This window comes from Rhineura floridana, chromosome 6 (assembly GCF_030035675.1).
Source record: "Rhineura floridana isolate rRhiFlo1 chromosome 6, rRhiFlo1.hap2, whole genome shotgun sequence".
Classification (NCBI taxonomy): domain Eukaryota; kingdom Metazoa; phylum Chordata; class Lepidosauria; order Squamata; family Rhineuridae; genus Rhineura; species Rhineura floridana.
The window spans coordinates 13,408,840-13,553,018 of NC_084485.1; the positions used below are offsets into that span (position 1 = coordinate 13,408,840).

General features: G+C 43.7%; 3 protein-coding genes across 13 annotated transcripts in view; 1 reads left to right on the forward strand and 2 right to left on the reverse strand.

The window, feature by feature from the left end:
- Positions 1–49,041: 49,041 nt before the first annotated feature.
- SLC17A9 (solute carrier family 17 member 9) lies at positions 49,042–100,211 on the reverse strand. The gene is made up of 13 exons (XM_061631029.1): positions 99,324–100,211; positions 74,493–74,690; positions 73,208–73,347; positions 71,796–71,895; positions 68,567–68,697; positions 65,691–65,787; positions 64,402–64,498; positions 60,481–60,568; positions 59,047–59,081; positions 57,646–57,761; positions 57,196–57,251; positions 54,221–54,250; positions 49,042–53,434 (listed from the first exon to the last, which is right to left on the reverse strand). The coding sequence occupies exons 1-13, from the start codon at positions 99,461–99,463 to the stop codon at positions 53,271–53,273; spliced, it is 1,392 nt and encodes a 463-aa protein (XP_061487013.1). The 5' UTR covers positions 99,464–100,211; the 3' UTR covers positions 49,042–53,270.
- Positions 100,212–107,043: 6,832 nt separating this feature from the next.
- Positions 107,044–131,696, reverse strand: GID8 (GID complex subunit 8 homolog). 4 transcript variants are annotated; one of them, XM_061631032.1, is made up of 5 exons: positions 131,572–131,696; positions 115,808–115,937; positions 112,030–112,226; positions 110,879–111,076; positions 107,044–109,986 (listed from the first exon to the last, which is right to left on the reverse strand). In XM_061631032.1, exons 2-5 carry the CDS (start codon positions 115,923–115,925, stop codon positions 109,813–109,815), a joined length of 687 nt encoding a protein of 228 aa, XP_061487016.1. In that variant the 5' UTR covers positions 115,926–115,937; positions 131,572–131,696; the 3' UTR covers positions 107,044–109,812. The 4 variants fall into 4 exon arrangements, with proteins under 4 accessions (XP_061487016.1, XP_061487014.1, XP_061487015.1 ...); XM_061631030.1 differs by lacking the exon at positions 131,572–131,696 and adding an exon at positions 119,798–119,888; XM_061631031.1 differs by lacking the exon at positions 131,572–131,696 and adding an exon at positions 119,634–119,741.
- A 6,710-nt stretch (positions 131,697–138,406) lies between these two features.
- The window catches only part of DIDO1 (death inducer-obliterator 1), a 72,076-nt gene continuing 66,303 nt past the window's right edge, over positions 138,407–144,179 (forward strand). For 2 of the 8 annotated variants that reach the window (XM_061631043.1, XM_061631042.1), the window contains exon 1: positions 138,540–138,877. In XM_061631043.1, coding sequence (XP_061487027.1) covers positions 138,611–138,877 — 267 coding nt within the window. In that variant the 5' untranslated portion in view covers positions 138,540–138,610. Of the gene's footprint in view, positions 138,878–139,063; positions 139,182–144,179 lie in introns of all 8 variants that reach the window. The other 6 variants (XM_061631038.1, XM_061631039.1, XM_061631034.1 and 3 more) reach the window with 6 other exon arrangements.

A 144,179-nucleotide genomic window follows, 5' to 3' on the forward strand; every position in this document is an offset into this window, starting at 1 on the left:
GCAAGAGATTATTAAAAGGGTGTCTGAGCTCATGTAGCAGCAACCCCACCCAGTATACTCTGAAGGAAGAGTACTTTGGCAGTCTGAGGATCTTTTGGAGACATGGATAAGCACAGAATTAATATAACAGGCATTTTATAAAAGCTCCCAGGCTATGGTCTGAAGGCACATAAGTCCAGCTCAGGGTCAGCTCTGGTCAGTGCCTGGATGGGAGACCGGCTGGAAACCATATGTAAGCCGCCTTGGGTTTCTAGCATGAAAAGAAAGGCGAGGTTTAACTGTAGTAAATAAATAATAAATAAATAGGAAGAACGACCTCACCAGGCCTCCTCTAAAACCCTGAGGCAGACTTGGGGCTCTGAAGGAACCTGGGCTGCTGAAAGATGCCAGACCTCTCTTAAAGAGAAAGCAAATTGTAACAAACTGCTTTAATGTGTGTGTGATTTATGGATATTATGTTATATTTGCATGTTATATTGTTTACTAGGTTACTATGTTGGGGATGTGCTCGAATTTCACAAAATTCATATTTGACACCGGATTTCCTATTTATTCACTTTTTTTGTCCTTGCCGATCCAGTTTTCTTCTAGCAGTTTTCCACAGCTGAAGATATTTTTTTATAAAAAGAATTGCCTCAAAAATATTGATATTAATATTGATATTTTGAGGAAAATATTGTTAATCTATAAAAATTAATATTGATATTAATATCGATATTTTTGCAGGAAAACCCCAAATTTATCACAAATAGCGAACACTGATCCCCAACAAAGCAATATCAGAAGGAAGTACAACACAGCGAAAATTGGACCAGCACTGAAATGCGAATCCCATTCCTAGCTGCATGGCCTTTTGATGCACAACATTTCTTAAACAAATCAGCAAATAATGGTGCAATGAGGACCCTCTGCCAGGTGACATGCTGCCCATGCAGTGAACTGTTTGCAGGAAACAGCATGTCTGCAGGCAGATAGCAGCTCAAAGGAGCAAATTTCAGCAGGAAGCCAAGGTGGATCCGCAATCCCACTTGGGAGTAGATCCTGTTTCAAGGCCCCGTGGCTGCTTTTCCTTTAAAATAAAAGTGGATGATTTAGGCACACTTTTAAAAAAGTGTGTATCATAATATGTGATTTGGCCCTTAGATACCTTTAAAAAGCAGCTTTATTTTGATAGCTGCAAGCCGGGTTTTATGTAAATATTTTTAAGTGGTGCATCTGCCTGAATTATAGCTATACACTCCTGGATTGCTAATTGTAGGCTTTAATTTGGCTGTAATGATCGGTTTGTGCAAATTAAGTGCCTGCTACTAAGTAAGCCCTGAAGAGCTGGATGTAAACTAGCACAATTTTGGGGCCAGGATGTGTGTGTCTGTGTGACAAGACACTGTTGAATTCAAAACTGGAGGCTGATCAGTAATCCTTGAAGGCTATGACTATAGGATGAATTCCATGTAAAAGTGTATTTCTTAACCCTGCTAGGATTGCCACCTTTAAAATTTGCAAGTTATTGTTGATTTCATTGATTTATACCCCGCTTTTCCATTTCAAAGTTAATCAGAGCGGCTAACAGAAAATTTCACTGAATCACTGTATCACTGAACAATGTATCACTGAACACTGTATCACTGAACATAACAACAACAAAAGACTGGGGAGGGCAGCTATGAGAGAACTAGAAAAGGTCCTCAAATGCAAAGATGTATCACTGAACACTAAAGTCAGGATCATTCAGACCATGGTATTTCTGATCTCTATGTATGGATGTGAAAGTTGGACAGTGAAAAAAGCGGATAAGAGAAAAATCAACTCATTTAAAATGTGGTGTTGGAGGAGAGCTTTGCGCATACCATGGACTGAGGAAAAGACAAATACTTGGGTGTTAGAACAAATTAAACCAGAACTGTCATTAGAAGCTAAAATGATGGAACTGAGGTTATCATACTTTGGACAAATCATGAGAAGACAGGATTCACTAGACAAGACAATAATGCTGGGAAAAACAGAAGGGAGTAGAAAAAGAGGAAGGCCAAACAAGAGATGGATTGATTCCACAAAAGAAACCACAGACCTGAACTTACAAGATCTGAACAGGGTGGTTCACGACAGATGCTACTGGAGGTCAGTGATTCATAGGGTCGCCATAAGTCGTGATCGACTTGAAGGCACATAACAACAACAGAAAATTTAAAACTCCAATAAATACAATTAAAAATATTAACAAAACAGCCATTTAAAATAAGCAAACACCAAGAAACAGCACAGCACTTTAAATCCATAATGAAAATAGCCAATTTAGAGAGAGATGTAGGTACAGTTCCTTTTCAGCTGTATTCCAGGTTGCAGCCTGAGTACTTGGGGAATGGCTGTAGCCCAGCAGCAGAGGCTCTGCTTTGCATGCAGAAGGTCCCAGGGTCAATCTCCAATGGCATCTCCAGATAGGATTGGGAAAGACCCAGAGCTTGGAAAAGTTACTTGTTTGAACTACAACTCCCATCAGCCCAATCCAGTGGCCATGCTGGCTGAGGCTGATGGGAGTTGTATTTCAAAAAAGTAATTTTTCCAAGCTCTGGAAAGACCCCTACCTGAAACCCTGGAGAAATGCTGCCAGTCAGTGCAGACCATACTGAGCTAGATGGACCAGTGGTATAAAGCAGTCCATCGGTATAAGGCTCTTTCCTGCATTCTTATGTGCCTCTGCTACACACTTTGCCTTATGGAACGTAATGGTAACATTGGGATTCAAACCCACTCTTGACATATCCCTGCCCTTTTATCTGCATAGTTCTACCCTGTTTCTCAGTCACACCAGAGTGTGACAATCCATTAAGAACTGTCTTTAGATAGATAGGGCTGCATCCGAATAGGTTCTGCTCACAGCAGACCCATTGAAATGAATGGACCTGAGTCATGCCCATTCATTTCAGTGGGTCTACTCTGAGTATTATTTATTTATTAAAGTATTTATAGGCCGCATTTTTCATACAGTACATCAAGGTGGCTTACAACATACAAAGTCATAAAAAATAAATATAATAAGAGTATCATTAAAAACAACAATAACAGCATCAGTAATAGTGTATAATAAAAGCATCAGTCATACTGTATTGTCGGGGAACACGGAACAGTGTCTGTCAAAAAAGTTTTCAGAAAGATGCCTAAAAGACAGGAGGGATGGTTCCTGCTTAGTTGCCAGGTCTCAGGTTTTCACCCAAAGCGCTGGTTTTGAGGAGGTCCTCTCTAGCTCTCTGGGTGAGTCACCCCAATCTCCAGACTCTTAGCTTCCATTTTAACAAAATTAAATTCCTAGGTGGTCTGGTTCAAGAGATATACACCAAAATGTCAGCTCCCCCCCCTGCAACTTCTGTTAGTATCAGCTGCTCTAATCCCTGCCCTTTCAGGTTTTTAGCCAATAAGTGAAGTCAAAGTGGTAATTGACAAGGGATTTGTTGGCCTCCAGGCAATAGCTAAAAGCCATTGCAAGTTCTGAAAACAGTTTTCTTTTCCTGCTTTTCTACACATCAGGAATGCAGTAAATTTATAGCTTTCTGCAACATCAAGAGTACTTTCTCTGTGCAGGAGATATGAATACAATGGGACTTGCTTCTGAGTAAACATGCATAGGATTGCACTGGAATAGTTCACAGCAGGACCTTGGTAGGCATGCATAGTAAACAATTTCAGTTATGATTAAAATAAAAGTGTACATGCAGGGTTTTTTAATTATTGCAAAAATAGCATATAATACATTTTATCTTTCAAAAAAAATTGAACAGAAAGCTTTAAAAGTGTACATACTGCAGCTTACGATACCATTACAATATGATATACTTTTCTAATTATAAGGAGTCAAGCAAATTTAAATTTTCCTGGGCTGTTGAAGAGGGCAGTTTATTTGTCTTATTCATAGCCTGTTTTGAAAGCCTTCCCAATATGAAGATAATCCTATACTTACTTTTCTGGGAGTAAAGCTGCAATGCCAACCCCACATACCTGGGAGTACACCCCATGGAATTCAGTAGGACTCACTTTTGAGCAGACATGGTTAGGATTGTGCTGTAAATCAGTGGGACTTTTGAGTGAACATAACAAAAGATTGTGTTGTAAATCATTCCCTCCCCCTCCAATCCTTTTTCTTTTTTAAAAGCAATTAGGCAGGGCTTACTCAGCTGTCACCACTTTTATTTGGTAGGAAATACTGATTTTTATTTTTAAAAAAGTTCTGTAATAACCAGCTAGTCTTGACAATAAACTTTTATATGAAGTATATGTATTTTTACATCTCCAGTGTGTGTGTATGGAATCTTTCCAACAACCCTGTGAGGTAGGGTTGGAAACCAAGGCAGCTCACATCAAAAATAACGCCATTTAAAATCCAATAACCGTAAAAACAAGTATAAAATAGTTGCAAAACAGCATGATTCTGATTTTGGGGTTGGGTGAGTGAAGTTCCTTATCACTTGAGGTTGCAGTCCTGTGCACACTTTCATGTTTGAGTAAGCCCCACTGAATACATTGGGACTTGCTTCTGAGTAAACATGCATAGGATTGCACTGTAAATATCTTTACAGGTTGTGTAAATAATAAGCATCTTTGACATTCATGCTTATATAAATATTTCTTTATACTATGTCTCAATATGTATCTGATTTCACACTATGGTTGTACATTATTATTTCCTCTACATTTTAAACGTGTCCTTCTTGCTTGGAGTGGTCATGGTCCCCCCTCTGTTGTTTTTACTCTGAGGGGCAGATAATGCTGAGAAATGGTGAGTAGCCCATGGTAATCCAGTAAGCTTTGTAGCTGAGTTCCATTTTTAAAAATTAATTAATTTTTCCATGCAGGCAAAGTTTATTAAGTAGATCCTTACAATACATTTAAAGAACATCCAACTAACATTTAAAGTGTATGACTTCCCTTAAAGAATCCTGGGAAGTGTATTTTCCTCCTCTCAGTTATAGTTCCCACTACCCTTAGCAAACTAAAATTCCCATGATTCTGTGGTGGGATTCATGTGCTTCAAACGTGTGTGGAATGTGCTTTAAATGAATGGTGTGGATCTGCCCTAGGTGTGATGTGCATTCATTAGTGAATCAAAAAGAACAATTTTAAAATATACTTTTTTAAACAGGGGAAGGGCTGTAGCTCAGTGGTAGGACATATGCTTTGCATGCAAAGGTCCAAACTCCAATATCTGAAAGAGACTATTGCTTGGAAACCTGAAGAGCCAATGCTAGTCCATGTCATCAGTATTGAGCTAGATAGTACCAAATAAGTATAATAGTACTTATACCTGAGTAGGCATAAGACAGATTTCTTTGCTCTCAAACAAGGAAAGAGACCCAATGGCCACAGTGACTCCAGAATTTATTTATGTATTTTACTTACATCATTTATATACCACTTTATCGTAAAAAAACCCTCAAAGAGGTTTATAGAAGGAATTAAAACAATGAAATTATTGGCAAAAACAGGTAAAACAGGTATTTAAAAACATTCAAAATAATAAAACCAACAATGAGTTAAAAACAGATAAAAAACACAATAGCTTCTACTTGCCTGGATAGGCTTGCCTAAACAAAATGCTTTTAGCAGGTGTCAAAAAGAGTTCAATGAAGATGCCTGCTGAATGTCAATAGGCAGGGAGTTCCAAAGTGTAGGTCCTGCCACGCTAAAGGATTGATTTCTTACAAGAGCAGAACAAGTACTATGTGGCACCCATAACATGGAAAGCACACCTTGAACTTGGCCTAGTAGCAAATCAACAACCAGTGCAGATTTCAGAGTAGAGGCATTATGTGCTGAAAGGGTCTCACTCATGTCAGCAATTGTGCCACAGCATTCTGCACTAACTACAGCCCCCGGATCAGGTTGTGCAGCATGGGGATTTCTGTGATCTTGGCTGACTGGCTGCCAGGGTTTTTTTAGTTTTGGTATTTGGTTAGGAACTCTGACAATTGTGGGATGCTGAGTTTTCTGCCTTATTCATAGGAACCTTGTTGTGGTTGACATGGTATTGCATTTAGGAATTCATCACTGTCTTTTGTTTTACTTTTTCTATTTGCATTTCACTTATCTCTGACCTCACTCCTTTACATCCATAGAAGCAACAACAGTGGTTCCATGAACTCAGCTCAATCCCTTAAACCCACTCATGATGCATCTTGTTGGTTGCATGATGGTTTGTTTCTTGCCCAATAGTGATAAAACAGAATTCATATACTGGGAAGTATAGCTTCAATTGCTGTTGTTCCCAAGTTATTGTCTGTGAAGGTAAACCAAACATGTACGTTTCTGTCAGTTATTACTCACTGGAATTGTGTCAGCTGTCAAAGAGAATTCATAGCAGCCCACATGGTAGATGGGAAAGGGTAGAGAATCTTCTTAACTCTTACTCATTTCTCAAACCTCTCTCTCAGTGAAGGGTCAAGTATGTAAAGAAGTTTGGAGCAGCCATGTTAAAAGGTAGGGGCAGGGCATTCCAGGCAGGGGGTTGCCAACCCTATTTGATATGGATATCTTTGCAGAGGATCCCCAGTCAAGCCTTACCAACAGCACAATCCTAAACGTATCTACGCAGAAGTAAGTCCTGTTGAGTTCTATGGGGCTTAGTCCCTTCGTAAGTGTGTTTATAACTGCAGCCTTCAGGGGCATCCATCTTCACTCCTGAGTGCTCTCACCTAAAGTCTCCACAACACTAGGCTCCCTTCTTCCTACAATGGCCTTCTGGTGACTGGCCTGGCCTGAAGGCACTTAAATCCTTCTTGGCAGAAGCAAGTAGACTACACTAAATGTTCCCTACCCTGTCTCCCTAAGCAGGTGAGAAGGAATGATCCTGACATTTTAGCTGGACCTGGAACACCCTCATTTAACTAAGATTTCTATCTTAATACTCAATCAGAGCCATTTTTTTTGTTTGAGTGGTATGCTCCAACCAGCTGTGGTTGACGCTTAACGTATCATGCTTAATGACATCACTAGAGCCCGTCCCCGTGGCATCACTAGAGCCTGCCCCTGAAATCTCAGGGTTTGAGATGCTTCTGACCTGATAATCCTATTCCTACTAAACCTCTTTTGGTAGGGCTTTCCACAGAGCAGGGCCTGCCACACTAAAGGCTCGGTCCCTAGTGAAGGCCAACCAAACGTCAGAGATGTGGGGAACCACCAGAAGTGCCCCATCAAAAGAGCTCAGTGATCAAGATGGAACATAGGGAGTCAGCTGGTCCTTAACATTGTAGGACTAACATTGGCTACAGCCCAGAGAACCTTCTCCAAGCTGGTACCAATCGTACCTTGGGAGGGGTAACCTCTCCACCATGCCATTGCATTCTATGCAAATTGTAGTACAATAAAATGCAGTATAAGAAATAAAAGCAGCAATACAAATACAATTGAAAATCATATGGCATCAGGAACAGTGCATTACAATAGTTACAACTGGCCAAAAAGATCAGTAAGTGGTCTGTCAAGACCATCAGCTATTTTCAAGGGGCTCCTGGAAAAAACAGTTTGGGAAACACTGGTCTAGTCTTTCTTCCCCTCCGCCCCACCCAAAACCCCCCTCAAAGCTTGGGTATTCACTTTTCACTGACAGGCCCTTCCTAACCAATCTTCCCAAGAACCAGGTTGCAGATCCCCTAATTGTAACATGCCTGTCACCCTCATAAATATTAAATCCTCCTTCTGAGTGAGACAGCAGCCTCTCTTTTAAGGCACAAAGCACAGATTTCCCAGTTGAAGCTATTATATTCCATTGCCAGCGCCCACCACAAAAAGCAACTGTGGTTCAAAATATTTATCAACACTTTGTAGAATCGGGAGAATGCTCAGTGACAGATGGACATCCTCTTTAAAACCTCGGCGTATGCAAATCTCCATACAAAAGGACCCAGGATGTTTTTAATTTCACACTCTTGCCTCGGGACATGTTTTGAAAATCCCCACTTACCAAAGTCCTCAGCTTTTTATCAGTCAAACGCCTTAAGCACTGTGTCAGTGTGGACATCTGGACGCATGTTGGGGTGCTGGGGGGGTGTGGTAGAGAAAATCTGTATTTGCTAAAATATTTAGTGATGTTACAGAGGTTTTCATGTCATTTTTATGACACATAATGAGAAGACATGATTCATTAGAAAAGATAATAATGCTTGGAAAAACAGAAGGAAGTAGAAAAAGAGGAAGGCCAAACAAGAGATGGATTGATTCCATAAAGGAAGCCACAGACCTGAACTTACCAGATCTGAACAGGGTGGTTCATGACAGATGCTCTTGGAGGTCACTGATTCATAGGGCCGCCATAAGTCGTAGTCGACTTGGAGGCACATAACAACAACAAAGTCTTAAAGGTGTGGCTATGGGGGGTTGACATGAAGAGCACCAGAATTTATCTCTGCACTATTGGGCAGATGACAGTGTCAGAGCTCCCACTGGGGGCTACCATTCCCACTCACCCCAACAATGTAGACTTTGTCCTAAGGAGCATTGTAGGGCAAGGATGGAGAATCTCAGATCCAGGAGTCAAATGCAGCCCTCTAAACTTTTCAGTCTGGCCCTCAGAACTCTCCTCAAGCTAAACCCCTTATCAGTCCTTCTAAGCACCCTCCTTTAACGTTTTAGTAGACTTCTCTCCTGGATTTTGTGTGTGTGTGTGTGTGCTCTGACCTGAGAGACCAGGGTTCCAATCCCTCCTCAGCCCTGAAGCTCACCAGGTGACTTTGGGCCAGTCACAGTCTCTCAGCCTAGCCTACCTCACAAGGTTGTTGTGAGGATAAAATGGAGAGGGAGGAGAATGACAGTTGCTGGAAACCCCAGGAGGGGAGACAAGCTTTTTCACTCAGGTCCTGCTTGTGGGATTCCCATTGGGGCATCTGGTTGGCTACCGTGAGAACAGGATGCTGGACTAGATGGGCCACTGCCTTGATCCAACAAGCTCTTCTGATGTACTTGTGTATGACACATTGAGCTCCTTGGAGGAAAGATGATATATAAATGTAAAAATAAAAATGTTGTTTTCTAATTGCAAATTATAGAAAGTTCTATTGAATGCACAAGAATCATTGGGCTCTCTCATTGTTTGTTGCTTGTTTGCACAGAATGAATTGAACTGATTTTATATTGGTATTGTCATGGTGGTTGCTTTAAATTGTGTGTATATATGTATAGATTATGTGTGTGTGTATATATGTATATACTCTGTGTGCATCTGTGTTGTTTTTATATGTGCAGTTCTGTGTATATTTTTATTGTATTGTAAATCACTTCAGAATGCCTCATGGGAAGCAATCCAGTAGTAGTACTGGTGGTGGTGGTAGTAGTAGCAGTAGTAGTAGTAATTAATAATAATTAGAATCACAAATAGAGGAGGAGGCAGTAAACTGTACATACTTTCGCAGCTCTGAATATTACAGCTTCTGGAAATATCACACACTGGAATGCCAAAATACTGATATTGAGTTGGCTAATACCCATATTGAGCTGGCTAACAGCAGGTTCAGCAGGATAGCTTGGATCAGCACTCTCACACACTCTCTCTCACTCTCTCTCTGGGGGGGGTGGTGTTAAACTGTCCCCGCCCAAAGTCCTAGTCTGTCCTATCCCCACTCCCAGTGGCTGCTTTTAGCAAAAGAAAAAAAGACATCAGAAGATGCATTCACACATCTCCGATATTGCATCAGATTGACCCCAATAGTGCTGCTACAGATAAAAATATATCTGGCATGTTTTTCATCTTTTGAAGGTGCAGTGAGCAAATCTATGGATGTGATCGAAAACATCAGAGTATTTCACGAATGATCATTCTGATTCACAAACTGGGCTGTACTTTTGAGCAGACCCAAACGTTATTTGTTATATGCCATCAGTTTGTGGCTTGATCAAAGGTCATGTGGTTTGGAGCTATATTTTTCAACCCAGCCAGGCGTAGGAGAAATGGCAAGATTAGGCCCGTAGGGCCAGCTTGGGGTGAGGGTGGGGAGACAACAAAAAAGCTGGGAGATGATAAAGTAACGTTAGTGGAGCATTAAATCTTCTTCTAAGCAGCAGCATGAAAAATTGGGATTGGATACTCCCAGTGGAATACTCCATTTTCATCTCTTTCCTCAGTGCCTTTATGCAAAACAAGTTACTACACATACACACACACCTTCCTCTCTCTGTGTTTCCAGGGTGTTAGTAGGGTTCTGTCTCCCTTTAAAGAATAGGCTGTAGCCCTTTTACTTACAAAGAAAAAACAGCAAAATATGCAGGTAGTTTCTGCCCAGTTTGGGGGCATTTTAACAAGACCAGGCCAAAAAAAATTTTTTTTCTTTTCCAAACTTACCAAATTCTGTGTAACCTATACAATCCCCAGAGCATTTTCCTCTTTTGCTTCCCAACTGACAGGGTGTTACTCAATGCTAGTCCTACTCAGAGTAGACCCATTGACATTAACAGACATGATTAACTAAGGTTCATTAATTTCAATGACTCTTTGTTGAATAGGATTTATTTGAATAGAATCCATAGTCTCTCAACTACCTAAGTTTGCTGTTAAGAGGACATGATCATTATATAAAGGCAACAGCTACAGCAGCAATGAGAAAAACCAAGCAAGCCATAATGCACTACCCATTTTCAGAGTCTGCCATTTTAATTTTATAATAGGAATGCATAAAGAAAACTGGATGGTTCTTAACCAGAGAAAGTTAGACCACATTTATGGTGAATCAAGTGGCAGAGGATTCCTCCACTTCAGCCACCAGAATTTTGGGGGGCAGGAGCTGCATGTATGAATGCACATTCACTCAAATAACCTTTCTGCAAATTGAAAACTAGCAAAGCGAAGGATTTAGTAAAATGTTCCTTGACATGCTTTATATATATATATATATATATATATATATATATATATATATATATATATATATATATATACGTAATTGTGATTAACCAAACAGAGGTTTTTATTATATTAACAAAACGTTTCAGCTTCCGCTTTCATCAGCTGCCAACATACAAAATCTATATATATATACGGTATATATATTCAGGGTGGTGCTTTTCCATTGAAGAGCTTTCAACAGTGCAGTCTCCCTTGCAATCTGAAATGGTACAGTCCAGGAAAAGTATTACCATTTAACTCTACTGAATAAATAAACTGGCCTTTGGACTAACATTAGCAAGTCACAATCCTCCCAAACCACCATAGCAGAGTCTTTGGAAGAAAAACACTCTACTTCTCAAATTCCTGAAGTCACTCATCACATGTTTAACCCATTCCAAATAAGCCACATCTTCCTTTGTCCAATTTGGCATGGACCATCCTCAGACTTACTTCTCCTACAATACCAACTTTCAAATTGGTCCATTAAATAGTTGCTAAATATGAGCCATAGAACCTATCCCCACACATACACATTTTTTCATTTTCTCATTATCATGGCAGAATGTGATTCAGCCAACTTACCCTTATCATTGAGCTACAACTGTGGCCCTATAACACCTGTGAAGAAAACAATACTGTGGGTATTGGGTCACCTATGGGATTATGGCTCAGGATGACAGCCTGCATAGTTTCTATTATTGTTGTTGTTGTTATTGTTTGATTTATATCCCACCCTTCCTCCCAGCAGGAGCCCAGGGTGGCAAACAAAAGCACTAAAAACATTAAAACATCATAAAAACAAACTTTAAAACACATTAAAACAAAACATCTTCAAAAACGTTACTTTAAAAAAGCTATCAAAACATCTTCTAAGATTAGAAACATTTTAAAAAAGAAAGTTTAAGAACATATTAAAAGCATTCCAACACAGATGCAGAATGGGATAGGTCTCAACATAAAAGGCTTGTTGAAAGAGGAAAGTCTTCAATAGGCACCAAAAAGATAACAGAGATGGCACCTGTCTAATATTTAAGGCGAGGGAATTCCACAAGGTAGGTGCCACCACACTAAAGGTCCATTCATATCTCTGCAGCAATGAAGACTAGAAGCACAGTTTTGTTGTCAACAAAAGTTGAGATTCCCCAAAGCTGACATGTACCAACTGGCAAATTCCACCCCAGATGCCAAATAAATTCTAAGTCTGCAAAAACATAGAAAACTACTGGAGCTCATGTGAGTAGAGACATATCACTAACTCCTAAACTTACTTACTTACTTTTTTTAAAATCAAAATCAGTTTCTTTTCCACTTTTACCCAATACTTTTTATATTGTTTTAATTTCTCTGCTTTGTTTCTCCAGGACAGCTGGTCACTCTATTTTTATAAAGTATTAATATGCTACCAGTGATATTTATGTACTCAGATCATTTTTTGTTTTGTTTTACCTTTAGATGTTCAACAGCATGAATACTCTTATTTTTTATTTAAAACTAATTTGGAGTTCTTACTCTCCAAGGGGCTTCTAATCACCAAAAAGAGCCCGAGGCTAAAACTGATTGACAGGAAAACGTAGGAGCTTCTGAAAAGTAAATTGGCTATTGACAGAGAAGTATACAAAGGAAAATGCTAAATGATTATTATTTATGAGCTATTAGGGAAAATGTTATTAGCATCTGTTTCCCACATGGGCAAAAACACCTGTCAGACATCAGGAAACTATAAAATGACGCACAGTTAATAGTTACTTTGTTTTAAAAAGCCATTAAAATTGAATGTCAGCGAAAACTTAGGCAAACATTGGTCTTCAAACAACTTTTAATCTTGAGCTTCAAAACAAAGCAACCTACCACATTTTAGTTTCCAGAGGCACAGAGGAGAAAAGCTGTTTGATGGCACGTTGTAGAATACCACAAATAGCTGTTTAAAGAAAATGCAATGATATTCCTCTCCAGGATTTTAGAAACAGAAGGAAAGAGCAAGGTCAGACGCTGGCAGGATGTCTGTTAGGGACTTAGCCAACAATGACACATGCAAAACTATAAGTGACCCTTCAGATCTCTACCGTTCTTCCCTTTGGCACCACTAACCTAGCCCTGCCAGGGATTAAACCTGGGACCTTCTGCATACAAGGCAGCTGATCTATTTATTTTTATTTATTTATGTCATTTCTATACCGCTTTATATTATTTGGAAAACAAATCTCAAAGCGGTTTACAACCTAGATTAAAACATTGAACAAAACATCACAAAATATTAAAAGAAAACATTACAAATTCAAGCCAAATATAAAAAACACATTCAAAACAGCATAATTATCAGAAAAATAAAAGTATTCTGTTAAACATAAACATTATGAGTTAAGAATCAAATACAAAATACAAACTCCCAAAACAGCATCATTAGTTAATTAATTAAAACAACTATACTAGGAGCTACACCCCCCCAATAATCCCTCCCAAATATGTCCTTAACAGTCCTCCATGTCTAAGTCCCACTCTGATTCATTCCCACAAACCATACAGATAACATCTCTCCAGCCACTGAGCTGAGACCCTTCCCCAATATGAAGATAGGAAACTGCCTTTTGCTGGGTCAATCTGTTGGGCCATCAGAGCATTGTCTGCTCTGGCTAACTGGGGGACTGAAGACAGAAATGGAACCTGAGAACTTCCACATGCAAATCAGGGGATGCGCTGCTCTGAGCTGAACTAAAATTTCCCGGAAGACATTTTTTCTGAAAATAATTCTCAGATTTTTCTTTTTCCCAACCCCTATAAAAGGAAAACTACTTTACAGAATTTCTCTCTCTTTCTCTCTCCCTCTGTCTGTCTGTGTATGTTTGTGTGTGGCAAGCCTGCACCCACCTCCAGTGTCCCATAATGATACTAGAACTGGAGTGCTGTGGAGGATGCAAAATGGTGATCAGGGCTCAACAGCAACAACAACAAAACAATCTGCTAGGTGGGAGGAGAGGGAATAATGAAGGTGTGCTGCTGCCACTACTAATGGGTAGCCCTACTGGAGAATTTCTTCTCCCTCTGGTGAAATTTGTGGGAATGGTCCTGACTACAAATATGGTGGAGAAAGTTGAGAGGCCATTTGCACGTTGCTCTAGAATCACTTAGCCATGGCACTCAACCAAATCAAAAACAGCCCTTTTGTGGCACTGTTCATGCACAGAGCCCACCACCTAGTGCTGGAAAGGGTGTTTGGTGGAGAGAGAGACTGAGAAATACAGAGACAGCCAACATGGCGCCCTCCAGATCAGTGGCAGCTGCTGGCTCCATGTCAGTGGGGCAGTGGAATCTGCTCCAGGTTTTAGTCTGAACTTTCAAGGAGCTGTCCAAGGTGCTGCAGCATATGGTAGGTGCCACCACACTAACGGCCTGATTCCTATACCATACAGAATGAACCCCCTGATAAGATGGTATCTGCGCAGTGGTCAGTTGGGTATATAAGGGGTGAAACTACTTTTCTAAGTATCTAAGTGACTTTTAAACATACATACAGGTGGATGGAAGTACATAAGAACATAAGAAGAGCCTGCTGGATCAGGCCAGTGGCCCATCTAGTCCAGCATCCTGTTCTCACAGTGGCCAACCAGGTGCCCGGGGGAAGCCCACAAGCAGGACCCAAGTGCCACCAGTGGGATTCTCACTGGTGGTAGTAAGCTTTATTCTAATGTGCAGCTAGTCACATTTTGTGCCGTATCAAAACAATGTGCAGTCTGAAATAATTTTTTGCGCAGTTGGGCACATGGGATTTAATAAGGCACGTAGATGAGAAAAGATAAAAAGAAATAAAAAATGAAGATATTGATTCTTTTAAAATCTTCATAACCTTTTATTAATAGCATGTTATTGAACTAATTTCTTGACTAGTTGGGGGATAGGCAGTGTGCTGAGTGCTTGTGCAATAGGGGGGGAAGCTTAGACAAAACTCTAGGTGGTAGCCTGCAGAAAGCCCCAAAACAGGGCATTCTGGAAGCATGGAGAGGTAGGGAATGGGCCAGCCCAGGATCCACTGGATCCTGAGCCAACCCTACTGCAATTCACTTGATAGCATTAGGCCTGATTAAGGCCTGATTGCTGTGTCAGCTCTAGGATGGCACAGCAATTTGCTTGCCCCCCTACACACACACACCCTGGCTGGCATGAATGATGGAGTTTGGATTGTCCTGTTAGATCTGAAAGGAGGTAGCAAGAAATTGTACAAAGGCAGATGCTAAACATGATTGCAAACTGTCAACATCATTTGGATAGTGAGACTGGTAGCTTGGCTGGGTTGTCTTTGCCTTGGGTCTACAAACTAAGCACCTGCTCAAATCTCTCCCATTATAGAAAATTAATTATTACATTTAGATCCTTCCTCTCCTTTGGGGAGGTGGCGTGCATAAGGTACTCAGGCAGTCCCTGTTAGCAAGCCTGCTTAAATCATGCAGATGGAATCCAGAGAGGAAAGTCCTGATAACATTTTACTGAGCAAACTGAACAACAACAGTGTATAATTTGAGGAGACAAAAAACTGAGATTTTGTAGTTCTTAGTTCAGGCCTTCTACAGTGCAGGGAGAGATACAAACATACAGAGGAAAATTCCTTCAGAACTATACAGCCAATCAGAGCACATGCTGCTTCACTAAAGATCATGCCACACTGCCTAGTTGCTAAGCAACACATCCACCCTCTTGCTAGTTGACTTTTAACACTAACAGAATTAACCCTTAAGTTACAAACTGAGTTATCCCTGCTCTTACACTTCCAACAGCTTTCCCTCTGGCACTGAACAGATCCATACCTTCTTAGCTTCTGCCACTGTGTCCAGAGCAATGCCCACTGAAATCAGGAATTAAGCCCTTTTAACTTGTATTATACCCTATTCCACCCAGCCAGTGATAAATACCTCTGGTAGCATCCAAATATCAGTAAAAATGCCAAGGAATTACAACATAAAATATTGCTTGTCAACTAAAAGAAAGTGAAAGAAGAGTTCAGAGTTGTATGATGCACACGATAGGAACATGGAACATGAGAAGCATGAACCACGGAAAGTTAGAAATTGTCAGGCAAGAAATGGAACGTATCAACATTGCAATACTTGGCGTAAGTGAATTAAAATGGGCGGGTATGGGACATTTTCAATCAGGCAACTACAAAATATTTTATGCAGGAAATGAGAAATTGAGAAGAAATGGGGTTGCTTTAATAGTGAGAAGTGATGTAGCAAAAGCAATTAGGAGCTACAGCGCAAGGTCTGAGTGAGTGATGTCACTGAGAATAAATGGAAACCTATTATAACCATCATCCAAGTCTATGCTCCAATGGCAGACACAGAAGAAGAGGAATAGGAAAGATTTTACACAGAAGTACAGGAAGAAACTGATCATACACCAAAACAGGATGTGCTGGTAATCATGGAATGCAAAAGTAGGGAACAGAGAAGAACTAGGAACTGTAGGGAAATGGGGCCTAGGAGACAGAAATGAAGCAGGAAAAAGACTTATTGAATTCTGTGAAGCCAATGATTTGTTTCTTGCAAACACCTTTTTTGAGCAACTGAAAAGACGACTGCACACATGGACGTCACCAAATGGTCAATACAGAAATCAAATGGATTATATAATTGGTAGAAGAAGATGGAGAAGTTCCACACTTTCTGCAAAAACAAGACCAGGAGTAGACTAAATTTAAGATTAGAAAGGTGAGAAACGGAGAGAACCAAAACTGACAGATCCTTCCATCCCTAGTCTGAACTGAACCCTTTAACTGGGGGCCCATCCAGCCCAGGATTTTTGAAAGCTTGAGTTTCAAGATCTCTTGTTTAATTTCACTCTCCATTGTGAAAACAAGACCAGGAGCAGACTGCGGTACAGATTATGAACTGACCATATCAAAAATCAGAGGAAAGCTAAACAACAAAGCAATCATAACACCAAAATACAATTTAAATTATATCCCAGAGGAATATAAACATCAAATAAGGAACAGATTTGAGGCTTTAAACTTAGTTGACAGAGAACCAGAAGAACTATGAAGTCAGAGACATTATCAGGGAAGAATGCAAAAAGACAATACCTCTAGCTAAAAAGAGACAAAGACCTCAATGGATGACTGAAGAAACTCTTAAAATAGTTAAAGAGAGAAGGAAAGCAAAAGCAAGAGGAGACAGAAACATAGTTAGAATGCTAAATGCAACTATACAGCGACTAGTAGGTAGGGACAAAGAAAACCATTACAATAGTTACTGTATAGAAATAGAAGAGGACAACAAAAAGGGTAGAACAAGAGCCCTATTCCAAAAGATTAGAGAAATTAAGGGGAAATTTACACCAAGAGTAGGGACGTTGAATAATCAACAGGGGAACACACTGACTGACAGAGATAAAATAAAGGAAGATGGAAAGAATACACTGAAGAACTCTATAAAAGAGATGCAAGGATGACAGATTCATTCACGGAGGAACCGTATGATGAAGAACCAGAAATTTTAGAATGTAAAGTGAAAGCTGCTCTTAAAATACTTGGAAGAAACAAATCACCAGGAATAGATGGCGATGGCATACTAATAGAGTTGCTACAAGCTACTAGACTGCATCTGTCCACATTTTGACAAAAAATTGTCAACAAATATGGAAAACTAAACAATGGCCCACAGACTGGAAAAGTTCAATATACATTCCAATTCCAAAGAAAGGGGATCCCAGGGAATGCAGTAATTATTGAACTATTGCCTTAATATCCCATGCAAATAAAGTAATGTTCAAGATTCTACAACAAAGGCTCTTACCATATATGGAGCGAGAAATGCCCGATGTCCAAGCTGGATGGAGAAAGGGAAGAGGCACCAGAGATCATATCGCAAACATACGTTGGATAATGGAACGGAACCAGGAATTTCAGAAGGAATTTCAGAAGAAAATCACCCTGTGCTTTATAGATTACAGCAAAACCTTTGACTGTCTAGATCATGAAAAACTATGGAATGTTTTAAAAGATATGGAGGTGCCACAGCATCTGATTGTCCTGATGCACAACCTATACTCTGGACAAGAGGCTACTGTAAGGACAGAATATGGAGAAATCGATTGGTTCCCCATCGGAAAGGGTGTGAGACAGGGGTGTATTTTATCACTCTGTTTGTTTAATCTATACACAGAACATATCATACGGAAAGCAGGATTGGACCAAGTTGAAGGAGGTGTGAAAATTGGAGGGAGAAATATCAATAATTTAAGATATGCAGACGATACCATACTACTAGCAGAAACCAGTAATGATTTGAAACGAATGCTGATGAAAGTTAAAGAGGAAAGCACAAAAGCAGGACTACGGCTGAACGTCAAAAAGACTGAAGTAATGACAACAGAAGATTTATGCAACTTTAAAGTTGACAATGACAACATTGAACTTGTCAAGGATTATCAATACCTTGGCACAGCCATTAACCAAAATGGAGACAATAGTGAAGAAATCAGAAGAAGGCTAGGATTGGGGAGGACAGCTATGAAAGAACTAGAAAAGGTGCTCAAATGCAAAGATGTATCACTGAACACTAAAGTCAGGATCATTCAGACCATGGTATTCCCAATCTCTATGTATGGATGTGAAAGCTGAACAGTAAAAAAAGCAGATAAGAGAAAAATCAACTCATTTCAAATATGGTGTTGGAGGAGAACTTTGCGGATACCATGGACTGTGAAAAAGACAAATAATTGGGTGTCAGAACAAATTAAACCAAAACTGTCACTAGAAACTAAAATGATGAAACTGAGGTTATCCTACTTTGGACACATCATGAGAAGACATGATTCACTAGAAAAGACAATAATGCTGGGAAAAACAGAAGGGCATAGAAAAAGAGGAAGGCCAAACAAGAGATGGATTGATTTCACAAAGGAAGCCACAGACCTGAACTTACCAGATCTGAACAGGGTGGTTTATAACAGATGCTATTGGAAGTCACTGATTCATAGGGTCGCCATATGTAGTAATTGACTTGACACATAAGAACAGCAAACTGGATCAGGCCAGTGGCCCATCTGGTCCAACATCCTGTTCTCACAGTGGCCAACCAGTTGCCCATGGGAAGTCCACAAGCAGGACCTGAGCGCAAGAGCACTCTGCCTCCTGTGGTTTCCAGCAAATGGTATTTGGAAGCATGCTGCCTCCTTCCATGGAGGGAGAGCATAGCCATCATGGCTAGCAGCCTTTGATAGCCTTATCCTCCATGAATTTCTTTTAAAGCTATCCAAGTTCTGGCCATCACTGCCTCTTCTGGGAGCGAATTCCACCGTTTAAGTATGTGTTGTGTGAAGAACTTTCTTTTGTCTGTCCTGAATCTTCCAGCATTCAGCTTCATTGGAGCCACAATCCCCAAAGTTCCCTGGAAAGGGGGATTAATTGTTAAACCACTCTGGGAATTGTAGCTTAGTGACAGGATTAGGGGTCCAGCTCTTGCGAGCCTTAATAAATGACAGTTCCCAGGATTCTTTGGGGGAAGCCATGACTGTTTAAAGTGGTATGATATTGCTTTAAATGTATGGTGCAAAGGCAGGGCCGGTTCTAAAGGGCGGCCAGGTTGGGCACTGGCCTGAGGGCCCCAGAGCTACAGGAGCCCCTCAGGGGCCCCTGAGGGGCCCTTCGCTCCCCTTCCACGATTCGCACCCCCCCACGCCCCCACGCCCCCACGCCCCCCACTTACCTGTTAGCCAGCTTTTTAGCATTGCCTTTAATGAAGATGGAGGCCGCAGCTTCCCTAAGGTATTGAAGCCGCTGCCGCCATCTTAGTTGATGGCAGACGTGTGTGTGTGTAGCATGCGCGTGTGCCATCAACAAAGATGGCAGCGGAGGCTTCATTCCCCTTAGGGAAACCGTGGCCGCCATCTTCATTAAGGGCAATGGTAAAGACTAGACAGGTAGGGGGGCCATGGGGGGACACATGGGACATGTGGGGGGGCAGGGGTGTGCACGCACGCACACACGTGCACACCCACCCACCCACCGGGGGGCCAGGGCAAGCTGATGCCCAAGGGCCCCCGCATGCCTGGAGCTGGCCCTGTGCAAAGGTGGCCTGAGAGCACAAGCTGGAATACACCCGACCTTCTGGTCTGCCTTCCATCACTCAGGAAGACAGGTGATGAGCAAACTATCTTTTGAGTAATGTTGTCCAACAACCAGTAAATTTCCAAGGATCCTCATCATTCTCTGTAACTGACTCTGTGTGTGCGTGTGTGTGTGTGTGCATCTCTCTATATACTATCTTTATGTGAGCCTCTATCATGCTGCAGTACTCTTGGCTATAGACAGGTGGTGCTGTGAATTGCAGCATGACTGATCTGTGCTGGGCTCAAGGTGGGAGGGAGGAGGAGGGGGGTAGGCAGTCAGCCAGTCAGATTCGGAATGGAGAGTGGGTGGTGGCAGCCTGGTTGACCCAGGCACCCGCTTCCTGGGAGACCTAACAGTCGCTGCTGTGAGGCCTCCCTTTACTCCAGGCCATGGAGGAGGAGGGAGAGAGGGGTGGCTGGCGCATAACCCACCAGAGAGCAGGAGGCGGCCTTGGCAACCCACAGGGCCGCACCTGGAGAAGGCGGACAGAGAAAATGCAGTGCAAGTTAGGGCTTGGAGGAGGTGGCAGTGGCAGGAGGAGCAGGAGAAAAAGTTGAAAGGGGTGGCAGTGGCAGCAGCCTGCCTAGATGGAGAAGGGGAATGGAGGGAAGGCCCTGCAGGGCAAGAAGAGCAGCTGGTAGTGTTTGTCGAGGGGGTAGTGACACCTCCTCTTTGTTCTCTCCTCTGGTCACCTCAAACACTCTCCACACACAAACACCCTCCTCACTCCAGCCCAATCTCCGCAGCAGGGAGGGCAGTCCAGGATTGTTGGGTTGGCTTGGGGGGTATTGTGATGGGGCAGGAGCAGAGGGAGGGAGGGACGGAGGGGAAAGAAAGAAAACAACAGCACTCACAGCAGCAGCAGAGGCAGGGTGACAGGGGTGAACTGAAGTGTTCCCCTGCCTTGCCCTGACATTGGTCCATTCCCTGAGCCAGGTCAGGTCAGGTTAAAGGCTGGGCAGGGAAGCCACAAAGGGAAAGAAAGAAAGAAAGAAAGAAAGAAAGAAAGAAAGAAAGAAAGAAAGAAAGAAAGAAAGAAAGAAAGAAAGAAAGAAAGAAAGAAAGAAAGAAAGAAAGAAAGAAAGAAAGAAAGAAAGATGCATGGGGGACAGAAAAAAGGAAAGACAAAGACGCAGTGAGACAAAGGGAGACAAAGGAAAGCAGCCCATCATTTATTTATTTTGTTTGAGAGAGAGATGGCTGAGCCCCAGCAATTGTTTTGCCTTCTTCAGTGATAGAGCCGATGAGCATGGAAAATCACAATAACACCACAGATCCCTCAAGTGTACCTCTGAGCATGTACAAAATGCATCCCCCAAATCTTGGGTTTAGCTGCAGCCTTGCCCACCAATTTGGGATGGAAGTGTTTCCAGATCAAAACCTGGCTTTGTTCCAGAAAAGCCAGAGCCTCTTTTATAAAGAGATAATAGGGTGGTTCTGGCTGGATCTGTGACAGATAGAGGAACTGGCCCAGTTCTTGCAGCTGAACTAAAGACTTGAGGGCTTTTGTGTCACTTGATGCAGATTAGCAAGCAAGGCTGCAAAAATTACTGGCCCGTAGGGGGCATTTGCAGTGCTGAGGAGGAGCAAGAGGGTATATATAGGTAAATGAGGGATGGGAGGGATGGAGGGAATGTAAAGGGTGTGCAAAATAGGGTGCAAGAGGTGGAGAACAGAAGGAAGAAGCAGAAAGGGGGCTGGGAAGGTGAAAGCGGGGCTTGTAGTTGCATAAAGTGAAAGGGAAAGTCTAAGGGGTTACCATGGGGGGAGTGGGGTTTGGTGATGGGGGAGTTTGGTGAGGGGTGGAGGTAGGCAGGGTTGGCGAGCTAAGCAAGCAGTGGCACAGCCCCTAGTATGTGTATCGTGTGTGTATGTGCATGCGTGCATATGTGCACGACCCATCGTTTGATGGAGGCTACCCCAGACCCTAATTCAAAATTGGTTCACTGGTCTTAATTAAAATTGAAAATAAAAAAGCTTTGATGATTTCAGGTCTTCAGTCACACCCGTTCTGATTCTTTGTGGAAGGGCCACAGCTCAGTGACTGCGTGCATGCTTTGCATGCAAAAGGTCCCAGATGAGTCCCAGTTAAAAGGATCAGGAAGCAAGTGATGTGAAAGGTTCTTGAACTGAGACCCTGGAGTGCTGCTACCCATCAGAGTCGACAATGCTGGGTGAGAGAAGGGCGCTTCCTATATCCATCCACTGCCACAGACAGCAGCTGCTGCTTCCACCTTCTCCAGCTCTAGCTACTCCAAAGGCAAAACTCCCCTGGGTAAACATTTCAGTTTGTGGCACTTATCTCATACTTGATCTGCTGCTTTCCCTTTCAGATGAAGCACTTCATTCATTTAGTCCAACTCCCATTTGGAATATGCTTCCTTTTCATGTCTTCCCGTGAAGGATGTCAGGGGAGAAAGGCTTAGAATCAAAATAAAAAGAGTTTGAAGTAATTTGTTTGTTTGAGCAAACAAATAGGGTCCTATAAATTCAAAAAAGAGCACAGTTTAAATACAATAAAATAGTGTGTTGATTGCTTGCATTTTTGATGGCTTCCATTTAGGATTTTGCACATCAGCCTTCAGAAAGCTTTTTGTCTCTATAATGCTTTGTGTGGTTTTTTTGCTTTTTTAAGATATATGTGATCAGTACCCACATAAGATGTAACATAGGAAATTATTTGAAAGGCATTACTTCCAAATGTGACTGTCAGTCCCTCTAACAACAAACGCAAGTGTTAAGTGCTCATGTTTGGAGAATTATTATTATTATTATTATTATTATTATTTACCTGCCCTTCACCCAGAGTACATAATTTAAAATACATCCTTAAAAACAATTTAAAACCACGTAACAATCACAACCTTGAAGTTTGAAGAATTTTTTTTAAAAGACTCTTAAGGAATGCAAAGAAGAAGAAGAAAACATCTATTCAAACAGCTCATTGAGGAATGAGCATATTCAGTAGCTACAAAATGTTGAGTGTCAGATGGGGGGGACGAATATGAAGTAAGATGGGGTAGAGTTAGGGGAGGGGTGGAATGGCCTGCTGAAGGAGGATATGGGTGGCTGGTTAGAACCCTGAACAGGAGCACCTGCATCAGGAGGTGACATTTTGTGACATTTTGTTGCACCCACTTGTTTAATCTGAATCCAACTTCACACCGGATGGGAGTTAGAAGGGGGGATTGTGACAAACACTTTCCAAACCACTGCCCCCAAAACAAGCTGCGGTAGATCATTCCAGTGATCACAGCTGGCGGAGTTTTACTTTGAAACTGTTCACCCTCCCTTTATAGAGCCTAACCCTTTCTTCCTCCTCCTCTTCCTCCCCTTCTTCCTTCGTGTCTAGAAAGTTGGAAACATCTTTTGTATTCCAAAAGGCCAAAGGGCCGAAGTTTGCCTTTTAATTAAAACGCATATTCCATAATTAAAGGCCCCATAACACATGAAGGGCATTCATTGAAATACGATGGGTGACATAGTCATTACCCCACTGTTAATTACTAATTAATGAAGCTATTTCAATTAATAGCTTCCCCACTGTCACTCTCACTTTGACAGGGCTCCGTGCTGCGAAGCCGCGGCAAAATCACAGACAATCATAACTCCTGGAACATCACCAAAAGGCCTCTGTTGAATATTCATGTCAGAGGACTTTAACAGTTTTCAATTAAACATAATAAAGTAAAATCTCTGTCAAAAGTGTATATCAAACATGTGTCAGCTTGCACCCCCCTCCCCTTCTGGAACAACTGCTCTGACTTCTCTTTCTCTGGCTTCTCAAAAATAAGTAGAAGGAAGGGCGGGCTGTTTCCTCACCCTCTTTGGCGTTTCAAGCAGAGCAGCAACCACACCGCGCTGCCACACAGAGACAGTTTGGTGGTTATGGAGATGCATCTCTAAAACCTGAGCTGCCTTGTTTTATTTCCCCCTTATGCCATCCTTTGCCAACCTGGTGTCTTCCAGATGATGGCAGCAGTCCGAAACATCTGGAGGGCATCAGGTTGGCAAAGGCTGCCTTGAGCTTACAACCTGTGTCTCCCCCAAGCAAATCAAAACTCCTAGCAAAAAGGAAGATCTGACATTCATTGCTTTTTAAACCATCTGTCTGGTTTTTACTCCACCCCTGCCCCTGAAGGTTTTCTTTCTTTCCAGATCTGTTCCTCCTCACCAACAAATCGACTTTATCGCCTACCTGCCCTTGGCCTCCCCAAACCAATTAATCTGGAATGTTTCAATTTAAACCAGTTAGCTGATGTATAGATCATGATTGTTACTGTCCAGCTCCTTTCCTGATTTTCATTCATTTCATAACCCAGAAAAGCAGGGGGTTGCCAGGCAGATCCCAACAAACAAAAGGCACCATCTCTGCAGTTGAGACCTATCCCAGTCTGCATCTGTGTTGGAATTGCTTGTTAATATATATATTTTTAATAATGTTTTTAACCCTTTTTAAAAGATATTTCTTAAAGCTTTTTAAAACTATTTTTTAACATTGTTTTGTTTTAACGTATTTTAAGGTCTGTTTTTATGATGTGTTAAAGTGTTTTTAGCACTTCTGTTTGCTGCCCTGGGCTCCTGCTGGGAGGAAGGACGGGATATAAATCAAATAATAAATAAATAAATAGATAAGCAATCTACCACGGGGAAGGGTTGTTGCTCATGGGTAGAGCATTGCCTTTGCATGCAGAAGGTCCCAGGTTCAGTCCCCATCATCTCCAGGTCAGCCCTGTAGGCAGGGTAGGGCAAATAGGTGCATCGCCCACCACCAAAACTATGCTTCAACTACCACCACCCCAGATCCTTTTTTGGAAAATTGTCTTTTTCATTTGTGCCATGACAGAGTGACAGCCTCCATTTAAAGAATGACATCTTGTTTTAAGGACAGGAGCAATTTATGAATAGGGTCCTGTGAAAAATTCAGTGACTAAGGCACGGTGAGTGCCCAAAAGAGCCTCATTCAAAAGTCAGCTCACTCAAGACTTTCCCTGACCGAGGGTGAACTTTTCATGATCACAGTCACGCTATAATTACATACATAAACCTGAAAAACCAGCCTGTGTATATAATAGCATAACCCTTGAAGAGATAAATATTAGAACTTTGTATTATGGGCTAGAGTTAGACTCCATCTCCTTAGAGTTTGCGTTTCAGTTTCAGCTGTGCTCTCTACCCAGCCAGCAATAAAGAATCATGTTTGCCTGCAGCAAGAAGAGTTTGTTTATTCTGCAATTATTATGAGCAGGATTGGATGCTTATTGCTAAAAGGTGCAATAAAGAGATAACTTAAAGTGATCTGAAAAAATATGTACCCTAACTTACCTTTTTTTTTTAAAGCGCTCACTATACTCACAATCATAGTGGCTATTTTTTCTTCACTTTCTGAAGTACTTGATGGCAAAGGATGAAAACAACCCTAGAGGAATAGAAATATTGCTGTGCACATTACAGTTAGCTAGCTGGCCAGCTAGCCACCTAAGTTGTAACTCAGGCCTAATTTTATTTTTTCCCAATATGTGCAGCTCAGCATGAGCCTTTTTCAGGGTTTCTGAACAGAAAAATAAACCCAGAAACCTGTAAAAAAAAAATCCAGTTTCTTTCCACAATTAGTTTCCAGTTGCTTAGTTTGTCCTTTTCCCTTGATTGTCCAACAGGAAGGAAAATTTAAAGATCAGGAATAGAATTAGAAGGAGGGACCTTCAAGGAGGAGTTAACACTTTTTGGTATCCCCTTGTTCACTGTTTCCTTAACATCTTTTTTTCTTATGAAACAAAAGGCATGCCAGTCATTTAATTCCTGGTGTTTATATTAAATTTTCTTTTAACTTGACCTTTACATATGCCATTATGTAAGTTAACACACTCTGCGTGGAGGAGGAGGGAGGGGGAAGGTCACTGCCTTTTCTTTCCCTCATCCTCGTCCTCTCCACCAATGAGTGGGGAGGGATTGGCTGTTGCACCTCACACCCCAAAATGCCCCACTTAGAAATGTGGCTGCCCTACCTAGCAAGAAAGGCTGGCTACAGGGCTGCTCAAAGTATGTCTAGGAGAGACTACTGCCTGAAACTAGAAAGCCACTGCCAGCCAGTGTTGACAGTATAGAACTAGATGCACCAATTTTGTTTTTTTATAAAGTTTCCTTTGTTCCTACATAGTCCAGCAATAAAGAGAGAATATGAGGACATATGAGAGGATGTTGGTTACTGGTAATGCAAAGGCGGAGAAAATTGCAGAAGGGAGTTGGCTGGTGAAATGGGATGCTTATTCTCTCTCAAAAAGCCCCTTTCAAGGTCTCCACCCCCTTAACCTTATTTCAAACCTCAGAAAGGTTAAGCACAAGACGTAAAACCACAGGCTGCCTTCTGTTAACGTACCTGTTGCAAACCACCCTGGGATTGATACAGGTCTACATCAGCAGTCTCTTTGTGTTTAATGGGGCTTTCCCCGAGGAATGTGGGTACAGGATGGCATTAGGTTCTCGTGCCTTTAAAAGTTGTACCTCCACAACCAGGGCCTGCAGAGCAAAGCTGGCTTCCCATGGTGAACATGAGATTGTCCAGCAAGGTGGGCGAGGGGGCAGAGAAGCAGCAATGACTGCACATTCTCCAATCTTGTGATATGCCATGCTCCCCCCCCCCCATGGCAGCCATGTTGCAGGCCATTCTGTGACTGGCACCCTCTGCACTCTCAAAATTCAAAATATGCCCCTGAGTGCAAGAGCACTCTCCCCTCCTGCGGTTTCCAGCAACTGGTATTCGGAAGCATGCTACCTCTGACGTTCTGCACTTGTATGTTAAAATGTTGTATGCGTTTGCATTATGTTATATATGGCGAGTTAGTAATCAAGAATGAATCAAGTAAGCGGTGAGTGTTGGGAGGGGGGAATGAGTGAGAGAGAATGTTGGTGTAGGCTGGTTTGTGATTGGCTGAGAGTCTGAGGGTTGGCTGTTTATATGGGAGTGCTTGACAGTTGACAGACTTGAGAGGGAGAGGGTTGGAAGGGTGGGTAGTAGTGGGTGGTGAGACAGGGTCGTACTTGTAATAGTGAAGGAACTTAGTGAGTGTACCATATGAACTGAAGAACAACATTCTGCAACTGCACACTGGAGAAACTGAGTTAAAAGTAATATTGTTTTATTCATATCTTTTATTAAATCAATCTGTTGCTTTTAAAAGACATGCCTGGTTCTTGGGCAGCTATTGTAAAGAGTACAAGTGTTGGCAAAACAGTATCAAATGGTGGTAGCGGAGTTTACCCTAGAGAGTAAACTGTAAGAGGTTACAAGGGACCAACCCAGGATTGTGATCTTCTAGAGACAGAGAGATACGCAGGGGGGTTGAGGTATCAGACCCTTGGCCTCTTAATTGTGGGGTGCCACAGGGCTCTATCCTCTCTCCCATGCTGTTTAACATCTATGTGAAACTGCTGGGGGCCATCATCAGGAGTTTTGGGCTGAAGTGTCACCAATATGCGGATGACACTCAGCTCTGTCTCTCATTTAAATCCCCACCAGAGTTGGCTGTGGATACCATGTCCAAGTGCCTGGAATCCGTAAGTGGATGGATGGGAGAGAACAGGCTGAAGCTGAATCCTGACAAGACCGAGGTGTTGCTTGTGGGAGACAGAGGAAGGCTGGGTATTACGGACCTGATGCTTAATGGGGTGAGATTACCCCTGAAGGACCAGGTCCGCAGCCTCAGGGTCATTCTTGACTCCAGGCTGTCCATGGAGGCTCAGGTCTCGGCGGTGAGTCGGGCAGCTTGGTATCAGTTACATCTGATCAGAGCTTGGAAAATTTACTTTTTTGAACTACAACTCCCACCAGCCCAATCCAGTAGCCATGCTGGCTGGGGCTGGTGGGAGTTGTAGTTCAAAAAAGTAACTTTTCCAAGCTCTGCATCTGATACAGAGGCTGCGACCCTACCTTCCTGTTCATCTGCTCCCACGGGTGATACATGCCCTGGTCTCCTCTCGCTTAGACTACTGTAATGCGCTCTACGTGGGGTTACCCTTGAACACGGTCCGGAAGTTACAGCTGGTACAGAATGCGGCGGCACACTTGATTAAGCACAGCCGTCGCCGTGACCATATCACGCCAGTGTTAATAGATCTTCACTGGTTACCAGTTGTTTACCAGGCCCAATTCAAGGTGTTGGTGCTGACCTTTAAAACCCTATATGGTTTCGGCCCAGTCTATCTGAAGGAGCGCCTACAGAATCACCAATTATGCCGCCTGACAAGATCAGCCTCACAAGACCTTCTCTCGGTCCCACTGGTTAAAACAGCTAGGCTGGTGCGGACCAGAGAGAGGGCATTTTCGATTGTGGCCCCCACCCTCTGGAATTCCGGCATGCTCCCTCCCTGATGGGTTTTCGCCAAGCCTTAAAAACCTGGCTATTCAGGCGGGCCTATGGGATTGGGGAGGATTAATTTTATAAGGTTTTAAATAGAAATTGGTTTTAAATTGATTATGATTGTGTTTGCTTGTATTTTATTTTGTATTATGTACTGCTCTCTATTATTGTAAGTCGCCTAGGGTGTCCACTAACCTGGACAGATAGGCGACCAACAAATAAAATTTATTATTATTATTATTATTATTATTATTATTATTATTATTATTATTATTATTATTATTGACTGTATACCTGGATGTTTGTTAGCAAAGGCTGGGGGAAATAAGACAAAGCCCTAATAGCAGCATTGTTATAGAGCGTGTGACTGAGAAAACGTATATTGTATTTCAATGTGAATTCTATGGAATTTATATTGTAATACAATCATAAGAAATAAAGAGCATCTAGTGCGGTGCATTAATATTGCTACAACAGGCGAGGGGAAAATTGATAAGTGGTCCATCAACACCATCAGCAATTTTCAAGTGGGAAAAAAAGTTTGAGAACAACTGCTCTATGCCAGAAATGTATGTTGATGTGGACAACAGGTAAAGCACTTACTAGTGTGTTTAATGTGTGCTTTAGATGTGTTCAGCTGCATTCATCACATACACTGCTGGTGAATTCACATGTAGAATTACTCCAGGACCACACAAGCTCAGAAGTAACTTGGTCTTTGGGACTTCCCAGGAGGAATCGCTCCGCCTGTGCAGCCTTTGAGACAAGCTCCCATCTCAGAGGAAGCTTTTTCAATTATAAAACCAGTCAGAAGACTTTTTGACTGGAAAAGATTTTCTCCCAGGCAAGGGAGAAACGAAGAGACTGTCCACAGAAAGCTTCGTTTTGTTTGTTGGACTGGAATTCATTGGAATTGCCCGTGAAGGGAGGTAGCCAGCAGCGTCGGACGGAGCCAGGGATTACAAACAGGCTCTAACTGATTAAGCGAGACTTTTTTTTCTTCAAAGAAAAACAGAAATTAACAGGCAAGCATCCTCCTGTCTATTATCATTATTTTGTTATCGTTACTGCAAAAGAGATTTGTCAAAGAGTCAGCAACAAAGAAGCCCTGGGTGAGTTATAACTTTCTCTTTTACATATGGAACTAAGGAGGAAGAAAATCGAAATAGCTTATCTTTGTTTTTTATTGCAAAAAGCTGGCATGGAATTGAGCATTTTAAAGATATGAACGGATGAGAGGTATCTAATTTGAAGAGAAGATTTGATTTATTTGATATTTGAGTATTATATGTCTGGGACTATTTTTTCTGGTCTACTCTTTTTTTTTGGCGAATCTGCTTATTCCTTATGCCACTAATCATTTGGACGCTGTGAACTAAATTTGTTTTGGACATATAAGAGATAAGGCAGTTCGTGGTGTCTAGAGGGTGATGTCGTCTGGCTTGGAAGATTAACTCATTTGTGACTGGAAAAAGAAATAAACTGTTCTTTGCTTGAGAATAGTGACTATATTGGAATTGAAGGGGTTTTGTTCTTTTGGTTTTAAGAATGACAATCAAGGAGGTGGCTGAGACCCTGGATGTTCAGGAAGGGGTTCTCTCTCTAAATATGTTTCAAAAAATAATGAATGAGATTAAGCTAACGAAACAACAGCTGGGACAGAACAGACAAGAGACGAAAATTGGATTTGGCAAAATGAGACAGGAGCTGAAAGAAATTAAGGATTCTATAACTGGACAAGAAAAAGAAGATGAAAGAAAGATCAAAGGGAAGGTTCAAGCCCTGGAGATTGGAATAGATTTATCAAATATGGACCTGGAAAAAGATTTGGATTTTATGGTTGTGATGGATGCTAAAGACAAATATTACTGTTTGGAATTCAACGCTGTCCCTGAAGGAATTGGTGAGGAGATTAGAGATAAAGATATCAACGACTCGAAAAAATTCCTGGATTGGAAGGATTTGATGGAACTTGAAATAGAGAAAGTTTATAGAATAAATTCCAGATATGTGACAATGGAAAAACTCTCAAGAGATGTGTTAGTGCATTCTGTAAAAAAGAGGAACAGAGATACAACTTTACAACAACATTTCAGTAATACATTCAGAATTGATGGCAAGAAAATATCTGTGATGAAAGAAATCCCTATCAGACTCTTATTATATGACTATGGCAGCAAGACCAAGATTACTGGGTGTGCAAAGATGGAAGATGGAAGATGGAATCAATACTGATAATGGGAGAATGGGAGAAGAGCTATTGAAATTACTGGACTTAGTAGACCTGAAGAGATGGATTAATTGACATGTCTATTTGGAGAAAAATTGATGGATATATATCTCAAGGATTAGAAACTTCTCTTTGACTTTTTGTGGAAAGAATAAAATGATGTTAATGAGATTTGATACCAATTAAGATAACCACTGGAGGAAGGTGATTGTATAATTTTATTAAGAGACAGGTTTGTTATATATTATAGACTTATAGCTAATCTACGACAAATCGGAAGTCAATAGTTTTTATTGTAATAGTTATTAATTTGTTTTGTTTGTTTTGTTTTGTTTTTGAAAATTTGAATAAAAATTAATGATAAAAAAAAAAGAAGTAACTTGGTCTTCCAGTTTGCTCACTGCAAGGGGGGAGGACCAATTAAGATGGTCCGCCCCCGGAGACTAATGAATCCTGAGGGTTTTCAGAAGGCTCTGGGGAGTTTTCCAGCTGATAAAACTGACGCTCCTGTCGAAACCCTGGTCAATCTGTGGAATACAGAAATGACCCGGGCAGCTGACACGATCGCCCCAGTGCGCCCTCTCCTTTGCAGAGCTCAAGTGGCTCCGTGGTTTACCCCGGAGCTAAGAGTGATGAAGCAAGAAAGGAGACGGCTTGAGTGCAAATGGAGACGAACTCCCGACGGATGTAATCTTGCACTTGTGAGGGCCTCTACCAAGCTCTATGTGAAAGCGGTGAGGGCAGCGAAGAAGCAGTACTTTGCTGCCTCCATTCAGTCATCTTCTAACCACCCAGCAGAACTTTATAAAGTTGTTCGGGGACTTTTACACTCTGGTCCTCAGAACACAATAATACCATCAATAGCCCGCTGTAATGAGTTTGCGAGACATTTCCAAGACAAGATCATGAACATCCGCAGGGACCTTGACTCCAATATTGTAACAGTTGAACCTAATGGGGTGTCCAGAGCACAGTCTTGTCCTGTTTTATTGGATGAATTTCAGTTGGTACAGCTCGAGGATGTGGACAAGGTGCTTGGACAGGTGCGGGCGACCACTTCTGCTCTGGACCCTTGCCCCTCGTGGCTAATAAAAGCTAGCAGGAATGGAACAGCCGGATAGGCCAAGGAGGTGATCAATGCCTCTCTACGAGAGGGAGTGGTACTACCCTGCCTGAAACAGGCGGTAGTGAGACCGCTCCTAAAAAAATCCTCCTTGGACCCTGAAAACCTTGACAACTATAGACCGGTAGCAAATGTTCCATTCCTGGGCAAGGTTTTAGAGCGTGTGGTCGCTCGCCAGCTCCAGGCTCTCTTGGATGAAACTGATTATCTAGATCCATTTCAATCGGGCTTTCGACCGGGGTTTGGTACAGAAACAGCCTTGGTCGCCCTGTATGATGACCTGTGCCGGGAGAAAGACAGAGGGAGTGTAACTCTGTTGGTTCTCCTGGATCTCTCAGTGGCTTTTGATACCATCGACCATGGTATCCTTCTGGGGCGTCTTGCGGATTTGGGAGTTGGAGGCACTGCTTGGCAGTGGCTGTGCTCCTACCTCGAGAATCGTCTCCAGAAGTTGGTGCTTGGGGAGCATTACTCGAATCACTGGGTACTCCAATATGGGGTCCCGCAGGGTTCAGTTCTGTCCCCCATGCTCTTTAATATCTATATGAAGCCGCTGGGTGAGGTCATCAGGAGCTTTGGAGTGCGTTTCCAGCAATATGCTGATGATACGCAACTCTACTTCTCCTTTTCATCTTCTTCAGGTGAGGCTGTTGATGTACTAAACCGCTGCCTGGCCGCGATAATGGACTGGATGAGAGCTAACAAACTGAGACTCAATCCTGACAAGACTGAGATGCTGTTGGTGGAGGGGCTCTCTGCCCAGATGGTTGATGTCCGACCTGCCCTAGATGGGGTTACACTCCCCCTAAAGGAGCAGGTCCATAGTTTGGGGGGTCTTATTAGATCCGCTCCTGTCACTGGAGGTTCAGGTAGCCTCGGTAGCACGGAATGCATTCTACCAGCTTCGGCTGGTGGCCCAACTACAATCCTACCTGGACAGGGAGAACCTCGCCACAGTTATCCATGCTCTGGTAACCTCTAGATTGGATTACTGTAATGCACTCTACGTAGGGCTACCTTTGAAGATGGTTCGGAAACTTCAGCTGGTGCAGAATGCTGCGGCCAGAGTTCTTACTGGGACAAAGAAATTTGACCATATAACACCTATTCTGGCCCAACTGCACTGGCTACCAATATGTTTCCGGGCCAGATTCAAAGTGTTGGTTCTTACCTATAAAGCCCTTAACGGCATCGGACCGCAATACCTGGCGGAACGCCTCTCCCACTATGTATCTACCCACTCGCTGCGCTTGACGTTGAAGGCCCTTCTCCGGGTTCCAACGCATAGCGAGGCCCGGAGAGCAATAACGAAAGCTAGGGCCTTCTCAGTAGTGGCCCCCGAATTATGGAACGACCTCCCTGACGAGATACGCCTGGCGCCTTCTTTGTTATCTTTTCAGTGCCAGGTAAAGACCTACCTCTTTGCCCAGGCTTTTTAAATTTAAATTTTAAATTTCAAATGTTAATTTTAATTTTTTTTGTTGCAATCTTGTTTTCACATATGTTTTATAGTGCATTTTATTTATACTCACTTGTATTTTAACCTGTTTTTATTGTTGTACACCGCCCTGAGAGCTTATTGCTAAAGGGCGGTATAAAAGCACAATAAATAAATAAATAAATAAATAATGCTGGCCTAGCACAACTGAAGGGTAATTTCTGTGTCTGTCTCTCTGGGTTCATCCAATCTCTATGGTTATACAAGGGTTCAGAGATATCCTCCTTTAACATTTCCAAGTATAAGCAAAGGTCAAGTTAATTCAGTTCCTCCTCCCTTATCCCATTGGGGAGGGTCTAGCTTATCTGGTCTCTGAGGTCTCAATTAGGACTTTGTGCCATTTTGGCTCAGTCTGTCCTCCTGGGATATATTTTCCCTGTTCAGGTCAATTATAGGTGGCAATTTTATCATGCAGAAAATCAAAGTTCATGGGGAGCAGCTTTTGTCACACCTTGCTATAAACCTCCAAAGCATCTTGCAGAGCTGCAAAGGCCCCTGAAGATTTCCCACATTCCTCTTATGATGCAATGAGCCCTTGCAATGGCCTGACTAGTCAGGAGGCAGCAGACCAAGCTAATTAACTTGCCAGCTCCTGATTTTCATTTTAAACCAGATCCTCCTCCCCAACCCTTGGGTTTATTGTAATCCAATCCTTGGGTTTACTATAAGCAATCTGTGATTTTGTTTTTTTTTTTAAATCCTCATGAAAATTTTCCAGCATTTTAGTGAGAATTTCTCGTAATAAACACATTTTTGTAGGCAGTTATGTCTACACATTTTTGCAAGCCATTTCTCACCATGTCCATGTAACTACAGGCCTTGAGTGTTTGCATCTTGAGTTGGGCCAGAGGGACAGACTAGGGATTCTGTTAGTGTACCACCCACCCTTCTGCCTAACAGACTCCCTGACTGAGCTGACTGAGGTGGTCTCGGAGGTTTTGCTGAGATCGCCTAGACTATTGGTGCTGGGCGATGTCAACATTCATGCCGAGGCCACCTTATCTGGGGCGGCTCAGGACTTCATGGTTTCCATGACGACCATGGGGCTGTCCCAATATACCACCGGCCCAACCCATGTGGCAGGACACACTCTGGACCTGATTTTTGCTACGGGACATGATGATAGTGATCTGTATATAGGGAGCTTTACATCAGCTCCTTTGTCATGGACAGACCACTGCCTGTTGAGGTTTAGACTGGCGATGACCTTTCCCCTCTGCAAGGGTGGGGGACCCATTAAGATGGTCCGCCCCCGGAGGCTGCTGGATCCTGATGGTTTTCAAAAAGCTCTGGGGAGTTTTCCGGCTGATAAGGCTGGCACCCATGTCGACACCCTGGTCTATCTGTGGAATGCAGAGATGACCCGGGCAGCTGACATGATCGCTCCTGTGCGCCCTCTCCTTTGTAGAGCTCATACAGCTCCATGGTATACTCCGGAGCTGAGGGTGATGAAACAATATAGGAGACGGCTTGAGTGCAGATGGAGGCGGACTCCTGACGAATGCAACTTGGCACTAGTGAGGGCTTATAATAAGACATATTTTGGGGCAGTGCAGGCAGCGAAGAAACAACACATCACTGCCTCTATTCAATCTGCTATCTCTCGTCTGGCAGAGCTTTTTCGAACTGTAAAGGGGCTTTTACACTCTGGCCCTAAGGACGTGATTGAACCGTCGAAAGCACGCTGTGACGAATTTGCCAAGCACTTTCAGAATAAAATCTCTTGCATCCATCAGGACTTAGACTCCAATGTTATAGCAGTTGATTCAAACGAGGTCTCCAGAGCACAGTCTGGTCATGTTTTGTTGGATGAGTTTCAATTGGTGCAGCTTGAGGACGTGGACAAGGTGCTTGGACAGGTGCATGCAACCACCTCTGTGTTAGATCCTTGCCCTTCTTGGATAATAAAAGCTAGTAGGGATGGCACTGCCGGCTGGGCCAGGGAAGTGATTAACGCTTCACTATGTGAGGGAGTGGTCCCGAACTGCCTTAAGGCGGCGGTGGTGAGACCACTTTTGAAAAAATCCTCCCTGGACCCAGAAAATTTGAATAACTACAGGCCGGTAGCAAATGTACCATTCCTGGGCAAGGTTCTGGAAAGGGTGGTTGCATCCCAGCTCCAGGGTCTCTTGGATGAGACCGATTATCTAGATCCATTTCAATCGGGTCTCAGGCCCGGTTTTGGCACGGAGACGGCCTTGGTCGCCCTGTATGATAACCTTTGTCGGGAGAAAGACAGAGGGAGTGTAACCCTGTTGATTCTCCTTGATCTCTCAGCTGCTTTTGACACCATCGACCATGTTATCCTTCTGGGGAGGCTTGCGGATTTGGGAGTTGGAGGTACTGCTTGGCAGTGGTCCCGCTCCTATCTGACATGTCATCTCCAGAAAGTAGTGCTTGGGGAGCACTACTCGATGCCCTGGGCGCTCCAATATGGAGTTCCGCAGGGATCAGTCTTGTCCCCAATGCTCTTTAACATCTATATGAAGCCACTGGGTGCCGCCATCAGGAGTTTTGGAGTGCGTTCTCATCAGTATGCTGATGATACACAGCTCTACTTCTCCTTTTCATCTTCTTCAGGTGAGTCCGTCAAGGTGCTAAACCGATGCTTGGCCACGATAATGGACTGGATGAGAGCGAACAAATTGAAGCTCAATCCAGACAAGACTGAGATGCTGTTAGTGAATGGATCCCCTGACCAGACGATGGATGTTAGACCTGTTCTGGATGAGGTTACACTCCCCCTGAAGGAGCAGGTGCGCAGCTTGGGAGTCCTTTTGGACCCATCCTTGTCACTTGAGGCGCAGGTGGCCTCAGTGGCACGGAGTGCTTTTTACCAACTTAGATTGGTGGCCCAGCTACGCCCATATCTGGACAGGGAACATTTTGCTTCAGTTGTTCATGCTCTGGTAACTTCGAAATTGGACTACTGCAATGCACTATGCGTGGGGCTGCCCCTGGAGATGGTTCGGAAATTGCAGCTCGTGCAGAATGCAGCGGCCAGATTAATAACTGGGACCAAGAGGTCAGAACATATAACACCGATCCTGGCCCGCTTGCACTGGCTGCCTATATGTTTCCGGGCCTGATTCAAGGTGCTGGTTTTAACCTATAAAGCCTTACACGGCATGGGCCCACAATACCTGATGAAACGTCTCTCCCGATACGAACCTACCCGTACACTGCACTCAACATCGAAGGCCCTCCTCCGGGTGCCTACTCAGAGAGATGCCCGGAAGGCGACTACAAGAAAGAGGGCCTTCTCGGTGGTGGCCCCTGAATTATGGAACACCCTTCCTGATGAGGTTCGCCTGGCGCCTACATTACTATCCTTTCGGCGCCAGGTGAAAACCTTCCTCTTTGTCCAGGCATTTTAATATTTTAATATTTTAATATTTTTTGTACTTGTTCATAGTTTGTATTTGTATTTAATGTTTTAACAGACAGTCATACGACACACCTTTTATAATTGGATGATTAGCTGGTTTTTAGCTGGTTTTTTAAATTGTTTGTAAGTGTTTATTTTTTATGTACACTGCCCAGAGAGCATTGTTATGGGCGGTATGAAAGTTCAATCAATCAAATAAATAAATAAATAATGTATTTGTCCATATTATTCTCACTCATATATTCATTTTTATTCACACTTTCATTTAGTTGGCAAACTGCATAGCAAATTTGGAATAAGTGCAAATTTTGAAGGACTGCTGTGTCTCAGTTCACACATTGTTACGGAAAATGCGGATTTGATAGGTTCAGCTTGAAATGTGAACTGAATCGACCCACGTCTCACCTATCCCTATCTTCATTGCAGATGCGTGTCCAAGCAGCGTGCATTGTTTTAAGCTAAACCACCCAAAAAGATGGGGCATGTTCCCCCCCCCCAAATGGACCCATTCGCTGATGCAAACTCCCCAGGTTTTCCTCGTTGGTGTGGATGAATTCAGACACTTCTCCCCACCTTTGTGCCAATTCCACATCACTGAACATCCTCATTCCCATCCAGCCAGTAGAAAGGCCCACAGATCTGAGCCTGCATTGTTCGTTATAGCGGGCAATCCCTAGTTCTCCAGAGGGTAAAACACACCACTCAAACTATCAAAGTCTGTTTCATTATGATCAGTAAATTCTAGTATGCCTCCATATAGCCTCCTAAGTCAGGTTGAGAATTCTATGAGTAGTTGGTGTTCATGAAAATGAAATGGACTGCCTTCAAGTCGATTCCAACCCTATGAACAGGGTTTTCATAGTAAGCGGTATTCAGAGGGGGTTTACCATTGCCTTCCTCTGAGGCTGAGAGGCAGTGACTGGCTCAAGCTCACCCAGTGAGCTTCATGGCTGTGTGGGGATTCGAACCCTGTCGTAGTCCAACACCTTAACCACTACACCACAAGGAGGACTTAAAACAGGGGTAGGCATAAGGGAGGTCGAGATCTGCTGCTTAGATCTCTGGGTGATTTCCGGTAGATTGGCAAGGATTTCTGAATCCCAATGGTTTAACAATAGCAATAACAAAATGTCACCCTCCCCCAAAGAAAAAGATAGGCTGCCGAAATGAAGCAAGGAGCCTTGTGGCACCTTACAAACTAATGTATTTATGTTTATTGGGGGGTTTTTTAATTGCAGTTTCATTTTAAAAAGAGAGAAAAATGAGAGAAAAACTCACACTTACAGAATATTTAAACATAAATACATCCATTTTAGTTTACACATGTTGATCAATATATGCCATCCAAATGTCCAGACAAAGTTGGTGTTTATAGAAAGGAAGCTCAAGCATAGCAAGAGCGTTTAGGTTGTCAAATCATTGCATAGTAGTTGGATATTTGTCCTTCCAGGTTCAAAGTATGAGTCTCTTAGCATCCACAGGGCATGTAAAGTCCACTTTAGTTGTCCTGCCATCAATCCCTATGTAACAGGAATACAATTTAAAAGTACGTGGACATCTGCAAAGTTCAAGGATTAACAAATTTCTTATAGCATATTTTTTGTGGCATACAGTCCACTTCATCAGATGCTTCAAGCGTTATTCCAAGGTATCAGCTACACGTATTCATGGTTGGGCAGGCTCAGGGGAGGGGGTATTGCAAGAGAGAGATCAAAAGGAAGGGAAATGCAGAAAAGTATAGACAACAATTATATTGTTGTTACCAGCAAAGAAAAAAATTGAAAGAGAGAGAAAAAGCTTGGGGGCGTGTGTGTATGTGTAATTGGTAGATTTCTTTTGTGGGATATCTGATACTCAAATTCCTGGGCTCAGAATTAATTATTAGTGTATCTCTTTTGCACCTGGCTCCAGAGGATCTAGGGCCAGCCCCAGGCATGACTGGACTGGACCCTTGGGCACCAGCCTGCTTTGGGCCCACAGTGCCGTAGCCTACACACACCCCATACAGGCAATGTGGGGCTAATAAGCCCACCAGCACACCCCACCTACCTCTCGTGTTGTGTGAATGACGTGCCATATTGGGTGATCTTGGGTGATGGCATGGCAGGCATGCACGCACAGCATTCACACTGATGGGAGAGGTCGGTAGGGCTTATTGAAGCCCGTGCTGTCTGTATTGGGGGGGCCTGGGAGTTCCCTCTCAACGATCCATGGCAGCAGGGTCAGGTTGCAGGACCAGATCCTGCCGCGGATCACGGAACAGGAGTGCCACCGTCCCACCTTAAGGAGGGGCTCTTCAGGGGCCCTTGGGCAGGGTCCAACCTAGCCACTCTCTGGCGTTGGCCCTGTGTGGATCTCAGGGTTCTAGTAAATATACAAAGTAGATCCTTCAAGCCTGAAGACTGCCCACCCCTGACATAAATAACCTTTTGTTGTCCATATACATAGACTAATGGGGGATGAGGGAAAATACTAAGCATGAACAGGGCAGTTGTGTGAATCAAAATGAGGGCCACTGTGGTGTAATGTTTAAGAGTGTTAGTCTAGGACTGGGAGACCAAGGTTCAAAGCCCTACTCAGCCAGGAAGGTCTTTGTTTGAAGTTGGGCCAGTCACTGTCTCTCAGCTTAATTTACCTCACTGGATTGTTGTGAGGATAAAATGAGGAAGGGGGAAACCATGTATGCCTCCTTGAACTCCTTGGAGGAAAGGTGGGATATGAATGTAGCAACAAAATAAGTTAAAAATATTAAGGCAGAAAGAACCATCAGTTGCCTCATGTATAACAGCAGCTGTAATATGAAGGACGAAAACCCTGCAAGGCAGTTATCGTTTTTTAAAACCAAACTTGCACCTTAATCAATTTTTTATTTTAAAAAATTACATATAGAGAGGGAAGGAAAGTAATCAGTCCCCTTCCTGCAACACTTAACAGTGTAAGTAGCTAATGTTCTTCTTGGTATCTCCCAACCTGATCCTCTCTGCTGATCCTTAAATGTATTTTTGCTGCCTTGCGCTGTCTGTGCCTGGATATTATTGGGGTGGGGGAGAGGTTACTCAGTAAATCTGGTATTAAAGGCAGCTTTCAATTGGAAAAGTTCACAGTTATTAAATGGGCTGTGATGAGAAGCAATTGTGTAATGCAAAATAATTTCCAGTTAATCCAGCGGCATCACTAGCGGGAGTGGGGGGGGGGTGCGGACCTCCGGCGCGCGCCCTCCCAGGGGCATGGACAGGGGTGGCTGGTCTCTCGCGCGCACCACACGCTCCAGGCTGACGGTGGAAGGCCCATCCAGGCTTCACCGCCAGCGAGCAGGCGCCTGCTTTCGGCGCGCACCGGACCGGGTGCTGGGGGGCAGCGGCGTCACTAGCGGGAGTGCGGGGGAGTGCGGCTCTGGGTGTCACCCCCCTCATGGTGTCACCTGGGCACAATCCGCACCCCCGACACCCCAGTAGTGAGGCCCCTGAGTTAATCTAATGTGTCTGACTGGTTGGCTGGTTGTTGCTTGCTTTTTAAAAAAAACAAAACTTAATCTTGTATTTGGAAACAATCTAATTTCTTTGTGGGATGGGGAAGTCATTGCTTAGTGGAATATTTATGGAGGATTCTAGTCTATGTCCTTTTGTATCACAGGGCACAGTGTGCACAATAATTTAAACGCCAAATTAGACATTTGGCACCAGACCTGGATCTGCAACTGAGCAGCAGCAAAGGGCAGGAGATATGCACCTCTCTAATGGCGAGGCCTGCTAGCTACTTATAACAGGGAGACTCCAGCTCCAGGCAGGTAGCATAGCCAGGTAGGTGGGTGGGTGAGAACGCATTTTCCCCTCTCTGCTGCCTGCCTCCTCGCCAACTGCTTAAAGGAAAGACACAGTGATGAGGTGGGCTTCTCTGCTCTGCCCCAACAGCAAAAAGGACCAACACTCCCTCTCTGCCTAAATCGATAGGGCAGGACTAGCCAACATGGTGCACTCCAGATGTTTTGGACTACAACTTTCATCATCTCTGGATGTTAACCAGGAAGACATGGGTTGAAATCACTACTAGTTCATGAAGCTCACTGCCTGCCCTCAGGTGGGTCACTATCTCTCAGCCTAACATATATCACAGGGCTGATGTAAGGATATCCTAGCTCCATGCACGAGCTTCTTGGAGCAAGGGTGCAATTCAAATGTGATTAACATCATAGGATAGGATTTTCCAGTATCAAACATCATTCTGTTGTGCAGTAGGAAAATAACACCTATGGTTTTGTTTGGATGTAAAACAGTTCCTAAAAGGGGCACTTTTTTTCTGCCTGGTAATATGCTGCAATTGGAGGTATCTAATCCAGGGACAGTCAATGTGGTGTCTGTGATGTCCCTGTATATATATAATACTGTAAATATGGTAAGTGTGGGTTTATTAGAGTATATGTGGTAAGTAGACTGAGTGAGAGGGGGGAGTACATGGATTGGAAAGTTGATGAGTGTTGTATTATGATTGGCTGAGCGCTTGAGTGTCTGAAGGTATAAATGAGAGGATGACATTTGAGAGGGGGTTTGGTCCGGTTGGTTGGTTTTTTGTGAGGCTTTGAGAGGGTTGTTGGGTGGATTAGATTAGGCGGGTAGTGAGGCAGGTTATTGACGACTAGAAACATAAAGAGTAACGCATCTTATGAAACTACATGCTTGTTGACTATACCTTTAAGTAATCTTGTTATTTCCTGTGTATATAAATAAATATTTCTTGGTTTACCAAAACGCCTGATCTTTGGCTGGGTTTACACAGACCAGAACAGTGGGCAGGGCATATACTAAGGTTGGGAAACAGTATCAATGGTGGCAGCGGTGAAGAGATAGTGTAACATCATCAGGTATCCAGAGCAACCCAGGGCTGTATGCTTTATAGGCACAAAGATACAGGGGGGGTTGAGAAAGTAGCAATAAGCCAGGAGGAGACTGAGGCACAGTCTCAAGCAGAGCTTGGAAAAGTTACTTTTTTGAACTACAACTCCCATCAGCCCCAGCCAGCACAGACACTGGATTGAGCTGATGGGAGTTGTAGTTCAAAAAAGTAACTTTTCCAAGCTCTGGCAAGGCATTATTGTTTATAGGGAGTGTCTGGTAGTGCTGCCTAGCAGTGGGATCTTGTGAGATCTTTGCTAGAACCGGTGAGAGAACTGTTTTGAGAGCAGGACCCTGAGGTGGGACCGTGACAAGGCGGTGACCACAGGTGGGGTCCTGACAGCGTCATCCAGAAGTTGCTGCAGCTCCCATCATCTCTGACCATTGCCCAGAGCTGGCTGGGACAGATGGGAGTCCAACAACATCTGGCGGGCACATTTCCAGCCCCTGATCTAGCACGCTGTTGTACAGCTCAGTGGTAGAGTACATGGCTTTGGATGTAGAAGGCCTCCAGCTCAATCCCCAGCATCTCCAGGTAAAGAAGATTCATCAATGAGACTTTAGAAAGACCTGAGAAGCCTTTCCTTGACAGTGCTTCCCCCTTCTCTCTGATCACAGTCATGGACTGGAGAGATGATAAATTAACGCTTTTATAGGAGACGTGATGAGGAGGTGGGAAAAAATAACATGAAAGGAAGCTAACAGCTGCAATGAGCCTGAAAGGCAACAATGGAAAATCCCAAGTCAACGGCCGCCTCTTTTCTATTAATGAGGATTCAGGACAGGTTCCTGGTAGCTTTATAATTCTTGGTATAGAAAGTCATAACACAGATAATTGGTACACATGTACCTTACTGCCATCTCCTGTGACTTTAATTCTCTCCCCCCCCCCCCCGCCCCTCTTCCATCAGACCTGGAATTAAAAGCAATTTGTTGGAGAATGGTTAATGACAAAATGATAATATGCTACTCAAGATCTTGAGTTGACTGTGGAAATCCTGGTTAAAATGTGTGCTGTTGTTATCACTGTTAACAGTCTCTGTCATGACTTTGGAGTGGGCAAACTGCTTTAAAACTCACTGGTTTTATTAACTGGAGAGGCAGCCTTACACCAAAATACATCCGACAATCTTTTTAAAGTGCCAAGAAAACTTGTGTATGGGTTTGCTTTAAAACTTCTGGAAGGAAGGGCAGGATATGAAGAAAATAAATAGATAAAGCTAAACACAGCGACCCCTCTGGAAACAGCGGCATAGGAAACTGTTGGAGACAAGCTTAGCCCTACAATAGTATCCAGTAAGTTACAAATCTTTTTTATTTCTAAGAATTATAATGTGTTGTCTTTGATATTACTAAGACTGCCTTATACTGAGTCAGACCATTGGTCCATCTAGCTCAAGATTGTCCACACTGACTGGCAGCAGTTTTTCAGGATTTCAGGCAGGGGACATCCCCAGCCCTATGTGGAGATACTGGGGACTGAACATTTTGCATCTATGTTAGAATTATTTATTTATTTATTTATTACATTTATATACCACCCCATAGCCAAAGCTCTCTGGGCGGTTTACAAAAATTAAAAACATTGAACACTAAAAACAAATGTACAGTTTTAAAAACCATACAAAGTTTAAAACCATGAAGCACAGATAAAAGCACAGAATTTTTAACAGATTTTTTAAATGTTTTTTTAAAAGATGTTTTGTTTTTAAGATTTGTACAGAAGTTTTGTTTTTATGTTTTTGTAGGATGTTTGTTTTAAATATGTTTCACTAGGGGCTCCACCCCTGCTCGCTTCACTTGCCAACCCCACCGACTGTTGCTGAACCTCCCCCCTTCCCCAACCATGGGTTGCCAGACTTGCCCTTTTCCCCACCCATGGGTCACCAGTGCTCCCCCTTCCCCCCCATGGGTATCCCACCCAGGCCCAGGCTGCAGCCCTCTCAGCCAGCATGGCCTCGCCCTGAGTGGTCTCTGCAGTTCCTCTCACAGCCACCGCCCCTTGCCAGCACTGCCCCTCTCACTGCCACCGCCATGACCACCATGGCCCATCTCACCTGCGCAGAAGCATTCACAGATAGCGTGACAATTAGAAAAATATAACATGGGAAGATACATGTTTTTGGTGTCTTGTCATTTGTTTGCCCCTCTGGACTCTTTCTGGAAAGGGTGGAATTTAAATTAATTACTAGTATTATTATTAATGCTGCTGCACCACTGAGTTATGGCCTTTCCCCTTATTTCAACAAGGGAAAAGAAATACAGGCTTAAATCTTTCCTCTTGAAATCAATGGAACTTGAACTTGCTTAGCTTTTGCTGGGTAGTTAATGCAATTATTGTTTTCAGTTTGCGTATCTCACCAGCAAGTTCACATTTGTGGAGGTGCTGAACTGGTGTCCGAGTTCAATAACGAACTTTGTGAGGGTCAATAATCCCAGTTTCAGTCCCAACAGAAATGGGAGCTCTGTTGGTGGGTGATATACCTGAAGAGGACGATGCTGCCCAGTCTGTGAACTGCCCGGGTGAAGCTGCATTCCTTTTGAAGGATTGAGTTATAATGGTGTAAAATGGTGTAATGAATTTATTTGTACGCTGGTGGCTTTAATTATTGCACCACTCCGGGCTTCCAATTGGGCAGAAGAGTATTAAAAAAATCAAATAAAATATATAGTTTGCCGTTTGGTGGATGCTAACTGATCAAGCTTTGCCACAGATGCCAAAAGTGGCATAGCACCTTTCATGAGCTAAGGCTGTTGTGACAACAGTGACCCCTCCTAGCCAGAGGTAACCTGGCTCCAGCTAGCCATACTTTGGTAACCTCAGGGCTAGACGACAGCAATACACTGTACATGGGGTGCCTCAGAAACTGCACCCTCCCACATGCAATCTGAGAGGCATCAACTGTGATGTGTTCTAGACACCTATAAAAACATGTTTGTTTGTTTGTTTCAGGCTTTTCTTCATTGTTAGCCTTTAGGTTGCACTGGTCAGTATTTTGTTTTAGAATAGTTTTATTGACAACATGTCTTTTTGTTTTATTTCTATCTGAGCCTTGTGATGTTATGGTTTTTACATTGTAAAGCATTCAGGGACATTTTTTATATCAGTCTATAAACTGACCGAATAAAAAACCCTGTAAGACTGCACATCTTAGAGCAGGAATTACATATGTGCTTGGATTTGTGGAACATGGAAAACTGCCTTATTTGAGTCAGACCATTGGTCCACCGAGCTCTGTATTGTCTATACACTGATGGGCAGCAACTCAAGAGATGCCGGGGATTAAACCTGGGTCCTTCTGCATGCAAAGCAGATGCTCTGCCAGTGAGCTATAGCCCTTCCCTAAAAGGCCACGACCAGAAATCAAAGCTGCAGAAACCTCCCCAGCTGTTTCCAAGTGGTCCACAGAGGAAAAAAGTTTTGAAAATGAAATGGACTGCCTTCATGTTGATCCCGACTTACGGCGACCCTATGAATAGGGTTTTCATGGTAAGCGGTATTCTGAGCGGGTTTTACTGTTGCCTTCCTCTGAGGCTGAGAAGCAGTGACTGGCCCAAGGTCACCCAGTGAGCCTCATGGCTGTGTGGAGATTCGAACCCTGGTCTCCCAGGTCGCAGTCCAACACCTTAACCACACCACCACACTGGCTCTCCACCAAATTAGATTATTTATTTATTACATTTCTACCCCGCCTTTCTTTTCATGTTTGAAACCCAAGGCGGATTTACATATGGTTCCCAGGCCATCTCCCATCCAGGCACTGACCAGATCTGACCCTAGCTTCAGCAGGGAGCTGGCCTTATGTGCCTTCAGACCATAGTCTGGTCAATGATCTGATTCTGTATAAAGCACACATTCTACAACAAGCTCCATTGTGCCACAAATGAACAGGAAAAATTCCATTGGTGCTAGAAAGTGCCTTTTATGCAGATATGCCCAAATACCCTCCTTCTATTATCCAGCATAATTGGGGGCCCACTGAGCTCTCCTCAATGAATTATAGCATGGCAAAAAGAGCTAGTTGTTTCCTCTCCAAACCTTCTGAAAAGTATTTGAAAATTTCTCTACTCTGAGACTATAGAAAAGACAGGAATACGGCGATGTTTGGCAACAGTGTTGACCTATAAAGCCCTATAGGGCTTAGGTCCAGGCTATTTATCAGACCGTATCTCCCTGTATGAGCCTGCCCGGGCCCTGAGATCCTCAGGAGAGGTCCTTCTCTCAATACCCACATCTTCTCAAGTATGACTAGTGGGGACGCGTGAGAGGGCCTTCTCAGTGGCTGCCCCTAGGCTTTGGAATTCCCTTCCTAGGGAGGTAAGAATGACCCCCTCTTTGCAGTCCTTCCGCCGACAAGCAAAGACCTTCCTATTCCAACAAGACTTTGGAATTGAAGGCTAAGGATAGGGCGTGAAGGGTGCTGCATTGCTAATGTCTATTATATCATTTTTAAACTAGTTTGAACTTTTTTAGCTATATGTGTGTATGGTTTTAATATTGGAAATAGTTTAATCTTATTTTAATGTAGACTTTGTATGTTTTTAATTATATGTATTTTTTATCTGGAAGCCGCCATGAGTTCCAGTTTTGGAAAAATGGCGGGGTATAAATAAAGGTAATAATAATAATAAATAATAATAACAGTGCTCTGTGCCAGCCTTTTCCAACCTTTGGGTTCCCAGATGTTGCTGGACTACAATTCCCATCATCCTTGACCATTGGCCATGCTGGCTGGGGCTGATGGGAGTTGTAGTCCTGCAACATCTGGGGACCCAAAAGTTGGGAAAGGCTGCTCTGTGCCACCCTGGTGCCCTCCAGATGTTTTGGACTACAACTCCCATGAGCCCCAGACAGGCTATGCTGGCTGGGGCTGATGGGAGTTGTAGTGCAAAACATCTGAAGGGAACCTGGCTAGCCCAGGCTGCTCTAGGCTGGAAATGTAATGGAGATCATCTGCAGTGCAGACTTGGCCTTCAGCACCCAGTTTGACTCTTAACTCTGTGATGAAACTGCTTGTTTATACAGCCTTTTGGAACGGAGTTCAACAGGCATCTTAAACTCCAGAGTCAGGCTAACCCGGATCTCAGATCTTGCAGCACCCTCTGCTGGAATCTGCATGCAGCTGTTTCTGGCTGTTTCTCTGAAATGCACTGAATTGTAACTACCCACAAAAATAATGTGCACCATTCTTTAAAATATTACAAACTCATTAGGTCTTTGCTTACAGTTACAGTGCAAATGCGGGTGGGGGAGTGATATGCAAGGCCAAAATAAATGGAAGGGAAAAACAGGTGTTGCATCCCACAAATACAGATTTAACGCCAGCATACATTAACAACCAACACAGTTCCAGCTAAGGAACTCTACCCTGCACAGGTCCGGCGCCAGGCATGATTGGGCCCTTGGACACCAGCCTGCCCCAGGCCCATAGCACGATAGACCAACCCCTCTACAGGAGGTGTGGGATTAATAAACCCACCCATGTATTCCACCTGCCTCTCCCATTCCTGTGAATGCGTGCATGCATGCCTACCATCAAACAAGATGAAGGTGGGGGCGCACGTCATTCACAGGGATGGGAGAGGTAGGTGGGGCATGCATGTAGGCTTATTGAAGACTGTACTGATTGTATTGGAGGGATGCCTGGGAGCTCCCTCTCCATGATCCGCGGCAGGATCAAGAGCCAATGCTGCTGTAGATCACAGAATGGGAACTCTACCCTCTCACCTTAAGGAGGGGCCCTTCAGGGGGCCCTGAGCAGGGCCCAACCTGGCTGCCCTCTGGCGCAGGCCCTGACCCTGCATCTGAATTGGTGTAACTCCTATTTAATTCCAATGTGAATGAATGAATTAATGAATCTTTATTTTTACCCCGCCCTTTTTCCAAAGCTGGAACTCAGGGCAGCTTACAGATAAAAACTACATATGGTTAAAAGCATACAAAAATATACAATTAAAATACAATTAAACTATTCACGACATTAAAACCATGAAGCATACACCTAAAATACAAATATATATATATATATATATAGGTAAAACCATGGGACAATACAACCGACCTTGTAGAGTCCTATCTTAAATACCTTCTATACTAAAAGCCTGTGGGAATAAAAAAGTCTTTGTCTGCCGACGAAAGGATAGCAAGGAAGGGGCCATTCATGCCTCCCTAGGGAGTTCCAGAATCTAGGGGCAGCCACCGAAAAGGCCCTATCTCGTGTCCCCACCAAACACGCTTGCGAAGGTGTTGGGACTGAGAGAAGGGCCTCTCCTGAAGATCTCAGGGCCCAGGCAGGCTCATATAGGGAGATACGGTCTGACAATGTGACTAATACAGAATATATTCATTGGGAAACATATTTGCACTTCCATGCTACACACTTAAACTGGTTTCTACAGGGAACATTGAGTACCATAGGTTTCTGTGGAGGGAGAACTTCACTTGAGAATTATCAACACTGTCACCAAACTACAATTCCCAGGCTGTTTGGAGGAAAGCAATGGCAGTTATACTGCTATAGAAACAATGAAGTTTGTATTGTAGATACTCTGGCACTCTCCCAATCCTTCAGCCAGCACTCCACTGCACCTTGCACTCAGATAAATTTACTCACAAGGAGGGATAACAGCATGCTTCTTGAAAAAGGCGCATTGCTATGTCTACTCCAGCAAAGTTTTATTGAAAAGGATCGAGCAGGGATGGGGAACCTGTAGTTGTCCGGATGTTACTGGACTTCACCTCTCATCAGCCCCAGCCAGTATGACCAATGGTCAAAGATGATGGGACTTGTAGTCCATCATTACCTGGAGAGCCACAGGTTCCCCATTCCTGGGATAGATGCAATGCTGTGCCATTTCAAGTGGCAATGTACTGTAGTTGTCCTTACTGTTAAGAGCATTTACTTACCAGGTGTGGCACCACTAAGCCCAAAAGGACACAATCATTCTGGTCTCTTCCTCGTCTCATTTGTGTTGCTGTTCTGTGTATATATATCATGAATGAACAAATGCAACATATGGTCCATGAGAGACAAGGAGCAAATATGAAAAGATCCATAATGGGGCGGAGAGCCTCTGATGCAAAAATAGAAAACGTATGACTGCGCCACACTTTGTGCTTAAAGAGGGTGATTTGTTTATTTATCACACACACTGCTCTTTCTTGAAGGAGCTCAGGAAGAGGCATATCAGGATTCTCTCATTTTATCCTGACTTTCATGGCCATTCTGCAAGGATCGTGGCTGGAGGTCCCTGCACTCCCAAGCAACACAAATTCCATGAACTACCAAGGCTCAGATACTAGACCACATGCCTATGTGGCGCCAACACTGCTATCTTTCCTCCCAGGCATTTTAGCATGTGTTTTAAATTGTTTTTAAAAGATGTATTTTTAAATGTGTATATTTGTTTTTAATGTTTTTAGTTATTGTAAACCACCCAGAGAGCTTCGGCTATGGGGCGGTATATAAATAAAATAAAATAAAATAAAATAAATAAATAAATAAATAAAGTATCTGGTCCTCAGGACTCTTGCCACATCCCCTCCCCAGCCACACCCCTTCCCCCCGGGCCACACCCCTAACCAACCCTGCTTTGCCTTGTTTTTGCATGTTTTTGTCTGGCTGGAACTTGAACTCTGGACAATGGCTTTTACTTGCCTAGATGGAGGATAGAGAAATGTGTACAGAAATTAGCCTACTGCACGAAGTTAAAAATAGCATTCGGTGTTCCACCCATTTTTGCCTCTGGCCTTGCTCATGTGGCCCCCAGAAGGTTGCTCAGAAGAGAATGTGGCCCTCAGGCTGAAAAAGGTGCCCCACCCAAGGTACAGTATTAATAAAGTAGCAAAGAAACAAAATCGGCTCATTACGGACCTCCAAATTTCATATGTGATTCAAATCTCAATAATGAATGGAATTCTGCTTTATTATTGACAAAACATGTTAAATTTTTAATTTAAATAAAGCCAATGGATGGCCTGGTTTTGTCCCCTTTATTTTTGGCTCAGCAACAGATCTTGCCAGCACTTGTCTCCTTGTTCTTTTCAAAAACCACCTGTGCGCTGGGGTCCAAAAGATCGCTCTCAAAAGGCACAGACCATTACAAAACTCCTGCTTCCAAACACTGCATAGATCGTGCCAATGTAAATAAAAGTTACATTTACAAAAGGTGAACAAGTGAGGTCATTTAAACTCAACCGGTAGCTGCCACTGGGACAAGTGCAAGGGGGGGGAAAAGAACATTCAAATATTGCAAAATGAAAATACACTTTACGTACAACAAAGCACGCGCGTTGCTGCTCTCCCTCTCTAATGTATAGTACCACTTACCCACATCCAGATGGTATGGCATGTCACTTTTCCCCATCTCCAGCCCATGTTCTTGGCTGCTGCTGGTGGGGATTGGGGAAAACATGAGATGTCGGTGTGCCTGGACCAGAGCTGGGAAAAGTTACTTTTTTAAACTACAACTCCCATCAGCCCCAGCTAGCATGGCCACTGGATTGGGCTGATGGGAGTTGTAGTTCAAAAAAGTAACTTTTCCCAGCTGTGGGCTGGACATAGTAGGGTGTAGTAGATGTTATCAAGGAAAAGGCAGAACCTAAGGCCACACCTGCACAATACATTTAAAGCACTATCATACCACCTTAAACAGTCTTGGCTCTCCATAAAGAATCCTGGCAACTGTTGTTTGTTAATGGCACTGAGCAGGGCTGGCGCCAGGCATGGCAGGCCCCTTGGGCACCAGCCTGGCGCCCCCATGCACGCCACACCTACTTACCTTCTGCAATCTGCTGCAGTGTTGGTCCTGTCCCTGCCACGGATCAGATAGGGAACTCCCAGACACCACCCCGTACTGTCACGCAGACCCCACCTACCTCTCCCTTGACGTAAATGCACAGTGCAAGCCTGCCATCAACCAAGATGGTGGCCAAGGCTTCCCTAAGGGTCTGATGCCTCCGCCACCATTTTGGTTGATGGCATGCATGCGTGCATCCCTGCCATCAACCAAGATGGTGGAAGGGCAATCAGCCCCTTAGGGAAACCTCAGCCGCCATCTTGGTTGATGGCAGGCTTGCACCCCAGCACAACCAGCATTTACGTCAAGGAAGAGGTAATGCAGGAGTAGGGGGTTGTCTGGAAGCTCCCTCTCCATGATCCATGGCAGGGGTGGGCCCCTTCGGCCCTCGGCTAGGGCCCGACCTGGGCGCCTTCTAGCGCTGGCCCTGGCCCTGAGGGATGTTAGAAGAGACCCCTGTTCCCTTCACAGAGCTACAATCCCCAGAGTGTTTAACAATCAATCTCTCTTCCCAGAGAACTCTAGCTTCATGAGGGGAATAGGGGTCTCCTAACAACTCTCAGCACCTTTACATACTACAGTTCCCAGGATTCTTTGGATGAAGCCATGACTGTTTAAAGTGGTATAATAGTTCTTTAAATGTATGGTATGGATGTGGGCTTAAGACACACAGCTGCTATTTTTACTAGGGGCTGCACATTTACCGTTACATCTACAGCTCTACAGCCCTGTCTCTTCCTGACTACCAAGAGGTCCACGCTGTGCTTGTCTGCCAGTTCCTGGAACATTCAAGGAGGAGTCTGAGGTGACTTCAGATCACATTCACAAAGACTTAAGGCTAGGCTCCGAGACCCAGGCTACTGAAGGGGATTCCTCCATGATGTCTGCAGATGGACTGTTGCCTGCAGAACCCTTCGCATTGCTGGTATGTCAGTAACAAAGGAAGAAGCTGTCAATATGACTGAACCTGGCCTCTAGTGCATCTGGCTTTTTACTCCTTCCAGCAATTGCAATGCTAAGGCACAAGAGGGTAGCTAAGGACAAGTTCTTTTATCATTCTCGGGTCATGCAAGCACTAGTGAAAGAGATAAACTGGCCATCTTGGAGATATATATATATATATATAAAGAGTGAGAGGATTTTGTGGAAGGTGCTCTTTCCTTGACTTATCCCAACCCATTTTCCATTGGGGGCCCTTTTGGTAGTCCCGCCACCCTCAGAAGCACGGGGGGGTGGCCCAGAAGAGGGCATTCTGTGTGGTGGCCCCTAAGTTGTGGAACCCCTCTGCACCAAGGTGCATCTGGCAGCTTCATTGAACAATTTTAGGCAAATGCTGAAGACGCACCTCTTTACCCTGGCCTTTGATGTGTATTTTTTAGGACCAACCCTATTTTGAGATGTTTAGGTTGTTTTAATTGTTTTTAATGCTGTATTTTAAAATTGTTGTAACTTGCCCCGAGACCTGTGGGTGAAGGGCAGGTAATAAATGATGATGACGATGTGAAATTTAATATGGGATAGGAAAGGAGTGCCAAAGTGCCATCATCCAATAAGCCCAGTGTGGACAGCTGATTTATGCTGACTGACAGTTCTGGGGGGAAATGCTCAGCGCTTTGATGCTCCTCTGGGTAAGGAATTCTCATAGGACTCTCTGTGGGTCTGCATGGATCCTATTTCTCCTTTTAAATGTTGATGTTACTGTCCCCAGAAATTAAAATGAGGATGAAAATAGAGTTCCTTCTAGCCCTGCCTTACTGCATATCATCTATTTTTTTAAAAAAACCCTTGCAAATGTATTTTATTCTTCACACAAACTTCTAGCAATTCCTTCACTGGGTTTACAGCTATAGCTTTACCTCCCTGTATAAGCCCATTTAAAGGGTTAGATCCGCACTTCTTTGCTGGTGTAATCAGCAGCAGAGCACAGCCTCCAAAAAACAACCCCCCAACCCTATTAAAACACGTACACACACAATGAACAGTATGCAAAATGGCATGGTTCTGGAGTAGACGGGGAAATGTGTTGCTCATGTCACCAGGTACTAGCCAATTCCACAGAGCGCTTCAAGCAAGAGAAACACACAAGCTAGGAGGGCCAGTGGGAAGAGCCACAGCATACAAGAGCCCAGATGGAATCTGTCCATTTCTAGGCGGAGCCTGACAGAATCCAGAGTTTGCTGACTTTTCAGAGCCCAGTCCTGGTTTTCTGACAAGTAACGCGGTTCTACTAAGTCAGACCAGTTAAAATGCTAGCCAGGTGGCAACCCTACCTGCTAGCAGTGGAGAGCTTAAGATCCTGTTCTCCTTAGAGATAGAAATATTGCAAGTTTGAGCGTTGGGGAAATGCATTTTCTCACAACAGAAACTCTTCCTCGAGGAAAACTGGCAGGATCTCATATAACTGAGTAAAAACAACTACGCAATTATTGCTTGCATACACATACACACACACACACACACACACCCTTTCATTTATAAGTCTGAGCTGAGAAAACTCAAACTGGGTTTGGCCGTTTTTTGATAGGAAACCCACAATGACGGCTTAAAAACCTCTGGAGCAGAACATCAAAATGATTGGTACAGAAACTCTGTGGTTTTCACACTCTTCAGCTGCAACCTGGAGGTCTGACATGAAGACTGCAGAAAACAGACTTTTTAATGGACAGATCAGTCCTCAGGCGCTGTTATTCCTAGGGCGCTGTAAATACCAACTCTATTGGGACGGACTTTGGGGGGCGGTTGTTTGCAATTTAAACAGCATCCCAGTAGAAAAAGAACCTAAAGACAGCCTGCAGCGTCACAGGCAACCAGTCGGTGTTGACATCGCTCTGGTCAGCAGCAAAATGGGTCAACAACACAGAGCTGAAAAGATCAGTAAGCCACTGGGTATCCCTGGAGTCCAGTTGTTATCGAAGAGGTTCCTTCATTCATAAAATTATCTCAATGTCCAGTTTAAATTCCGTGTTTTGCCATTTCAGACGTTGATTCCTGTCACTTGTCTAAATCTGGTCCGTGGATAGGCTTACAGTTCTACGTAGGCAGAGTCTGTGTCCACTCTGTGGGCTTTTCCAAAGATCAGAAATATACAAAGTCCAAGGGCATTCACCGCCGCCACGAGATTGAAAACAGGTATCCATGAACTGGTGATTTCAATCAAATGTCCAGCTAAGTACACACAAACAACACCTACATGTGGAAAGAAACAGTTTTTACAATTCATACCACTAGTCTCTTGGGTTTTTTTGCTCGTAAAACAACAACAAGCAGCTATCAATTTGGATATACCAGTTTACTTGAAGGATCATCTTACTCCATGCACGCCCCCTCAACCACTTTGATCTGCGGAACTGGCACTTTTACAAGCCTACACAGACATGCAATTTTAATGTGTTATATTATTATTTAGATTTGTTTTAAAACTCCTGATTTTGTTTACATTTTACGTCAGCTTGTTTGATTTTATTGGAATTTTAATGAATAATTTCTATTAGAAGTTTTTTGTGAATTATGCGGTGCAGAAATCTCATTAAATAAAATAAAATAAAATAAAAAAATCTACACTATGAGCTTACATACATCTTAGGTTGGCTTTCATGACTCCCTCCCTCCCACTGCCACGCACAAAGGTGCTAAGAATTGTTCAGTGTTTGAATTACTGATGTGTGTATGTGGGCATGTAGACAGGGCCTTTAATGAAATCCAGAAGCCCCCACCTCTAGGTCCCCTCATATTTTAGACAAATAATTACTGATCCCCCCCCCCGACAGCCTTCTAGAATGTTAGCTAAGTGGGCTGGGCTCCCTTTAATTCAACTACAAGGATTGGTTGTTAGAGGTCCCTAGCCATTCTCAAGGCACCACAGTCCCCAGGGTTCTCTGGGGTAAGGGACTGCTCGATGAACCAATCTGTTGTATGGACAGACTTAACGAAGAACTAATAGAGCGGATATTGAATTCCTGAGCAATAACTTACCTAATAAAGCTCCGCCAGTATTTGCCACACCTATGGAAAAAAAGGAAAACCATGACTTTAAAGAGTACATGTGCATTTAATCTAGGAATGGGAACCTGCGGCCTTCCAGATGTTGTTGGACTGGATCCAACTCCCATCATTCTCAGCCAATGGAGATGATGGCCAATGGCATGATGGGAGTTGTAGTCCACAGATTCCCCATCCTTAGTTTAATCCTATGCCCCTTTCCCATCCCCTAGTCTCCTCTGATCCATACAAGCTCATCTGCTAATGTCTGCCCAGTCCAAGGTCTTGAACAGGCTTTTCCTCTCAGTCTTTCAACCTCTTTGAGTCAGTTTTCAAGTATCCCTTCTTTAAGCAGGCAGCTTTAGGAGGCAGTAGTGAGACCTCTTTTAAAGAAACCCTCCTTGGACCCAGATAATCTGAATAACTATAGACCGGTGGCGAATGTCCCTTTTTTGGGCAAGGTTTTGGAGCGGGTGGTTGCCAGCCAACTCCAGGCGCTCTTGGATGAAACCGATTATCTAGATCCGTTTCAATCCGGTTTCAGGCCCGGTTTTGGCACCGAAACAGCCTTGGTCGCCCTGTATGATGACCTTTGTCGGGAGAGGGACAGGGGGAGTGTGACTCTGTTGATTCTCCTTGATCTCTCAGCGGCGTTTGATACCATCGACCATGGTATCCTTCTGGGGAGACTCACGGAGTTGGATGTCGGGGGCACTGCTTGGCAGTGGTTCCGCTCCTACTTCGCGGATCATCACCAGAAGGTAGTGCTTGGGGAACATCACTCGACACCATGGACTCTCCATTGTGGAGTCCCCCAGGGATCGGTCTTGTCCCCCATGCTTTTCAACATCTACATGCAGCCGCTGGGTGCGGTCATCAGGAGTTTTGGAGTGCGTTGCCATCAGTACGCTGATGACACGCAGCTCTATTTCTCCTTTTCATCTTCCTCAGGTGAGTCTGTTGATGTGCTGAACCGTTGCCTGACCGCGATAATGGACTGGATGAGAGCTAATAAACTGAGACTCAATCCAGACAAGACCGAGACATTGTTGGTGAACGCCTTCCCTGCTCAGATGGTGGATGCTTACCCTGTTCTGGATGGGGTTACACTCCCCCTGAAAGAACAGGTACGTAGTTTGGGGGTTCTTCTCAACTCTTCCTTGTCTCTCGAGGCCCAAGTGGCCTCGGTGGCACGGAATGCGTTTTACCATCTTCGTCTGGTAGCCCAACTACGCCCCTATCTGGACAGGGACGACCTCGCCTCCGTTGTCCACGCTCTGGTAACTTCAAGATTGGATTACTGTAATGCGCTCTACGTAGGGCTGCCCTTGAAGACAGTTCGGAAGCTTCAGCTGGTGCAGAACACAGCTGCCAGATTATTGACGAGGACCAGTCGGTCTTCGCATATAACACCTGTCCTGGCGTGTCTGCACTGGCTTCCTATTTGCTTCCGGGCGAGATTCAAGGTGCTGGTTTTGACCTATAAAGCCTTACACGGCGTGGGACCGCAATACCTGGTGGAACGCCTCTCTCGCTATGAACCTACCCGTTCACTTCGTTCAGAATCTAAGGCCCTCCTCCGGATACCAACCCATCGGGAAGCCCGGAGGGTGGTTACGAGATCTAGGGCCTTTTCTGTGGTGGCCCCTGAGTTGTGGAACAGCGTCCCCGAAGAGGTACGCCTGGCGCCTACACTTCCATCTTTTCGGCGCCAGGTAAAGACCCTTTTATGCTCCCAGGCATTTTAATCTTCTTAACTTTTTTAATCTTTTAATCTGTATTTTAATTTTTGTAGTATTTATTTTGTTTTTGCTGTGCTTTTCGTTGTTTGTTTGTATATCTTTTTGTATTTTTATTATGATATATTGTATTTTATTTTGTTTGTTCACCGCCCTGAGAGCTATTTCGCTAAGGGCGGTATATACATTGAAATAATAAATAAATAATAAATAAGCAAAGCTTTCCTGGACTTACTGTATTGCCACTCAGTGCTCCCCAGAACTGACGGTGCTCACAGCCTGGCACACCCCAGCTCCACCCACCCTTAAGAGAGGGACTTGAAAGGCAACGTGAACAGCACTGAGGTTGAAAAATAACCCACTTGTCCAAGACTAAATCATTAGCCTCAGCCCACCAATACCCCACAAAGCAATTCAAGCAATGCAGACCACAGTGGGCCAAGTGCAGAGAGCAGGTGCATGTGACTCTGAGAGGGCTCACACTTATGACTGGTTAACATGGACTAGTTTACATTTTTGATGCATTCTGACTGTTGGCTACAGTGGCTAAAGTATGTTTAAGCAGGTAACTAACCATTGTGAATCCACAAGGCTCCTTCTGGGAGGAAGGACGGGATATAAATTTAATAAATAAATAAGATAAGGAACTGGTACCTCCAAGGTGTTTTTAAGGGGGGGTTGAGGAAGGTATGGGGGAGAAATTCAGCACATATCACATTTTCATGAGAACCTACCTAATTTACACTTCCTGAATCAACAAGCAAAGCGAAACACAGCTATTCTTTGAAATTTGCACTTCTCTGAATTTTGAAAGTGTGCAAAGAAATGCACATATTTGTGAAAATAACATACAAAAATGTATTATATATTATGGAGAATTGCTTGCAAAAATGTGTATATTATGCAAAACTGCACACATAAATGTAGGCATACTGAGAAATACACACTAAAATAGTGACAAAGTTTTCAAGGTGACTTTTTTAAAAAAAACATTCACAAACTGATACAGAAATGTTGTAAGCTAAACGTCAGACTGTAAAAACAAGAAATGGAGACAAACTGGAATTGATAGGTTCGTTAAACACTAGCTTGGGGCAAGTAAGAGAACTCCAATATGTACACCACAGAGAGCACAGTCTGGTTCATTTTCACTGGCATTGAATCCATGCTGGTATAAATCAGATATTTTTTCCTGACTGAATACAAAAGGAAGAAATAATTTATCCTCACCAAACAACAAGCCAGCACATGAAGGAGCCAAATCCTGTATATTGACTGAGATGCCACTGTTCAGGAAAAAAAAGCAGAGAAGGAAGGAAAGTGTATGAATTAAGATCAAGTCTGGGTAAACTAAGCATCTAAGCAGACAGCTGCAATATTTGATAAGCACCGGCAGTACTATCTGTTGAATATCTACATTCCATGTAGCAGGGAGTGGCATGAATTAGAAAGCAAGCGACTATTTATCACATCCTTCCACCACAGAACGCAGAGCACCAAATCCTGACAACAGCCTTACCAGTGAGGTTAGGGTCAAGTCCAGCCAGCAAGTTTTATGGCTGAGGAGATACTTGAACCCAGATCTCCCCAAGTCCATCCCCTAAGCCACGTTGGCTAACCTGTGCCACACACTGGATCTCTAAGAGAGGTGCTGAATTAAAAGAATACGTCTACTACTACCTGTGGTTGAAGGTCTGTAGTCCAATACAGGCAGACGCAAACACGACCGCTTGGCAGAAACTGGAGGTGTGACCTATGCACAAGGCAAAAATGCTGGAAACGCCTGAGCCAATGACCTGAAAGGAAAAGAAAAGCAAAACAGTAAATTTAGCTGACAGTGGATGGGGTGGTAGCAGCCCCAGCTATCACTACAGAGCAAGTGCAGCTTCATCTGAACATTACCCAACCACCAAGAGCCCCAAGAATCCACTATCTGTGTTTTACGAGACTAATTCTGAATGAAGGAGAAAGCCACATGGCCAATCCTGTGAAGGCTTACTCAGAAGGAAGTGCCACTGAGTACAATGGGACGTAGAAAGCTGCCTTGTATGGAGTCAGGCCATTGGTCCAGCTGGCTCAGTACCGTCAACACAATTGGCGGCAGCTGTCCACGGTTTCAGACAGCAGTCTCCCCCAGCTCTACCTGGAGATGCCAAGGGCTGAAGCTGGGACCTTCTGCATGCAAGGCAGATGCTCTACCACTGAGCTATGGCCCTTCTGCATACATTACATGCTGCCTGGGAAAGGCCTAACTACCTGTGATGCTAATGGTGTCACTTCCAATCACGTCATTTATTTATTTTTTAAAAATCATCAGAGGCACAGGTTGGAGTTGTGATTTGAACTTGGAAAGAACTACATAGGGAGGTGAAGTGTAATCCCCCACTCCCATTGCATAAAAAAACACCCTCCCCACGCTGCAGTTAGGCTTGGGGGGGGAAGAACCCTCCCATTAGTGCCCAAATCAACCCCCTTCTACATGTGTGTAATTCAATTTTTTAAAAGCATGATTGAAAGTGGGGTAATTAACATCATGCGTACTTAAGGCTCCAAACAACCGGAGAACTGCAACAAAGGAGTTCAGGGCGCAACACATGATTCTCCCCAACATCTTTCCTCTTAAACTCACAACAACCACCCTCCAAGGCAAGCCAGACCAAGAAATAAGTGGTAGGCCCCAGGTCACAAAGTAAGTTATATGGCAGAGCAGGGATTTCAACCCATAGGCTGTAGTCGGTGAAGTCACTGCACGAGTGGAATTCCTCCTCTCCTCCACCTGTGCACCCCCCTCCACAATGAGCTCTAGGGGTTCGCTCCAACCCTCCAAAATGGATCTGGAGAGGGTGTGAGAAGGGCACAGGGGAAGGGGGAGGAGAGGGAGGGAAGCTCCAGTGTACAAGCAGTAGTCCTTCTATGAGCGCAATAAATTTGCTGGATTCGACACCTTGCCTCCCTGGTCCTCGCTAGACATACAGCTGTCTATACCCCCTTGGCTCTCACCCAGCTCCCAGATCTTCTCACGCAAGGAAACAGATTGCTGTCGTGCCAAACCGCCATCACGTTCACAAAAGAAATTCTCACCTGCATAAACTTACGAACAGTGATTGTTTCATACCCTGAAATGAGATAGAAAGACAGGAAGTCAAGATATGCTGAAAAGTCCTATCAGGAACAGCTGAAAGAGCTGGTATGTTTAGCTTGGAGAAGAGACACAATGTTTAAAGCAGAGCTTGGAAAAGTTACTTTTTTGAACTACAACTCCCATGAGCCCCAGCCAGCACGGTCACTGGACTGGGCTGATGGGAGTTATAGTTCAAAAAAGTAACTTTTCCAAGCTCTGATTTAAAGTGAAGGGCTCTTACACACAACAGGGGTGGGGAACCTTCTGGGTAACTTTCCAGGGGCTACGTGTCAGTGGTGGGCCAGACCAGAGGCAAAGGTAGGCAGGGCAATGGATGTTAAATGTCACCTTTGTACCATAGGCTACTTTCTACACACACTTGCACACCCCTTTCTATTCTCCATCCAGGGAAGCAAGAGGCATTATGAGAGTTCAAAGACACATTGCACCCAGGCAAAAACCTTCAAGATGCGAAGCAGAGCCAGGAAAGGATGTGGCCTGGGGAAAGTTCCAAGGGCCATACAGAGAAGCCTGAAGGGCCGCATTTGGCCTTGGGCTGGTGGTTCCCCACTCTTGATGTAGAAGATGGAGCAGAGTTGTTCTCTGTTTCTCCAGGGGACAGGACTATAGCCAGTGGGTGGAAATAGCAGGACAGCAGATTTCAGCTATTAGGAGAAAAATTTCTAATGGTAAAGCTGTCCAACGGTGGATCAGACTGCCTTGGAAGGTGGTGGTATCATCTTTGCCGGAGGAATTTAAGTAGAGGCTGGACAGCCATCTGTCAGGGATGCTGTAGCTGCATCCTGCAGTGTAGATCTGTAATGAGGATGGTGTTAGACTAGATGACCTTCAAGGATCCTTCCAACTCAGAAATTCTGTGACTCTCCATCACAGAGAAGGCTCCGTCCCGCACCATAGTGGATGGGGGGAAATGATGCAGGCACCTGCAAAGTTTATATGGGGCTCATGGGGGCATAAAGTGGACCATAAGATCCCCTTAGGTTTTAAAATAAACAGTGGTTGATGCTACCATATATTTTTCTATATAGGTTACTTAACACTTTCTCTTTGAAGAGTGGATTAAAATGTTTCCTAATTGTCTTCTCTTATTTTAAACAAAAACACCCTTAAAAAAGCAATACAGTATTCTGGCAGACAATGAGAATGTGATCATCAGTTCTTACTTGCCTCTCCTATTAGGCTCTGTTTTTTAGGCTGGCAATATTGTTCCTGGCAACAATCCTGTGCATTTTAAGATGTACATAAGCCCAAGACAAGCTGAAGTTCAGGAGGTGAAGCTTTCCCCATCAGTGAATAAACTTATACCTGTTAGATTTCTAACACACACGCCCCCGCTGCATGGAGACCTCAAAATGAAAAAAACACCAAGTTACCGTGATTGATAAATTGGTCAGAAAGGAATCCACTGAACAAACTTGTTGGAATCGCCACCAGCCATGGAACGACATTAAATATCCACCCCTGAAAAGAATGAAGAAATGTGAACACACACAAAGAAAAGCTAGTCCACTGACAGAGGCTTAGATCAGGTGTGGGGAACCTTTGGCCCTCCAGATGTTGCTGAACCACAACGCCCATCATCCCTGGTCATTGGCCATGCTTGCTGAGGTTGATGGGAGTTGTAGGTCAGAACATCTGGAGGGCCAAAGGTTCCCCACACCTGGTCTAGACAGTACTAGGGCAGATGGACCCAAGATCTGGCTCTCTGTATAAGCCACCTTCACGTTTTTACAAAGTACCTTCTTTCTTGTGAGACATTGGGGCTGATTTGCGTTTGTTGGGCCCAAGGTGGCTGGAGAGAGAGACAGGATGGATGATTGGAGAGCCAGAAGGATGAGAGATGTTGAGTGGGGAAGTGCGAGGAAATTGTTTTGTTAATTTGTATTATGTATTTTCATTATAGTTTTGTTGCATATTTTTATAACATTTGTTATTTTACCCTTCTGTACACCACTTAAGAGATATATTTATATATATATATATATATTAAGTTGTAAAGAAATAGCCTAAATAAATAAATAAAGTAGAGCTTGACGTTGCATTATCTTCATCCCAGAAGTCTCTTGGGATGGTGGGATGCTGGCAAAGGAACACAGAAAGCTGCCTTATAGCAAGTCAAGACCATTGTCTATCTAGCTCAGTAGAGTCTCCAGTCCAGGGCTCTGCAACCTTGGACTCCCAGATGCTGTTGGATTACAACTCTCCTCATCCTCAGGCAGCTTAGGCATTGGTCAGGGGCCTCAAGGTTGAAGACTACTGTTCTACAGCGACTGGCAGAAGCTCTCCAGGATTCCAGAGAGCCAAATCTGGAGATGACAGGGATTGAACCTGGGATGGTATGCAAAGCAGGTGTTCTGCCACTGAGCTAGGGCCCTTCTCTTCTAGCACGAAGACACATTGTGTGTATTTCGGCCCAAGCATGGGGGAAAGGAGGCTTTTTAAGCAGGGCTGGCCCTATTATTGAGTGGAGTGAGGCAACTGCCTCAGGCAGCAGCAGGGCTGGCCCATGCCATTTCGTTGCCTGAGGTAAAGCACAAGATCACACCCCCATTTTCCATTATACACATACACACTGTTCCACTTGGACTGGCCACTGAATCTTACCTTAACTGTGGTGACAGGATAGTGGCCTCTGCTGCACCCGAGAGCAGCCGGCTAGCTTAGGGATGCCGGGCAGACCATGTGGCTCCCACAGATCTGTCCTCCAATGCCTCACTGTTGCTCCCCAGCATCTGCTGCCTGAAGGAATTGGCTCACCCTGCCCTAACGGTTGGGCCAGCCCTAGACAGCAGCTTGTAAGCAGCAGCCCGTCTGCTTCTTCTGAGCCCGCCTCCCCTTCCCAACTGCTCTCCTCTGCTGGAGGACAGAGCTATGTATGCCACATGACCTGTCCTGGACCCTCCCAGGTGATGATCTGAAGGCACATGAGGCCAGCTCCCTGCTGAAGCTAAGCAGGGTCAGGTATGGTCAGTGCCTGGATGGGAGACTGCCTGGGAACCATATATAAGCTGCCTTGGGTTTCTATCATGAAAAGAAAGGCGGGGTATAAATAAATAAATAAAACTAGCCTGCTGCCTTGGCTGCAATGGAAGATGCTGTCCTGTGCTGAAGTAAGATTCAGCTACCAGTCCAGGCAACTTCTGTATGTGGAATGGAGGAGGGGCATATTTTCCTTCTCCTCAGGCAGCAAAATGTCTTCACCCAGCCTCACTTTTAAGTCAATCTGGGCTGCCCACCCAGTTGCTGAAAAATACCTATTTATACGATAGGAAGAGTTTGTTTGTTGTGTGTGCATTTGAACAGTAGGTGGTGCAATTTTACCACAATGAGTCTTCCTACTAAGGATTTCAATTCCCACCTTACTGAACAATTATTACTGTTCTGCATGATGCAGACAACCCTTTTTCCACAGAACATTAGGAACAAATGTTTCCCAGACTGCTATCTAAGCACGAGTCTAGTGACATCATCAGTTACATAGCATGATGCACACTTCTCTGATTTTGTATAAGCACCAAGCAAGTCTATACCTAATGCAGCCATAAACACATGTGGTTTGCAGTTATTTAAAAGATGTGAACCTCCTTTCAGTTCGGATCTGCTTTCCGCAATCTGGTGCCTTCCAGATGTTAGAGACTACAACTCCCATCACCCCTGACCACTAGTTATGATGGCTAGGATTGAAGGGGATTGTAGTTCAAAATATCTGAGCAGCACCAGGTTGGAGAAGTCTGTTTTGCATGCTACTTTAGCCATTTTTGGAAGAAAGGCATTTTTTTTAATTCATAAAGAAATAAATGCATTTTCCCAGACAGCAGCAGATGGAACCACTACACTTCTTACCAAGCCGGCACCATGTCCCGCATCCTCAGCAGCTGCTAAGGGCCCATGGGGGCTGAAACTGCTCTTCCTGATTGGGCACAAGCCACACCTGTGCTCCCTAGTGCAGTTTTTACCTTTGGGTGACTGGAAAGTATGTGTCCTGCAGAAGCATTACTAGGTACTCAGGCCAAAGACCCACCACACAAATTTGCACATGTTTTATAAACACACACACACACACATTTAGAGCCACATCTGCACCATACATTTAGAGCACCACCACTTTAAACAGTTACATCTTCCCCGAAAGAATCCTGGGAACTGTTGTTTGTTAAGGATTATAAGAATTGCTAGGAGACCCTTCTTCCTCTCAGAGAGCTACAACTGCCAGAGTGGTTTAACTATCAGTCCCTCTTCCTAGGGAACTCTGGGAATTGTAGCTCTGTGAGGGGGAAGAGGGGTCTCCAACAACTCTCATAACCCCTATCAAACTACAGTTCCCAGGATTCATTGGGGGAAGCCAATTGCTGTTTAACTGGTATCATGCTATTTTAAATGCATAGTGCAGATGGCACCTAGGTCTCTGAGCAAATTAAAATGGTAGATGGCCGGGGTCTCACTGGCACTGCCCAGCAGCTCTGAAAGCAAAGGGTTTTGAAAAAAAAGTTTGAATTTAAAGAAGTGAAGGCAGGAAGGATAGGAGATCCAAGGCTTAGTGCAAAAGACCTGGGGGTTGGTTCTCTTGAGCCATCATATTTCCTGCAGTGCCTAGAGTGATACTATGTTGGGGCACTGTAGTAAAAGTCAGCACAATATTTATGGTAAAACATTTACTACTACAATTTTTGGATTAAGGCACCAATGGAGGAATGGTATCGAACATAAAGGGATAGGGAGCTCCTGGTTCTGCAGATGTCAACACAGCAGACAAAAATGTGCTTATTAGGAGAAATTTGCACTAAAATTAGTTTTTTGTGTGTTTTTTTAAAAAAGCAAATTATTGCAGAAACCTGCAGAACTGAACTTAAGATTGGGAAAATGAGAAAGTGAGAGAAGTGAAACTGACAGACCCTTTTGTTCCAACCTGCATCCATTCACCCATGGTTGGGAAGGGGTCCCTACCATCACCAATCCCACATATTTCCCCACTGTGGTTACTAACGCAAGGCTGAGACAAGGAGCACAGACTGCTTTATACAGAAGGGATGGGAATTGGGTGGCCTTCCAGATGCTGCTGGACTACAACTCCTTGCCCATTGGCCATGCTGGCTGAGGCTGATGGGACCTGTAGTCCAACAACATCTGAAGGGCCACAGGTTCTCCATCCCTGCTTTAAAAGAACAGGCAGGATGTCCAGGTGGCCCACCTAGCAATCCTACTGAGAGCTAGAAGCTCCAATTGTGCGTTGGGGGCCAATCACAGCCCCGTTGACTGTCCTTTGCTTTCCCATCTTGGATGCAACACCAGCTTACTTTCGAATCGGGAAACGTTTCCTTGAAGAAAGTCGGCAGCCAGGACAGCAGGGTGAAAAAGGTGCTGGCTGCGCACAGCTGAGCTGCGATCACTGCCCTGCCGATATATATGGGGAAAGTCATGGTTAGATATATATGGGGGATCATCAGGGTATACACACACACCAAAAAAAAATCACAGAACAATTTTCAAGGAAACTGAGCAAGTAAAATAACTGGAGGGACCTCAGCTCAGTTGCAGAGCACATGCATTGTATGTAGCACAACAGCAGGAACCCTGTGACCCTCTAGATATTGCTGGACATCAACTCCAATCATCCCTGACCATTGGCCATGCTGGCTGGGAACACTGGGGAGTCCAACAAATCTGGTGGGTCAAAGGCTCTCCATCCCTGATGTAGAAGTTCCCAGGTTCGTTCCTGAGCTTCTCCACTTGAAAAAGGATCAGGTAACAGGTGCTGGTAAAGACTTTTGCCTGAGGCCCTGGAGAGCCACTGCCAGCCAGAGTAGAGAATACTGAGCTTGCTAGACAGACAAATAGTGTGATGTGGCATAAGGCAGCTTCTGATGAATTGTGAATTATAGTAGCCCTATCACGGAGCAAGACGTGGTGGATTTGGGGTTTATTGAAGAAAGTAGAGGGAAGTAGACAGGCCTGACCATTTTAAAAATGTTTGTGGATGTGACATCAGTGTGGTGGCAGGAAGAAAGGTATGGGCAGATGATAGGCAATGAGAGTATATCCTAGAGGGAAATGACTAATGGGAAGGGTGTGTTGTTATTCAGGGAGCACAAATTCTACCCTCTACACACACACACAGTGCATACATTTTCAAACTTACTGAGCTGCCATGAGGACTAGAAACGTACATTAAAAACAACAAAAACAGAGTTTTAAGGTTCTGTGTCAGCTGACCACCAGCTGTGGTCACAAGGGAAAAAGAAATGAAAATGACCAGTTCGTAGGCAGAAGCAGTGAAAGCATCAGCCCTGCTTGTATATTTTTCTCAATGCATGTAGGAGAAAGCAGGAGGGCATCTGCTGACCCCACTCCACTTGATCTCTGCATGTTCACTAGCATGTCTGTAGAGAACTCTTCACGCAGTTGGGGACCCCAATGCATGAAGAGCCCATGCACATGCAACTGTATGAGCATAGGCTCCCTTTTACAGGCTGGGGCTGATGGGAGTTGTAGTTCAAAACACCTGGACGGCACCAGGCTTGTGGAGGCTGGACTAGACCCTGCAAAATGCAACAGATGAGCAGAGGAATACATAAGAGTGACTCACCACACAGGGGCCTTTTTAAATAGCTGTTTCCAAGGCACTTTGGTCTGTTTGGATAAGGAGAAGCCCTTTGCTAAGTCTTCCAACGGGATGATGATCGCTACACAGAGGAAACAAGATGCATCGAAGCCCATGGCTTAATAATATCAAATGTGTACAGACGCACTGTGTTCGCGTGCATGTGTGTGCTGGTATGTGTACAGACTATCTAGACCAGTGGACCCCACACTTTTATCCCAACAGACCACTGGAAAATTGCTGAGAATCTTGGTGGACCATTTCATGGTTATTTTGCCTGTTGTAGTAACTGTAACGCACTATGCTAGATGCTGTATGATTTTTAATTTTTTTCCCCTGGTGCTGCTTTTATTTCTTCTATTTCATTTTATTGCTTGGCAATTTGCATTCCATAGAGTTCAAGTTGAAATAAAAGAAAATACAACGTAAGAAGTAAAAGAAGCAATCAAAAAAGACAATTAAAAATCAATATGAATTTTCAATGTGGACATGCCTGAATTAACGACAGTTTGAGATCCCGTGATCCAGACCCATTTCAATCTGAATACAAGACCAAACTGACCTTGGTCACACTGATGGAGGACCTTTATCAGGAGTCTGATGGGGAAATGTGACCCTGTTGCTTCTGCTTTATCTCTCAATGGCTTTTGACTACAGTATCCTTCTGAACTGACTCTGTGGGTTAGGTGTAGGACAGTAGTGGATGGCAAGGGGGACAGCGGTGCTCACCTGGCCTCCCAACTTCTGGGTTGCTGCTACTTACTGAGACAGGGAGAGGTGAGGCAATAAGGAAGACAGTGTGGTGCAAATGCACTGGTGGGAGCGCCAGATTGGCTCCACTAGTGCGTTTGCACCTCCTTGGCACCTCTCCCTGCCAGCAAGCAGCTGTCAGGAGGTCAGGAGAGCACTGCCACCCCACCATGCTGTGTGCTACCTTAGGAGACATTTACATCAGTGGTTCTTCTCCAATCTATGAGGTTGAGTTCAGAGAGTGGCACTGGGTGACTGTTCCTCACGCCCGCCCACCCCCGCAGCTATGCTGTGGGGCACTGCAAGGTACCATGTTGTCTTGCTGGAAGCAGCCATGAGGGGATCTTGAGCATCAGTACACATAACACCTGTGCTGAAGGAGTTGCATGGGGTTGCTGGTTAGCTACTGAGACAAGGTGAAGATGGCACTTTTAGTTATAAAGCCCTGGAAATGTGGAAATGGACTGCCTTCAAGTCAATTCTAACTTGTGGCGACCCTATGAATAGGGTTTTCATGGTAAGCAGTATTCAGAGGGGGTTTACCATTGTCTCCTTCTGAGGCTGAGAGGCAGTGACTGGCCCAAGGTCACCCAGTGAGCTTCATGACTGTGTGGGGATTTGAACCATGGTCTCCCAGGTCGTAGCCCAACACCTTAACCAGTACACCACACTGGCTCTATAAAGCCCTAAACGGCCCTAATTACTCCCAGGTCATTATGGTCAGAAGATGGGACCCTTCTCACTGGACCACAGTTTACAGAGGAGAGAGTGGGGAGAGTCCAGAGGAAGGACTTTTCTAGTGTGGGGCCACTATGAGGAACACTCTCCCTACTGAAATTAGTCAGCCAGTTAAAGACCCATATGTTTACCCTGGCCTTGCCTGACTGCTAGCACAGGTCCCAGTTATTGTGGCATTGTGATGTTTTACTGATTATGTTAGTTTTATGGCATTTTGTACAGTTTTTACAATGTAAATTGCTTTGTTATTGTTGCAAATCAAAATAGAATCTTAAGCAGTGACTTAGGAGTAGCCAACATGGTGCCCTTCAGATCTTCTTGGACTTCAGCTCCCATCAGCCTCCGCCAGTATGGCCAATGACGGGGATAATGGGAGTTGTCATTCAGCAACATCTAGAGGGCCACACATCTCCCCACCCTGGCTCTACGGGGACATAAGCCCTGATGAATCAGGGCTGACATGCTGGCATCTATGGGGAGGACTAGCCCAGCCCAGAACATTCTAGAGAGCACCTTCATGGGTTAACTACCCAAAAGTACTGAAAGACTAAACAGGGCTTTTCTATGGAATCAACATTCTCACACCCTTCCCTCCTCCAAGGTATCTGACCAACTCAAGTGCAGCTAAACTAACTTTCAAAGAAATGCATGCAAAGAGACTGAAACTGAGCTATAACCTGAGATTTCATCAGGACACACACACACATACACATTTGCAGAGATATTAGTACATATTATATTACCCACACTTTGGAACATCAGGCAGGCACCTTCGCTGTACATTTTTTGGCTCCTGCTAAAGACATTTTTGTTCATGCAAGCCTATCCAGACATATGGAGGCTGACATGTGTTCCAAACTGTTTTTAGCTTAAGTGTTGATTTTAATTTTACTTTGAATTTTTTTAAAACCTGTTTTTAACTTTGTCTTTTATTGACAATTTTAATGTTTTTGCTTGGTAAACCGCTTAGAGGTTCTATTTACAATCAAGCGATATACACACTCTGTTAAATATAATGGTTTTTATACAATATAGGCTTTTTAAATTCTATTTTTATCTGTACAAAATATAATAATTTAGAACCATTAATAGAGAAATATGTTTTAACAGCAATGTAATTAAAATCCATCTTATTGAGCTGTTAAGATTGCTTCCAAAACTTTCCCAACATTCTGATAATTACAGATCTTTGTGTTTTTGATATTACACACCCTTCCCATAATTCCTTACAACAGATTAGCCTTCTGTGTCATAATATACTTTGTTCAGCAAACACAAGAGTTGACACAAGCACACTTTAGGTTGCTGTTCATCAGCCTGAGCCAGCAGGTGTTGGAAGGGAAGGGATACGATAAGAGGAAATGTCTTTTTACCCTTTTCATTCACGAGGTATTTGCACATGCAGTAAACCCAGAGCAGCGTCAGCGAACCCGAGAAATAGAAGACACTCTCCCATCCATACCAGTCAAGGAGAAGGGACCCTGCTGCACCCATCACCAGCGTCCTGGAAGGGGAAGGAAAATAAAAACAACGTGTTTGTCAGTAGCAGTCAGTGGCGCTGACCTGACCTCCTGTCGCCGCCATCACTATGGCTTGCTGGAAGGGAGAGGGTCAAGTTGGGGGTGAGCTCAGTGTGGTGCGGTGCAAAAACACAGGTGGGAGCACTGGATTGGCACAATCGGTGCATCTGCTCTGTGCCAACCTCACCATTACCTTGCCCCCCAAAAAACCAAAACGACAGCAGTGACAGAAGGTCAGGTTAGCACAACAGGTCTACTGACCGCTCCTGGCCCTTGCTTGCCATTCTATCATCTAACAAACAGCTTAAACAAAGGTTGGGAGATCAAACTGGACCAACCACACGACACTGTTATTTATTATCCCAATGATTTATACACCGTTTAACACCATAGCCTCTGAGCAATGTATGGTAAGGTTAACAGGATACAGTGACAGTAAAGTAAGTTAAAACATAACTTCAGAAAATTCACTTAAAATGCCTGCTGAAATAAAAAAGGTCTTCAGCACCAAACACCAGAAGTTCAACAGAGAGGGCTCAGCAGGGAAGGAGTTCCACAGAATCAGACCCATAATATTGAATGCATGGCTCCTGGTGTATACAAGCTATACATTTAAGCCATGGGGGACCACTACAGTGACTCCCCCAGTGATCAGGCAGAAATATAAGGAATCAGATGGTCCTTAAGGTATCCTGGACCCAAGTTGTTAAGGGCCTTATGAAATTACTACAAGAACTTGGACTTTGCTCAGAAGCCTATGGGCAGGCAGTGCAAGGATTTAAGCACTAGAGTTATGTGCTGGCAATAGTCTGTCCCAACCAACAGTCTAGCCACAGTATTTTGCACCATCTGGCAATTTCAGACCTGGCCCAACTCTATGTCGGGCAATATTCAAATAATGAGGTTAAAGTAAAGGTAAAGGTGTCCCCGCACTTGTAGTGCGAGTCATTTCCGACTCTCAGGGTGACGTCTTGCGACGTTTACTAGGCAAACCGTATATATGGGGTGGGATTGCCAGTTCCTTCCCCGGCCTTTCTTTACCCCCCAGCATATGCCAGGTACTCATTTTACCCACCACAGATGGATGGAAGGCTGAGTGGACCTCGACCCCTTTTACCAGAGATTCGACTTCCTCCTTCTGTTGGAATCGAACTCCGGCCGTGAGCAGAGCTTTCGGCTGCGTTACCACCGCTTACCACTCTGCGCCAAGGAGGATAATGAGGTTACCAATGCATAAATCAACGTGGCCAGGCTGTTCCACCTGCCCAGGACAGCAGGCAATAAAACACTAAAAAACATCTATAAAATATGTAAAAAAAAAATCTTCAAAAATATCTTTAAAACATCATTCAAAATAAAACACCTTAAAAAAAACCTTTTAAAAACAATTCCAACACAGATGCAGACTGGGATACGGTCTTTACTTAAAAGGCTTGTTGAAGGAGGAAGGTCTTCAGTATGCTCCGAAAAGACAACCGAGATTATGCCTGTTTAATCTTTAAAGGGAGGGAATTCCAAAGGGTAGGTGCCACTACACTGGAGACCCGATTCCTATATTGTACAGAATGGACTTCCTGATAAGATGGTATCTGCAGGAGGCCCTCGCCTGTAGAGCGCAGTGACCAACTGGGTATATAAGGGGAAAGACAATCTTTCAGGTATTGCACACCCAGTTACAATTATGGGATTGGACTGGTTGCTTGTTGATGTTGACCTTGGGACCCAGGCACTACACGCTTGGCATCAGGAGACACCCCATAGAGACAAGGAAAAGGTTAATGAGAGTTCAGGATCCCAGGTAGATGAGGGAGGGGGCTACACAGAGATGACAGATTTATTATCTTTACCCTGGACAAGACTATTGACCCGCCCAAGACAGCAGCAGATTGTTCAGCTCTTGCAGTACAAAAAGAAGCCGCAAACTTTCAGGAGTGGGAACCGTGGCTCAGTGGTAGAGCACATGTTTTGCATGCAAAAGATTGCAGGTTCAGTCCCCAATGGCATCTCCAGATAGGGCTGGGAGAGATTTCTGTCTGTAAATCCTGGGAAGCCACTGCCAGTCAGTGTTAACAATACTGAGCTAGATGGACCAATGATCTGACTCAGGAGGAGGCAGCTTCCTGTCTTCCTATTTGGGAAGGGCCTTAGCTCAGTGGCAGAGTGTCTGCTTTGCATGTGAAGGGCCCAGGTTTATTTCTTGGCATCTGCACTTAAAAATGACACGGTCGGAGTTGATGGGGAAGACCTTCTGCCTGAGACCTTGGGACAGTCACTACCAGTCAGAGTAGACAATACTGGGCTAGATAAACAAACAGTCAGACCTGCTATAAGGTGGCTTCCTATGTCTCTTCCCATGAGCCAAGGCACAACTCAAATACAGTTTGTGCAAAGTCACCCTCTCTCAGCCTAATCTACTTCACAGGTTTGTTGTGTGGATAAAATGGAGAGGGGGGAGAAGTGTGCATGCCACCATGAACTCCTTGGAGGAAAGAAGAGATATAAATAAATAAATAAATAAAGACTAGTTTGCCCCATCCTCCTCTAGGATGCACACCTTAACATGGTGAGGGGAGTTGAGAGTGTCGAAGAAGCTAAGAGCAATGCCGTCAGGAGTCTAGACCAAGAGGCTAGACTCCTAGCAGGAGCACCCAAGGTGGAATGGTCAAAGCTGAGACACCAGACTAAGATGCATCCAAACTCAGAGGAAGGCAATGGTAAACCGCCTCTGAATGCCTCTTACCACAAAAACCCTATGAACAGAGTATCCAAAATGCAACACGAGATAATGCTGGAAGATGAGACCCCCAGGTCAGGTGGCACTCAATGAGCTACTGGGGAAAGAACAACGGACAAGTACGAGTAGCGCTGTGACTTTATAACAGATGCTACTAGAGGGTGCTGATTCATAGGGTCGCCATAAGTCGTTATATGCCTTCAAGTCGATTACGACAACAAAGCTTGCCCCATAAAGACACCCTTGTAATCAAGTTGCAATAATGGATCTAGAGAGGTAGAAAATGAGCATGAGCAGAATTTCTCTTGCATGTCTATGTGGCCCCACTATCTGCTGGAGGAAACTTACCCAAACTGAGATCCTGTGCCAACTGTGCTGTACGTAAATGCTCTTTCACTTTCCCGCACTTTCTGAGAAAGCAGGCTTGCCAAGGCAGGAAAGTAAACCCCTAATAAAGGGTGGGAGGGGAGGGAGAAAATTCCATTTTAATCAGCAGTCTGATGCAGGTCCTGTGAACACTACAAAGCTCTTCATCACAAATTCTCTACATTTTTCTTCTAAGCAAACTGGCATTTGATTTCACACTCCAGAGTAATTGCACTGTTTGTCAACATTCTTTTGCTGACAGCTTTCTCTTCAGAACCTGGGATACTGTGAACATTGCCTCCCCAAACTTTTGCCAGGAGGTGCAAAGAAGCCTTAACAGCATGTCTCTCTACATAAAGGCTGAGGCATGCTGCAAAGTGCTTGTTGCCTGCAAGGCCTTTTTAGCAAGCGGCCAGGCAGTAATGATGTCATGGAATGTTCACAACAGCCCAGCGGCTGAAAAAGTTTAGGGGACTCTCAAGAAAAGCCTGGGATGGGATGTCAGGGCTGAAGTCAAAGGGAGACTTGGCACCACATTTAGGGTTGCCAGGCTCAGGGCCTGAGCCTGCATCTTTAGGAGAAGAGAAAGTCAGCCAAGTGCAGGTGTTCTTGCAACATTGTAATGGGAAAAACCAAATGGTGGAATTCTCCCTTCCCCCTGTACAAGTTTTAAAGATACACAAGACCTCTTGGAAGCCAGGCCTGGCAACCAAGAGGTCTTCTGTATTTTTAAAAGTTGTGCAGGGGGAATTCCACCTTGTGGTTTTTCCCATTACAGCGTTGCAAGAACACCTGCACTTGGCTGACTTTCTCTTCTCCTAAAGATACAGGATCAGTCTCAGGGATTGAACCTGGCAACCCTAAGTCCAGCATCCTGTTCTCACAGTGGCCAACCTGTTGCCCATGGGAAGCCCACAAGCAGGACCTGAATGCAGAGAGCACTCTCCCCTCCTGCAGTTTCCTGCAACTGGTATTCAAAAGCATACCGCCTCTAACTATGGAGGCAGATCATAGCCATCATGGCTAGTAGCCACTGATATGTTTCACAAATCTGGCCAATCCTCTTGTAAAGCCATCCAAGTTGGTGGCCAACATTGCCTCTTGTGGGAGTGAACTCCGCAGTTCAATTACGCGCTGTGTGAAGAAGTACTTCCTTTTGTCTGTCTTGAATCTTCCAACGTTCAGCAGACAGCTAGTACCATCCCCTGGCCTGGATGGAAATAAGAGGGCAGGCAAGTGGGGGCTGGCTGAGGGCAGACAGAAGTTGGTGGGGAAGTGCCCCATTCACCCTAGTGGAGCAGCCTCCACTGCATCCTTCATCATGGCCGTGAACTGACTGAACACCAGTCCCCATTTCTTGGGTGGATGGATCTCTTGGAAGCAGATCGTCTTACCTTGCAACAACCCCATGAGGAACCGGGAGAAGGTCATAAGAGCCAGGTGAGCAGAGCCCACGTAAATGAGCAGGGGGGTGATGGCAGTGATAGAGCCCCAGGCTGATGCAGAGAGAAGGATGACTTTCTCTCCTCCTATCCTGGAAGACAGAGGAGAATCAGAGTACCTGCCACAAGGGAGTCTTGTAGTGGAGAGCTGAAAAATAACTTGCTCCCAAGATTTTTCCTCTGCAAATACTGGTGTTTAATATTTATTTATTTATTTATTACATTTATATACCGCCCCGTAGCCGAAGCTCTCTGGGCAGTTTACAGCAATTAAAAACATTAAAAACAAATATACAAACTTTAAAACACAAAAAAACAATTTAAAAGCACAATTTAAAAAATTTAAAAACACATGCTAAAATGCCTGGGAGAAGAGGAAAGTCTTGACCTGGCGCAGAAAAGATAATATTCTCCAGGCATTCTCTATATGCTCAAAAACTGGCCAAATACTCACCAAATGCTGATTTGATTTCAACATTTGATGTTTAGCAATATCGCATTGCTGACATCCAGTGGCATTTTAGTATTCAACAGCTGACCCACAATGGCATTTAATATCTGACATTATTGAATGGTTGCCATGCAATGGGACTTAGGGTGCAATCCAACTTGCATTTATGCCAGGCTGAGGGGAGCTGGATACGGCAGACCTCTGACTGAGTCCCAGCTCCTCCCAGTACAGCCAGAGGCCTGGTGGAGAAGCCCAGCCCTGCGGAAGGGGAGGCAGTGGAAAGCCTGCAAAAGGGGTGTTCCAGGGGGTATGTCAAAGGAGGGCCCGAGGGGGCAGGGGACTTTCTCTCCTGCTGCTCTCCATTGTGGCAGCCGGCATGCCGGGAAAAGGGGTGGCAGAAGGATAGATGCAATGTTTCCTTCCACTGTGCCGTGCAGGTGCCGCCAGTGTCTTCCCTTCCATGAGACTTCCGAGCGGCAGCTGGATGTGGCAGCCTCTGCTGCCAGCTCCGCCTCCGCCGGCTTCCAGCAAGTTGGATTGCTCTTCCAGTGTCTGGAAGTATTTGACTGAGTACATACAATGGGATTCAGTACTTGATAGCTGACACTTTTGTAAGATTTCATATCGGATGGTTTTCAAAGAGTTGCCAACAAAACTTTAAGGGCAGGTTTCCCGTTCAAAACACAAATTCATCAAAACTTTGCACTCAAAATCCAAGGGGTGAAATAAAAAGTTGTAGCGATTTTCAAACAACACAATGCAAGAAAAATTCAGTTGAGTCCATACCGGTCACTCAGGTGGCCTCCGATAATCTGGGTTAAACAGTAGCCCCAGAAGAAGCTGCTTAGCACAATCCCTGACTGCCTCTTGTCCCACTGGAAGTGTGCGCTCATGGCTACGACACTGATGGGCAGCGCAACCCTTGTGCAGTAGAGCAAGCAGGTTCCAAGAAGCAACGTTAAGGTCCATATTTGAGATTCAGGCCTGCAAACATCAAAAGAGGGGCATGTTGTTTTTAAAACCGTTTTAAGATAACGCTTCTCAAACTCATAGGATTCTCAAGTAATTTGGGAAAGTAAACAGTGCCTTTTTGGGGAGAACATCACATGTCATAAGCCCAGGAATGGACATTAGGTACAGGATTCAACATCCAGAGAAGTGAAGTTTCCATTTTATTTTTTTAAAGGAGCAAATCTTAAGACTGCAAAGGCAGGCTTGAAAATGCATAGACAACGGCTGGTGAAATTTCAGTAGCCAAAGGAGTCAGGAGAGGGGAGTGAAGAACTATGAAGGACAGACTGGGGAGCCTTTTTTGGGCTGAGGGCTACATTCCATTCTGGACAACCTTTCGAGGGCCACAGAGGATTGCAGAGAGCTGCTGGATGAGGCCAATGTCCCATCTAGTCCAGCACCCTGTTCTCATAAGATGCCCATGGGAAGCCTGCAAGCAGGACCTGAGCACCACAGCACTCTCCCCTCCTGTAGTTTCCAGCAACTGGTATTCAGAAGCATACTGCCTCCAACCATGGAGGAAGAGAATAGCCATAGTGGCTAGTAGCCTTTGATACCTTTATTATCCATGAATTTGTCTAATCCTCATTTAAAGCCATCCAGGTTGGTGGCTATCACTGCCTCTTGTGGGAGTCAATTCCATAGTTCAACTCTGCGATCCATGAAAAAGTATGTGAAGGCAAAAGTGAACAGAGCAATTCCTCTCTCTCTTCAGTTGAAGCACATGAGAGGCCTTATCAGAGTTCAAAGACAGCTAGGCAAAAACACTCAGGGTTTGAAGTCAGGCTAGTGAGAGGTGCGGCCTGGGAAGAGTTCTAAGGGCCAGACAGAGAAGCCCAGAGGGCCACATTCAGCCACTGAGCCGGACTTTCTTCACCTCTGATGTAGGACATGTAGATTTCACTATATTTTGTCCCTGCACCTACCCTCTTCCAGTCTTCCAAGCGAGGCAGGAGAACTATGAGCAGGCCTAACTCTAAGCTGATAAAGTAAGAGAAGGGTAATGGGAGGGTTCCTGGGTGGGCCACATAAAGGGAGAAGACAAGTCACCATAAAAGCAAGCTTACTAAATAGATAATACCCTCTCACCATGTCTGAAGCCCAGGAGAAACACTCGGCTTTTGGTGAGGGCAGAACATATCTACTATTGAAACGCCACACAGGCCACACCAACTCAGAACAGAGCATTGTCTGAAGGCCCACAATGCACCTGGGTCTGGTCAGTGCCTGGCTGGGAGATGGCCTGGAAACCCCACCCACACTCTCTTCAGTCCCACCACAGACAAAACAGGTGCCAAACAAACAAGGCTCTGCTGATGCTTCTTTTCAGGGTTTGCGGAGAATATGGGTTTAAGAATGTAAGATGAGCCTACTAAATCAGGCCAATGGCCCAACTAGTTGAGCACCCTGTTCTCATAGTAGCCAACGAGATGCCTCTGGGAAGCCTGCAAGCTGGACATGAGTGCAAGAGCACTCTCCCCTTCTATGGTTTCCAGCAACTGCTATTCTGAAGCATGCTGACTCCAACCGTGGTGGCAAAACATAGCAATCATGGCTAATAGCTATTGGGAGCCTCCATGAATTTGTCTAATCCTGACACAAATCAGTTGATTATTGGCTTCTCTCATGTGTAAAATAATCAGTGTCAATTTATATTACATTTTTTTACAATAAATACTTTTTTGTAACTATACCCATTACCATTACTGAGGGGAAGATAGGCTGAGAGATGGTGAGTAGCCCATTTAAGGTCTCTTCACCTCCTCCCCCCCCTTTTTTAATTTGTATTTATTTTATATTTCTCCAATATCTTCCCCTGGCTGTTTTTATGTATTTTAAATATTTTTAGATTAAATAAATAGGAAATCATAATTGTGAACCTCCCTGAAAGCAATTTACCTATCCTTATGTTTTGGCAAAGTGGTGGTGTCAAGGCATGCTGGTAGAACAAGAGACCATGTTTGAGGCATGTTATAAGGTGTTTGAGGACTTTGTCACACATTACTTTTTGAGACCTGTAGATTCATGTTGGAAAGAACACGTGCACGTATTGAATGGTGGCTTGGGTGCTGTTTTTTCAGTCTACGCTGCATGCGTAGGGAAGGTGATACATCATAGAATCATAGAGTTGGAAGGGGCCTTGTAGGCCAACCCCCTGCTTACAGCAGGAAATCCACAGCTAGAGCATTTCCCGCAGATAGCTGTCCAGCCTCTGCTTGAAGACATCCAGCGAAGGGGATCCCACCACCTCCCTAGGCAGTCGGTTCCATTGCCGAACTGCCCTTACTGAACTGCCCTCATCTGGCAGCTAGCTTCATAACGTGAGAATGGAAAACATTTGGATCACCATTCACTTGTTTACTTTTCTCACTATTGAGACCACTTCATATATTACTTTTTCATACACAGAAATTTAATCTTTGTATAGGAAAAAGTATTTTGTAAAATATGAAGGACAGTGGCTGCCCAGTCAGTATAACCACTCTACAAGATCTACTCAGCCACTGTAATTACCTTTTTGTTTTGAGTGCCCTGTTGTCTGGGTCTTGGTTCAGGTGTGTATCCAACTTTGATGTGCTTATGGAAGGGGTATGCAAGTAGTGCCCCCCCCAAGTGTGGAGGCTTGGGCAAACACTGTGTTATGGAAAACCAAAGTCTTTGTGAAAATACATATTTGGGAATGCCATCAGTGTAATGCTAAACACACTTAATAAATAATATTCAACTTGCACATCACAAAATATTTTACACTCATGTACATAAGCACAAGGAGGGTAGTCGCCCAGGGGGTCTTAGTCCCTCTGCTTTTTTGGGAGCAGGATCCCTATGTCTCCAAGCATCCTACAATCAGCATGAAAAGGGTGTGTTAGTCACTGAGAAGAGTCTTCTAATATGCTTCCTTGCCTTTCCTGCTGATTTGAGCCAATCAGAGTGAAAGGAGGTGAGTCAGCCACTGAGAAGACTCTTCTCAGTTGTTAACGCTCTCCACTTACATGCTGATTGGCTCCTAGAGATGTTTGTTGTTGTGAAAGAATGCATTAACAAAGATCTCATTCTTAATCCAGGAGCAAAAAAGGGTGTATGTGGCTGCAACTATCATGAAGGGACTCTGCACTTCTGAATTTTCTACTAAACAACTGATAAATACCTATGTAACTTTGTGTCTGGAGACTTATTATTAAGAATCACTTTCCATAATTGTAAGGAGGTATGTCCACACGCATGCATCCCAGGCACCTAAATGAGGGGTGAGAGCAGCATAGGGACATAAGCAGATGTCTTAGACCAGGGGTTCCCAAACTTTTCTTCTACATAGACCACTTGAAAATTGCTGAGGGTCTGAAAGTATCTGAAAATTTACTATGGGCATATGCAAGATAATTAACTCCCATTAGTGATAAGAGCAAGAATTTATAATTATTATTTTAATTAAAACAAGAGGCTTATCAGAACTTTGAAGAGGTTGTTGTTGTTATGTGCCTCCAAGTCGACTATGACTTATGGCGACCCTATGAATCAGCAACCTCCAAGAGCATCTGTCATGAATCACCCTGTTCAGATCTTGTAAGTTCAGGTCTGTGGCTTCCTTTATGGAATCAATCCATCTCTTGTTCGGCCTTCCTCTTTTTCTACTCCCTTCTGTTTTTCCCAGCATTATTGTTTTTTCTAGTGAATCATGTCTTCTCATTATGTGTCCAAAGTATGACAACCTCAGTTTCATCATTTTAGCTTCTAGTGAAAGTTCTGGTTCAATTTGTTCTAACACCCAATTATTTGTCTTTTTCGCAGTCCATGGTATGCACAAAGCACTCCTCGAACACCACATTTCAAACGAGTTCATTTTTCTCTTATCCACTTTTTTCATTGTCCAACTTTCACATCCACACATAGAGATTGGAAAAACCATGGTCTGAATGATCCTGACTTTAGTGTTCAGTAATATATCTTTGCATTTGAGGACCTTTTCTAGTTCTCTCATAACTGCCCTCCCCAGTCCTAGCCTTCTTCTGATTTCTTGACTATTGTCTCCATTTTGGTTAATGACTGTGCCGAGGTATTCATATAATCCTTGACAACTTCAATGTCCTCATTGTCAACTGTAAAGTTATATAAATCTTGTTATCATTACTTTAGTGTTCTTGACGTTCAGCTGTAGTCCTGCTTTTGTGCTTTCCTCTTTAACTTTCATCAGCATTCGTTTCAGATCATTACTGGTTTCTGCTAAGAGTATGGTATCATCTACATATCTTAAATTACTGATATTTCTCCCTCAATTTTCACACCTCCTTCATCTTGGTCCAATCCCATTTTCCGTATGATATTTCCTGTGTACAGATTAAACAAATAGGGTGATAAAATACACCCCTGTCTCGCACCCTTTCCAATGGGGAACCAATTGGTTTCTCCATATTCTGTCCTTACACTAGCATCTTGTCCAGAGTATAGGTTGTGCATCAGGACAATCAGATACTGTGGTACCCCCATTTCTTTTAAAATCGTTCCATAGTGTTTTGTTATCTACACAATCAAAGACTTTTCTGTAATCTGTAAAGCACAGGGTGATTTTCTTCTGAAATACCTTGGTCCATTCCATTATCCAGTGTATGCTTGCAATATGATCTCTGGTGCCTCTTCCCTTTCTAAATCCAGCTTGGATTTTTTTTTCCAGAGAGCCTGTTGTTAAATATTTACCAGCACACGACTGCCCATTACAGATAATTGGATAAAATCAGGAAGTTTGAAGAGCCAAGAAAACAAAAGTTTTAATAACCAAGACTTTGACGATGAAATAAACCACCCATGAGCCTAATCCAAGTACCAAATGCCAACTACAGAAGAAACACAAATATGATAGCTATCTCCAGTTTGGGTTTATGTCTAGTGATCCTGATGTACAGTGTTTTTAAAAAATAGTGCCTTGGTTTTTATAAAGGCATTTACAAACAAAACACAGTGAATTTAAAAAATAAAGTTTCTATTTTTTAAAGTGAAAATGTGATGAACTGAAACTATCCCCCCAAACACTGGCTGAAGTAAGGAAAATGAAAATTGTAGTGAAGCATCTTAAAACATGAGCTGTTGCATTGTTTGTTGTGGCAAAGCCCACACAATTCGTGAAAATCGTATTACACCATGGTGAAAAAAAGATTGTTTCGGACGTGTTTAGCGATAAACAACAGAAAACTGTCAAAACAGTGCCACTTTCAAATTCTGTTGTTTTGAGGAGAATCATGGCTATCAGACTGCAAGTTAATAACATTAATCAAAATTTGTGGCGGTTTTGCTGTGCCACTGATGTTGCTGCATTTTGACTGCATTTGTGAGGGGGTGGTGTGCTTTTTTTTGATAAAAAATGAGGTGCCGGTACTCTTACCTTGATAAAAGTGTCATGGGTGCCAGCACATATTGGTTGTCATGGGAAGCAAAAAAGAAAAGATGGCAATATTCCGTGCGAGTGAGCACTGTCATGAACAATGCAGTTGAACAGGAAATGCTTATATGTAAACCTTGGCCTACTTTTACAACAGGTGAAGAAATGTTTGATCTCTTTAATTTGTGTATGATTGAAAAAGGACTTACTTGGGAACAATACGTTGATGTTTGCATGCAGGGTGCATGGGCAATGATAAGAAACGCACTAAAGCTATTGCACCAAAATGGAAAGCCATCACTGCCTTATTTACCATCAAGCCCTTGCAGTGAAAAAGATTCCCAGTATGCTGAAAACTGTGTTATACGAAACTGTAAAGGTTGTTAATTATATTGGATCAAGACTTTCCAGTGCTCTTTGCAGCAAAATGGGAAGCAACGATTACTGTTGCATACAGATGTTTTTCCTGAGGTAAACTATTGCTTTGTGTATTTACTCTGTGTTCAGGAATTTTGCTCTTTAGCATTGATCACCTGTTCAAATTTCCTTCACGTTTTTCTGACAGTGTGGGGCTGCAGCAAGTACCATAGCTTGCTGATATTTTTGCAAGGATAAATGAGCAGAATGTGTCGCTTCAAGGTATAACTATCTGCAAGTCAAAAAATTGATTCACTCTAACACAAACTTGAATACTAGAGAATTTGTGCTTAAAAAAAATACAGAATGTTTTCCTACATTGTGTGATTTTTTTTACTGAACTTGAGATTTAATAAAGATGCTTTCTTTGACATATTGGAACATTTATATGATCTCCAAGTAACAATCAAGGAATATTTTCCACCTGAAACAGAAACCTCCAGTGACGATCCATTTATATCCTCTGTACAAGAACAAGTTCTAACTATAAAACAAGGTAGAACAATTACCAGAAATAACTACTGACTTAACTTTAAATTACAAATTTACAGAAATTCCTTTTGTTAACTTTTGGGCTGTTCTAAAGGAAGAGTTTCCTGATACTTCACAAATTGTAGTAAAGAAGTTACTTCCATTTGCAGCCATGTGAATCACCATTTTTGAGATATGCAATAAAAACACAGTATTGTTGTAGGCTAAACTCAGAACATGACATAAGGCTACAGCTATCCAATATTCTTCTGACTTATAAAACATCTACTGATAGCAAAAAAATCACATCCTTCTCACTAAATAAGTTGTTTGTAGTATTGTTACATGCAGAATAAAGTTGATCTGAAAATACAAGGGGCTGTATTCACACAGCACTAAGCAGATCATTCCATCAGTGCAAAGATTTCTCCTTGCACAATGGAATGGTCTCCCCCTCTCCTCCCCCTGCACACACCCTAAATGGGTTCTGGGGGCTCCCCCAACCCTCCAGAGCACATCTGGGTAGGGCACAGAGCCCCCACTGGGAGAGTAAATCCCGTTGCACTAGAACAACTTTTTAGTTGATTACCACCCAAGGTTTTTTTTTTAAATCAGCATTATGTTATTTGGTACCATTAGCAGCAGGCATTTTTAAAAATCATTTGAAAGGATTTTACTGAGAGGATTCTGCTGAAATTTTGTTCAAAATGAAGGGTTCCGGCACTGCAAAAAGTCAATTTCACTTTTAACAGAAACGCTGATATTTTTCTTAAAAAAAAAAAAATAGGGTTCATGTGCACATAGGACAGTATGTTCTGACATCATGATGCAGACATTGCTGTGAATTTGCTATCAAATTACCATGTCTATCACTCTGGTTTTACCCAACTTGACTCCGGATGGGAGTCCCGGATTTGACAAAAGAACCTTAATGTGGCAGTGGATGTTTCCTGAATAGGCCATTCACCTGCAGGGGTGGGGTCCAAAGGGAGTGTTTGGCAGACTGTGCAAGAGAAAAAGAAGTTGGCAGTGCAGTTTCCAATTGGTAGAAGGAGAGAAAGCAGGTTGTGGGTCAGCTAAAGGTGAAGAACCTTGAGAGGTGGGGTATAGGCTTTCTCTCTAGGGATCTGATGATGGGTAACTACAGCATTACAGGGGCATCTGCTGTTTGCCTCTGCTTTGGCTCTGCTTGTCTATTTGAAACGAAATACTGCGAAAGACACTGGGAGTTGGGGACTGGAAAGAAAAGCTAGCAGCATTACCTTGGCAACTTCTCATTGCTTGGAGCGCAGATTGCATTAATGTAAGGTTCACCAACACAGCACCCGCAGGCACCAATGTGCCCCACCAGGACCTTGAATGGAGCTTGTGAAAGGTCTCAGTGAATATCCCCCCAGAAATCCACAATGCACGAGACACTGTTTGGTTTTCCTGCACAGTTCCTTTTTGCACTGGCTCAGTGTCTCTTACACAGACACCCGGAAGCCATTTTGTGTTATGCTACACTCCCACAAAAGCCATTTTGTGACTGGCGCCTACGGCACTTTCTCAACATTCCAAATACAGTAGGGCCCCGCTTTACAGCACTTCACTTTACGGCGCTTCGCTAATGCAGCAGTCTCAATTAGACACAATTAGACTAAAGCCCCACTCATACGGCACTTGTTCCGCTTTTACGGCGGTTTTCGGGCATCGCACACCCTTCTATTCAATGTAGGGTTCCCAGGTCTCCGGTTTTCTGCTGGAGTCTCCGGCAAAAGGGGGCCATCTCCGGCCTCCGGCAATATTTTGTTTAAACTGGAGGATCTCCGGCTTTTCATTGGCCCCCTCAGCCACGCATGCGTGATTGACACACGCATACTGTTGAGCTGTAGCTGGCCGCCTTCCCGCTCTTTCTCAGTCAGGCAGCAGGGACTGCAGTGCAGATAGACAGGAGGACTTGAGCAGCCGCCGCCCCTGCAGGGACCCCCCCAGCAGTAAAAAGTAAAATCGCTCACTCTCCCTACCCCCACCCCTATTCCCTACCCCAGCCTGCCCTCCTAAATGGTTTAAAAGTAAGATCGCTCACTCTCCCTGCCCCCACCCCCATTCCCTCCCCCCGCCTGCCCTCCTAAATGGTTTAAAAGTAAGATCGCTCACTCTCCCTGCTGTCCACCCCATTCCCTCCCCCCACCTGCGCTCCTAAATGGTTTAAAAGAGATCGCTCACTCTCCCTGCCCCCACCCCATTCCCTCCCCCCGCCTGCCCTCCTAAATGGTTTAAAAGAGATCGTTCACTCTCCCTGCCCCCACCCCCATTCCCTCCCCCGCCTGCCCTCCTAAATGGTTTAAAAGAGATCGCTCACTCTCCCTGCCCCACCCCCATTCCCTCCCCCCGCCTGCCCTCCTAAATGGTTTAAAAGTAAGAGATCGCTCACTCTCCCTGCCCCCACCCCCATTCTCTACCCCCGCCTGCCCTCCTAAATGGTTTAAAAGTAAGAGATGGCTCGCTCTCCCTGCCCCCACCCCCATTCTCTCCCCCCGCCTGCCCTCCTAAATGGTTTAAAAGTAAGATCGCTCACTCTCCCTGCCGTCCACCCCTATTCCCTCCCCCCACCTGCCCTCCTAAATGGTTTAAAAGTAAGAGATCGCTCACTCTCCCTGCCCTGTGAGGCGTCCTTCCCTGGCTCTCTCTGTCAGGTTCCTACCTGCGCGTGACTACTGCCTGTCACTAGGCACCACCAGGGACTCCACCAGTCCGGACTGTCCTTTATTTTAATTTTTCTCTCCCCGCTCTAGCACAGATCTCAACAGATCCCCCTGCTAGGCAACCACCAGTCACGTCCTAATACTAGTATTCCCAGAGACTCTGAATACTGGTATTGTTATTCTCTTCACCGCTGCCACCATTTGTTACAGTTCCCCTTCAGCCTTGGTCATTACCTTACCCTCCCTTCTGGTCTGTGAAACCCCAGCCAAGGATCAGGCCTTTGGTAAACCAAATTAAGTATTTATTAAAGATAACAAAGCTAACAAGATTAACAAGATTTCTTCTTAAGGCACATAAGCATATGGTTTTACTCAATACTAATCCGAACTCCACCCCCCCTCCTTCTCCACTCTCTCCTGGCAAACAACTCTCTCAAACCCCACCAAGCAATCCATTCTTTCTCTTCTCCCCCCTGATTCCACTCTCACTCTTCCTTTTATACGTTCAGCCATTTTAAACACTCAGCCAATCATCTAGCATTCTACTGCCCATTCACTCCCCCTCCTCTTTCACTCCACTTACCATGTATCTTCTAAACAACCAACACTTGCCATATATACATTAATATAGGAACATCACATTCCCCCCCCTTAAAACAACGGCAGAGTATTATTCCTGTTCCAGGATTTATACGTCGCGTTAACAAATAAAAGTCTCTATGGGGAAAATGTCTTTCTTTGTTCCTCCGTCTGGTCACATCACTGCAGTCCCAGCCACTTGCCTGGAAAGTCCATCGGCCAGTACATTGTCCTTGCCTTTTATGAACTGGAAGTCCACTTGATAGTCCTGTAGGGCCCAGGACCACCTCTGCAGCATAGTGTTATGGTTTTTCATAGTCTGCAACCATAACAAGGCCCGATGATCCGTAGTCACTGTGAATCTTCGTCCCCACACGTATGGGCGCAACTTGTTCAGTCCCCACACGACCGCTAGGCACTCCTTCTGGACCGACGAATAGTTTTTCTCCCTCGGCGTCAGCTTGCGACTCAGGTACGCCACTGGATGTCTGGTGCCTTCTCTCTCCTGTAGCAAGACGACTCCCAGCGCCAGGTCCGACGCATCTGTAGCCACGATGAATGGTTTCTCATAGTCTGGTGCTATTAATATGGGTCCTTGGCACAAGGCTTGCTTCAGTAGATCAAAAGCCTTCTGACATTTATCCGTCCATACCACATGCTCAGAACACTTCTTCTTTGTTAATTCATGCAAGGGGGTTGCTATTTCCCCAAAATTTCTCACAAACTTCCTATAAAATCCAGCCACACCCAGAAATGCCCTTACTTGTTTTTTGGTTAAGGGGATCGGCCACGCTTGTATTGCCTCCACCTTGCTCCATAAGGGGGTGATTTTCCCACTCCCCACCTTATGTCCTAAATAGATTACTTCCTTTAGTCCAAACTGGCATTTCTTAGCTTTTATTGTGAGGCCTGCTTTTCTTAAGGCCTCCAATACTGTTGTCAGGTGTTGGACATGCTCAGGCACCGACTTGCTAAAAATGGCCACGTCATCGATATAGGCCACTGCAAAATCTGACATGCCTCGCAACACAGTATTGATTAGCCTCTGAAATGAACTTGGTGAGTTCCTTAGTCCCATGGGTAAGGTCACAAACTCATATAACCCATCTGGTGTACTGAAGGCAGTTTTGGCTCTGGATTGCTCGTCTAGTTCCATTTGCCAAAATCCTTTACAGAGATCTAGTGTAGAGATAATGGTTGCTGCCCCCAATAACTCTAACATTGCATCTACCCTAGGCATAGGATACGCATCTGGGACAGTAATTTTATTGATTAGCCGATAATCAATGCAAAACCTGGTCGTTCCATCTTTTTTCGGAACCAGGACAATACTTGAGGCCCAGGGACTGATGGATTCCCTGATCACTCCTAATTCCAGCATATCTTCCACCTCCTTTTTGATCTCATTCAAAACTTTCCCATTCACACGGTACGGAACAGATCTGATTGGGGCATGATCTCCAGTATCAATGGAATGTATAACTATACTGGTTCGGCCAGGTTTGTTGCTAAAGAGATTCCTATAGGTTTTCAAAACTCTCAGAATCTCTTCTTTTACTTCCTCCTTCACCTCCTCTGACCATTCCACTTGATCTACCCCTCCTTTGTCTTTACTTTCCTGTACCAAATCTGGAAGTTCAGGCCCACTTCCCTCAGGGAATAAGGTAACTTGCAACACCTGTACATCCCTGGTATGGTAAGGCTTCAACATATTTACATGAACCACTTTGCTTTTGTTTAATTGGTCTGTGGTGATTACATACGTCACTGTGTCAAGCCTTTCTCTGATGGTATATGGTCCTTCCCAGTTAGCCTGTAATTTGTCATGTTTCCTGGGTATGAATGCCATAACCATATCTCCCACATCATACACACGTTCCCTGGCTGTTCTGTCATACCAGTAACGTTGCTTCTCCTGTGCTTGACTCAAATTCTTTCCCACCACCTCCATCATTGATGTTAATTTATTGCGGAATTCCAATACAAAATCTACTACAGATGTTTTGTACTCTCCCAGGGTTCCTTCCCATGAATTTTTTAATAGTTCCAAAGGTCCCCTCACTTTTCTAGTGAACATGAGTTCAAAGGGTGAGAAGCCTGTTGACTCCTGAGGGACTTCTCTGTATGCAAATAAGAAGCATCCCAACCGTTCATCCCAGTCTTGTGGGTGATCTTGAACATAGCTTCTGATCATGCCCTTCAAAACGCCATTGAATCTCTCTGTTAACCCATTAGTGGCGGGATGGTAAGTAGTGGTCTTTAGATGTTTTAGACCACAACATTTCCACATACATTGCATCACTTCTCCCATGAATACACTGCCTTGATCCGTCATCACTTCATGCGGGAAACCCAGCCTCATAAAGATTTTTAATAAAGCCTCTGCCACTACAGGTGCTTCTACAGATCTTAGTGCTTCTGCGTCTGGGTACCTGGTGGCAAAATCCACCACCACCAATAGATATTTCTTGCCATGCCTTGTGGGTTTGGAAAAAGGGCCCACCAAATCTATTCCCACTCTATAAAAGGGTTGTCCAATTATAGGAAGGGGCTTTAAGGGTGCCTTAGTCTTTACTCCACTTTTCCCCACCTTTTGGCATATTCCACAAGATAGACAATGTTGTTTTACATCTTTGGAGATGTTTGGCCAATAATAGTGTGCCGCCAATCTCCTCTTGGTCTTTTTTATTCCCAGATGTCCTGCACATGGGACATCGTGGGCTACCTCTAGCAATCTGGTTCTGTATTAGCTAGGTACTATCAATTGCTTCACTGGTTCACATTCATCCTTTCTCTCAGCGGGCATCCACAGTCTATATAAAATCCCATTCTCACACACAACTTGATTCCTCAGTTTGTCAGTGAAAGGAATCTGTTGGGTCAGAGCTTGTTCCTTTATCTGCTTCAAACTTATATCTTTATGCAGCTCTTCCCTGAATTGCTCTGCTTCTTTCTCAGAGACTAGCTGATACAGTTTGTCTCCTTCAGCAGGCCTGCTAGTGGTTGCTATGGTGACCTGAGGCTGGTTAACAGATTCCATCCTGTTTGTTTCAGCCCCCCTTAATATGGCTTCTTTTTCTCTGCCAATTTGCTGTCTGGTCACTACATAGATCTTTCCTTGGGCTCCCATTACATCTCTTCCCAGTATTACTGGTTCTTGTTGCTGGGCATTAATGCCTACTTTATATCGGCCCTCTCGGCCTCTCTAAGTCATTTCCACCAGGGCCACAGGCAAACTTTCTGGTTGACCCCTCACTCCTTGGATAGTCACAGTTTCCTGAGGTAATATTTCCTCAGATTTTATTAAATCTGGCCTCAGTAATGTCTGAGCGGCACCAGTATGAAGCAATGCCCAATAATTTGCCCCTTGTACACTCACTTCCTCTCTCAGACTTGAATCAAGGTCTGTTACTTCTGTCCAGTTTATCTGGCAGAACTGAACCTTTTTCGCTGTTTCTAAAGCCTTGGGCTCTGTTTTCACTGCCCTTGTCTGAGCAGGATTACTAATGGGGTTGGCAACCTCACATTGAAAACGTAGGTGCCCCGGTCTACCACATTTGTAGCATAATTTCTCCTCACTTTTAGGGTACACAGATCCACTCTGGGCTGTGCCCTTCAGATTTTACTGGAGGACTCACTCTCTGTGGTACCACATCCCTTCTGCCAGCGTTATATGGTCTGGGTTTAAAATCTCTTGATGTTTTCCCCACCCAGCCAGTTCTGTTGGAGGCGAAGTGATCCGCCATCTCTGCGGCCTCCTGCACCGATGTAGGGGAACGGTCTTTGACCAGGAGCCTTATTTCTGGTGGTAACTGATGGTATAATTGATCCAATATCATGAGGTTTTTCACCTCCTCCACGGACTGAGCTTTTGCACTTGACAGCCATTTCCCAAATATGTCCATCAGTTTTGCCCCCAGCTCCACGAAAGACCTCCCTGTCTGTATCTGGCAGTTTCTGAAAAGCTTTCTAAAATAATCAGGCCCCAGTCTGAATCTTTTAAACACTGCATCTTTGAATTCAGCATAGGTGACGGGCCTGTCTGAGGGGAAATATTGGTATACCTCAGCCAATTCCCCTTTGATCAGATTTGATAAATACTGCATGTATTTATCTTCAGGTAGCCCCCACAACTGAGCTGCTTTTTCAAAGGTGCTGAGGTAAATTTGAGGATCTTGACCAGGCTCATAGACAGCAAAGTCCTTTGGAGTAATTTTTATTTTTGCTCCATCTCTGTCTTTCCTTGTCTCATCAGAATGAAACTTCTCTCTTTCAAATTTTAACTTTTCTACCTGTAATTCCGCCTCCACTCTCATTCTCTCAAATTCCAACTCCCTCTGTTTTTCCTGCTCTGTACCTTCCATCCTCAATCTCTCAGCTTCTAACTCTCGCTGTTTATCTTTTTCCTCAGCCTCAAAGACCCGCTGCTTTTCTTTCTCATCAGCCTCCCTCCTCAATCTCTCAGCTTCCAACTCCCTCTGCTTGTCTTTCCCATCAGCTTCCATCCTCATTCTCTCAGTTTCCATCCTCAACTTCTCTCTCAAATACTCTATATAAGCAGGATTGCTTAAATATCCTTCTGGGGTCTCTTCCCTGACAGGTTGTTTTTGCTGGGCAGTTGCAAATCCTATAAGTCCTACCCTCAATTCATCTACCCCTTTACCCTCGTGAGGTAAATTGAATGTTATGCACTTCTCCACCAGCTCCTCTCTTTTCATTTTTATATATTCAGCCATGGTGTTTGAGTTCACTCACTCTTTGCCACACACTCTTTGCCAGCCACTCTCACAAATAATCTTGTTTTGTTATTTCTGTTTGCCACACCACTGTTAGGGATTCTCTAGTATTCGTATCTCTGCTGCAGCCAACACCTGTGACGTAGTCTCCTTTGTCACCACGTGTCTTTGGGATTCTCTTTGGTTTGTATCTGGATTCTCTGTTGTTCGTATCCCACCGCTACTGCCACCACATGTGAGGCGTCCTTCCCTGGCTCTCCCTGTCAGGTTCCTACCTGCGCGTGACTACTGCCTGTCACTAGGCACCACCAGGGACTCCACCAGTCCGGACTGTCCTTTATTTTATTTTTTCTCTCCCCGCTCTAGCACAGATCTCAACAGATCCCCCTGCTAGGCAACCACCAGTCACGTCCTAATACTAGTATTCCCAGAGACTCTGAATACTGGTATTGTTATTCTCTTCACCGCTGCCACCATTTGTTACAGTTCCCCTTCAGCCTTGGTCATTACCTTACCCTCCCTTCTGGTCTGTGAAACCCCAGCCAAGGATCAGACCTTTGGTAAACCAAATTAAGTATTTATTAAAGATAACAAAGCTAACAAGATTAACAAGATTTCTTCTTAAGGCACATAAGCATATGGTTTTACTCAATACTAATCCAAACTCCACCCCCCTCCTTCTCCACTCTCTCCTGGCAAACAACTCTCTCAAACCCCACCAAGCAATCCACTCTTTCTCTTCTCCCCCCTGATTCCACTCTCACTCTTCCTTTTATACGTTCAGCCATTTTAAACACTCAGCCAATCATCTAGCATTCTACTGCCCATTCACTCCCCCTCCTCTTTCACTCCACTTACCATGTATCTTCTAAACAACCAACACTTACCATATATACATTAATATAGCACTCTCCCTGCCCCACCCCCATTCTCTCCCCCCGCCTGCCCTCCTATATGGTTTAAAAGTAAGATCGCTCACTCTCCCTGCCGTCCACCCCTATTCCCTCCCCCCGCCTGCCCTCTTAAATGATTTAAAAGTAAGAGATTGCTCACTCTCCCTGCCCCCACCCCCATTCTCTCCCCCCGCCTGCCCTCCTAAATGGTTTAAAAGTAAGATCGCTCACTCTCCCTGCTGTCCACCCCTATTCCCTCCCCCCACCTGCCCTCCTAAATGGTTTAAAAGAGATCGCTCACTCTCCCTGCCCCCACCCCCATTCTCTCCCCCCGCCTGCCCTCCTAAATGGTTTAAAAGTAAGATCGCTCACTCTCCCTGCCCCCACCCCCATTCTCTCCCCCCGCCTGCCCTCCTAAATGGTTTAAAAGTAAGAGATCAGATCGCTCACTCTCCCTGCCCCCACCCCCATTCTCTCCCCCCGCCTGCCCTCCTAAATGGTTTAAAAGTAAAATAGCTCACTTTTACATGTTTAACGTTTTGCTTTTTTTAAAAAAAGAAATGAAATCCTGCCTAGCGTAAACGAAGTTATTTATTTTAAAAACAATATCAAACGTTATTTTATTTTGGCGATTTTTCCCGTCAGTGAGAGGGCACTTCCGGTGCTCTTCCAGATCACACGACGCCTCAGCTGAGGCTTCCCAGCAGGCGGGTAGGAGACTCAGCGCGCTCTTTCCTCCCTACCTGGGAGAAATGGGAACGGTGGCGATTTGGGGGAGCAGTGAGTAACCTAGCAAGAAAAGCCGGCGGAAGAAAATAATCATTACACGTTCCTGTTTTGCGTAGATGGAGCCTGTACTAATTGACAGGTTGCCTGCCCGTTTATTATTATTGAGACGGGAGTTAGAGCAAAGCCACACACCTTTTCCTCAGTCCAAACCAGCGGTACTGGTTTTTTTAAAAAGGCAAGCAGTAAAGAAAATGCATGTACCAAAATATAGAAAATAGAGTGGGAAGGAACAAGACCTTTTAAAAAGGGGGATTGACTGGAGAGACTATGGAGGTTAGAGGAAATGAAAGGCAGGTGGAGGATCTGTAGGGTAGAACCAGGACAATAAATAGCCACTGTACTTGTATCAGCTAGAAAGTATTTGGACAGTAACCAGGATGATTTTTGTTCAAAGCTTCACACTGCTATAAAAGTTTCTTAGTGATCTTGTGCCAGTCACTGTCTCTCTCTCAATTTAATGCACTGATGTTTAGTCGAAATCTGGCTTCCAGCATTATTGAGCCCATTATACCATGTCCTGCACTCTGAGACGATCAAGAAGAGACCCCGGCCCTACTCTGTGTGACAACCTTTCATGTATTTGAAGAGTGCTATCATATCTCCCCTTAGTCTGCTCTTCTCCAGGCTAAACATGCCCAGTTCTTTCAGTCTCTCCTCATAGGACTTTGTTTCCTGTCTCCTGATTATCCTCGTTACCCTCCTCTGAACCCATTCTAGTTTGCTGTATCTTTCTTAAAGTGTGGTGTCAAGAACTGGACGCAGTACTCAAGATGAAGCCTAACCAGTGCTTAATAAAGGAGAACTAGTACTTCACTCACTTTGTTAATGCAGCCTAAAATAGCATTTGCTTTTTTTGCAGCCACATCACACTGTTGGCTCATATTCAGTTTGTGATCAACAACAATCCCAAGATCCTTCTTGCATGTAGTATTGCTGAGCCAAGTATCCCCCATCTTAATAACTGCATTTGGTTTCTTTTTCCTAGGTGTAGAACTTTGCACTTATCCCTGTTAAATTTCATTCTGCTGTTTTTAGCCCAATGCTCCAGCCTATTAAGATCCCCCCGTTTCGGGGGGAAACGGAGGCAGGCGCTCTGCACAGTGCACATGCTTATTGCTTAGGAGGAGGCGCTCTCTTCCTTTATTTTTATTTTTGTTCTTTTTCTGGTCCTCCCCTCTCTCCTGCTGCCTGTCGGTCCTATATAAGGCCTCGTAAAGTAGAAAGGCAATTGCTGCCTACACTCACCCTGCTTGTATGGCCATATATATTAGGGGACACCCACTGCAGTAGCCAGCCAACACATAAAGTCGCAGTGCCTTATGGATAACTTTGTGGATGATCCCCAGTCAAGTCTTAGCAACAGCACAATGCTGACAGGCAGTTGCCAACTGCTTGCCTAGAATGCCCTCCCTTGTCCTTAACATGGCTGCAACCGTATCTACTCAGAAGTAAGTCCTATTGAGTTCTATGGGGCTTAGTTCCTTAATAAGCATGTTTACAGTTGTTGCCTTCAGGGGCATCCATCTGTGCTCCCATCTAACATCTCTGCAACACTGAGCTTCTTTCTTCCAATAATGGCCTGGCCTGAGGGCACGTAAACCCTTCTTGCCAGAAGCAAGTAAGCTAGATTAAATGTTCCCTAAAGGCGTTGAACTGTGACCTGGCAGACCAGGGTTGGAATCCCCACACAGCCATGAAGCTCACCGGGTGACCTTGGGCCACTCACTGCCTCTCAGACTCAGAGGAAGGCAATAGTAAACCACCTCTGTCTGAATACTGCTTACCATGAAGACCCTATCTGGGATCAACTTGAAGGCAGTCCATTTCCATTTTGCATCACCCTAAGGTTGTGAGAAAGAATGACTTTGTCACTTCAGATGGACCTAGGAACACCCTATTTTAGGTAAGATTTCTATTTTAATCTCCAGATAATTTTTTTTGAATGGTATGCTCCAAGCAACTGTGGTTGATACAATGTATCATGTTTAATGATGTCACTAGGGCCCGCCCCGTGACGTCACTAGGGCCCGCCCCGTGACGTCACTAGGCCCCGCCCCCATTTTCTCAGGTTTTTGAATGGTTCCGACCTGGCAACCCTAATTCAATGAGTTCCGCTTTTCAGTGGGGGTCCGGAATGTAACCCGCCGTATGAGTGGGGCCCTACTGCATGCAGTGCATTAAATACAACCCTATACATGGCCTCTCCCCCACCCCCACATTTTATCCTCAAAACAACCCCATGAGGTGGGCCAAGAGGTAACGCCTGGCTAAAATAAAATAATCCAGCGCACTTCATGGGTATAGGTATGGCTCCTCTGTGGATTTTTTATCCCCCAGGACCAATACAGTTGTGTATTAAGAAAGAAAGAAATTCCATAAAAGTTCATTGTTCCAGGATTCCAGTCTACAAGACACTTGGGGGTGTATCCAAACCTAAGCCAGTGGGCTTGTGATGGTGCAACAACACTCTCATTTTCTCCCCAGTTTGTTCTGGAGGGGACAGGAAACTCTGCTGTGATCGCAGAAGTTCTTTCCACCTGCAGAGCTGCAGAGTTGGATGTGTCCCTTGGATATATTCTTCCCTGTTTTGTCATAACTTCTTCCTGCCCTCCACCTAACAGTTAACTAACCAGGTTATGTACAAATCCTGTTCTGGAGAATCATTAACTAAATCTTGGCTATGTGCTCAAATGTTACAAACAACAGCTGGGACACAGGTTGCCCCTATCGCCCTCAATCCGGCTCAGTCTACGTCCATGACAGAAGCAAAGGACTGAATCCAACTAAATGCTTGTGTGAGCAGAAGAACTTGAGCAAGTTCAGTGGTGCCTCCCCACATTGCCCCTACATTTATTCCGGATGGTTGTGGGAACCCCCAGAGCAGATTTGGGAGGTGCATGGGGAAGAGGGGGGTTGGAAATTCTGCTGTGTTTGCAGAAGTTCTCCTCACACAGTGATTTAGTTAGCTGCAACCCAAAGAAACTGAGATCTACACAAAAACTTGGGGTGGGTGGAAGAGAGCGCTTTCATCTCCACCTCCATTCCAGCTGTGGAAAAGGCAAAAAGGCTGTGAAAAAAGCCATGTTAGGGAAAGGGATTGAAGAAAAACCCTGCCAATATCATAATGCTGTCATACAAATCTATGGTGAGACCGCACTTGGAATATTGAGTAGAGTTCTGGTCGCCTCACCTGAAAAAGGGTACCGTAGAGCTGGAAAAGGAACAGAAAAGGGCAACCAAAATGATAAAGGGGATGGAGTGACTCCCCTATGAGAAAGGTTATACGACTTGAAGCTTTTTAATTCAGAAAAAAGGGTGAATTTAAGAGGCAGCTGGACAGCCACCTGTCACGTATGCCTTAATTTAGATTCCTACACTGAGCAGGGGGTTGGACTCTATGGCCTTACAGGCCCCATCGAACTCCACGATTCTATGAATAAGAGGTGACATTAGGTCTATAAAATTACACATGGTATGGAGAAAGTGGATAGAGAAAAGCTTTTCTCCCTCTCTCCTAACACTAGAAGTCGTGGACACCCAACGAAGCTGAACACTGAAAGATTCAGGACAGACAAAAGGAAGTTCTTCACACAGTGCACAGTTAAACTATGGGATTCGCTCCCACAAGAAGCAGCGATGGCCACCAGCTTGGATGGCTTTAAAAGAGGATTAGACAAGATGCATAAAGATTAAGGCTATCCATGATTACAAACCACGATGGCTATGAATACCAGTTGCTGGGAGTCACAGGTGGGGAGAGTACAGTTGCGCTCAAGTTCTGCTTGCAGGCTCCCCATAGGAATCTAATTATCCCACTATTCCGCACTGGCTGGAGTCAATGGGAATTGTAGTTCAAAACATCTGGAGTTTGAGAAAGGCTAATCTCATCAGGACATAAGAAGAGCCAGGGTGCTCTTGCACTCAAGTCCTGCTTGTGGGCTTCCCATAGGCATCTGGTTGGCCACTGTGAGAACAGGATTTTGGGCTTGATGGGCCATTGGCCTGATCCAGCAGGCTTTCCTTATGGTCTTAATCAGGGATGTCTTTTTATTTGATCTGCGAACTAAACACTGCAGGCCTAATTTCTGTTTCTTGCTATTTTCTAAAAGCTGTCTTAGAAGCTGCACCCACAACTTCTCCCTAGAAGGCATTCTGTTGACGTCAAGGAGTGGTTCACGGAATTGAGTGTTTCTCTATATGCACATGTATGTACGTAGGTCTTGGGTTATATCCACTAGAATGCGGCATCCAAGTCATAAGCCAAAATTGCAACACTTGAACTGGTTACGCTTAGACGTCTTAGACCTAGCTTTGCCAAACTAGCAAATTCTTGCCAAAACAAACTCAGGGTTATGGAAATAGCCCAAATAAATGGATGTGAATAAATGCTTTGAAAGAAGGTACCATGCATAGAGACAAGCAAACTTTCTTACAGGTCAAATCCTAACCAGGCCTACTCAGAAGTAAGTGCTACTGAATTCAGTGGGGCTCATGCGCAGGTAAGCAGGGTTATGATTACAATCTTAGATCTTGGCACATTCAGGATGGCAAATTCAGATTGTCGTTGTTTAATTTTTAGCCTTTGAAAAAGAGTGACTCATGAAGTAGATCCCTGCTGAATCAGGCCCATCTAGTCCAGCACATCCTGTTCTCAGTCAGGGCCGACACCAGCCTGCCCTGGGCCACGGCACACACACACACACGTCCTACCTACCTGTGTCTCCTGTCTTTTGTGGCTGCACAGACAGGGCTGCTGTTAACCAAGACGGTGGCCAAGGTTTCCCTAAAGGGCTAGAGCCTCTGCTGCCATCGTGGTTGATGGCACGCATATGTGCTACACACGCACATCCCTGCCATCAACCAAGATGGTGGCAGGGACATCAGCACCTTAGGGAAACCTTGGCCGCCATCTTGGTTAATGGTAGCCCTGCATGTGCAGTGCATGTAGCCGCAAAAGACAGGTAGGTGGGGAGAGCGAACGGGCAGGCAGCTTGGAAGCTCCCTCTCTGCAATCCACAGCATCTACCCTGCCACGGATCATGTAAGGGGAGCACTACTCCCCCACCCTATCAAGGGACCCCTCAGGGACCCCTGGCCAGGGCCCAACGTGGCCGCCCTTTGGCGCCGGCCCTGCTCACAGTAGCCAACTAGGTGGCTATGGGACACCTGCAAGCAGGTCCTGAATTCTACAGCAACTCTCACCACTTGTGATTTCCAGCAATTTCCTACAGTGGAGGTAACACATAGCCATGGTAGCTAGTAGTCAAGGTCCAATTTGTTTTCTGTCCTTTGGCAGCTTGTTTTTACAACCAGTCACAGGATTTTTGGGAGGAGCAGGGTTCTTGAGAAATCATTCAAACAAACCCCCATCTCATTACCATAACACCTAATATTGTTTGTCTTTCCTCATGTGAACACTGAAGGGGAGGGGACCAGTTTCAAGGGAAAAATCCATACTTCATTTCCACAGGTATTGCGGAGGAAGATTCTGAGGCATCTCAGAGAAGTGATCCTAACCTGCATGAAGATCTAGCTGCTTATTCCAATGACTGATAGTCACATTTGCATTTCACTTAGGAAATGCACCTTGACACAGAAGGAGGGAAAATGAATAAGCTAAAATTGAATAATGTACATCTGCAAAACAAATTACACAGTGATATATTTCGGACAGGGGGTGGAATGAGCCTTTTTTGCCAAATCAGCTTCTTCTGTCATTAATTTATAGTTTCTATTCCTTCGAATGATACTTGTCACAAAACTTGGGTAACAGGCCTGTCATTGCTTACAGACAACCTCCCGCCAAGCCTAAAAAAACTACTCACCAGGCCACATAACAAAAATACAAAGATAGGGACCAGCTCCTACAAGAATCCTACATACCAACTTTGGGGAAAGGTCGTAGCTCAGTGGTAGAGCATCAGCTTTGCATGCAGGGCCGGCACCAGCCTGCCCTGGAACCCAGCACCATACAGTTTGCAGGGAGCGAATAACTTTCCCCTGCATGTCCCACCTATCTCTATCGCTCCTGTAAATCACATGCACATTATGTGCACATGCCTGCCATTAACCAAGATGGCAGCGGGAGCACCAGCCCCTTAGGGAAGCCTCCGCTGCCATCTTGGTTGATGGCAGGCATACGTGCAAAGAGCATACATCAATTACAGGGGCGATAGAGGTAGGTGAGGCATGCATGCCTGCACTAACTATATTGGGGGGAGGTACCTGGGAGCTCCCACTCTGCAACCTGCGGCAGGGTCAGGAGCTGCTGTTGCCGCAGATCGCAGAATGGGAATGCTACCCTCCTACCCTAAGGAGGGGCCCCTCTGGGCCGCAGGGGCCCTTGGCCAGGGCCTGACCTGGCCGCCCCCTGGTGCCAGCCCTGTTTGCATTCAGAAGGTCCCAGACTGAATCCCCAGCATCTCCAGGTAGGGGTGGGAGAAATCCTGGACAACTGCTGCCAGTCAGTGTAGAAAATGAGCTAGGTGGACCAACATCCCACCATTCAGGCAACAAGACCTGCAAACACCAGGGGCTGCTTCTCCCCCAACGTGATGCATTTATTATTTTTAGAGTCCCACTTTCCCTTCCATCATGGAACCCAAGGTGATATACAGGTGGCTCCTAGGAAGTTGTCCATCCAGGCACTGCTCAGATCCAAACAAGCTTAGCTTGAGAAAGGGGGTGGCCTCATGTGCCTTCTGAGCTTACCATCAGCAATGCTCATTAGGTGCATACAGAAGACAGACAAGGCAGTCTCAGTGCAAATACAGCAGAAAGAAACCTGATGTGGAAAAATAGCAACATTCAACAAATCAGTGGGAGAGGACGTCAATCTCTTCAGGATAGTCTCCTGAAAAGCAGTATTGTTCAACAGCAACAACTTCAAAGGCAGACTCTAGCGTGAAATTGCTAAATAGACTGTATCAGCAAGTTTGATTCTATTCATTAGGTTTTAATTGAGGTCAGGGACTTATTTCCAACCACAGATGTTCAATCAGCATAGCATTGCTAGGTAACTAATGTTATCACCACTACTGCTGTGTATTTAGCTTGTATATATTTGACTTTTTTATATAAACACATCCATTGTACAGACAATTGTTCTTGCACTTTGATGGCCTCTTCAGATAGCTATTTAATTTCCCCCTGTCTATATATCTGTGTGTGGTTTTTATTTGTACCTACCAAATCAGGAGGGCATTTCATGCATCTGATGAAGTGGCCGATAGTCCAGGGATAGAGAACCTATGCAGTCCAGATGCTGCTAGACTACATCATCCCAGACCATCAGCTATGCTGGTGATGGAAGCTAGTCCAATAACATCTGGAAGGCCAAAGGTTCCCCATCCCTGCTCTAGACCAAAAAAACTCATGCTGCAAACCTGTGGAGTCTTCAAGGTGTCACAAGCCTTTTTGCTGTGTTTGCTACTAGACTAACATAGCAAAACGATCCCGAAACTGGTTACGGTATTAGTTTCCAGTTCCTTATTTGCAAGATGGTTTTTGCATGATAGTTTGAAACACAGCTCAATTAGAAAACTTAAAACAGAACTAAAGTTTATATGCCCCTGAATAAGGTTGGTCTACCCACATTTCTTATATGTGCATGACCAGATGAACTGCCCCCCTTCAAGATCCCCCAAATTTTCTCCGCCAATAGAACCTTTTTTGCACAGCACTTATTAATACATAATGACTCCAGATGACCATTGCAAATAAGGAGTGCGGGGTGTGCACCCCAAAATAAGCTTTGGGCCATCCTAATGAAATGGCACTGAATCATATCCAGTGATAAGGAACTTGGAACAAGTAGCCAACTTCAGAACTGAGTCCCCTGTAATTCTTTCACAAGTTATTTATGTACTTTGCCATAGTATTGGTAACTGATGTGAAGTCATTTGCCACATTTATTTATTAATGTATTATTTAATTTGTATCCCGCCCTTCCTCCCATCAGGAGCCCAGGGGGGCAAACAAAGCACTAAAAACACTTTAAAACATCATAAAAACAGATCTTAAAATACATTAAAACAAAACAGCGTTAAAAACATTTTAAAAAACAACTTTAAAAAAGGGTTAAAAGCATTATTTAAAAAACTTATTAAGCAATTCTAACACAGATGCAGACTGGGATAGGTCTCAATCTAAAAGGCTTGTTGAAAGAGGAAAGTCACATGGCAGGGAATAACTAATCACACCACAAGGGGAAAACAAAAGGTTAGAAAACTAAAAGATCCAGCAAATAGGAAATAACTGCTGGCTTATGCATGCAAGGTTTTTTCCAGTGTGCCAACACGGCACTGTCCTCATCAAAATGCCATCCCATTCCCCCCTTCCCCCATTCAATGAGCATTTACCATTTTCACTGTTGTTTCTAACTTATCGGATTTTCTGCAGAAACAGTAAATCTGTATGAAATGGGAAAATAATAGGAGATGGCAATTTAATGAGGGCAATGCCGTAGAGACACTGCACAACACTTGCAAGCCTGAACAGTATTAACTTCACAGGAGAGAGAGAGATGCAGGTGAAAACCAGCCTTTGAATCAAAGAACTACTTAGGTCAGATATGAAAGTTTCTCTTCCCAAAGTTTGCTCCAGATCTGGCACGAGAAGGAAGGCACACCAAAGGGAATGAGGCTGCTAGTACTGAGTCTTACCTGGACCAATAGGAATCAGCAATCCCATCTTTTTTCATGCCTTCTTCTGTGGTCTTCAGCGGCTGATGCTTGTGATGGAGGAGAGAGAGTAGATCAGACCTGCCCACCGGTGCTTCATTTTTGCTGACACTCACGGCCATTCACTTTTTCTTTTTAAAAATCAGTACCAGTCAAAGGTGCCTTATGCAACGGCTCGATGGCAGCTACTACCCAAACCACAAGGTAAGTAGACAGGCGCCAAAGGGCAGATGGGGGCCGGGGAGAAGAGGGCAGAAAAGGAAAGATGAAAAGTAGGCGAAATTCCCCGCTCTTCCTTAGATGCTTTATTATTGTTACTGTACACTGCCCCTTTTATCTGGCATGCTGATTTAATTTAAAAGCGCGTGGGCGGGATGGAGAACAACAAAAGAAAACACCAGCCCCTCGGCAAGCTAAATTCATTCACGTCCATCCCCGCCCTGAAAACCTGCGTAGTGAGTTTAGCCTGGGATGGGAGTTTTTTTCCCCTTTTGCAAGAAGCCCAAGTCCACGTGTCACTATCGCAGCGTCTCTTCCTGTTTGGGGTCTTTTCCGGGAAGACGCTGGAGCGCAAGGGTGAGTCTGCTCTGGAGGGATGTTTTGAAAGGACGAGCCGGCGAGAGACGCGATCGCATAAAGGAAAGAGGTCAAGATCTCGTCGGAGATGTTAAGATCTCTTTAGATCGAGCCTTTCCAAAACTTGAGCTGTTACAAGGCGGCGGCGGGTGCTGCTGCTGCTGCAGAGCGAGTTGAAGTTCCTTTTTTTGGTTCCTCCTCCGAACTGGGCTCTTGCTGAGCGCGGAAAACTGCAGCATTCTCTTCCGTGCTGAGATTACATCTCTCTCCCTCTCCAAAGAGTTTTAGATTGTATTCTCCATGTGCACACGGGGGGGGGGGAAGACTCCCACGCTTTAGTAGTGAGGCTAGTACGCCCCACTGTGGGTTGCCTTAAAGATTATGGGCGGATCACATAAATTATCAAGCACTTTGCATTCGTAACTGGAAAACTGAAAGCAGATGGGTTAAAGCTTGCCGAGTGCCCGTGCGCGTTTGCTTGTTTTTTGGAAGTCAGACTGGTTCCTGAACACTCAGGTTCAATCAATGCTGGCCCGTTTGTTTTAATAAAAATAAAACGCGTGTGCACTGGAAAAGATTCAGATACACAGCCAGTTTTTAAAAAGACACTTTTAAACACACACACACACATATGATACCATGATGCAACATGTTATTTACTAAATCACACTCTGAAAACTGGAACGGCTGTTGAGGGCAATGAGAGATGTTTATTTATTTATTATTTATTTATAAGATTTATATCCCACCCTTTCTCCCAGTAGGAGCCCAGGGCAGCAGACAAAAGCACTAAAAACACTTTAACACATCCGAAAAACAGACTTTAAAATATATTAAAACAAAACATCTTTAAAAACATTGTTTTAAAAAGGCTTAATTTTTTTAAAAAAGGTTAAAAACATATTAAAAAGCAATTCCAACACAGAAGAAGACTGGGATAAGGTCTCTACTTAAAAGGCTTGTTGAAAGAGAGGTCTTCCTATGTTGTGTGGAACAGAACTCCTGATAAGATGGTATCTGCAGGAGGCCCTCACCTGCAGAGTACAGTGATCGATTGGGTATATAAGGGGTAAGACAGTCTTTCAGGAATCCTGGTCCCAAGCTGTACAGGGCTTTGTACACCAAAACTAGAACCTTGAACCTGGCCAGGTAGCAAATGGTCAGCCAGTGCAATTCTTTCAGCAGCAGGGTGACATGCTGGTGATACCCTGCCCCAGTGAGCAGTTTCACCACCATATTTTGCACCAGCTGCACCTTCCGGACCAGCCTCAAGGGTAGCCCCACATCAAGCGCATTACAGTAATCCAACCTGGAGATTATCAGTGCATGGACAACAGTGGTCAGGCTATCCTGGTACAGAAACGGTTGCAGCTGGTAAAAGGCACTCCTAGCCACTGAGGTCACCTGGGCCTTCAGCAAGAAAGATGGATCCAGGAACACCCCCAGATTACTGACTTGCTCTTTCAGAAGTAATACAACCCCATCCAAAGCAGGATTTTTATTGAATGTATTTATTCCCCATCTTAATAAAATCATTTCACCGTGGTTTATAACACTGAATCATTTTTCCTTTTGTAAGACTCCTAGAAAGCACTTGTTATGGGGCATCTTAAATTCAGGAAGAAAATAAAATCATGGAATAAACGAGGCAAGAGTGTTTCCTGTTTCCCAATTCCATATTTAGTATGAGAAGACCTTGTTACTAGATACTTCTCTTATACATGGTCCGTAAATTGCTTGTTTCTGCTGTTTGCCATGTTGAAGAACTGAATTGGCCGTAAGTTTACCACATTAAAAAATAACATAAGAACATAAGAAGAGCCTGCTGGATCAGGCCAGTGGCCCATCTAGTCCAGCATCCTGTTCTCACAGTGGCCAACCAGGTGCCTGGGGGAAGCCCGCAAGCAGGACCCGAGTGCAAGAACACTCTCCCCTCCTGAGGCTTCCGGCAACTGGTTTTCAGAAGCATGCTGCAGAGCACAGCCATCATGGCTAGTAGCCATTGATAGCCCTGTCCTCCATGAATTTGTCTAATCTTCTTTTAAAGCCATCCAAGCTGGTGGCCATTACTGCATCTTGTGGGAGCAAATTCCATAGTTTACCTATGCGCTGAGTAAAGAAGTACTTCCTTTTGTCTGTCCTGAATCTTCCAACATTCAGCTTCTTTGAATGTCCACGAGTTCTAGTATTATGAGAGAGGGAGAAGAACTGTTCTCTATCCACTTTCTCAATGCCATGCATAATTTTATACACTTCTATCATGTCTCCTCTGACCCGCCTTTTCTCTAAACTAAAAAGCCCCAAATGCTGCAACCTTTCCTCGTAAGGGAGTCGCTCCATCCCCTTGATCATTCTGGTTGCCCTCTTCTGAACCTTGTCCAACTCTATAATATCCTTTTTGAGATGAGGCGACCAGAACTGTACACAGTATTCCAAATGCGGCCGCACCATAGATTTATACAACGGCATTATGATATCGGCTGTTTTATTTTCAATACCTTTCCTAATTATCCCTAGCATGGAATTTGCCTTTTTCACAGCTGCCGCACACTGGGTCGACATTTTCATCGTGCTGTCCACTACAACCCCGAGGTCTCTCTCCTGGTCGGTCACCGCCAGTTCAGACCCCATGAGCGTATATGTGAAATTAAGATTTTTTGCTCCAATATGCATAATTTTACACTTGTTTATATTGAATTGCATTTGCCATTTTTCCAGCCATTCACTCAGTTTGGAGAGGTCTTTTTGGAGCTCTTCGCAATCCCTTTTTGTTTTAACAACCCTGAACAATTTAGTGTCGTCAGCAAACTTGGCCACTTCACTGCTCACTCCTAATTCTAGGTCATTAATGAACAAGTTGAAAAGTACAGGTCCCAATACCGATCCTTGAGGGACTCCACTTTCTACAGCCCTCCATTGGGAGAACTGTCCGTTGATTCCTACTCTCTGCTTTCTGCTTCTTAACCAATTCCTTATCCACAAGAGGACCTCTCCTCTTATTCCATGACTGCTAAGCTTCCTCAGAAGCCTTTGGTGAGGTACCTTGTCAAACGCTTTTTGAAAGTCTAAGTACACTATGTCCACTGGATCACCTCTATCTATATGCTTGTTGACACTCTCAAAGAATTCTAATAGGTTACTGAGACAGGACTTTCCCTTGCAGAAGCCATGCTGGCTCTGCTTCAGCAAGGCTTGTTCTTCTATGTGCTTAGTTAATCTAGCTTTAATAATACTTTCTACCAGTTTTCCAGGGACAGAAGTTAAGCTAACTGGCCTGTAATTTCCGGGATCCCCTCTGGATCCCTTTTTGAAGATTGGCGTTACATTTGCCACTTTCCAGTCCTCAGGCACGGAGGAAGACCCGAGGGACAAGTTACATATTTTAGTTAGCAGATCAGCAATTTCACCTTTGAGTTCTTTGAGAACTCTCGGGTGGATGCCATCCGGGCCCGGTGATTTGTCAGTTTTTATATTGTCCATTAAGCTTAGAACTTCCTCTCTTGTTACCACTATTTGTCTTAGTTCCTCAGAATCCCTTCCTGCAAATGTTAGTTCAGGTTCAGGGATCTGCCCTATATCTTCCACTGTGAAGACAGATGCAAAGAATTCATTTAGCTTCTCTGCAATCTCCTTATCGTTCTTTAGTACACCTTCGACTCCCTTATCATCCAAGGGTCCAATTGTCTCCCTAGATGGAGACATTCCATTACATTGTGTGCTGAACATCCATTGGAGGATTATAGGCCCAGTCCACAATCCAATAAATACTCACTAATAGGCAAAAAACCTTGCAGTTTAAGAATGTACCTATAGCCAATAGGGAATTTCTATCAATCCTTCAAAAGCAGGGAAATTGGGCAGCTATAGTGAATGCACCAGGGGAACAGGAGACCTGAACTCCTCTCTGAGATATTGGACTGCCCTACAAAGTTGTCAAAATGCAAGCACCATTTGGGTTGGTCTTTCACAGTCCAATCCACTTCCTGTGTAGCTTGGAAAGAAGAATTTGGTGACATGTGCCTCTGAGCATATGGCTACTCTCATGGCTGTATAATACGTAGGCTGAGCTTATGCGTGTTTGCTGGGTCCAGATGAATTTTCTCTAGTGTAGATGTGCACTATTACAGCATTGCAAAGGAGCCTAGCAGCTCTTTGTGTCTAGAAACTTAAGGCTGGCGTGAGGCTTGGCCATTTCCACAAATGAAGCCACAGGGCTTAACACATGAGCTGAAATAGCCCTGCTGGCAGAGTTTGACCAAGCATGGGATTTACTCAAAAGTAAACCTAACATAGTACAGCTTGGCTTTCCTTGCATTCCACGTGCCCACTCCCAATGTTCTTAGCGCATGTGTAAGCAAAACAACATACAATTAGATTTTATATTCATGTTTCAGAACAATTTGAGATTGCTAGATTTGGTCATGTGGAAAATTGTAATTGAAAACAACATTTGAGCATTTAGTTCTTAGATTATTGGAATGTCAATGTGGGAAAGAACAGGGGGGAAATTGAATGGGTTGTGTTTTAAATAAGTCACAGTCCTGTCAGCACAAGGATTTCCGCGTGCACTACAGGACTTTCCCCCTAAATGTTTTCTAGGGTTCTAGGCTGGCTGAGGTGGCCTGGGGTTTTGTTTTCTTTTGGGTGCCATTGGTTTTAGCTATGGGTGGGTTCGGTTTCGTTTTATATTGTAGTTCTTGGGTTTTTATGTAGTTTGTATGTTGTATTTTACTTTATCTTGTACGCCGCCTAGAGTGGCCGCTTGTGCGGCCAGATAGGCGGCCTAGAAATAAAATTTATTATTATTATTACTATAGGGCAGATTTGTAGCAACCACACGGTATACTTGCAAGTGTGTGTGCAGGACATCCCATTACACAGAAATCCTTGCACTCATGGGTCATATTAGTTGAATACCACCCAATATACGTATCTGTTTACAAAAATGTAGGTTTTACCGTTGTTACATTTGAAGAAGAGCTATTGAAGATGTACGTTAGTCCTAGCACAAGGAAGTTGCTGAAACCACCTGTTGTTATCCTAAATGGTAGTGTAGGGGTTAGAGTTGGACTGGGACCTGGAAGACCAGTGTTAAAATCCCCGCTCAGCCATGAAGCTCACTGGGTGACCTTGGGCCAGTCACTGCCTCTCAGCATAACCTACCTCACAGGGTTGCTGTGAGGATAAAATGGAGAGGGGAAAACCATGTATACCACTTTGAGCTCCTTGGAGGAAAGCTGCTATATAAATGTACTTTATTATTATTATTTATTACTCTTGCACACAGTACAACATTTGTTATTAACATGCATTTGAAATATGTGCATTGTCTACAGCTTAAGGAGCATGCTGCTCCCTAATATTTTTCTTAATACTGCTAATTTAAAATGTCTTACATAATACGGTGTTAATTCCATACCCACTCTTCACTATCATCTGAATCCCTTATCCTGGTTGAAGATGCGAGTTCTATTCTACTTGAGAAATAATGAGGGCAGAACAAGGATACTGTAGCACTTGGAAGTTTAATGCAGCATATATACCTTCTGGGAACATGCTTGTTTTAAAGAAGGCACTGCTCACGCCTTCAGGTTTTCAGAGGTCCTGCCCTCTGTGTCCCATCTGTTCAGAGGTCCTGCTCCGTGCCCCTTCTGCCCTCAGAAGTATGGCTCCCAGAATGGGGCACTTCTGACATCTGGCTCCCTTAAAAACCTTTTGTCAAGTGGCGATTCAATTTCACCCTGCCTTATATAGTCAAACAATATGAATATTGTTTAATTCTCCCCCCCACCCCCAAAAGCATGGCTTTAGGAAGCTGGTTCATTCCATACAGATTGTGCTCATGCCTTTTATGCTACTCAAGTGTATTCTTCATACTTTCATTGTATATTCTCTTTTAAATTGCTGCATACTTTTTTGGAGGCCCCTTTTTAGTAGTTTTTAATATAAATAGATGAAGAATACAACATAGAGAGGGAGAAAATAGGAGAAAGTGGGTGCCTTTGGTAGTAGCATATGTTAAGTAATAGAGCATGCACTAAACGGAAGGAATTACATTGTTGGCTTACGGCCTCGGTCCAAAGCTAGGCATGGGCTTCAGTTTCTATTTTTTAATATACTTGGTAAGTGTAGCTTCCATCACAGTAGGTCCACTGCATCACACCAGCATAGATTAGGACATGGGAGACAAAGGTTCGAATCCCCACTCAGCCGTGAAGTTCCCTTGGGGACCTTGGGCCAGGCACTGTCTCTGAGCCATACCTACCTCACAAGGTTGTTGTAAGGATTAAAAAAGGGAGAGCAAGGTATGCCCTCTTGAGCTCTTTAGAGTAAAGGTGGAATATAAACATAGTAAATAAATAAATCTATGGTAGGAATGTAGTTTTTTATGGAGACTGAAGGGGACTGCCAGTTTTAGTGAATGCACACTACTACTTAACTATTGGACAGATTCCTCATAAATGCTATGGGATTGTGTGCAATGCTGTGCATACAAGCAGAATGGACTTTTGCATGTGCAACAGAATTTCATCTTCCTCTCCTCTGCAATACTGCATGCCCTCAAATTCTGCTCCAGAGCATTCTAGAACTACAGAAAATGAGTAGGGGCTGTCATTCAATTAAAGGTGTTTTGGCCTATAAAACTCATACAATCAAATAAATTACTTAAATTTGCATATGAGAAAAAGTATCTGAACTTAAAAGCACTGTTTTCCAATCATGTGTATGGCAGCAGTCATGATCTTAGAAGACACATTTCCTTGAGAGAACACCTCTTTAAGATGGTGCTCATCATATAAATTTAAGTACTTGCATTAAAATATTTTGTAAAAATCTGTCCAGTTTAATTATCACACTTTGTTTAATCAACGCATTTTTTTGTGAAACAAATGGGTGCCACACCAAAAAGTTATGTAAATCAGGGTGATTTGCATTTATACAGGTGATAGAAATAAAGGTTTTCTTGTCATGAAATTTGAGGTTATTTGATAAATATTTTGTGTGTACACATAGCCCTACCTACTCTACAGTGTTAAAAATTACTAAATATGAAGGAATGGGGGAGAGGGCATATAAACTCATTTTCAGTTTTTATAACGGCATTTGAAAAACACAAATGTAACCATATTGTTCAAAGTGGTATTTAATGCTAAGCAATTAAGAGTGGCGATCTAACATTATGGAGCTAACAAAATTGCAACCGTTCATCCATAGCCACCAAGTAAGACATTTTTCATGCATATGACAAATTCATTTATGTAGTGAGGGCTGTTTCCTGTGCACAATATTTCATAAGTTATGGTTCACAGCCTCCCCCATTTGAGGATTCAAACTGATTATATTATATTTTGCATATGCAAACTATTTTATATACACATGAATATAAAGATCCCTAAAAGTACCATTGGGATGACACCCTTGAACTTTCTCTAAAATGCATAGCTTTCTTTCATACCTTTTTAAATATTTTCTCTCAAGTTACCTCAAAAACTTTACAGATTAAAGCTGCTTCAGCGTGTGATGTTTCAACAAAACCCAACTAAAATAAATCTAAACTGATACAATTGAAACCCCTTGGAGAAACCCACATATTTGGCTCAAATTAAATGAATTGAGCAAGCTAATGGAAATTCCAGTTATCTGTGCACTTACAGAAGAAACCTAGTGCTCTAAACACATCGGAAACTTCTTAAGCAAGATTGCAGTGCAGTATTACTGGTGCAGAAAAATGCAATTTGTTACACAAGTGATCTATTCAACTTCACGCTGAAACTGTACAGGTTTCCGAAACCTGCAGATTGCATTCAACAACTAAGAACAGGAAGAAAAGCCAGTCATATCTGAGAGAAGTTTAGACCCATTCCAATTTCTCTACTTCACATTGTTCTTAAAACAAAAAATCATATCACACAAATTGCGAATGTCAAACTTGGCGACAATTGTTTTCAGTCAGTTAAATGCAGCTACAGCTCAGTTAACAGGATACACCCATCAGGAAGAAAAGCTAGCCAATAATACTAAAGTAGCGGTAACCACTACACTAGGTTGTTTTGCAACAACTTAAAATTGTGTGGCTTTATGCAGTGAAGACTAACTCTAGAAGTATCAGTATCCAGCAATTCAGCTGGACTAAACTAACGTATCCCAATACACTTACGTAGCTGCCTTCTCTAGAGTCAAGCTTCATACAAACACAACCAATATTCAGAGTAGTCATCAGTGACTATGGGAACAGTCCCACAGGAACCTCTCCCAACCAATTTCTGTATTTTTCCATGAGGCTTGCTTGGAAGACATTCCTATTAGACAGTGCCCAAAGTTCATTATTCCAGTAGTCAGTCACAGAGACTAACTAAGTTTGCTAGAAACCAAATAATTTTATTAAACAGATTTATCACATGCCCACTAAATTTACGTTATCAATGAATGGCTACTGAATTGATTATGCAAATCAATACAAAAGCTGCTTTCACATAGGATTTGCCTGGGAGGTTGGTGTGTATGTTAGATTTGCATATACAGAAGCCAGACAGCCATAGCATTAACAGCTTTCCTACTGAATATGTCAGTTGCCTCAACAGCCCTGCAGGGAACTTCACTGAATGGGTGTTTGGGGTCACAGTGTTAAGATATAGTAATTGTTAGTTAATACTAAACATCTGAACAAATGAGTATCCTTTTGAGGCAGTAATACTTCCTATGCAGCATCTCACACCTTAAAAAATTACAATGCAGCAACCAAACGAGAAGGACCTCGTGGAATTACAGATCCTTCATCTGGAGTGGAAATAAAACCCTAACACATCACTGTAGTTACAATACCCCAGGATAAAGATTGGAATTCAAGAAAGGAGATTTGTAAAATCGCAGTTCTATTTATCCAAGGCAGGAAACTGTTAATATAACTCCCATAATTATTATAAATTATAACCCAAGAACTTTCATGCTATTTCAGTGGATCAGCATTAAGTCAGATATTCCTTTTAACTCGAGATGGTCACAGCCATACAACAGAACTGCATATTTTATGCTGTCTACACACACATTGCTGGGTGTAAGGATGTAGCTGTCATCCTACCTGCCCACCTACCCCAATGTATGTACCTACACCAATGCAATTATTGCAGCTGGTATTTGAAGAAATGAAACAACTCTGATGAAAGAAAACCTAATTACCAAGTGATACCATGTCTTGTTTCAGAGGAATATTTTGGTCATTCTTGAAACTATAAAATAAAAAGACTTTATTGTCAGCAATACTTCAGAGAGAATTAGGCCCATCATGAATATAACATTCAGCCCCGTATAAATAAGTCACCAAGATGTGAAAAGCAAGGGAATTATGTTCAATTACAGCTTACAAGCTTACTATGCTATATTCTATGCAGAAAAACAACATCACCATGAGGTTTACAAAATGATCACTTCAACCAATTGCTAGTTTATAAATAGGGAATGCTTATTTGGCTATAAATTAACACAGAAAATAGTCAATATTCAAGTGAGAGACAGGTTAACTGGAGAGTTGCAAAGAGCTTCAACATTAATCCGCTGGTAAACAAAATGTGTTTCTGCAGCCAGACATAACAAACCTTCAGCACAGTATGTGTGTGTATGGAGGGGGGGGGGAGAGAGAGAGAGACTTGTTTTTGTTTTGTGTTAGAATGTTATGACAGTGCATAGCCTAAGTCAGATGGTCAAAGTGATACAATGCTTTTCAATGCTGATCTGCTGCATTTAAAAAGGGACCCATCTCCCGTTAAGTATGCTTGCCAAGAAAAAAACCCCACACACAACCAAATTGCAAAGTCCTGAACTGTAGTAAAAATATTTCAGTCACAGACTGATTAAAAATGTATATAACTGTGCAGTTCTGAGTGTCCACCTGCACATTTTACTTGGGTTCCTCAATTGTCCCCTTGCTGAGGTCTGTCATTTTGGGATATTTTACTTTCTTCTGATCCAGCTCGTTCTGAGCCCACAGTAGTAATTTCAGTAATTTAGCCAGCTTGGGTGTCGACTCACGATTTTCATAGTCTAGAACAGCTTGGTTAACTTCACTCCAAACCTAGAAAGATAGATCAGCAGTTCAGTTTACTACAGTATATGCATATGTCAAGGAGAGTGAAAATGATCCAGTTTTTGAAGTAAAGGACTAAAATCCTCCTCAGACATGAAGGCCTCGGGCAAGCTACTAAATGTTAGTCCCAAGTCCCCATCTTTAAAACAGATACATTAACTAAATTGATGTATGGATTACACGATATTGTAAAGTACTTTGTACATTACCAGTACAATAAAAATAGTAGTCTTTTGCAATTTCTTAACAGTAAGGTTAAGAGGCTCTCAGTAGATATTTACCAGCTTTGAAACTTCCTTCCAACAAAGTCCTTAATCAAAAGCTCACATTTTAGTATCTTCCAAAGAGGCAACAAAGACAGACTTATGTATTCAAGGAAGCTCTTTGCGACAGAAGATGAGCAGAGATTTTTTAGTGAATGGTTTTTAAGATTACATTCCAGTGTTTGATTAAATATGAGAGCTTATCAACTGATTAAAGAGCTATTCAATAAAAATAAACTTCGTTATCCAAACCTCAAAGTGCGTCTTTTTGAGATAGAAGTGATAATTTACAAAGTCTACCACAGTGATAAAGGTCATCACATTATTTTTCATCCCCTATTACAGTGACACAGATTCCAAAGTAACCTAAAAAGCCAATGTGTTTTAAGCCTCACCAAATGCTCCCCCACGCTGCAACCGTAACCCCACCTACCTGGGAGTAAGCCCCACTGAGTTTAAGACAGCTTACTTCTGAATAGACATGGTTAGGACTGCACTGTAAAGAGCCAGTTGACTAACCCAGTGAGTAAACTGGTTAAAGCCTGCCTTCCTACTAAACATTTTTAAAAGGTTCCCATCCTTGAACTTTGAGCGTAAAAATCCAAATACACATTTACTTTCTGTCTCTGCATCATATTGAGCAAGTCTCCAAAAGGTGATTCCTCTGGGTTATCGAACGCAAGCAGGGCAAGTGTGCGCTCCATCTCCGTCAAGCATTCCCGGCTTTCCTCTCCTTGCTCCGCTAGCTGCGTCTGAGCAAACTCCAGTGCTGCTTCTGTGTCACGCTGCCGAATCAACTCAATTAAATGCTGTTGCTGTATCAGAAAATGAAAAAAATAAAAATAGGTAGAAACAAGTAAAAAAGTTCATTTGAGTTCTTTCACTCAGACAAATGTTCTTCTAGAACTACATCTGCTGAGCATCCAGCATGATAAAGACCTTAATTAGGGCAGGGGAACATGTAGCCCTCTAGGTGTTGTTCCCATCATCCTCACCATGGGCCATGCCAGTTGGGTTTTAGGAAAGAACAACGAAGGAATGCTTGGGGGGGGAACACTCTGATGACTAACTTTGGCCATCACTGCTGTAAAGCTTGGTTAAATAATTCAGGAAACAACAGGGGAAGAACATGGCTGATCTCTATAAATTCAAAAATAAAGGCACTGCCAGGAAAAGCCTTTTACTCATCTATTCCTAAACAGCCAGCTGATTCTCCCATAATCAATTTCAGCTGTTCCGTATAAATTTGAGCATTCCATGCTTCCCTGACTTGATTATGTACTGAAATGGGTATTAAAAGCAGCAGTACTTGAAATATCCAGGCTAACAGTGTTACAGGCCCCCTCTCATCGACCACCTTGAATTTTCCCTCATTCCCCTATCTTACTCATGGATTACCAAGTACGTCTGTATTAGCACAGACACTTAATATAACCAGTTTCAATCTTAAACAGAGATTCAGTCTCTTCAATTCCAAATTTCAACCTCAGGTTAAAATGGAAACTCTGCTTAGTGTTGACATGGTTAACACCATTGCAGATGAAATGCTAAACTATGATTAACACCAACAAAAGGGAAGGCAGTGGGTATATCAAGTCTTGGCTGTCTCCTAAACCGTTGACATGTTTACACCAGGCCAAAGTGCATTAAAATGCATACCCTACATACAACAAGCTACAAAAAAGCAGCTTTCTAGTACAGCAGCCTTTCTTCCCAACTGCCAATTAGTTTTAAATGCAATCATTGCTTGTTTCAATGTGACTCTTACCTGTAAATGGAAGTAAAGGTACCGGTTTGTATCTAACAATTCTGGATGAAGACTGTTTATCAGCGCAATGGCTTCCTGAATCTGACCTTTGAGGATCATTTCTCGAATTTTTATTCTTTCATCCAGGGTCTCTAAATCAACACTGGGTTCAATTCCAGATTCCATCCGAAACTTCTCTGCTGCCTCTTTGAAGCCTTCTGAAATGCAAAAACAAATTGCTCACAGAAAAAGAAAATGACTTTGCTGGAATATACTAGGGTATTTGCACATATCCAGTTCCTTAAAACAAAGAAAAAGAAAACTTTAAGATGTGAACTCTCAAGTTGTTCTCTAATAAAAAACTGAATTCTATTTTGTCTTATGAAAAACCCTCTCCTGGATCTGTTACTCACACTGCTCATTCCACTTGACCAACATACATTATATTTATAAAGAATTAGTGCCTTAATTTGTTTTTTTCTTTCTTCTACATCTTTTCTCCATGTCATGGCTTAATCTTTAATCAGAGCCTAGAGAACTTTAGACAATTTATAAAATACCATCACACAATTGTTTATTTTATTTAACAAAATTTATATACTGCTTGATTGTAAAAATGTTTTTAAAGTTGTTTTGTTTTAATGTATTTTAAGGCCTGTTTTTAATATGTTTTAAAGTGTTTTTAGTGCTTTTGTTTGCCGCCCTGGGCTCCTGCTGGGAGGAAGCGCGGGATATAAATCAAATAATAATAAAAACAAAAAAAACTTCTAACCGGTTTACAAAAGACATTAAAATTATCACTTAAACCGTTCAATAAGTAAATAAAAAGACTTTTAGAACAATTAAACCAATAAACTAAAAAGATTAAAACACATCAATAGCTGTGTATCTGAATAGGCTTGCCCAAGCAAAAGAGTTTTAAACAGACACTGAAAGGAATACAGCAAGGGCCTGATGTAGTAGGCAGGAAGTTTGTAAGCAGGTGCTGCCACACTAAAAGAACAATTTCTTACAAGTGCTGAATGAGGATTATGTAGCAGGACCAGTTTTGTAGATCGAAGCACCCAAGTGGGCAAATATGGGGTAAAGTGGTTCCACAAGCAACTGGTGTATAAAGCCAACAGCTTGGGACCAAGAGTAACACCTTGAACTCAGCCTGGTAACAAATTTGGCAACCAGTGCAGAGCTCTGAGCTCCTGTCAGCAATCTGGCTGTAGCATTCTGCATTAACTGCAGTTTCTGGGTTGAGTGCAAGGGAAGCCCCACACAGAGTGCACTGCAGTAATCCACTCTTGAAGTCACCAGCGCCTGAACTACTGTAGTCTAGCTCTCCCAGTCCAGGAATGACTGTAGTTGTCTTACCAGGTGCAGCTGATAAAAGGCACTTCTAGACACAGGACTACCTGGGCATCCAGTAACAGAGCTGGGTCTAGAAGCAATATCAGACTGTGTACCTGCTCTTTCAGGGGGAGTGCAACCCCATCCAGGGCAGGCAACTGACCAGTGTCTCAGACACAGGAAACACTCACCCACAATGCCTCTATCTTTTTGTACACCGCCCAGAGAGCCACTCGCTATGGGCGGTCTATAAATGAAACAAATAAAAAAATAATAAAATATCTTGCCAGGATTCAAGGTCAGCTTATTTTCCTTCATCCATCCCACCACAGCATCCAGGACCCACACAGACTCTCCTGATTCAGATGTTATGGAGAAGTAGAGCTGAGTGTCATCAGTACACAGTATACTGATGACACCTTGCTCTAAACCTCCTAATGACTGCTCCCAGTGGCTTCATATAGATATCAAATAGCATTAAGGATAAGGTAGTACCCTGCGGCACAGCACAGCACAGCACAGGTACCAAAGAGCCCAAGAAACAATAATCTAATGCTGCTCTCTGGATAATTGCAGATTAAGACACCAAGGTAGTAAAAATAAGGTTACTGTGAAAGAACGTATGAAGCTCTCCTATGTATGTGCCAAGAACTACTGCAGAATTAGAACCCAGAAGAGATGATTGACAACTATTACAAAATTAGAACTCCAAAACAGGTTTACTTGAAAAAACAAAAATAAAGTATCTAGCTATGTTATGGATATCGATTAAACATGTACAAAGTTACCTAGCCTTTGTAAGTGTCTGCATGGTCAGGCAACAGGTTTCAGGTCCATATATATAAAAATGAAAGTGTACAAGTTTTGTATCCAGGTGTCTCTAAACTGGTGCAATTCTTTATGAATTGACCCTTACTAGGTGGAATCCATTTCTAAATAGGGTCTCGTGTTCTCTTGAAATACATCTTCTGGGTAACTTTAGTAGATGAACATTCCAGTTTCTCATGAGCTCCTAGCAAAGGCCAACACCACCCAGAGAGCCGTCAGGCTTAGGGCGGTATATAAATGAAATTAAATAAATAAATAAATAACATAATGAAAGCCAACTTATAATAACCTTCTTTAAAAAATCTGAGCATCAAAGTGCGCCAAGACAAGCCGCATTGAGGTATTACACTCACACGTAAGTGGGGAGAACAGAAATAAGCATGCTAACTTCCCCCACCCCTATGCTGGAGAATGCCCGTCTGCAGCAGGTAGCTGTTCCGTTTGTATAGGCTCCCTGCACAATTTAGAATCCTGGAAATTGTACATCACATGGGGAGCCTACAGCAGTTGAGCAGACTGCCTGTGCAGATGGTCATTCTCCAACTCATGAAGGGAGAAAGGGGGATGGGGTGCTGGTGTTAGCATGCTTATCCCCACTCACATGTTCTACTTACCCACAAGTATAATGCCTGAAGAGGGCTATAACTTCACAATTGGATTATTGCAATGAACTCTATGTGGGGCTGCCTTTGGGCTTGGTTCGGAAGCTTCAGCTAGTCCAGAATGCTGACTGGAGCAGCCTGGAAAGAACATATAAAACCAATTCTGAACGAGCTGCACTAGCTGCCAGTGTGCTACCGAGACAAGTTCAAGGTGCTTCTGTTAACACATAGAGTCCTACACAGCTTATGACCTGGACACTACCCCCTTATATACCTGTCCATGATCTCCTCCTAATGCGTCAAACATACATTATGCACTAACACATGAGAAGGCATTCTCAATCATGGCACCCAACAATGGAATGCCCTTCCCCTCAGTGATTCAGGTAGCACCAACATCAATGGCTATTTCGCCTCCTATTAAAAACATTAATATATAGCAAACAAAGAAGGGGGCAAAATAATATATACCAAACATAAGAAGATTCTGTTTAAAAGGCAGTGTTGATTTATGAAGGCTCTGGGGAATGATGACTGAAAACTTCTACTCCCCAGGTCTTGAGATGTTGCTGCTGCTTAAACTGCTGTTCAAGGGTTTTTTGTTTATTTTATTTATTTAATTACATTTCTAGACCGCCCTATAGCAGAAAGCTCTCAGTTCTACTGTTACAGTGAAGAAAAAAAGACCCCCTCCCCTAGCCTCACTTATGGCATGTTTTGTGGGGGGGGGGCACCCAGGCAGCTAAATAGTGTCCTGGCTATTCCCAGTAGGAGAAAGGACTAATGAAGTGTCTACTTCCCAAGCCTTAGATGTTGCTGCTGCTGAGGTATTTCAACTGGTGGTATTTGAGTGATAAGGTTATCTTGAAGTATAACAGACCAAATTGTCACACCTATAAATACTTATGATATAATTCCAGCAACATCAATGCTCCTAAATTCTAGCAATATGTGAATACTCACTCCCAGGATGTCTAATTAATATGTTATTATGGCAATAGTGTTTTTTTAATCAATTGACTGCCAATTACCTGTAACAAGATAGTTCATGATCAGGCGGTTCATGTCAGCTCTCTGGATGTGCAAATTATTGAGCTTTTCCATCCACTCGTCTTTTGTGATTTCATCAGGTTTTTCTGCATAACTCATTCTTGTCCCACACTAGCAAGAAAGGAAAAAAAGAGCGCCAAGATAAATTTCAAATAAACAGATACAATGGCAACAAACAAAATCCTCACGACTGTCCCCTAATGCCTTTTACTATTCATTCTGTAAAAAATATTAACCAAGGACAGTAAACTGAACTTTTCTTTTGCAGTAAAAAAAAAAATAGATGTAGTCACATACTCCAAGTTACCATGAATGATAAATTCGCTAGAATGAAATATTCTTGTGGTCAGGGTATTGCTGCCATGTTCATACTAATGGCTCTCCAATATTCCTACTTGCAAACTTAGAAAATTTTCTTCAATAACCAGTTCATGTATTTTTTGAAGTTTTTAAAGAAAATTTAGATGGCTATCTGTTAAGGGCATTTCAGGGGTAGAAAAACCTGTTTTACAAGGACCTGAACAATCCAATACATCTATTTCCACTTTATCTTTCTATGAAAAGATACAAAACAGACATCATATTGGAAAACAGAACAAGGTGTCTTATGACACTGAGGCTGGAGCTATGTTACAATGAATGTGCGGCTTCTACCAAAAACCAAGAGCTACATGTTTAATTTTTCCTTCACAGTTAACATCTAGATCCTAGGAGATTCTAGGACAACTCATGCCTATCCTGATTTCACAGCACTGTTTCCCTGCACTCCATCAGGGGAGGACAGTAGCTCAGTGGTAAAGCATGCATTTTACATTGAGGATATCTGAGGTTCTATCCCCCAAACTGCCAGTTAAAATGTTCTCAATTAAGTAGGGGGTCCCTCCCAGTCCTGCCGAGATGCTGAACAGCCACTATCAGTCAAAAGAGACAATTCTGGGCTAGAGGGACTTGTGGTCCGACTCAGCATATGCCAGCTTTATATGCAAGCATCATCCCAAAGAGCTTTACATGCATCAACTTAGTCTTTCAACAATCCTGCAAGGTGATCGAGGGTCTTTATCCCCAATATTATAGATAGGCTGAGGAAATGTTGGCTTGCCTAAGGACACTTACTGCTATTGTGACAGAGCTGAGATTTTGACTTTCTGGTTCACAGCTCATCTTGTAATGACCTGACACATTCCTAATTAAAGCAAATGGCCATGACACACATAAGAATATGCCCCAGATCTGCTTGCACACCTAGTTCTTCTTTGCTGTTTTCTCTTCACTCTGCCATGATCCCAAACCACTTTTTAAACTACAAGAACTTTTAACAAAGTGGTCTGAAGACTGGCAAAGAGAGCCTAAGAGGCAATATACTTTTTATGTTAGGAAGTGTGACAACTAAGGGAATGCAGTGTGAAAACCTAAGGGTTCAAACAGTGTGAACTTTCAAGTCACCCAATGATGTTGGCTGGTAATAGGTCAAAAATTCCTCTTTATACAATGCATAGCTCCAAAACCAATTCAAATCTTCCCATGCTTGTGTTTATGTAGCCCAAACTGCACCATCCACAGACAAGAAAGGTATCAGCAGACTCTGGGTAACCCTGACATTTGCAACTGTTATTTTTTTTTTAACAGCCCCCCCAACCCACCCATCCCCCAAACCCAGAAGAACATGACAACACAAATATTCATAGGGTCGCCATAAGTCAGGATGGCCTTGAAGGCAGTCCATTTCCATTTTCAATGTTGAGAGACAGAGAGACAAAAAACTAACAACCAGGTAGGAGGGAAAATAGAATGGGGTGGCTAGAAAAGTGGAGAGAGGCAGATATATAGAGAATCATCACATCGTCCAGATAGGTAAATTTCATGGTTTACAATGAGAAGCAGTATCTAAGTGTCCCCAGGGGCAGAAGTGAGTGCTGCCCATAGCAAAGTTACTGTAGTTAGTATTGGGTACAAATATGTTACTGTAGTTAGGATTGGGTACAAGTGCTCCCCCCTCAAAAAAAAATCCCACGAGAGGATACCAAAACGGAGACTGTCCAAGAAAGTTTTTAATATGTTTTGTTTTTACATTTTTTTTAGCGCTCTCTCGTCTGTTTGCCACCCTGGGCATCCTTTGGGAGGAAGGGCGGGATACAACTACAATAATAATAATATGAACTGAGCATGGTCAGAGGGCATGAGCACTGACTGAAGGAGAGGGAGAACTGGAAGAAGGATAATAGAACTGGAATACTGAGCTGAACCATTCCACACTCCAACATTTTGTTGTAGTCAGACTACTATGCTAAAAACAATTCAGGCTGCAAACTTGGAGCAGGTTTCAATGAGACTTTGCTACTAGTAAGCATACATATGTTATTAGTCTCACTGTTAATAATAGGCCCTGAGCAGTCACTCCCTCAAAGTCTCAGCTTCCTGTTTGTATAATAAAAAATGAATTAGTCTCTTGTGATTCTGTTGCAAGAATAAGAGATAAATAACTTTGTAAGTGATATTAAGTTGTGTACCTTACTCCCATCCTATTTCTACGTATGCAAGTTGAACACTACACTGAAAGTTGGCATCTTGCTTCCATGCAACCCATCTTCTTCTGAAGACCCCATGGCCAGATCTTCGGGGGTTTAGTCAGTTTAATGTGCTCTCTCCCTCTCACACACACTAGGGCTCCATGGATAATGCAGGCTGAAATATTTAAAAATTATGTGTTGCAACATACATCCCTTGTAGGAGTTTCCAATGTTGAGGTAATCAGAAACTCTTTGCTGATAAAGATCAATGTGAAATGGTAAACAACTAAAAAGAATTAAGGTGGAAGCTATTGGGATAATATATTCCTTGCCCCCTTGACGGGACCTCTGTTCCCATAAAGAATTGAAGCCACTTCTCTTTCTCAAAAATCAATTAAAACCAGAACATCCCAATTAAAAGTCAAAATTCTGAAGGAACTGAACATTCAGGAAGGCCATAAAACTCATTGGTGACACTGGACAATGGGTCATTATTTTTGTTTCTATAGGTTTCCATGTGTTGGGTGTATATTTTAAACCAAGTACTTATGAAGCGACACAAAATTGAAAATCATGTTTAATATGAACAACGCATCTCCGTGCGAAAAACTAAATAAAAACATAAAGAGGAGAGAGAGAGAGAACTTCGCCTTGTAAAGTCATTCAGAAGAAACTGGTTTGCTTAAAAAGATGGGGAAGAAAGTGATACACCCCCCCTTTCTAGTCCGCCTACCGGACTTGAATCGAAGAGCCCAGAATCGAAGCCTTAAAAAAACACAATGTTCCATGAAATCTTGGTTTTCTTAAAACCAAAAGCCAATGGAGAAGAGAGAGCGGAGAAAGCCAAAAACGCAAACTGATCGCTTCGCCACAGAACTGCCTGAGAGACTTCTAAGGCACGAGGCCGAGAAGCGGCAAGGAGAGCTGGGTTGCTATCCAGAGAAGCGCGGAGGCTGCGCCACCGGCGCGAGGGGAAAGAGGGCGAAAGAAACCACGAGAGACAGAAGGAGAGAGATTAGGGAGAGAGAAGCAGCGGCGGCGGCGCCTGCGACACTGGAGAAATGCCCGCCCACCACTCTGAGCAGCGCGTCTCGGGTCGTCCTGCCTCTCGTCTGCTCAGTCACAGCAGGCCCAGGCGGGGGCGGGCACCTCCGCGACCCCAGACAGGCCTCACGCCGCCGGCAGAGGCCCCAAAATGGCTCCTCCTCGTCAGCCGCCGCCGCCGCTAGCAAGAGGCGCCCCCCGTTCCCGGCTCCTTCAACCCACCCACAGTTAGCCCCGGCGCCGCCGTTTTACTCACCGACCAAGCTCGCCGCCGTCACCGGGACCTTAACGCCAGGCCCCTTCACCTGCTGTGCTCCGCCCCCCTCCCTGTCGCTCTCATTCGCCCGCTCTGCCTTCCCCCCTCCCTCACTTAGGCCGCGCCTCTCGCGAGAGCTGTGCCTGTCCTCCTCAGCCAATTACCTCGGTTTCGACAGGTCGAAAGATCATAGAGATGAGGAAGGAGAGGATCGGGACTTAGAAAAGGGGAAAGATGCCATAGAGGAGGAATGGCCTAGAGAGGCGCAGTCCTTAAAGCAAAGTTATCATACCGGCGGCCTAGAACGGACTCCTTTCAGGATTTATTTATTTTTTACCTTTGAACGCCTGATTGAGTGTAACTGATTAGACTTAATGGGGCTTATTTCTGAGAAAAACTTAGGTTTACGTCTCATTTATTTATGTGACTGTGTGTTAATTTATAAAATTAGGCGTCGTGTTTTTATTAAAATCATGCCAATACACTTTTTAAAAATCCACAATCTTAAAAATCCAACCCACCATAAAACAAATACGAATTAAAAAAAACCCAATACACTAAAATACAATACAAATAACAGGAACTAAAAGCAATCAGCAACTCCAGGAGCTGAAACCACCAACCATGCCACAGACTGAGGCTGCAATCCTAACCCGGGAATAAACCCGTTGAGTTCTATTGAACTTAATATGGAGAAACCGACTGGTTCCCCATCGGAAAGGGTGTATTTTATCACCCTATTTATTTAATCTATACACAGAACATATCATACAGAAAGCAGGATTGGACCAGGATGAAGGAGGTGTGAAAATTGGAGGGCGAAATATCAATAATTTAAGATATGCAGACAATACCATACTACTAGCAGAAACTAGTAATGATTTGAAACGAATGCTGATGAAAGTTCAAGAGGAAAGCGCAAAAGCAGGATTACAGCTGAAGGTCAATAAGACTGAAGTAATGACAACAGAAGATTTATGTAACTTTAAAGTTGACAACGAGGACATTGAACTTGTCAAGGATTATCAATACCTCGGCACAGTCATTAACCAAAATGGAGACAATAGTCAAGAAATCAGAAGAAGGCTAGGACTGGGGAGGGCAGCTGTGAGAGAACTAGAAAAGGGCCTCAAATGCAAAGATGTATCACTGAACACTAAAGTCAGGATCATTCAGACCATGGTATTTCTGATCTCTATGTATGGATGTGAAAGTTGGACAGTGAAAACAGCAGATAAGAGAAAAATCAACTCATTTGAAATGTGCTGGAGAAGAGCTTTGCAGATACCATGGACTGTGAAAAAGACAAATAATTGGGTGTTAGAACAAATTAAACCAGAACTTTCACTAGAAGCTAAAATGATGAAACTGAGGTTATCACACTTTGGACACATAATGAGAAGACATGAGTCATTAGAAAAGATAATAATGCTGGGAAAAAACAGAAGGGAGTAGAAAAAGAGGAAGGCCAAACAAGAGATGGATCGATTCCATAAAGGAAGCCACAGACCTGAACTTACAAAATCTGAAAAGGGTGGTTCATGACAGATGCTCTTGGAGATGGCTGATTCATAGGGTCACCATAAGTCATAATTGACTTGAAGGCACATAACAACAACAACAATGATCTAAATGCAGGTAAAAGCCTGCTTACTTAGGTAAATGCACACACTGGCACACACGCATCTCAGACCATTGACAATCTCTGCTAATACCTATACAAATTTACATAACACTACATGCAGGGCAAATGCTTTACCACTGAGCTATAGTCAAGCCATGTGAAGACACATCATTTGCTCAGGCTTCCATGATCCACAACATCAGACCCTGCTACTTCTTTTGCTGCCTGCTCCTGTATTTATTGGGTTTTAGAATACTGTTCTACTGTTTGTATTATCCTGTTTTATTGTCTGTATGTTATTTTTGCATACCACCTAGGGATTTTTAACATATTAAGCTGTCTAGAAATGCTTTTTTTTTAAAGCTTGTATCCAGTTAAGTCCTGCTCAGAGTAAACACATTGAAATTAATGGAACAGTTAATGATATCTATTAATATTAATGGATCTCATTTGACTAGGACTAGCACTGGTTACAGCCCTATATAAATAAATTCACTAATATGAAAAAACCTTGCGGTTTAAGAATGTACCTATACCCCACAGATATTTCTACCAAACTTTAAAAAGCAGGGAAATTGGGCAGCTATAGTGAATGCACCAGGGGAGCAGGAGACCTGACCTCCTCTCTGAGATATTGTACTGCCCTACAAAGTTGTCAAAATGCAAACACAATTTGGGTTGGTCTTTCACAGTCCAATCCACTTGCTGTGTAGCTTGCAAGAATTTGGTAACGTGTGCCTCTGAGCATATGGTGAGTGGTGGCAACACCTGCCATCTCCAAAGATGGAGAATTATATTTTTGTATGTTTGTTGGTGTTCTTCTTACTTTGCTTCTTTCCTGTGTTACTAATGTTTCTACAGAGAATCTAAACCAGAAAATTTTCCCCCTCATTCATCCCAGAAATCTGTGTCAAATGTATTTTTATTAATTTCAAAGCCTTTTTATTGGTCATTGTCATGTGATGGTGAAGACGGCCTTTTGTGTTTTATATTGGAGGTTATGTTCTATTTCTATTTTGGGTGCCTTAACAGTTGAATCTGAAACTGCAGTTTGATGTAAAATCAGACTGATCACAATATGTTGCTACTTCAGCAATGACTCTAGCTGTTGGAAAAAAGAGGATGCATGTTTTCAGCCTGCTATGTTTAAACCACTTTATTTAAGGCAAGGTGTTCACGATCAATTAAAAACATAGAGCACATCTAGAATTTTGCTAGAATATATTTCACCTTCCACTGTCTTATCTTGTGCAAATTGAGATACTTCTGAGGTCCACTGGAGACTATTTTGCAGAAGTCAGTCCCATTATTCCACAATTATGTTTTGAGTTTTTTTAGTATAAATTTTGCAAAGTGTTGCTGTACTTCACATATTCATAGAAACAAAAGCAAAAGAAAATGATTTCCTATAGGAAACTTCACTAAAATTGCAAAGTAAATCAGACATATTTAAAGTGACCATCTGAACTATATCAACTGTCTTAATAATGTTGCTTCCTCCCGGCTAAAACAAGATCAGCACAGGACATATCTTCTTTCTATTATTTGGGCTGATTACAGGTGTTGCCACCACTCACCATATGCTCAGAGGCACATGTTACCAAATTCTTCCAAGCTACACAGCAAGTGGATTGGACTGTGAAAGACCAACCCAAATTGTGTTTGCATTTTGACAACTTTGTAGGGCAGTACAATATCTCAGAGAGGAGGTCAGGTCTCCTGCTCCCCTGGTGCATTCACTATAGCTACCCAATTTCCCTGCTTTTTAAAGTTTGGTAGAAATATCTGTGGGCTATAGGTGCATTCTTAAACCGCAAGGTTTTTTGCCTATTAGTGAATTTCCCTGCTTTTTAATCCGGGAGGAAAGAGATGGGATCCTGCGCAAGTTTGCTGAGAATGGATTGATCATTTGCATGCTTATTGAGTTAAGTGGGATTTACACACACACACACACAGGGCAATCATGCTTAGGATAGGTGAAACTGACCACAGGGGATGAAGAAGGGAGGAGGGGGAGGAGTGGAAAGGCAGAGGGGAGGACTGGGATGGGAGCAGGCAGGAGGGGGAGGGAGAAGAAGGACAGATGTGGTCGTTTGCATGTTTATTGAGTTCAGTGGGATTTACTCCCATGCAATCATGCTTAGGATAGGCAAAACTGACCGGGGGGAGGGACGGAGGGCTGGAGTGGGCAGGGAAGGCGGAAGAAGGAAGAGGAGAGGGAAAGAGAAAGGGAGAGGAAAGGGGAAGGAGGGAAAAGATAGGTCTGATCATTTGTATGATTATTGAATTGAATCGGATATACTCCTACGTAAAATTAATTAGAATAGGTAAAACTGACCAGGCTGGGCCTGCCAACCAAGATGTCTTCTGTATCTTTCAAAGTTGTGCTGAGGGAAGGGAGAATTTTACCTTGTGGTTTTTCCCATTACAATGTTGCAAAAACACCTGCACTTGGCTGATTTTCTCTTCTACTAAAGATACAGGATCAGTCTCAGGCCCTGACAGCGGCGTCACTAGCAGGAGTGCGGGGGGGGTGCGGACCTCCGGTGTGCGCCCTCCCAGGGGCATGGATGAGGTGGCTGGGCTTGCGTGCATGCGCAAGTGTGCGCGCACTCGAGGCCAGCCACCCCATCCATGCCCCTGGGAGGGCGCACGCCAGAGGGGCACCCAGCCGGAGAAGGCCTGGGAATGCCGGCGCACCTCCCTCGCCCCGCCGACGCTGCTCCCGGTCTCGCCCGCCCGCCTCCGAGGAGGAGTTGGAGCAGCCTTGCCGGGCAACGGCGCGGAGCGGCTCTGGGTGTCACCCCCCTCATGGTGACACCCAGGTGTGGGCTGCACCCTCCGCACCCCGGTAGTGACGCCCCTGGGCCCTGAACCTGGCAACCCTACCTCCCACCCAAATTTAAAACAAAGCTGTCACTGGCCACATCCACACCAGGCCTCTATTACACTTTGGACAATCATTATTTATTTATCTATTTATTTAGTGTATTTATATACCGCCCCATAGCCAAAGCTCTCTGGGCGGTTTACAATAACTAAAAACATTAAAAACAAATATACAAATTTAAAAACACATCTTTTTAAAACAATTTAGAACAATTTATCATGGCTTCTCTCAAAGCCATGGCTCAAAGCCAATCATGGCTTCTCTCAAAGAATCCTGGGAAGTGTAGTTAGTGAAGGGTGCTGAGAGTTGCTAGGAGATGCCCTGTTCCTCTCACAGACCTTCAATCAGAGTGGCTGACTGTTAACCATTCTCTCAGGGGAATAGGAGTCTCCTCTCAGCACCCTTCACAAACTACACTTCCCAGGATTCTTTGAGGCAAGCCATGACTGTCTCAAGTGAAATCAAGTCTGGTGTGGGTGTGGCCCTCTTATTAGCCGAGCCCAGCAGCTGTGAAGCTTTTAGAACACTGACAGTTGGTCCTTACTGAGCATGCCCCGCGTTATAATCGGCTTCCAGCCAAAATTTCTTAAATTAATTAAAAATTAACCAGGCATTTTTTTAATTTTTAAACTGCAGTAGATGAAGGTCAGAGTATGGAGCAAGGTCAGTATTAGGATTACAGGTACTCTGTGAACATGGCTGATTTTTAATGAATTTCAACAGATTATGAGAACTCTGGCAGAAAAAAGTCCAAAAGGGCTCTGAGGTTTTTCTCCCTCTTTTTAGACTTTGAACTCTCGATTCTCTCTGACTGTTTTGTGTATCGCCATGAAAATTGACAGGGTTGTTAAGCAAGCGTTTCTGAGTTCAGAACTATAAGTTTTGTAAGGTTTTGTTTTGAAATGAGCTTATGGGAAGCATCAGAATGGCATGTGGGGGTATTTTCCATTTAACATTGCGGAATGTGAAAAATCCATGCTGGCTATAGTATACAGCCACTCTCGTGGCTGTATAATTATATAAAAAAACCTCAAGTATATTATTTTGGCTGTACCCAGAAAAACTCAATAAGGAAGACCAGGATTATTCTGCTATTACAGAAGGGAAGCAGAAATAATTAAGCCACCTAGAGAGTATGTGGGAATGGAAGAAGCACAAAGCCTTGAGGTCACATTTGGAAGGTTCATTCTGCAATCAAGATTCCAATCAGCTTTTATTAAGCCAGACTTTAAATTCAAAAGGGACATCTGTGTATAGAAAGCAAAGGTGTGATGTGAGCAAAGTGCAACTAGAAGGAAAATTAAACACCTTTTCCGATGGGGAACCAATCAATTTCTCCATATTCTGTCCTTACAGTAGCCTCTTGTCCAGAGTATAGGTTGCGCATCAGGACAATCAGATGCTATGGCACCCCCATTTCTTTTAAAGCATTCCATAGTTTTTCATGATCTACACAGTCAAAGGCTTTGCTGTAATCTACAAAGCACGGGGTGATTTTCTTCTGAAATTCCTTGCTCCGTTCCATTATCCAACGCATGTTTGCGATATGATCTCTGGTGCCTCTTCTCCTTCTAAATCCAGCTTGGACGTCTGGCATTTCTCACTCCATATATGGTAACAGCCTTTGTTGTAGAATCTTGAGCATTACTTTGCTTGCATGGGATATTAAGGCAATAGTTCAATAATTACTGCATTCCCTGGGATCCCCTTTCTTTGGAATTGGGATATATATTGAACACTTCCAGTCTGTGGGCCATAGTTTAGTTTTCCATATTTCTTGACAGATTTTTGTCAACATTTTGGACAGATTCAGTCTCAGTAGCTTGTAGCAACTCTATTGGTATACCATCTGTTCCTGGTGATTTGTTTCTTCCAAGTATTTTAAGAGCAGCTTTGACCTCACATTCTAAAATTTCTGGTTCTTCATCATGTGGTTCCTCCTTGAATGAATCTTTCATCCTTGCACCTTTATTATAGAGTTCTTCAGTGTATTGCTTCCATCTTCCTTTTATTTCATCTCGGTCAGTCGGTGTGTTCCCCTGTTAATTATTCAACATCCCCATTTGTGGTTTAAATTTCCTATTCATTTCTCTAATCTTTTGGAACAGGGCTCCTGTTCTTCCCTTTTTGTTGTCCTCTTCTATTTCTTTACAATAACTATCGTAGTAGTTTTCTTTGTCTCTACATACTAGTCGCTGTATTGTTGCATTTAGGGTTCTGACCGTGTTTCTATCTCCTTTTGCCTTTGCTTTCCTTCTTTCTTTAACCATTTTAAGAGTTTCTTCAGTCATCCACTGAGGTCTTTCTCTCTTTTTAACTAGAGGTATTGTCTTTTTGCATTCTTCCCTGATAATGTTTCTGACCTCACTCCATAGTTCTTCTGGTTCTCTGTCAACTAAGTTTAAAGCCTTGAATCTGTTCCTTATTTGATCTTTATATTCTTCTGGGATGTTATTTAAATTGTATTTTGGCATTATGATTGCTTTGATGTTCTTTTTTAGCTTTACTCTGATTTTCGATAAGACCAGTTCATGATCTGTACCGCAGTCTGCTCCTGGTCTTGTTTTTGTAGAATGTATGGAACTTCTCCATCTTCTGTTGCCAATTATATAATCAATTTGATTCCTATTTTGATCATCTGGTGATGTCCATGTGTACAGTCGTCTTTTCAGTTGCTCAAAAAATGTGCTTGCAAGAAACAAATTATTGGCTTCACAGAATTCAATAAGTCTTTCTCCTGCTTCATTTCTGTCTCCTAAGCCCCATTTCCCTACAATTCCTAATTCTTCTCCATTCCCTACTTTTGCATTCCAGTCCCCCATGGTTATCATCATATCTTGTTTTGGTGTGTGATCAATTTCCTCCTGTACTTAATAGAATCATAGAGTTGGAAGGGGCCTTGTAGGCCATCGAGTCCAACCCCCTGCTCACAGCAGGAAATCCACAGCTAGAGCATCTCCTGCAGATAGCTGTCCAGCCTCTGCTTGAAGACATCCAGGGGATCCCACCACCTCCCTAGGCAGTCGGTTCCATTGCCGAACTGCCCTTACTGTCAAGAAGTTCCTTCTAATGTCCAATCTGAATCTACGCTCCTGCAACTTAAAACCATTAGACCTAGTCCTACCCTCTGGGGCAGCAGTGAACAAATCTGTACCCTCCTCTATGTGACAGCCCTTCAGGTACTTAAAGAGTGTAATCATGTCGCCCCTCAGCCTTCTCTTCACCAGACTGAACATGCCAAGTTCCTTCAACCTTTCCTCATAAGACTTGTTCTCCATACCGGCTATCATCCTCGTTGCCCTCTTCTGAACCCGCTCTAACTTGTCTATATCTTTTTTAAAATGAGGCGCCCAGAACTGAACACAGTATTCCAGTATTTTACTTCTGTGTAAAATCTCTCCAATTCTTCTCCTTCTGCATTTGAGGTTGGAGCGTAGACTTGGATGATGGTTATGTTAATAGGTTTCCCATTTAATCTCATTGATATCACTCGCTCAGACCTTGCATTGTAGCTCCTAATTGCTTTTGCTACATCACTTCTCACTATTAAAGCAACCCCGTTTCTTCTTGATTTCTCCTTTCCTGCATAAAGTATTTTGTAGTTGTCTGATTGAAAATGTCCCATTCCCGTCCATTTTAATTCACTCACGCGAAGTATTGTAATGTTGATATGTTCCATTTCTTGCTTGACAATTTCTAACTTCCCCTGGTTCATGGTTCTCATATTTCATGTTCCTATTGTGTGCGTCGTACAACTCCAAACTCGCCTTTCGCATTTAGATCACTGAGACTTAAAGATTTAGTAAAATAAGAAAAGCTATTTTATTTTTAGAAATACATAGTAGATAGGAAGGCATACCTAGTTCTAACTAACTAAGTTGGAGGAGCAACACCCAGGCTTGGGAGTCGCCCGCGTGGCTCAGGAGAGAGAGAGCAGAGACAGTCGAAGAAGAGAAGAGGAAAGGGTGGAAGGAGGAGGGGCGGATAAGCTTCCCTAAGCATATCAGTCTAATGAGGGAAGGCAGTCAGTCAGAGCATCACAGATAAAGGTAGTCAAGCCTAGCCACTGGAGGACCTTAACTCTGGACTTGTCCAAACTGACCTAGATAATCCATATTTTCCCCTATTCGCGTTGTGCTTGGATAGTCCCCACTTCTGCTGTTTTTTTGCTTTTTTCAATGTAAAGAAATCCACTGTTTTTGCGCCCACACATTAAACACATTCTTTTCGGTTTTTCCCAAAGCTCCACCTCACTCCTGCCCGTGAGGCAATTGGTCTGCAAAATATGACGTGTCCTCTCCCCCGCTTGCACCCAAGCACACTAACGCGCAGGCACTTGGACGCAAAAGCGCAAAATTTGAATTTGCTGTTGGTTGCAGTTGGAGAAGACTGACGCTCAGCAAGCGCATGCCCACACTGCCCACCCTGGCAGGGCTGAGGATGGAGCGGGCCGCCAGCAGGTTGCCCTGGACTGCTGGGGGACGCAGATGCTTCTCACACCATCCAACACCACAATTTCCCACCCACTGAGCCTCCAGCAAAGCCCAGGGCGTCCCTGTGGAAGCTGCTGCCGCCTTCTTTGCCGCTTGCCACTCCGGAGCGGGGCTGGCCAGGGTGCATGTCTCTAGGTGCCCCTGACCATCCAGGGGGATTGTGCAAGGGATCAGCGCTTGTAATCACCGGGCGAATCGCCCCATCACCCCTGGGCTCATTCACTGCAGGTTCAGCCCTGGAGCGTCATGCGGCTCGGCCGCAGGAATGCTGCCCCCGAGGGAAGCAAACAGCCCCCCCGGTGGGTGGCCACTCTGGGCTCAGGTAGGGAATGCGGGCAAACATCCCCACGCACTGCTGTGTCAATCTACACTGAAGCGCCCGGCACAGACTTTGTGGTGTTCCCTCTGATAAAAGAAACATGCAAATCACTTATATGCCAATAATTCCTGTATTTTTGTTTGGTTGATGATTTGAGGAGGGCATTAGATAGGGGAGAATCCACCTTTCTTGTCCTCCTCGATCTCTCAGCGGCTTTTGATACTGTCGACCACAGTATCCTTCTGCTTCGCCTGGAGGGATTGGGAATTGGAGGCACTGTATTACAGTGGTTCCATTCCTTTCTCTCCGACAGGTACCAACAGGTAGCGTTGGGGGAGGAGGTATCAGACCCTTGGCCTCTCAATTGTGGTGTGCCACAGGGCTCTATCCTCTCTCCCATGCTATTTAACATCTATATGAAGCCGCTGGGAGCAATCATCAGGAGATTTGGGCTGCAGTATCATCAATATGCGGATGACACTCAGCTCTATCTCTCGTTTAAATCTTCACCAGAGTTGGCTGTGGAGACCTTGTCCAACTGCCTGGAATCCGTGAGTGGATGGATGGGAAGGAACAAGCTGAAGTTGAACCCTGATAAAACCGAGGTACTACTTGTGGGGGACAAGAGAAGGTTGGGTGACATTGACCTGAAGTTCAATGGGGTGAGTTTACCCCTAAAGGACCAGGTCCGCAGCCTTGGGGTTGTGCTTGATTCCAGGCTGTCCATGGAGGCTCAGATTTCGGCAGTGAACCGGGCAGCCTGGTACCAACTACACCTCATACGAAGGCTGCAACCCTACCTTCCTGTTCATCAGCTCCCACTGGTGGTACACGCCCTGATCACCTCTCGTTTGGACTACTGTAATGCGCTCTACGTGGGGTTACCCTTGAAAACGGTCCGGAAATTACAACTGATACAAAATGCGGCGGCTCGACTACTTACGAATAGTCGCCGCCGAGATCACATCACACCAGTGTTGTTCGACCTACACTGGCTTCCAGTTGTTTTCCGAGCCCAATTCAAGGTGTTGGTATTGACCTTTAAATCCCTATACGGTTTCGGCCCAGTTTATCTCACGGAGCGCCTTCAACGCCACCAATTATGCCGCCCGACAAGATCGGCCACACAGGGCCTTCTCTCAATCCCGCCAACAAAAACAGCCAGATTGGCGGGTACAAGAGAGAGGGCATTCTCAGTGGCGGCCCCCACTTTTGGAACTCCCTCCCACAAGATCTCCGGCATGCCTCTTCCCTAAATGTATTTCGGAAAGCCTTAAAGACCTGGCTTTTTCAGCAGGCCTTCGGGGTATCCGGGGAGGGTTAATCGATATAATTGTAATGCCTCCTACCCAGTTTTAATATTGTTGTTGTAGATCTATTGTTTTTATTGTATTACTGTATTTTATTAATTGTATTTTAATAATTTTGTAAGTCGCCTAGAGTGGCCATTGGCCGGATAGGCGACGAAGAAATTAAATTTATTATTATATTATTATTATTATTATTATTATTATTATTATTATTAAAACCGACTGTATGCTTTTCTGCCTTTCTGCATATTAAAGCTTCTGGAGATACACAGGGCTGGCAATTTCACTTATTTTTCCAGAACTGCAAATAACGATGTGTCATGTCTAGGAAGGTAGACCACCAGTCTGTATGGTTGTGGGTGGCCGAGACGTTCTAGCAAACCACTTATATGCCATTAATTCCTGTACAGTATTGTTGTTTGCTTGTATTTGCGATATATCGCTAAACCGAATGTATGTGGTTTTGCCTTTATTCATATTGCACTTTCTGGGGATACACACAGCTGGCAATTCCACTTATTTCTCCTGGAACTGCAAGCAAGTAATGACGTGTCATGTCTAGGAAGGTAGACCACCAATCTCTATGGTTGTGGGTGGCTGAGATGCTCTAGCAAACCACTTATATGCCATTAATTCCTGTATTGTTGTTTGCTTGTATTTGCGATATTTCGCTAATGTGTGCAACTGAGATACAGAGTCTAATAATATAGCCTTCCTTGTCCATTTTATGGTGCCGAAGAGACGCAGAATGAACCTGACCAATGGGAGGGGGGCAGGAATTAACCAGAAAGACAGCAGTAAGCAGCTACTTGATCCCCTGTGGTTAAATCTTGCTGAATGCCACTATTACCTCTTTTTTTAAAAAAGAATCCCAAACAGGCTCTTCTACTTTAGGAAGATGGACAAAGGCAAAGGGGGGCTCTGCTCAGCTGTTTTCACGATTTAAAGCCTTGCTTTAGAACTTTTACCGGTACATTCAGCCGTGTGTGAAGCAAGAGGCTGGAAAAGGGAGGAGATACACACAGCTGGCAATTCCAAATATTTCTCCAGAACTCAGAGCTTTTCTAGAGTGCAGAGCTCGGTGGCAGTGGCTCCCAACTCCTCCCCATTCTCTCTCTCGCTCTCACTCTGCCCGTGTACAGGTGGCTCTGCTGCAGGAGCAGTGGCAGCGGCACCATCTGGGAAGAGCCACCCTCCCCAGCAGCTTCCCAACCACTTCGGGCAAAACTTGCTTCGCTGCCTTCACCCCCCCTCCTTCTCCCTTTCCTTCCCGTGGCCCTTTGCAAAGCGCAAGGCTCTCACGTTTCTCCGCCGTGTGTGCCTGTGCGTGTCTGTCTATCTTCAAGCGAGGAGGAAAGAGCAAAGCGAGCTCCCTGCACCAACCAGCCGCACTTGAGCGAGACCAGCCAGGAAAAGAGGGGCTTTACAAACAACCGCAATTGCACATCTCACACAGAGCAGCTGGCCAGTTCACAGGCTGGCTAAAAATAAACGGCTGTAGCTGCTTCTGCGCAAATGCACATTTTTTCATCTGCACAGTAGAAGTTGTAGAGCGCCCACAACACCACCCCATTGCTCTGATTGGTTCAGTTTTCCTGGGCTTTTCCCCAGACATTCGCGCACATGTGCAAAAGTGAAAAAACATGATTGGATGGTGTGGCAGGAGCCTAACTGGGCTAACTCCTGCTAAGTTCAATGCTGGGAGGCCCTAATCAAACTCTCAAGACAACGAATTGATACTTTGATCAGAAGCCTTTATTTGCAAGCAATTGCCTGGGAAGTTACTCAGAGATAATAATCTCAGGGCAAGCCCCCCTTCATGCTCCACACATCATCCTTATATACCTTTTGCAAGGTTACATGGATTATACAAGTGTCACATGATGATACATAAACATGCGTCACTCAAACCAATAACTTGGCACATATATTCCTTAATTGTCATAAACAAGTAACTTCATTTCTACGAAATATGCATGTCAATATAACTTTTTCCTTCCTTTCACATACAGATTACTCCCATTTCCCCGCTACTTATTTCCTTTATGCTCCCCTTGATAATATGTGGCCTTGTCCCAAGCATTTGGTACATTATAACTCTTAACTTTGCCCTACTTCCTTTCTCAGCCTTATAAGCGCAGTTTCAGCAATATGCATAACAATGTTGAGGCCTAGCCATTTTGGAGAGCTTACAAAAGCCTCAACCCATATTTAATTTCCACAACAATGGGAATGAGGGAAGGGGCATGATTGGCCAAGGTGATCTGCTGCATTGATAGCCCATTCATTAGCACCCATTGTTAACAGCCAAACTACACTAAGGCTAATGGAAAGTTTGGGTTGTATCCAGTTGCTAGTCCTACTTAGAGCAGACCCACTGAAATTAATGGATATGACTAACATAGTTCCATTCATTATAATGGGTTTACTTTGAATAACAGGACACCATCTTCCATTTTCATTCCTAGAATAATGTTGTTCTTTTAAACTGGTTTAACATTTTAAAGGTTAAGTATTAAATGGCTATGGTGACACATGCCTTAGTTACATCCCATTTAGACTACTGTAACGCACTCTACGTGGGGCTGCCTTTGAAGACTGTTCGGAAACTTCAGTTGGTGCAAAGAGCTGCAGCCAGAATGTTAACTGGGGCTGGTTACAGGGACCATACAACTCCCCTGCTGCAACAGCTCCACTGGCTGCCGGTCTGTTTCCGGACACAATTCAGAGTGCTGGTTATGACCTATAAAGCCCTATACGGCTTAGGTCCAGGCTGTTTATCAGACCGTATCTCCCTATATGAACATGCCCGGGCCCTGAGATCTTCAGGAGAGACCCTTCTCACGATCCCAACACCTTCACAAGTCCGACTGGTGGGGACACGAGATAGGGCCTTTTCGGTGGCTGCCCCTAGGCTCTGGAACTCCCTCCCTAGGGAGGCAAGAATGGCCTCCTCTGTGCAGTCTTTCCACTGACAGCTAAAGACTTTTTTCTTCCGGCAGGCCTTTGGAACTGAAGGTTTTAAGGGTAGTGACTGAAGAGGATGCTGTATGTTGTTGTTTTACTTGTATGCTCCTAAACTGGGTTTCAGTATTTTAAGAGTAATTGGTTTTAACATCTTAATAGTTTAATCCTGTTTTAATGCTGATTTTATATGTTTATATGTTTTATATTTTTATAGGTTCTTAATGATATGTACTTATTTTTATCTGGAAGCTGCCTTGAGTTCCAGTTTGGAAAAAGGGCGGGGTATAAATAAAGATGATAATAATGATAATAATAATGATGATGATAATAATAATAATAATAAAAATAGGTACTGTGATAACTTCCGACAGATCTTTTGATGAAAGTGCATGAAAGGTTTTAAGTTACATGGGACTTTTCAGCTGTGACCCTATATACACTTGCTTGGTATAAGTTCCCATTTGCAAGACTTCCACTGTGTTAGGCTCCAAGTATAAATCCAGAAGAATTAGAAGTTTAAGATAATTACAAATGCAAAAGGTTTTTCATGTTTCACTTGTAGCAATCTTTTACCAAATCCTCTGGTGATCAGGATATTTCCCTTTGGGTGCTGACACTTATGAATGTGCTCTGTGTAAATCAAAAGCTACATCTTCCTATTATACCTTTTTAACAGTATTTATTTCTCTGTGTGAACAAGTTGCTGTTTCACTCTAAATGTGTAGCACATAGTTAAGCTCTCCTGCCTTTTTGGCTGGCAAAATATGGCCCATTTTATAGAATTCTGACACAAAACTTCACTAGTGTGTACCAAATTTTGAAATCCTTAACATTTCAGACATTGTACAGCAAGACATTGTGTGATGTCATAACTCTGCATGCTTTTGCAGTCTAAATGTGAAAATTTGGTTTCTGGTCAGTTGCAAAATGTACACTGATAATTAACATTTTACAAATTCTACAGCAGGGCATGGCAACACTATATGCAAACAGCTTGTTCATCTGGCTTGCTCACCACCATAGGAAGGTTGCCAGGTTCAGGGCCTGAGACTGATCCTGTATCTTTAGGAGAAGAGAAAATTCAGCCAAGTGCAGGTGTTCTTACAACCCTGTAATGGGAAAAACCACAAGGTGGAATTCTTCCTTCCCCTTGCACAACTTTTAAAGATACAGAAGACCTCTTGGTTGCCAGGCCCAGCCTCCAAGAGGTCTTTTGTATCTTTAAAAGTTGTGCAGGGGGAAGGGAGAATTCCACCTTGTGGTTTTTCCCATTACAGCGTTGCAAGAACACCTGCACTTGGCTGACTTTCTCTTCTACTAAAGATACAGGATCAGTCTCAGGCCCTGAACCTGGCAACCCCAGGAAGCTACCCTATACCAAGTCAGACTGTTTGTCCTTCTGGCTCGGTATTGCTACACTGGCTGGCAGCAGCAGCTCTCCAGAGTTTCAGAGAAGAGCCTTTCCATTCTGTGAACATGTGTGAAACACCTGGGCAGATATTATACTGTCCTGTATAGCTGTTTCTAAAACATAAGAAGTTGCCTTATACGGAGTCAGACCTATGGTCCATCTAGCTCAGTATTGCCTGTACTCACTGGCAGCGGCTCTCTGGGGTTTTAGGCAGAGGTGTAGTCGTCTGGGGTCTTGCAGGATCTTAGACCCCTTACATTTTTGGGACCAGAGTCCCAGTAGGGTCCATCTGTCTCCAGCGTCCTATGAGCCAATCAGCATGAAAGGGGAATGAGGTAGCCTCTGAGAAGGATCTTCTAACATGCTGCCTTGTCCTTCACTGCTGATTGCAGCCAATCAGAGTGAAGGGAGGTGAGTCAGCCACTGAGAAGACTCTTCTCACTAGCTAGCACACTCCCCTTTCATGCTGATTAGTTCATAGGAATGTCTGTTGTGGGAGAAGGCACACTTGGGAAGGAGTGTGGGGATATGACGAGAGCAAGCAAGCGAGTGAGTGTGGCTGTGAGGGGACCTGGCATAACCAGCATGAAAGGATCCCTGTGCTTTTAAATTTGCTGCTACCCTACTGGGTCTCTTCCAGCCCTACCTGGAGATTCCAGGGATTGAACCTGGGACCTTCTGCATGCAAAGCAGATGCTCTGCCACTGAGCTATGGCCTGTCCCCAGAAGAACACAGTCTGAAACACCATCCGATTGTTGACAGCAGAAGCTTTCACAGTGTTGCTGGTAAAGTTCTTCCAGCTGTGGATTCCTAAATATAAATTAACCCCTTGGGGCCTATTGAGGTGCTGTTCCACTAACATTACTTACAGTTATTCAAAAGCAAACAGAGAAACAAATTTGGCAATAGCCAAATTCTACAAATGTCTTCAGGTTATCTCTTGGTTTTCCTTTTTCCCAGGGAACTCTGGGAATTGTAGCACTGTGTGGGGAACTGGGGGCTTCCAACAACTCCCAGCACCCTTAACAAACTACAGTTCCCAGGATTCTGTGTGGGAAGTAAGCCATGATTGTTTAAAGTGGAAGACTGCTTTAAATGTATAGTGCAGATGAGGCCTAAGAGACTGGGAAGAAGCCGCTGGTTTGAATCTCACTTTTCTACCACAAACCCACTTGGTGTCTTAAGGCAAGCCGCAGTCTCTGAGCCTCAGTCCCCACATCTGTAGTATCATATATTTCAAGGGTAGGGAAGCTTATTTCAGCCCACCAGTGCTTCACCTTGTGGGCAACCTTCTGGGGGCTGTATGTCTGTGGTGGGTGGGGCCAGAGGCAAGAGCAGTCACAGCAATGGACGTGGCTTTTATCTTTGTATGTTCCAGCCATGCAGAAGTGAGAGGTTTCTACCCAGACACACATTCACAGTTAAAATGATACATTCCAGTGCATAGGATTGCATTGGGCTGTCACACAAAAGATGAAGCCAATTTGCTCTCTGAAAAAAAAACACATAATGAAGTGTTAAGTAATGTCATTTTTTATTAATCTCAACAACAAATATGATGATATTTATTATTTGCCCTTCACCAGAAAGTCCCAGGGCAGATTATATAGAATATAAACAACTTATAACAAAATTTGAAGGATAGTCAACTTAGGTAACTAGGGACTTCACGCACCAACCACATACACATACACACACACCTGAAACACACACACACATAGGAGCTCCCAAAACACACACATCCACACCCATACGCACAGGCATGCAGGTGCGCATGCATACACACACACTCACTCACTCACTCACCCACCCACCAGAACAGGTCCCTCCCCAAATGAATCTGCTCAGATAATTACTTCTGAAACCCACATTGTGAAGAAGAGTGAAACCAGCCACATTCACACCATGTATTTATTCTGCTATTATTCCACTTTAAATACTCATGGCTTCCCCCCCAAAAGCCTGGGAACTACAGTTTATGAAGGGTGCTGAGAGTTGTTCGGAGGCTCCTGTTCTCCTCAGAGAGCTACAATTCCCTGAGTGGTTTAATGTTCCAATGGTTAGGAACCAATCAGCATGAAAGGAAGCATGTTACAGTACCTACTGAAAAGAATCTTCTCAGCGGCTGACTCACCTCCTTTCACTCTGATTCACTCCAATCAGCAGGAAAAGGCAAGGAAGCAAGTTAGAAGACTCTTCTCAGTGGCTGACATATTTCCCTTTCATGCTAATTGGCCAGTAGGACACTGGAGACCTAGGGGCCCTTCCGGGACCCTGCTTCCAAAAAAGTAAAGGGCAAAGACATCCCCACCACCACCATGGAGGACTACACCCTTGTCAGGGAGTAAGTACCACTGAACAGAATGGGCGTTTGCTTCTCAGCGTACCTCTATAAGATTGCACTGTTAGTCATCAGATGCAGGGCTATCCCCTGTATAAGATTCCAGGTGTGAACCCCGGCACCTCTCTTTTTGGGGATATAAATGGGCTCCATATTGGGTTTCAGCCAGCATTGCATGGCCAAGATGTTGCCTTTGTGGGAAGCCGCAGCTGAGATCTGGGGCATGGCTGACGCCACCTGCCAGCTGACCAGCGTGGGGCAGTCCCCCTGGCAGAAGTTCTCGCAGCAGCGGCTGGAGCCTGGGAAGTGGCTGGGTCCAGCAGGCACCATGGTGCAGCTGTACAACTTGCACCCGTTTGGCTCGCAGCAAGTGGTGCCTAGCAGGCAGGAGCTGGCACTCTTCTGCTGCGGGCCAGATGCGCTTCTGGTGGCTTGTGTCCCAGGCGCCTGCAAGGTGGAAGTCTTCACCGTGGGCCGCCCGGAGCTCTGCGAGCCGCTGGGCTCTTTTAATACTCTGGGATGGGAGGTGCATATGGCGTATAGCGAAGTGGGTAAGTGCAAGCTAGCCAAGGTCCCAGAAGAGAGGATTTTATTTGTTTCATTTTTATTCCCCGCACTTCTTTTTTCCTACACAGCTGCTCAAGGCTGCATGCAGGTCTCTCCTCCCTTTCCTCCTCCTCCCCCCTTTGGAATATTGCATTCAGTTCTGATCGCCTCACCTCAAAAAGGATACCGGTGAGTTTGAATAGGTTCAAAAAAGGGCAACCAAGATGATCAAGAGGATGGAGCAAGTTCCCTTATGAGGAAAGGCTGCAGCATTTGGGACTTTTGATGGGAAGTTTAAGAAATTATGCATGGCACGGAGAGAGTGAATAGAAAGAAGTTTTTCTCCCTCTTGTAACACTAGAACTGGTGGACATCCAATGAAACGGAATGTTGGAAGATTCAGGTCAGACGACAGAAAGTACTGCTTCACACAGCATAAACTATGGAATTCACTCCCACAAGAGGTAGTGATGGCCACCAACTTGCATGGCTTTAAAAGAGAATTAGACAAATTCATGGAGGACAAGGCTATCAATGGTTACTAGCTATGATGGCTGTGCTCTGCCACCATAGACTGAGACGGTGTGCTTCTGAATACCAGTTGCTGGAAGAGGAGAGTACTCTTTGCACTCAGTCGCTGCTTGCAGTCTTCCCACTGCGGCATCTGGTTGGCCACGGTGAGAACAGGATGCTGGACTAGATGGGCCACTGGCCCGATCCAGCAGGGATCTTCTTATGTTCTTAAACTGTCACATCCAACCTCACATTATCGTAGGAACAACATAGGATTAAATTAAACCCGTACGTTCCCCCTCCACAGCGGGTCTGAGTAAGCTTACTTCCTCCTCCCGTCCAGAGGGGGCGCCGATGCTCTGCGGAGGAGGAACGCTCCTTCCCTCCCTTCCTTCCTCGGCTCTGCACAGCTCCCTCTTTCCCAGAGAGACGGACGGATCGAGGGTATGTGCGTTCCTGTTCTCTGTGGTTTCCTTGCCTCCTCTCCCCGCCCCATTGCCGGAGAGCGAGAGCGAGCGAGAGTGAGCGCGGCCCTCCGGCTGCCTCGCGGCACCTTGTGCGCATGCTCTTTGGGCAGCCATTTTGGCGACGGGGTTCTCTCAGCCTCGGCGCGGGCGGAGCAACAAGTTCCCCGCCCAGCGCTGCTGAGGGGAGCCGTGAGGAGGAGAGAAAGAGGAAATGGCGGCGGCGCCGGCGGCTGTCGCTGCTGCTGAGGCTCGTCTCGGCTGACGCGGCGGAGCCAAGAGAGGCGGTGACACCGAGGCGGAGGACCTCCCCCTTTCCCCCAAGCCTCCCTTTTCCTTCGAGCCCCCCTTTTCCCTTCTCTTCGGTGAGTGAGGGGGAGCCGCCGAGCGGGGCACATCGGGCCTGATTGGAAAATGGAGGAGGAGATGTCAGGGCGGGCGGGAGAGTAGGAGGGAGAGCTGGGCAGTTGGGAAGGAGCGGCCTCTCATGAGGCCGCAGTCGCGTTTCTTCTCTCTCATCCGCCTACCTGCTCCCCCTCTTCCTTCTCCAGCCTGGGGGTCTTGTAGGAGAAAAACCTTAAAGCCCCTCACGCGTACAAACCCTGCGGGTGATACCATAATCAGGTGACGTCGAAAGGCTTCGTGACGTCGCTGTGACCACCCCTAAAGGTGCTTGCAAATTATCTCCCCAACCCCAGCTGAACGTGGCAGAGAGGAAGGGAGGCTTTGCAGTGTGTGTATGAGGGGCAGGGAGAAGGCACCCAGACAACCTTCAGGGATCGTTATTGGGGGGCATAATAACGTGAGCGAGAGAAACGGAAAACGAGGGAGTTGTGTTTTGGGGTTGTTTTTTTACAGGCCTTCCGGGTAATTGTTGTAGGATCCGTTGGGTATGTTACAGTACTAGTAGAATCTAGTCTCCGCCCCGCCAAACCCAACAATTTCGGGGTCTTCTCCCCCCCATGTGTTGGGGGGGGTAGAACGTGGTGCAATTTAATTTAAGCGTGCCATCCTTTTTCCTGTAGTAGTTCTGACAGCAGCTTAGAATCCCTTCGTTCTCTGATTTAGGAATATGCTCTAGTTCTTTGGCTGTGTATAGGGTTGCCAGGTTCAGGGCCTGAGACTGTTCCTGTTTCTTTAGGAGAAGAGAAAGTCAGCCAAGTACAGTTCTTGCAACATTGTAATGGGAAAAACCACCAGGTGGAATTCTCTCTTCCCCCTGCACAACTTTTAAGGATACAGAAGACCCCTTGGAGGCTAGGCCTGGCAACCAGGAGGTCTTCTCTATCTTTAAAAGTTGTGCAGGGGGAAGGGAGAATTCCACCTTGTGGTTTTTCCCATTACAGCGTTGCAAGAACACCTGCACTTGGCTGACTTTCTCTTCTCCTAAAGATACAGGATCAGTCTCAGGCCCTGAGCCTGGCAGCCCTAGTTGCCTGCAATGCTTATCTTCACTTTATTTCCCCGGTACTAGGTGCTTTCCTTTTGCAAGTGTAAATCTTGGTTTTAATTATGTGTGACACCAATCACATTTTAGATTTTTTTGAAGTCCTCATTAGTGTGATCCTGTGCCCATGGACTCAGCCATAATCCCTGTTGACTTCAGTGGAATTTACTCTTGGGTAAATGTATATAGGATTGCAGCCTAGGACAACAATCCTATACAAACTTACTTGGTAGTTAGAATTGCATAGTAAATAGTTTAAAGTAGCTGTATCAGTGGTTTTGTCCTCTTGTCTGTTGGGCAATGTGGGTTTTACCTTTGCCTGTAATGCTGTTTCTGACCACCATTGAAGGTGTCTGTTTTTCAATGATTAAGCTTAGTCGATCTCCCGCACCCCTTAGCTGCCCCTTCAATTAATTTTGAACAGTAGTTCAAAGCTATGAATGACTTCTGTGCTCATTCTCATTGTTTTGTGTGCTTAGGTTGTTGAAGGTTAGTTTTGGCCTCAAATATATTTAATATATTGTTACAAAATAAATGAAGATATTTCAGTAATAGCAAGGTATTGGCAAGTTGACTGCATGCGGAACACTTTTAAAACATAAACTTGAACATTTTTGTAATATGAAGATACTTTTCTTAATATACCTGTGCAGCTAGAGCCCATTTCAGAGCACTAAGTCTGCATTATTTATTTTTACAAGTTTGACAAACATAAACTTTCCTACAAAAATAATAATTGTGTGGTTAATAGTATATTATAAGAGAGCTGGAAAAGATCTTGGAGGTAGTAAAATCATCTGCTCAGTGCAGGATGTACAATGCAGGATGCAGCTATAGCATCCCTGACTGATGGCCATCCAACGTCTGCTTAACTATCTCACAAAGGAGAAAGCTCACCTCTTTCTAAAGCAGACAGCTCCAGTATGGAATAGCTTTTGCTGTTAAGAAATTTCTCCCAATGTTTAGCTGAAATTTCTGTCCTGCACTTTCCAAGGGCCAAATGGTTCTACTTTTCAGGAAGGCATTCCACAACTGTGATTTAAAATATCCAGTTGCCAAGTTTCTGAGGGCTGGAGAACATAGAGGAGGGTCTCTGATGTTTCTTCCTTTCCTCTTTTGGCAATTTTCTAAGACAATTGCTCCATTTTATGAGTGGCAGGTATCCTCTAGAGCTACTTTTTCACATGAAAATGTATAGAAATGTATTTTAATATTTCAAGTTTTAACCATATTTTAAGCATGTTAAAACAGCACTGTCTCTAGGGCTGCAGTTCTTACCTAGGACTAAGCCCCATTTAATTCAATAGATCTTACTTCTCAGTAGACATGGTTAGGATTGTGCTGTAAATTACACATTGATTTTTAAAGCGCCTATTTGTGTCTGGCTAAGCTTTCTCAGGACTTTTAGGTATTAATGCAGTAGTATTCTTAAGTAGTGAAAACAGAATTACTTAATTTGTGATATTTTCTCTTTTTTTGTAAAGGAATTAATGTTTATCAGACATCAGCTGATGAACTGATATTTAAGTGTTTTTAAAGTTCTGAATTTTGTACTGTCATAAGTAATAATTCTGAGTCTTAAATAGGTATAATGTATTACTATAAGGAGAGACTGATGATAGAATCAAGCACACATGTAGTTACAGAACTAGAAATTACTGCATAAAATGCACTAGAAGTGGGCATACCAGAAGATCAATATAGGGAATATCAGAAACCCATATAACATTTATGGTCTGTATATGGGATAATGTGACATTAAGTTCTTTAAATTTAGCTTCAGATTTTTATAGGCAGCTTTATAAATAGAGCACAGTGATAACTTATGAAATGAAGGCAAAAAGAAGAAGAGCCTGCTGGATCAGGCCAATGGCCTATCTAGTCCAGCATCCTGTTCTCACACTGACCAAACAGTTGCACATGGGAAATCTGAAAGCAGGACATGAGTGCAAAGAGCTCTATTCCCTCTTCTTTAGTTTGGAAGAAGAGAGAGAATAATTGACAAGGTTTATAGTGCAATCCTACATGCTTGCCTTACTAGAAAGAAGTTCCATAGAACCCAGAGACACTTAATTTTGAATAGGCATGCATAGGTTGTGCTTTTGTGTGGTGTCAGTGTGGTAGCAGTTGTGGTCTGATTCAATTATACAAATGTTTTGCACCCTGAAAAAAGGATTTGGGCTCTGTTAAACTTGTTTTTATTATCTGTGGTCGATGTTGAAATCTTTTTTTAAAAAGTAAATTATAGTAATATAGATTTTTCAGGCTGATGTCTTTCTAAAGGGCTTTATAATAGCTATGTGAAATCTGTGTCATTTCTTTCTTGATTACAGAAGCTATATTACAAGTCTGATATGCTGCTTTGTGAATTCTGGATAGTATAAATTGAATAACAGACAGTTTTGTCTGCTTTTTAAAAATGCATTGCTAGTTTTATAGTTTTTAAATGGTGCATACGTGAATTGTGCACTGCAGCAGCTTCCCTTTTATTGTATCACTTCTGATACTGCACCTTCAGTTACAGCATTGGTGTGTGCCTGTTTTGTTTTTAGAATTGGCTACCTTTTCTCAAGTACTTAACATGATATTTTCCCTTAAAATTAAATACTTTGAGGCATGAAGGTATTTGACTACTGTTGTTTTATTTCAAATGATAAATATGAAGATTGAAGTCTAATCTAGTAGGATTTAAACACTTCCTGATTTTGAAGACTAGCATTGAGATTTAAGGTTACAATCCTACACCTGCTTACCTTGGAATAAGTTCAGTTGTACTTCTGAGTAGTAAACATGTAGAGGATTGTGCTATAGCAGTGGAATCTGATGCGTGTTTACTCAGAAGTAAGCCCCACTGTGATCAGTGTGACTTTTTCCAATAATGTTTATTTAGGGATTGCCGTATAAGTAATTAGGATGAAGTGGTGTGAGAATAAATGGTCATTTTCTAGGAATTGGTAACTCAGGTGTAGGATGCAGTTGTTAATACTGCATGCTTACATGACATATATTTCCTTTATAACTTCTACAGTTCTGACTCTACTGTCCTAAGTTATTAAAACTAAACTGTATAGAGTCTGCTGCAGTTTGCTTTGTGCTAATGGAATAGAACAGTTTTAACTTATTTTTTTGTTTCCTATTATGGCGGTCACTGAGTTTTATTATGGCAGTCCCAATAAGGTGCCAAATCTTGAATTTGGAAAAGTGTGGAATTCAGTTCAGGTCATTTAATTCCTATTGATAGAACTCTTCTGAGAAGTCCATATTTGCTTTGTGTAATTTTGTTTGTCCTTGAGTGTTCCTTCTGTAGCAGACGGTAGGTTTCCATTTAACAATCTTGCTGTCCTTGGCATCATATGATATCCTACCATGGTGTAGTAGGTCAACATGAATTTCATAACAATGCAAGTTTTACTCCTTTTGGTACTGTTCTATAGTAAAGTTTCAAAATGCTTTTGAAGAGATTTCTTTGAATGAATACCAGCAGTAAGTACATGAATATATAGTTTGGAAGTTTACCATTTAGCCTGCTAGAGCTTCATTGTTGTTTCTCCTTAGCTGTGCTCTGTACTAGTTTATCTGCCTTCTCCCAACTTCGTTCACTTCAGGGTGGAAAATGTGCTCATTCCATCTTCTGTACGACTGCTAACATACTTCTGATAATGCTTCTGTAATAATTCTGATGAGAGGCAGTATATAAGTGATTTTAAATAAATAAAAACATTGGTATTTTTGAACTGGCTTACTAGTATCTGTTGGGATTCAAGGAGGATAATAGGAATTAATCATGGGTTTTACATTTTTCCCTTTAGGGGCAGAAAAATAATTTCTTTGGTTTTCTAGAATATTTGTTTGAAGGCTTTTATTATATTGATGTCTAGGGATTTAAAATATTTTTTCCTACATAGGGCAGTGATCATATTGCATAAAATGGAAGCCTTGGGTGTGCTCATATGTAAGTTTGGTTCTCAAAACTAAGCCACCACATATTTACAAATAGTATTGACCTTTGAAGCTTCTAAATCAGGGATGTGAAACCTGTGGCCCTCCAGATGTTGCTGGGCTACAATTTCCATCATCCTATTGGCCATTCTGCCTGGGGCTAATGGAAGTTGCGAGCCAAACAATATCTGTGCAGCCACAGGTTCCATAGCCCTGCTTAGATAGCCATGATCAAAAGCATGTGACATGCCTGCCCCTGGAGTCACAACAAGAAAGTGGTT

What these genes read in the sequence shown, in the direction of transcription:
- SLC17A9 (XM_061631029.1), bottom strand. Translation starts at nt 99,463, where the DNA reads ATGGCCGTGAGTGTCAGCAAAAATGAAGCACCGGTGGGCAGGTCTGAT. An exon ending in CTACAGACCTTCAACCACAG is followed by an intron (nt 57,252 to 57,645) that starts GTAGTAGTAGAC and finishes TTTCCTGAACAG; the next exon opens with TGGCATCTCAGTCAATATAC. An exon ending in TACTGGCGGAGCTTTATTAG is followed by an intron (nt 53,435 to 54,220) that starts GTAAGTTATTGC and finishes TTCCACATGTAG; the next exon opens with GTGTTGTTTGTGTGTACTTA.
- GID8 (XM_061631030.1), bottom strand. Translation starts at nt 119,824, where the DNA reads ATGATCTTTCGACCTGTCGAAACCGAG. An exon ending in CATGAACTATCTTGTTACAG is followed by an intron (nt 112,227 to 115,807) that starts GTAATTGGCAGT and finishes TTTGCATTTCAG; the next exon opens with AAGGCTTCAAAGAGGCAGCA. An exon ending in ATATGATGCAGAGACAGAAA is followed by an intron (nt 109,987 to 110,878) that starts GTAAATGTGTAT and finishes CTATCTTTCTAG; the next exon opens with GTTTGGAGTGAAGTTAACCA.